We start from the raw sequence: 144,179 nt of genomic DNA, 5'->3' as shown, positions 1-144,179 counted from the left end.
GGACATCGTAGGGCACCGAGGAGCAATATAGAGCAAAGTTGCTTAAATGCAGCCACACCCCCTAGCTTGTCTGGATAGTATGAAAATAAAATGAATGACAAGGTTCGAACCCAGGACTCTGTGCATCACAAGCAAAGTAGAGAACCACTAAGCCATGACAACATAGGGGAAATAGCCACTATTAACATTTATGTACTTACATATGGTAGTTTAACCATTACTAAGCAGGTCTGCAGTCAGCCAAGAATTTTACAAAATGGCCAATCACAAAAAAGTGCAGGAAATGTGGCATATTTAAGCCCCACAGGCGGGAATACACACCATAACTGATTGCAGCTCACATCTGCAGTTAGAATGTCTGGTGTCGGAGAGGGAACATGCTTCTGAGCACAACATTGCGGCATCGAGGAGTCCAAATACATGGTTTGGCTCCTTGTCCACGGTCACAAGTCAAGACTCCTGCAGGGCCAGTTCCAAGGGACGGAGTACAAGGCAGAGGCTTGGAACCGGTTAGCTCGTGACCTCACCAGTGCCACAGGCATTCATCGGACTGGTGAGCAGGTCCGTCACCACCATGCAGACCTGAAGAGAAGAAAGCAGGACCATCTGAACCAGTGGATACAGGAGCCCTGTGGGATGTGGGATGCCCCACAACTGAGTATGTAGCCATGGAATGCAGTATGTAAGAATTGATAATGGAGTATGTATAATGGATAGGTATGTCTCAATATCCCTTCATTTACTTTACAGCTGCAGGTGACCATGCTATGAATCAGCAAGCCTATGCTGATAGGCTGCTAATGCTGCACCACCAGGCAGGTTAGTGATTATTCTGCATGTATTGTTATATAAAATATGGGAGAGAGCATGAAAGAAAGTGTTGTAGTCCAGTAATACAGCCATAACATTGCCTGAATAAGTCCTCTGCATGTATTGTCAGATAAAAACATCAGAGAGGCAGAAAAAGAGTGTAGAAACCCATTAAGAAAGGTAACATATGTCTGGAATAATATCTCTGCAGGCACTGTCATATAAAATAAGCGAGTGAGCCTGAAAAAAGATTGTTCTAACCTATTAATAAAGGTATAATATGTCTTGAACATGTCTGCCATATACACCGTTAAAACAAATAAAGGAGTGAGCCTGTGGAAAAGTGTGTAATGTCATTAATAAAGGTCTAAAACCCAGAGTGTGCCTGTGTCACAGAGTCTGAAATGTTGTTGTACCCTTGCAGTATACAAACAGTACTGTTTGAAAAGATGCTGGCAACCCAGAGTTGTGCAGTCCCATATAAAGTGGGTGATGGAAGTACTAGTAGCTGTGAAACATATATACAGTCCACAACAGGCAGTTACTGGCTGGCATGAATAAGTAAACCTGGCAAATGTGTAGCATGTTAATTTTTTCCCCAGAAATGTGAGTGTGTGTCAAGAAATGCAGGGTTCTGTACAAATCGAAGTGAAAATGTCATGTGAAAACATCCCAGATATGTAGATAAAGAAATATAAATGCAATCAAGAAATATGTAGCAGTAACATCTGCATCCTGGACAGTTAGTATGTCAGATATAGGTCAGGCATATATTGAACTAGCCAAACCCAGTACACAACCTAATGTATGGTGGCAAATGTAATAATACAGGTAGGGGATATACACTTGCAGTCACTAGGAATGTAGTGTAGACTAAAAGGTCATTATAAGATGTTAACCAAGGTTTTTTATACACCCTACTGTATGTGCATAAACCATGCAATTCCACACCTCAATGGGTATGTGTAATCTTAAATATTTGTTGGGACATATGTCCTATTGGTCTATAAATATTTGCATTCACGTTGATGCATGTGCCCTGTTTAAACACCACAATCATGGTGGCTTGTTGCTAACAAACATCCTTGCATGCTGTTGGAATAACCACTGTGGTGCAATATATGCATGTGTTATGCTTGCTGTTCAACTGTTGTACCCTTGGTGTGTTGGGTTAATGGGAATATTATTGCATGCTGTTACAACTAATCTGGAATGCTGTTTTGCTTATGTTGTAATTAAACACACCTAATCACAGAACGTATGGGAAGGCCGGTCCAAGCGGACCCACCTGTCCCTCCTCAGCCGGCGAGTGCACCTGGCACCAGCAGGTCCGGTGCCCAGCCTGGGCTCCCCTCCTCTGTTGGTCCTGTGCCACCTTCTGGTGGAAGCACTGCAGGGGATGGGGCTCATCCCCCCATGCAAGCATGGGTGGAGAAGGGCCACCTGTCACCCTTCAAAGGGTCTGGGCTGTGGTGCGTAGGGAGATCCAGCATTCAGTCGCTGATACCCTACGCCAGCTTGAGGTGAGAGTGGCACGTCTCACGGGTGCACCTGCCCATCCTACGTAGCCCCCAGCACAGCCACCCTCGGGGCTGTGAAGGTTCAGTGGTGACTGCCCATGGGTGGGGATCTCAGTTCCACTGTTACCATCTGTGGGCTCATGGGCTTGCAATTTCCAAACATCCAACCCTGTCAATTGTGTCACCCACCCCATGTGTCATACACCGCCCCTTTTTGTCTGTCTTGTCTGTTTTCCTTCCCAACTTACCTCCCCGAACATACCTACTTCCTCTACCTCACTTCCCACTTTCACCTGAAAAAAAAAAGAAAAGGGCAATCTGTACCCACAAAAAAATTATGCCCCATACATAGCTGCCCATTTCGCACACATGTCCATCGAACAAACATGTAAGCTGATAATTAGAATTGGCAGTACAACATACTTTGTTGTCCTCACCCCCCTCTCAGGGGTGGAAGGTTTCAAATTACACTCCAAATTCATTGCATATGCACAGCTGTTGCTGTTAAAGAAATGGGCAGCTATGGACCTTCCCTACACCCGTCCTGCACAGCCCGAGCTTGTTTACCTACTGTGTGTTCCTCTATGTGCCCCTTGTTTTCACCACTTTCCTATTTCCCCATTTTCTTTTCTTTAAAAGAAATTAGCATGGGGGTTAGAAGGAGTAAGCACTTTTAAGCAGTAGTTAGCGGGTTTGCACCAGTGTGCACATGTGTGCGCTTAGCTAAGCATTGCTAAGCATCATGCAAACTCACGCAAACCCACTTACAACTGCTTAAAAGTGCCTTAGTCACTCTATGGCAGGGCCCTTGTAATGCTCAGCAGCAAAATAAAATACACCTGTCAGTCTCGAACTCAAGACCTTGGACTCACAAGACTGCATGAAGTACCACTAAGCCACAGCAGATATACAATTATCTGGTGCTGAAAGAAATATATCATGCATTACAATGAGTGAATGTAAAGGAGAATAGGAATATCATAACACAAATCTTGTTCTGTGGCCCTTAACCAGCAAGTGTTGTGGAATTGCATGACATGACGGTGAAAAGAGAACCAGCCATGCTAGTAGGGAATAATGTGACAGTAGTACCTTACAAACCCCACACAGTATCAGAGCAGGATAAACACTGGCATATTTGAATAGGTCAGAGGCCAGACCACCCAACTGTGACTGATTTACAGGGATGTCCCTGATTTGCAAACAAATGTTAGCTGTGCCGCTCTGACTCCCTGTGAAATGTACTAACAGTAGGCAGAAAGGTGGGGAATCTCACTTAATGAAAAATGTCAATAAGTGAGAGTAGACACTGCTTGCATGTCAGAAAAGATGTAGTAATACATATGCTCTGAATCCCCCAAAGTCTCAACAGCAAAATATCTGAAATATATCACAGGTGTATCCCACTTATATGTACCTTTCCCTGAGGCTGTTCAAATATTTACCTGAGAGTATCTGAGGCCTGGAAGTGTCAGAAATACACAGGCATATCAGCTTGTCTGCTGTTACACACTCAGCAAATAGCTGTAGAATGAATTCCACAAGCATGCCCGTATGTAGGAGTACACCACAGAAATATCAAAGGATGTAGCCATGTACTGCTAGCAACCACCTGTGACAATGCCATTGTTCAGGTGCTGAAAAGACTGGTGTGGTGCACAGTCAATGAATACTAGGCTAACCTCTGTCTACCATCTGGATATGTCCACAGGTGGAAGCTACTGAGACAGACTACTAGCCTTTAAAGTCTAACAGGTACACAGCAACTCTGCATGTTCAGCAAGATAAACAGCACACGATAATAAATAATGCTCTCCGCAGTTCTGCACCCCTACCCAAAAGTACCATACACCTGTGTAGCCAGGCACACCCACGGGTGTAGGTAGGCATACACAGTACTGAAATATGTCCAGTTGTCCTGAGCAGATTGTGCTAATGTCAACACAAACAAACCACAAACTGTTCAGAAGTGAGTAATGTACTAACGACAGTATAGCAGTTCACAAACAGTGCATGTGTCTGATATTCATAATTGGTAGTACAACATACTTAGTTGTCCTCACCCCTCTCTCAGGGGTGGAAGTTTTCAAATTTCACTCCTAATGTATTGCATATGCACATCTGTTGCTGGTAAAGAAACGGGCAGCTATGGACCTTCCCCACACCCATCCTGTACATCCCGAGCTGGTTTCCCTACTGTCTTCCCCTCTTTGTGCAACCTTTATCACCACATTCCTATCTCCCCATTTACTTTTCTGCCAAAGAAATGAGCGCAGGGGTTAGCGAGAGTAAGCACTTGTAAACAGTAGTAAGCGGGTTTGCACCAGTGTGCGCATGTGTGCGCTTAGCTAAGCATCACACAAACCCATGCAAACCCGCTTACAACTGCTTAAAAGTGCCTTAGTCACTATGTATAACAGGGCCCTTGTACTGCTCAGCAGCAAAATAAAATATCCTTGTCAGTCTCGAACCCCACACATTGGACTCACCAGTCTGTATGAAGTACCACTAAGCCATAGCAGACATACAATAACTTTGTGCTGTAAGAAATATATCATGCATTACAATGAGTGAATGCAAAGGGAAAATAGGAAACCCATAGGAACACATTGCAATAACTACTGTTGTATGCCAGTTAATTCTCTAATTCGAAAAGAAAGTACATACTCCCATGTATCCAGTGTTAGCATTAGGAGGTGTGAGTAAACTTACACACTGAGAAGAGTTCACTGGAAGAAGCAACAGTCAGCTTTCAGTCCAACATGCATATCACTGGCTACAACCCTAGCTTCAGATATGAGACATATACTAACCTTCTGACTGAGACAACAGTGTCCACAGCAAACAAGCATGGGCCTCACCTTGCACAACTGAAAGGGCTATGCCTACCTAACCTAGCATTTTATAGCAGTGTCCTGCAATCACAGTGAGTACTGCAATTACCACACAGCAGGCTGAATGCAATTACTAAATGGTGGGCACCAGTTGGTGCAGAGGCCATCACATGCACATGTGCAGATACCTAGAAAAGCAGCCTGTACTTGCTGTCCACACATGCAATAATATCATTGCACCAACTGAGAGAGAGAGAGAGACAGACAGACAGAGAAAGACAGACAGACAGAGACAAACAGGCTGTAAGAGAGAGACACTGAAAAGAAAGACCAATAGACACAGAGGAAACCAAAACCAAAAAAAAAATAAATAAATAACAAATCAACAGCTACAACAGACGGAGGTGAGGAATACAAAGGTAAGGTATGTAACAGATATGTATTTGCTGGCATCTGCTTGATGTGTCTGAAGGGTACTCTACATACTATGAATCATCCATATGTGGCAGCAGTCTGTATCTATATGTATGTGCACATGTGCATAGGGCAAGGGACATACTGCAACTGTTAGTGAAGGCTGGACATATATATGATGTTGAAGGTTGCTATGTGCACATATGTATGTAGGTTGTAGTGTGTGGCATTGCAGACAGCAAGCAGTGCTAGTATATGTCATGTGGTGGTTAAACGCTGTGGGACTGAGCTACAGGCAGTGAGGGCTGCTACAGCTATATGGCCTGAGGACAGCAAAATGCATTCTGCACAACACTGTGCAATATTATTACATAACCGTATGTCTCACAACTGCTGCATAATTGACATCCCCACCATGAAAGCTGGGCAGTATATGTGCCTATATGTGCATCTATATGTACAGCAATGGATGTATACATGTATGTGTGTGTGTGTGTGTGTGTGTGTGTGTGTGTGTGTATGTGTGTGTGTATATATATATATATATATATATATATATATATATATATATATATATATATATATATATATATATATAGATAGATATATTGATATATAGATATATATAGATATATATAGATATATATATATATATATATATATATATATATATATATATATATATATATAGAGAGAGAGAGAGAGAGAGAGGGAGACACGGGGTCATACGTACTGCAACAGGTGCCTGTTGACCAAGGCATGGACTGAACACCAGTGTTGGTACTGCAGTGCCATACCCCATTCCAAAACACTTTACCCAGTAACTACCACATAGGTGGTAGCCTGCCTAACACTGAAGGTGTCAGAAGGGAACATGGGACACAAGTGGAAGTAGCCTCCCCTTTGATGATCACAGTGCCACACTAGTCTTGTAATCTGTCTATGTGGTACGTGTCATCACAAAAGGTGTGTCATCTAGGGAAATATAGGTCAGTGTTCCCCTTTACTCATCACAATGCCCCATGTGGTATGTACCTCACATGACAACTACAGCAAGTGGAAAGGCCACAGACATACCTCACAAAGAGGAATACTGCCCTCAAACACATGCCCTATGCAGACTGACTCACAAAACCACAGCTAGAGTGCGTTGCATACCGCCCATCCAGAGGTTACCTCTGCTGGACATACAGAGGTATGTCACACCCATAGCAGTCGGCCAACCACCATGTCAACACCTCACAATCCCTCCGGGCTACATGACCTAGGGCCCTAATCCTCGCCACCTCACTAAACAGCACATGCTGGAGGTACAGGTTCCTATCCACAAATATGCCATACTCTGGACTAAACCACCCAGCATTAACAAACAAGGCTCCTCATTAGCAGATGTCATACATACCCCTGATGATTGTTTGGGAGATAGGTAATATGCCCTGGGAGTCAACTCTGTGTATCCAGTTGACAGGAGCAAGTGAAATCACATTACATGTGTGTCAAAGGCCAGGGTAGCATATGGCTAGGCTGCTCTAGGCCCTAGGGCCAATAGCATATTACCTACCTATGACACAATGCACACACACATGTACTCAGTGCAATACCTGCTATGTGAGGTGGAATGAGTGTGACAGTGAATGTGTGCAAGGTCTGTAAAGGTGTGATAGCTTAGTGTGAGGTTGTTTCTGTCATGGTAGTTTGTGCCCTAGGTGTGAGGCCAGAGAAAGATGTGTCAGTTATTGGGATGCAGACATAGTTGGATGGCATATGTTGTGACGTAGTTCCTTGTGTACGATTGTGGTGTCCCATTGTAGGCTGAAGCAATACATGTATGCTCAGTAAGTGGTACTGCTGGTGAATCCATCTCACATATGAACTGTTGTACTACCTGAAGCTGTAGGCCTAAACAGCACAGTATGGTGTATGTTCACATTCCCTGGTAACACTGTCTTGTGTGTTTCCTGTAGTCTGCACAGATTACATACCTCAGGCATAGGTATCTGTAAGTAGGGGCACACAGTACTGTAAGGTACACAGGTAATGCTCATCTGTGTCGGCATACATTTGTGTGTTGTATGTATGTCTGATGTGTGTGTGATGATGCCTGTACCATGCCCGCAATCACATGTGTGTTACAGGGTATGTGTGTGTACCTAGCAACATGTATACTCTGTTACAGCAGTATGCCAGCTATATTAACAACCGTGCACATATGTTAGGTAGGGGTATGGCATCAACGACTAGGGTGGTTTACTGGTAATACTGTAAATGTACTTTACATTCATTGCATTGGATGACATATTTCTTCATGCATTAGCTTGATATATACCCACGTGGTGAGGTTGTGCATTCTATCCCAAACAGTGTGCCGAATACTGGTGTATACTGGTTTGTTATATGGAGTTTGGCAGGCACTGTCAGCCTGTTGTGGGGCTGAGCACTGATATGTGGTATTGAACGTGTGTATCCTCTGACAGACAAACAGATACTATATATATAGTTATATTATAGTTAAGTGATATCTGTACTTAATAATGTTAAGTGTGCCACATGACTTGCTCACACATATCGTTTAATTGTCTTAGAGGGTTATGGCTCATCAATGCAATCCATCATATACAGCTGCGGAGGAACAGGAAATACACAACAGCCTGGTGCAGCACTATACACTGCTGTTTTCCAGGGCCAGCCAGCACCAGCATGAGCGTACTGCACTGTGGCAAGATCATGTTCATCGGGTAAATGACATAGGCATGCATAACCAGACATATGAGCAGGTACGCCATCACTGCAGTGATTTAATTAGACATGTCCGGCGGAATGCGTCTGATATCCATAGACAACAGCTTGCCACAGGTGGTGGGACAGCCATATATCCCCCCTCACCAGAGTGGAGGAGCTGCTCCTAAGCGTGGTGGCTCCTGGCCTACAGCAGCAACAGCATCACACATGTGTCATCATGGAGGCCGGAGCCACCCAGCATGATGACATGGAGCATGCAGGTAATATGCCCTAGCTGTAGACTACTGTTACCTGTATTGTTAGAATATGCATATGTGGGATGTGTACTGTGTGTTCAGCAGTTGTGCTGCCTATTGTGTGCAATACTGATATTTGGAATAGTATCTGTATACCTGTGACTGTTGACTGTTGTTCTACTGTAGGTTAGTACACTCACAGTAGCAATGCCACAGTTGTGGCCACTGACAAACTGTGTCATATTCTTGTAGGTCCCTCTGGTGTGACAGCAGGGCAGATGATACATGCTGGTGAGTGTGTTAACACTTTAATATTGGTAATGACATGTGCATGTCATAGGTGAGGTGTAGGCCATGTACACGTAACACACCTATGCATAATGCATGCTGTGCATGTTTGCTGTGAGACATTAAACATCTCAGTAAAGTCAGTAGCTGCCTCAATCACATGCAATGCACAGAGCAACAGACACATTTGTGGCAACACTGTATGGCATATTGGATATGCATAGTTTCTACAGCTGCACACAACAGAACACGTTTATCATATGCAGTACACAAAAACATGCTACATTTGGCATTACCACACACCCACTGTAAGGTCACACTTCAGTATCCCACGTCATGCACGCACACACATGATGTACCTCAGGGGTAGAGGCCTATCATGGGGCTGTGCAACACTCTTCAACACATAACACAGTCATGTTAGGCAATGCTCCCTATTGGGCACCTCACACACCCATGTACAAAGTGGCTGTGTAATTGTGAACGTAGCCACGGCACTGCAGTTCAGGTACAGCACGCTAGGCATTGGTCATGCACACATTAGTAGCTGTGAGTGACCACAAGATGCATGATGATGATGATGGCACAGGGTAATACACCCCATCCAGTTACAGTGACCACAGTACTACTCATAGCAGTCATTGCAGTGCACCTCAATGTTGTGTGTGTGCAAACATATGCACCTATACACAATATGCATAGCATGTTGTGTGTGTGCTTACATATACCAGTATACACAATATGCACAGCAGTCGCCATCTGAACAAAGTGTCACATATATGTCCTGGAATGCTAGTGGGTGTATAGGTCACATGACACACATTGGGTATGTGTGGTGTTTAATGTTGCAGTCATGTAGCATGCCATGCCATGGCTGGCACCAACATATCTACAATATGTCCCACACTCACCATAACCACTGTACACTGGCCATGTTGAGCATTGGGATTCCTTCATGTCAACATGCACCACTCATCCCGTGTGTGTACATAGCATGCATGTGCTACACCTGTGCCCACTATTATATGCTAGGGACACAGACACTGTACTCAGACATGGAAATATATGTGTCACACAGATAATACATGCAGACATGGCATGTATTCCTGTGAGTGATGGTGCACAGGGCATTGCAGAGCTGATAATACTTGCACAGCAATGTTGTGTCCAGGTACACATTGTGTTCCAGGGTGTAGCCAATCACTGAACAACTACACAGTTGCATCAAAGCCATGTACACTGCCATGAAATAGGGGAGTCTACACTTGCACTGCATGGTCTTGTGCAACACATATTCTGCATGCTGACCCATGTGTGGTGACTGTTTGCCTTGTGATACTGATACCCACCTTCACCCACTATAGAGTATGTGTTGGATCGCTGGTGTGTGTGTGTATGTGCTGTAGTGAGGAGTGTATATGGGTGCATGTGTGCATGTGTGCCTGTGTTCATGTGTTCATGTGTGCATGTGTGCATGTGTGCATGTGTGCATGTGTTCATGTGTTCATGTGTTCATGTGTGCATGTGTGCATGTGTGCATGCATCATGTGCAGACTGTAAAGTGTGTTTCCTGTCTTCCGCTCACAGGTGCTGAGTTAGGGGTGGCCGAAAGCAGCAGGGAACCTGAAGCCACTGCCATGAATAGTGGTGATGATGAGGCATGTATTCTGGCAAAGGAAGGTTTGACAGGGTCTGTTGTTGGTCTGCCAGTCGACAGTACACAGCATTCAACCCCATCCATGCACACACTCATACTGTCAATGCATCCCTCATCACCAATGGCCATAGGCGAGGGACAGCATACAGTTGGCATTGACCAGGAGAGTGTGGTACCCATGGCACTTGCATCCCCTCACAGCAGCCATAGCCTGATTCCTGGAATGGTACCACATAGGCACAGGTCCAGGGGTTCTCGTGGGAGCACCGCTGGTCATATTGCCCCTGGCAGACGTGCCTTCATAGGTCTTACAACATCCAGGCTGTAATGCAGGCTCATGCACGTATGGAACGGTATACCAGACAGGGACGTAGGACACAGAGGGCCCATTACACCGCTATCAATGACAGCATCCGTGACCTTGCCGGTGCCATCCGGAATTACACTGAGGTCATTGATAGACATTGGGGGGAGACAGTAGATGCCCTCCACAATATGTCTTCCATGAGCCAGGACCGTGCTGGATGGTTGTGACGTTGACTCGGACGCATGCCAGCAACAGCTGGTAGTGATCGCGGACGGCCCACAGTTGACAGCCGCTTCCGTAGTCCATTGACCGCCCCAGTAGACCATGTGCACGTGGCTCTGGCCAGTCCCAGCAGGGACATGGGTCCAGTCATCATACCTCTGCCTCTGATGACACTACCCAATCGGGGTTGGTACCCAATACTGTCAGTAGCACCACTGCCAGGCACATGTACTGTGTCCATGGCTGGAGACAGTGATCTGTAGAGCCTAGCAGGTGCAGTCTGTGGCTGTCCCACAAACTACCGTATATGGCAGCCACATGGTGGAGCTGTGTGCATGCAGACACACACACATTAACCAAACAACAAGGGCTCACACATACACACACACATTACATCAACTTTGGTCCATGCTGTACTGTTGTTCCTCACATACACACACACACACACACACACACACACACACACACACACACACACACACACACACATGTCGATTGGATGGGTCAATGTCAGGCTCTGGCAAACAACAACACACCCTGTGCATATGATGATACCTGTGTCACCTCCTGTCATCTGTAACATTGATGCAGGGACAGGCTAACATGGTGCTGATGCACAGGGTGACATTATAGCAGTGTAGCAATATTAGCAATTTGTCAACAGAAAAGTGTAATGACATCCTTGTAGGTATGTCTGAGCAGGCATTATGCATCAAAACTCTAATTGTCAATGTAGCATTGTTTACACCACTGTTAGGTCTGAGTATGTATTGTCCACCCATGTGCCACTTGCCTGAAGTGTAATGTGTTGCCAGCATGTGTTAGTGAGTGGACAGTACGTGTGTGATATGTGCAGTACAGATTAGCAAGTATACATCTGTGAACATGGTGGGTGCGCACTGTCTGCATGGACGTGCATGGTGGACACATGGGACATGTGGCATACCCTGTTGTACACATTGTTAACATCTCATAGTATCTTTCAATGGCCAGTATGCATTCTACTACAGTTATGTACTAACATGGGTCCACATGTGTGTATGACATGGGTTGACACTATGCTGTGGGTGATACTGTTAATATCTGTCAATGATTTGCGGTCTGGTAGTATACACAACCTCAACAGCATGACTATAAGCAATCATTGGATGATGTCCTGACAAATGACACACAGTTGTAGGGAACTCAGTAACAGTTGGATCCTTCCGGTACTATACTCTAACACTAACCAGTGGTATTGACCACCACCCATTCCTGGGACCACACATGTTTGGCATATAGCCCCCTTAGGTACATGCAAACACACTAGGGATGTGTCCATCCACATCTGAAAATGCATGCATTGGCCTACAATGCATTCCCTGGATGGGACGCATATCCTACACAAGGGTATCATACAGACAGATACCTGTTGTCTGATACATGCTGTATAGCACTAAGCTGGCTATGGCATAGTCATCCACATTTACTATACATACTATCCCATCAGTACCACATCGATGGTAGACCTCAACATGTATGTTGGGTACCAATGTGTACATACAGCCTCGTGTTATGTCATGTGTCCCTTGGAATCCACATATCCATAGGTATTGTGGAGTCCCTCGGTGTATCACATAAGACATTAGAGGCCTGAATGCATATCCACAAGGCAGTTGTACACCTATACAGACTGTCCATTATTGCCAGTCGTTGTTGTGTATGAACATGTCTGACATATACCCCAGGCATATACCCTCACTCACACTACTCTTTAGTAACTGTCATGGGTGTGTGTGGCACAGATGACCTTGGCCACAGATCACAACAGTGGACGGCCTTGTCACATACATACATATGTGACCTACGATCTGAGAAGCAGCGGCTCAATCTGTCAATGGAAACAGATTTATTCATGTAGTATGCAGGCTTCACACCTATGTACTGATTGAGGGGACATGTGCACATATATATTTGCCACGTAGATACCTGATGTGTGCAATGCACTTACTGTTTTAATCATATGTCCTACCATAGTAGGACCAAAACCCACACTGCATTGACCAACAGTGACACACACACTGTCAGTGTTTGCAGGATTCAAACCCCTACCTAACTATGTTATGATACTAGTGAGAGATGCATTAACATGGCATGTTCTTTGTTTTACTGGCTGGTTTCACTTCTCCGTCTGTATTTGTAGGATGGTGACATCATCAGACTTTCCAAAGAGGAATGTACCTCTTTTAGTGAGTTTTCCCAGTCTCCAAAAAGGGCACTCCTCTCAAATGACACTGCACACATACACAGTCAGTGTTTACAGGATGCAAACCCCTACCTAATTATGTTATGATACTAGAGAGAGATGCATTAACATGGCGTGCTATTTGCTTTACTGGCTGGTTTCCCTTCTCCTGCTGTATTTGTAGGATGGTGACATCATCAGACTTTCCAAAGAGGAATGTACCTCTTTTAGTGAGTTTTCCCAGTCTCCAAAAAGGGCACTCCTCTCAAAACAACCTGCACACATACACACCCCCCACCCACACAGTCAGCATTTGCAGGATTCAAACCCCTACCTAACTATGTTATGATACTAGAGAGAGATGCATTAACACGGTGTGCTATTAGCTTTATTGGCTGATTTCCCTTCTTCTGCTGTATTTATAGGATAGTGACATCATCAGACTGGACATGGTGATGTGTGTACACTTTGTTTTATGCCATTCCAGGAATGGTCCATGTGGGTCAGCAGGTCTCAACAGCTTGAACAGGAACTCATAATCCTTACCTTGTGTGATCTATCTGTGGACACATTGACATTCCTTCATATGTCAACACATATTTATGCACAGCTTGTTGGTTTTGTGGATACTACATGTGTCTGGGATGTTGATAAAGGGCTATTCAAAGTCTATGTGAGACATGTGTAGCTGTGTTCAGTGATGTATGCCCTGAGTGGCTGCCTTGCAAACAGTCTAGCATGTTTGGGAACCATGATCTGCACATGAACATACCACAGTTGGTTGGGTTGTATGTATGTCAGCTTCCAATAGCTCTGTTTATGACTTCAATCATGATGGACTCCATGACCTTGCAGATCAGACTTCATAGGCATACTGGACTGTACTTCCCATGGTGTGTTGTGCACCAACACTTGTAGGGAGTGCCATATGTTGCTGTAACACATTCAAAGCTTCCACATCCTGTGTAGGGGGTGAGGCTCAGCTGACTGTTCAGGTGCAGGATTTGTTTGTTCTGTAGTTTATGCATGACACATATTGGGAATCAATGTATTCCACTTGCTGCCATGCTTTTGGCATTGTGGGTAGCTGCTCATCCATTCTACATGTGATATCTCCTGGTATGATGATATGGACTATTGTCAGTGGGAGGTGGGTATGTATATATGGGCCTGTCTGTGAGGATGTCGGCATTGTCAGTCAGGTACAGTTGGCCCTGACTCAGGTCATATATGGGTGTACATTGCTATTTATGACATAGCTGAAGGAGGTGGCATGATTCAGTCTGGACTCCTTCTCAGCTACTCTTTACAAAACAGCAACGAACCTGAGCACTAATCCCTGTTATACTCTTTTACACACTTAACATCCTACTGATCCTTTGTGGTCAGGCTACAGAGTATGTCATCATAATATCCTGGCATGTCTAGGGATCAGTTTCGTGTGTACTCTCCAGTCCAGCTGGTGAATATTGTGATGTTGACACAATGTCACATCTGCCTCATGTACACAGACAACCCTCTCCTCCTCCCAAGAAACTCAGATATATGTGTGAGATGCACCTATATAGACATACAGGGTGCTGAACTCTCTCGATCCATGATTGGCACAGTCTATCAGGTGGTGAAAGTAACCACACACACCACATATCAGTCTCACATATCCTCTAGTGACAGCACTCAAACCACATTATCACACATAGACATACCCGGATGCTGTAAATGAACTCTGCCTAAGCAGCAGAGACCTCCAAAGCAGACACACACACAACTGCTACCCCATTACAATACCCACATATCACATAGTTCACAATGTCAGTGTGCCACACAGTCACTGCCCTTCAGGCTAAACAACACACCTAATACACTTGTAATAGGTGACACTTATTGTCAGACACACTGATGTACCACTCACCAGTCCAAACAAGTGAATAGTCACTTTGGGCTGTCTGTCGGATGCCAGGATCTGCCACATAACACATGCAGTCAGGTCACTCCAAAGTAAGTACAGGACTGGCACCATCATTGTCCATGCTGGTGCGTAAAACCTCAGATATTACTCCCTGGACCACATGACATGATACATGGAGGAACACTCTGATCATGTAGCCCAGGCCAGTATGACCCTGACCTTGTCTAGCATCTTACACCCACCAATTATGATGTCACAGTATACAGACAAACATATCACATTTAACAGTTGGCTAACAAATTGGTGTCATTCATAGGGGATACAGTGTCTGTCAGCCTGTTGTGACATGCTCGACATGCCATGTAGCTTCACTATGGACAGCTTGCACCTGTCACCCTTGGACTTTTGAATGCTGGCTAAGGCTCTTGCTACCACCATAGTGCCTTTTTTAAGCAGGGCGCAAAAGACAAGCCCACCTCTATAGACATTACAGGTTAAATGAAACTAAGGATAATGCTGCTCAACACCAGATGTTTTACCCTCATATTGCGGCCACTCAGGACTCTCCTCAGTATGGAGGATAGCGATATCTGTGCATTAACAGACGCCTGGTTCAGGCTCACTTATGCACACCAGCACTACCAGGTTAGGTTTCATAACATGCTTTCTGACCACAAGACTTGGAACAGACAACACAACTAGGGGGAGTATCCATATACATCACAGATACACACACCTCTGGGTTAGTAGCACTGCACAAAGCATCACAGACGATACATATACAACTACCATTGTGCAAAACTGCCTTTCAGTTTGTTGCCTGCTACAGACCACCCTCCCAAACTCAGGAACCACACTCGGCTTTCATGGGAACTATGGAGAATATGAAGGTCTCCACAAACACCATTATATTGGGTGACTTCAAATACACAAATATTGACTGGGGATACTACTCAAGCCCCAACACCCTCGCCCAACAGTCGCTACAATTTGTAGACTCATATGCTATGGCACAACCAGTCAGCACAGCCACAAGGGTGAATACATATTGGACCTGATCATCACCAATATGGGGACTCTATGTTCCACACCAGCGATATACCACTCATTGGTAAGGTCAGAACATACATGTATCTCACTGGACATACATATACTCTCCACACACCCATCCTGGGTAATCTTGGTGAACTTCTCATGAGCCAACGTCTCACTTCACCAAAGCAAGGTGGTATCATTCAGAGACCCTGAGACAGTGGCAAATACGGTATAGACTGCTGACTCCTTTACATACACATTCTATGGACACCTAGTGGACTGCATGGATTGTGCTATCCCAAATAACAACGGGACTCACTCCTCCAATGGCAGGGGACCTGTCTGGTAGACCCAAGCCATTAATAAGCTGTACAACGTCAGGAGGAAGCTACTACATGATAGAGCACAATCCCAGTCAGGGAAGGCATCTGTGATCTGTACTAGCAGACAGCTATGATCACTCATGAACTTTTCTTAGGGCCGCTTCTACCGGACAATTGCACCAGACACATAGGACTATCACACGGCCTTCTTCATTATGTCAGGAACTTGGGTGGACACTCACTGATATGCTGTGAGTTACTGCATACTGACTAAACTTACCCTGAACCCACTGGCATTGCCTACATCCAGGCAAACAGGTTCAGTGCAGATGTCCCCCCCCCATACCCCCTAAGGAGCAACTATCCATCCCAACAGAGTGTAAGCTCCCTGACATCACACAGTAACAGGTGAGTGCTGCCCTCCCCAAAGCATACATCACAGCATCAATGGGACCAGACGGTGTCCCGGCCTGCATCTTACACGAGCTTCATGACAGACGTCACCCTCACATTACATCACTGTTCAATATTGGAGTTACTACAGGATATGTACCCAAGGAATGGCGTACAGTGACAGTGGTCCCACTCCACAGAGTTGGTGCCACAATGGACCACAGACAATATTGCCCTATAAGCCTAACTAGCCTGTTCTGCAAAGCTATGGAGCGTATTGTCATGGGACTCATACACATAGACATCGGGAACCTACAGACACTGTGTCCTACACATTTCACCGTTGTTGTGAACAGATCTTGCCTCTTGAACCTGTTTGTATTCTTTAAACGGTTAACAGGTCCATTGACATAGGGACGGTTGTCCACATAGCCTACCTGAACCTTGCAAAACCCTTCAACACAATAACTCACTGGGCCATTATGCATAGGCTCACCAGTGTCGATATGGACACATATCTCACACGATGGATTGCTACATGGATCAGGGATAGCACCCACATGGTCAGAATTGCAGGTGCCATGTCTGACTATACACCAGTTACACGTGGCATCCCACACGGCTCGGTCCTGGGACCTCTCTTGTTCAGTATATATTTGTCTGACGTACAGGCTACCACAGGGGGAATATGGCTGACCATGTTCGCACTTGACTGCAAACTGGGTGTCATAATCAACTCTCCAGCTGCCACATGCATACTCAAATAGGGTCTCACAGAGATGGATGACTGGTGCCTGAGCCATGGCCTACAGCTAAATGCCATTATTTGCATAGTCATCCCCTTTGGGAATAACAACATGCCCACACATTACCACATAGGTAGTACTCCATTACATACGGTATGAGTTGTTAGGGGTTTGGGGACATAACTTGTCCGTACTGTCTCCTTTGACAATCACGTTGCCAAAGTGGTTGGACAGACCTTCTATATAGGCCACCTTATCCCATATGGTTTCACATCTAGGTCGAGTGAGGTCATTGTGCCCCTATACTCATCAGAACCATGCTTGGTTACAATACCACATTTGGGGTGTACCTTACCCGACACCTGCAGTAACTGTACTGGCCAGAGAAGTTCCTCACCAAGCAGATCTCGGGACTCACACGGATACCCTGCACAGTTCAGATGCAGTAACTCCAGCCCTACTCAGTCGCTTACCACCTACTTGGATATGATGTGTGCCTGTTGTTTACAGATATACCCAATCCAGAATTACTGGACATGCTCCACCTCAGGATATCCGACTCCCTTGGAGCTACACACTCCAAGGACATATACCTCAGCACATATGTTAATAGGACATGCTGGAGGGACAGATTCTTATCCCAGAGACTCCACTCACTCTGGATTGTAATCCCAGTTTCACATAGGCAGAGCCACCCACTGACCACCAACAGGAGACATCTTGATGACTGTATGGGTGATCGTATGTTTACCCCTGGGATATCTTCTGTGTCCCTGCTAGACAGAGGTACACTAGCCTAAAATTACATGGGCTATCTTGTGTGACCTACTATTCACACGCACAGTGTAGTAATCTGACGGGGTTGCGAATGCCAAACACACTCTGGCTAGGCTTGTACATGCCCTAGGGCAGATAGCCTAGTATCGACCTCTGAACCTATGCTAATGTTCAGGATGTACAATGTTTATTGCTGATACTTTTGCAGGTCTTTATCATCTTTGCTTTACCAGTTTCTATGAACAACTTAGGTATCTGCAGAACATATTTGATTATGACAGGGTTCCACTATATTATATATGTGTCTGTTGTCATATAACTGTGTGCACAGGGTGGATTGCTGGATAGTGAGAGGTTCCTGGGTTAACACATGCAACTCAGGAACAAACAAGAGCCAGCAACAGGTTCCCAAAGGCTTTAATGAAGTAAAATAGTGTCAAAGACACAAACACTCTCCATAACCTCAAACTAGTTTCGGTGTAGTACCTTCTTCAGTGAGGATAACAGCCATAATAATTACATAAGACATGCTCCTTATATATACATAAATAATTAATCAACTAATAACCAAATGGTTACCAATTAGTTACAAAATCAGATTTAAAGACATGCTTCACACTGAAACCTAACTAATAAGTAGGAATTCTTAAGTGCACAAACAGTGCATGAATAATACAATTTAGACAAAAATATAAATGTCAATAATATAAAGCCCAGATGTGGTGTTAAATAACTAACAAATATATATATATTATGAATATATATGTGAAAATACATTACAAATGGTCATTCAAACCTGGAAAAAAGAGCCAGGTGAATAATCCAGTATTTCTCTTTCATACTTAGGACACTCTGCCAACCAGTCTGGTTGGACCTGTTGCCCTGTACTTTATCAATGGCACAAAATATAAATTTAGCAGATGGATGCTTAACAGTATGTTGATATAGTGCATTACTAATTTTGTGAGTCCGAATGTCACTACGATGTTCACCAATTCTAGTTCGGAGGGACCTTGAGGTTTTACCACATAAAAGCTTGACACTGACATATGGCTAAATAAATCACCCAGCATGTTGAACAATTGGCAAATATACGTATATCAAATATCTTACTAGTATTGGCACTAGAAAATTCCTTAGTTTTATTAATACTTAAACAGGAAGTGCAATGACCACAGGAAAGTCCCCAACAACTCATCACCAAAAGAGTAAGTTGTCTGTATGTTGCACCTCCACTGTCCTGATGTTTATAATGAGAGAATAACGTGCCCAAAGTTTTGCCCCTCCTGTAAGAAATAGAACATCAGTCAAAATATGTAAGATGTTCATTAGCCAAAAGTATATTCCAATTGTTATTCAACACATTTCTGATCAATTGATGATTTTTCCCAAATGTAGTAATAAATCTAATGGTATCACCTTTATCAGTATCCCTGCTCTGATATTTTAAAAGATCTGATCTAGACTGCTGATCTGTCCACAACCTGGCACTGGATATGTCCCTCATAGAATAACCTCTATCAAGAAATCTATAATTTAAATCCTGGATGGCATCTTCATGATCCTGAGGAGATGAATTAATACGTTTAAGACGCAGATATTGTGATTTGGGGATGTTGGATGGTGTGGCGTGGGTGCATACTGGAAGAATGAAGTAGAGTATTAAATTGTGGATACTTCCTATGTATTTTAGTGCTTAGGTATTGTCCTCATTCCGATATACCGTGACATCCAAAAAGTCAATGGTACATTTATGGTATGTTATAGAATTCAATACCCCAAACATTGCTGTTCAAATGTTCCACAAATTCCATCAAATATTCAACATCCACGCCACACCATCCAACAATCATCAAGATAACGTCTCCAAATATCCATCTCCTCTAAGTAAATGTTGTGCAAAGGATCATATATGAGACATTCCTCCAGGTATGCCATAAAGAGGTCAGCATATATGGGGGCAAAGGAAGCCCCATAGCTGTACTCTAAGTTGCCAATAGCAGTCACCCTGGAAGAAAAACATTTTTATTCAAAACATGCTCTGATAAACATACCAGTAGCGTGTTAAATCCAGGTGGGTATAGATCAGATCTTTGAAGCCAATAATCTAACGCCTGTAGCCCAATGAGGGATACTGTTATAAAGGATTTCACATCTAAAGTACACATTGTCCAATCTGGATCTAATTGTGTATCAACCACGATGTTGAGAAACTCCGTGGTGTCCTGTATCTGACTCTGACCATAGGCAATAGTGGCTTAAGATATGATGTTAGAAAAACCGATATGGGTTCTGTAAGGGATCCATGACCAGACACAATAGGTCTCCCAGGAGGAGCACTGAGACTTGTGAATTTTGGGTAACAGATAAAGAATCTGCTTTTGTGGATCATCTACTTGAAGGTGACTGGCAGTTTTGGATGAAATAATACCTTCTTGTACTGCTTGTTGGATAAATACGTCAATGTCATGTTTAAACTGGGGTGTGGGATCTATCCTCATATGCTTATAGCATTGGGCATCAGACAACTGTCTTAATCCTTCCTGTACATAATAGTCATTATTTAGGACAACCACCGTACCCCCCTTATCCGCCTGAATGATGACAATATTATGATTTTGTCTCAATTCAAACAAAGCTTCCCTCTCTGAAGGTGTGATATTGTCCTGAGCTATATTAATATTAAAGTTGGGAAAATGTAGGTCCCTTAAAACAGCTTGTTGGAAAATCCCAACGTTTTTATTCATTGAGGCTGGAATGTTGATTTTTAAATATAAAATCAGTAGATCTTTGAGTGACCTGATTACTCTGATCCTGAAAGAAAATTTTAAATTCAACTTCCTACAAAATTCAATAACATCAACCGATACAGAATAATGATCTGAGAAAAACTTGGGACAAAACCCAATCCTTTATTAAGAACACAATGTTGTTCCTTAGTCAGTGTATGATCAGACAAATTTAGGACATTGTCAAAAGGTTGAACTATTTGTTCAGCAATGCCTGAACTAACCCGTCATAGAGTCTGTATTTGTATCTGCTCTATGCTTCCTCCCCTCGATTTCCCAACATGTTTAAAGGAACTTTGATTGATTTTCTTTTTACAGGGATCTGACACTGGTGCCTCCTCGCTGTCAGTGTAGGATGACTCCTCCTGAGGTACTGGTGTAACTAGAATCATGATGTTTTAAAATTGACCTAGGTCTTTTCTTTGATTTACCCACATTTACCATTGGTCCCGCGTCCCTGAATCTAACAGTCCTTTGAACCTGAAATGGCTGACCTCTCTCATAATCCTGAATATCCCTAGAAAATTTTTAAGTTTTCGATCCTTCACCATATTATCATAACCGTAAGTTCCTTGGACAACCGCTCAACACAACTAGAATATTTATTACTATCCTTGTATTTTTGGCATTCCATACTTAGATCTTGAACTTCCTTGAGCAAAATATCTACAGTTCTTTCATAATAATCCAATAAAATCTTTACAAATACCATTGAACCCTTCCTTAGGGCATCGTCCCATTCCTCTGTGAGTCTCTGTTCAGATCTTCCCACAAGAGGACATAACTTGATACGAAGGCCTCTAGGTGCTAAGCCTTATGAAAATAGGCCTTGAACAACCTTAAATGCCAAATATTGGCTCTAGCCCTCTGAGTCCTTTGTCCAATCTAGAATGCCAAATCACAACCCCCATCAGTATTTGGGTTGTTTATATTTAGGTTGTTGCTTGGGGCTTACAAGGCCAAAAATGGCTATATCCTCCCTATCAGCACACAACCCTGATAATATGTGGTCCAAGTCCATGTTAGAAAGTATGTGTTGATCAGTCATCCAAGGAAGTAACCCAATTAAGACCCAAAAAAAGACAAAATTCAAGGGACGCGGATACAATGAATAAATATAATCTACCTGGACCTAGTATATATCATGAACATGCTGTTCCAAATGGAATGGAGTCATCCCCCGTACACTGAGATAGAAAATTAAACTATGGAACATGCCTTATATCATGCTCAAAAGATGTCCAAATATGATTGTCAAATCCAAAAAAATTTTTTGGTAGACAATATAAGAAAAAAAATATATAAATTTGTCACTACCTAGAGTAGACAATGCATGTAATGCAATCATTAACATATGCCAAAACACATAAATTCAAAGGGTAGAAAAAAGTTCTTTAAAAGAGCCCAAATCAAATGACTCCATAAAGATATTCCCATACCATAACTAAAATGGCCATAGAATAATAATAGTGCAAAAGGATGTACTGAACCAAATATTGTCAACTCAATAGGAGTCCATCACTAATAATAGCTGACATTAATAAAGTCCTATCCAGAAACAGTCATAATATTACAAAAATGAAAATGTCTATAAAATAATGGGCATGACCACAATAAATATGATCAAATACATCACACATGCAACTGCCAGATATGTGTGGCCCACTGCTGTACTCAGACATGGCCTAAGTGTGTGAGCATGCCCAGTTCAGGCTTTCCATGTTTTGTTGCCTGACATTTGTCTCATTTATTCAAGTGTGTGAGCATGCCCAGTGTGACCTTTCAGTATGTTGCTATCTGAGGTCCACTACATTTGTTGATGTGTGTGAACATGACCAATATTAACATTTATATTGTGTGTGTTGGAAGTCAGGTTCTGTTCTTACTGCAGGTCTCACCTTTGTGTCATAACTCGACAGAGGTTATGCTGTGCCTGCAGGGTTTCCATGAGATACTTTGCATAGACTTATCAACATTCCTTCATACAGGCTGACCACTGCAATACTGTCATGGTTTAGTGGTTCAGTACTTTAACTATATTGCACAGTATCCTGTGTTCGAGGCCCATCACTGCTTTATATTTTCATACTGAGCAGACCAGACTGCTTAAGGGCCAGTTAAGCAAATATGAGCATGTTGGCTTTTGTTCAGCTATGCCCTACTTAGACCAGGCTTGTCCGACATTGCTCAAAATTCACCAACATTGCTGGACGTTGCCCAATATTACTCAACATTGACCACAGTTGTGCTAGTTGGTGTGTGTGATTTTGTTTGCATATACTACACGGTGGTAAATGCTGTTTAGCACTGCTTTATATTGCTTAACACATGGCAATCATGCCTCAGGTGGTGCTGCAGGACTGCCTATGTCGGATGCACATACTACACTCCCTGTACGTGTTTAAAGCAGGTAGTGTCAACTTAGGCATCCCTTTTACTATATGTGCAAGTCAGAGAGAGGTATCATTTCCAGAGTTCCTACTGAGCCAGTGTATGTGCTATGCGTTGCCTCTTTGCCAAGGCCAACGCATACTGGGAATGCCTCCTTCTGCCTACTGGGGCAGGCTCAGGTTGTTCCCCCTCCGAGTCATGCTCTGCCTGTGATGGCCTTGGCAATGGTGGGGGGCTGTTTGGCCCAGGCCTATGCTGGTCCTGCTGCATCTGTTTTCTCAGGATCATATTATGTAGCATAGCACATACCATGACAGTTTGGGTACATGTAGTTGGTGAGTACTGCAAGGCTCCACCAGATGTATCCAGGCACCAGAACCATGACTTGAGCAGCCCAAATGCACGCTCAATTACATTACGTGTTTGTGCGTGTGCCTCATTATGGCATTCCTGTTCAGGTGTGTGTGCATTTCTGATGGGTGTCATCAGCCACGGCTCCAGTGCATAGCCAGCATCCCCCACTAGGTGACCATGTGGGATGTCCCCATTGGCAAATGTCTGGTACAGTTGCGTCAGATGCCAGATATGGGAATCATGGTAGCTTCCAGGGCAGCCAGCACACACATTCAGTATTATGCCCTGGGCATCACACACAACGTGGCATTTGATGGAGGGGAAGCCCTTGCGGTTGAAGTAGACCCTACCCTGCTCACCGGCTGGTGCTTTAATGCATATGTGCTTGCAGTCTATTGCACCCACTACCTCAGGTTATTCCGCTATTTGCTGGAAGAGATGCATATTGCTGGCCAATACCTCACGGGAATTGGGGAAATATACATGATCACCGATATGTGCTGACATGGCATCCAGGAACTAGTGCAGTACCCTGGTTGCTGATGCCTGTGATATCCCCATCATATCACCGGTTGGTCTCTGGAAGGTACTTGTTGCTAATATTCTTAGGCCAACACATATCTTGGTTTCCACTGGGATGGGTTCCCCTCTGTTGGTTGTGTGTGAGGCGTGGCCTGCACAGCTCAACAATTTGCTGCAGGAGGTCTCTGTCCACTCTATAGTGCTCCACTATCTCCAGCTCATGTAGCCCCTGGTAGATTACCCTGGGCCTGTACACTCTTCTCCGTCTCCTCACTGTGGGTTGTCCAGCAGCATTTCCATTGTCACCACCCTCAGCATGTTGCATATGTCGCCTTATAACAGCAATGGCAGCCCCTAACATTTCTTTGTCTCAGTAAAGCTTTTTCAGTTTTCACTTCTATTAGCTTACTGCAGTGTCTGTTGTGAGAAATATAATGGACTGTTGTTTGCAGAGTTTTAAGTGCTAGGCTGGGCTGGGCTAGTGTACTGCCTGTGTAATTGCCTGATTCTGATTGTTTTCACCTGCTAGCTCTGCTAGTACTCCCTGGTAGCTTCCTACTATTTGTTTTGCTTCCTTTTTCCTTTCTGTTTCCTCGGGGGAGGCAGCGCCGTGCACACAAGCGCAAACACGCTCACAGCAGCTCACAAGCGCGCACACATGCTTATACGGGCTAAAACTTGCTTATTCGGGTTAAAACTTGCGCACATCAGCACAAACACGCTTACAACTCTTTAAACAGCCTTATACATGCTTACTCCGGCTTAAACGTGCGCACTCACGCTTACACATGCGCACTCTGTCTTACTCGGGTTTGCAGGCGCGCACACGTGTGCATACCCACTCAGCAAGAAACTTTGGTGTTATCCACAGCATACACCTTCCATTTCTTGCCTTTACCTGGCCTACCTGTTGAGACACCTCTTTCCATGATGTGCAAATGTCAGCTGACACATGCCACTCTGCTCCAATGAGCTTCACTTCTTTCATACATACCCCACTCGTGATGTCACCTATCTTCTACTCTGTTACTCCCCTTATCCTACTCCTACACTCCACTGACTGTGCTCATTTGCTATGTAAACTTGCGATTCAATATCCTAACCCTCCTTTGCATAGGATTGCCTACTAATGCTTGGTTACATCTCTTAGACTGAGCTTTCCCCCTTAGCAACCTCTACTCGGTGGCCATGTTGTCTTCAGCCTGCCATTCCCTTGCATTGTACATTAACAATTTAAATAAGATCCACATTTGTGGGTTTTCATTTTTAGTTTTCTGGTTTTTAGAGCGCAGCCCGTTTGCATGGCACTGCACTAAGCTTAAACATCGGAAATCAGAGAAAAAAAATTTTTTTTCATATTGCATCGGGAAACATTGCCAATGGCTGGATATTTGGCCATTGGCATACTTCCTGCACTGGATACAACCTTTATTTTTAGCTGTCATGGCTCCGTTTTGCTATTTGCAGAATGGTACTCAGTTGTCAACTGAGTATATTTCTACAAATAACACTGCTCTTACTCTGACAGGTTCAGGTTTCCTGAATCACAAATCTACCTCATTTGCATGCCTTTCACCTGCAATTGAGGTAATTTTCATATCCCAGCCCTGTCCGTGCAAGAGCCATTTTAGGAGCTCTCTTGCACATCCCTGCAGGCTGTTCCTGGATCGCTCGTCGGACATGATGGCTGCATGGAGTTTTACTCTACTCTTAGACTCCGTGCAAGCCATCGTGAATCCGGCCCATAATTATACTATTATCAACTGAGGTTAATAAATAGTTACTTATAAATATAAATAGATCCCATATTTGTCATTTACACATGATTTGTATTTTTTTCAATAATTTATAAATGATAAATAGACACAATTTTCTATTAACAATATTAACTTCAAGGCTGCTAAAAATTGATTATGGGAGGATATTCTTGCTTAGAAGAATCTTATATTAATATAAATTTTCTTTCATCTTTTCTAGTTCTATTTCAATGACTTTCATTATGTCCAGGTACATAGTTAATTATTTCTCTGTGGCCATATGTCACCCTCTGTGTGCTCTTCCTGTTTGACCAGTGTACTTTGCTGATAAGCCTCTGTTTATTAAAGAAATGCCAGAGCCAGCTACAGTCCTGATAACATAACCAGCATTCTGTTATAATATGTTTATATTTTCTTTTGTTTTCTCTTTTTGTTTCCTTGCTGAAGGTCTTCAGAGTTTCTGAATTAGGCAGCTATTTTATTGGAACTCCTCCTCCACCAATGGCATATACATCAGAGTGATATTGCAGAATTACTTTATCAGGCCACCTTGGTAATATTAGATGATGTAGTGTATCAGTGCTGCATTTTAACCAGGATCCATGATGTGACACATATATTATTTGTATACTGCCCTATTAATGATCAAGTATCTAATGGATGAGGTTTCTAGTTGTCAATTTTAACCTGCTAAGACAAAGACTGTTGAGAAGATTTTTCTATAAGAAATCACTGAGGTTGCTGCTTGTATTCATGTTCCAGCAGTTATGCACTATCTGTGGTGTTTTTGCATTTCTTTAATGTTGTAAAACCAGCAAAAATAAGTAAGTGGAGTATGGTATGGGAACTCCTCACAATAAGGGTACAGATGGTGCTTGGTAAAAAAATGCTTTTTTTATTTTGTGTTTTATTATTTTTTTTCAGTGGGCTGTAGCACTGATCATTTTTTCCATCCATTCAAGGTTTCAAGCTGTTGAAACTTGAGGCCTCATAGCAGAACACCATAGACACACACACACACACACACACACACACACACACACACAGATATATATATGGGTCTACTACCGTAGATCGAAATTATACTATTTCAAAATACGATAGTAGTATCCCACTAACGCAAAAGTGCACTTAAACAAAAGTGCACTTTTGCGAAAGTCACTAGAAAGAAGGGTTAAGGCTTGGGTTATAGATAGTGGATAGCTAGTAGGGCTATCCACTATCCTCAACCCAAGCCCTAACCCTAAGGTCTGTGACTACCGCACCACAGTGCAGGAAATTGTATTTCTTCAACTGAGCAGTAGTTATGGATCTATTTCCTGTACTGTGGTGCACAAAGCAATGGTTATTCCACTCCACAAAGATGAGGCACAATGGACCCCGGGAACTATCGCCCTATAAGCCTGACTACCTTGGTCTGCAAAGCTATGGAGCACATCATCATGGATCTCATTAACAGAGACACTGGAAACCTCCAAATACTGGACTCTACCCAGTCCGGCTTTGTTAAGGGCAGATCATGCCTCCTAAACCTGGTGGACTTCTTTGAGACAGTTACCAAGGCTATAGACAAGGGAAAGGTGGTTCACACAGCTTATCTAGACCTCACAAAAGCCTTCAACACCATTCCCCACTCAGGTATTATAGACAAGCTCACCAGCCTGAACATAAACCCCTACTTCATGAGATGGGTTGCCAACTGACTCATGGACAGAACCCATATGGTAAGAGTTGCGGGAGCTAGGTCTGACTCTAAACCGGTTACAAGTGTTGTTCCCCAGGGCTCAGTCCTAAGACCCCTCCTATTCGGCATATACTTCTCAGAGGTACAGGCAAGCACAGGAGGACTATGGCTGACCAGGTTCGCAGACGACTGCAAACTAGGGGCTATAATTGACTCTCCAGCTGACACAGACATCCTCCAAAAGGGTCTCACTGAGACAGATAACTCATGTCAAAACCATGGCCTCAAGCTAAATGCCAAAAGGTGCATAGTTATCCCCTTTGGAAAAAAACAACATGCCCACAAACTACCACATAGATGGTAGCCTCCTAAATACTGAAGACGTAATAAGGGATCTGGGGACCCAAGTAGATAGTAACCTCTCCTTTGATAATCACATTGCCAAAGTGGTTAGAAAATCCTTCTATGTGGCCCACCTAATCACAAAAGGGTTTGCATCCAGATTGAAAGAGGTCATTGGGCCCCTCTATGCATCACTCATCAGACCCATCATAAAGTACAATACCCCATTTGGGATGTACCTTATAAGACTACAGAAGTACCTCACCAAGAGGATCACTGACCTCAAGCAGATGCCCTATGCAGCTCGACTGAAGAAACTCCAGCTGTACTCGGTTGCATACCACGTACTCAGAGGTGATCTCTGCCTGACATACAAGGCCATGTCCAACCCAGAATTAATGGACATGCTCCACCTAAAGAAAACCATATCCCCTCGAGCCACACGGTCCAGGGATCTAAACCTCACCACAACAATAAATAGGACATGCTGGAGGGATAGATTCCTGTCCCAGAGACTTCCTATGCTCTGGAACAAGATTCCAATCTACATTAGGCAGAGCTCCTCGCTAACCCTCTTCAAGAGAAACCTTGACGAGTGGATGGGAAACAGAAAGTTTACCCCAGGGATCACTTCAATGGCTCTGCTGGACAGAGGCACAGGGAACTAATCTAAGGGGGTGGTGAAAGCAAACACATTCCAGCTAGGCTTATAAATGCCTTCGGGCAGATAGCCTAATACCTACCTATGAACCTATTGATTGCTTTCGTTTTTTTTTTTTTTTTTTTTTATTGTACAAAGAACTTCTTCAGAATGAATCAAGTAACTTCATGTCCACATTAAAAACTCAACTGCCTAAATCACATGACTACCTGAGCCAATAGAACAATGAAACAATTAATTATTAAGAATTCTAAAGGCAACAGTGTATAAAAAATACAAAACATGCTTCCACAAAAAGTAACAATGATAAAACAACACTTGGTGCTATTAAAGCCTCTTTGCTAATAAAAAGCATTTGATTTTAATAAATTCATTCAAGCCTGTTTTTTATTGGCTTGCAATCTGATCTGCCATTGTGGTTCCTGACACTCATGCAGTGTGTTAAAACCACCCAAAAAATTGCCTAAACGTACTGCATCCAAAACAAAAAAAAACAAGAATTTCCTAAAATCTGAGAAATCTAAAGAGTATTTAGCCAAAACCTTGTTTAAATCCTTGCTTTTAATGGCTGCAATGTGTTCATATATCCTTTTAGATAACTTTCTGATAGTTTTGTCGACATAATAGCTCAAACATGTCACAGATGGCTAAGTAAACAACACCTTTAGAATTGCAGTCAAATCTGCCTGTTGCCCAAATAGTCTTGTTTAAAACTCATAAATAAATGCTGGAACCATTGCTAACAAGCCTACAATATTTGCAATCGCCAGTTAATGACAGCTGCTATCCTGGGTAGCCACAACATAAAGAGCAACAACTCTTCCACCAAACTGAGCATAACATGATCTGTATCAGAACTATGACACTGGGATGCCAGATACCCAGACAGTTCCAATAGTAGTAGGAGCACTGAGCCTCATAAAAAAGAATTTACAGTCGTATTTAAATATGCTGCTGATACATGCAACTCCATATGAATTGAAGAAGGAGTAAGTTCTGAGCATATTGTGGGTGCTGCAAACTGCACTATTGGCTAACATCAAAGATTGAAATAATACTAATTTCACAAACTTTAATCATACTTTGACTTAGGAATGGGGTCCATTCCTGTCATGGTATTAGAAACCCCAAAGACTTGGAGAAATTAAACCGAGGTAAGCCAGAACCCCATTTCTAATGGCTTATTAACTATTTACGTCCCCTGGACTGAAAATTCCATTACAGTAAGAGACAGACCTCTCAACTGTATCTATCTGGGAGGTGCATACCTGTTTTTAGACGTCATTTACTCCTTCACATTTTTGGAGATACATCCCTATTTCCAAGCTTAATTTACTCCTTTAATAGAATTTCTGAATTCCTTTGTTGCACACAATTTTGAAGCTGTTAAATCATCATCATCTTCTTTTGGCTGCTCCTGTTAGGGGTCACCACAGCGGATCATCTGTTTCCATTTCTTCCTGTCTTCTGTATCTTGCTCTGTCACACCAACCACCTGCATGTCCTCTCTCACCACATCCATAAACCTTATCTTAGGCCTTCCTCTTTTCCTATTACCTGGTAGCTTCATCCTTAGCATCTTTTTCCCAATATACTCAGCATCCTTCCTCAGCACATGTCCAAACCAAAGTAATCTTGCCTCTCTGGCTTTGTCTCCAAACCTTCCAACCTGGGCTGACCCTCTAATATAATTATCCTAATCCTGTCAACCCTCGTCACACCCAGTGCAAATCTTAACATCTTTAACTCTGCCACATCCAGCTCTAACTCCTGCCTTTTTGTCAATGCCACTGTCTCCAACCCATATAACATAGCTGAAGTTATGGGAAAGAGTAGTGGAAGCTAGGTTAAGAAGGGACGTGATGATTAGGGATCAGCAGTATGGTTTCATGCCGGGAAAGAGCACTACAGATGCGATATTTGCTCTGAGAATGTTGATGGAGAAATACAGAGAAGGACAGAAGGAGTTGCATTGTGTTTTTGTAGACTTAGAGAAAGCATATGACAGAGTGCCTAGAGAGGAGTTGTGGTATTGTATGAGGAAGTCATGAGTGTCAGAGAAGTATGTATGAGTGGTACAGGATATGTACGATGATAGTGTGACAGTGGTGAGGTCTGCAGTGAGAGTGACAGATGCATTTAAGGTGGAGGTGGGATTACATCAAGGATCAGCTCTGAGCCCTTTCTTATATGCAATGGTGATGGACAGGTTGACAGACGAGATCAGACAGGAGTCCCCGTGGACTATGATGTTTGCAGATATCATTGTGATCTGTAGTGAGAGTAGGGAACAGGTGGAGGAGACCCTGGAGAGATGGAGAGATGCTCTAGAGAGAAGAGGAATGAAGGTCAGTAGGACTAAGACAGAATATATGTGTGTGAATGAGAGGGAGGATAGAGGAATGGTGAGGATGCAAGGAGTAGAGGTAGTGAAGGTAGATGAGTTTAAATACTTGGGATCAATAGTTCAGAGTAATGGTGAGTGTGGAAGAAAGGTGAAGAAGAGAGTACAGGCAGGATGGAGTGGGTGGAGAAGAGTGTCAGGAGTGATTTGTGACAGATGAGTACCAGTAAGAGTGAAAGGGAAGGTCTACAAGAGGGTAGTGAGACCAGCTATGTTATATGGGTGGAGACAGTGGCACTGACAAAAAGGCAGGAGTTAGAGCTGGATGTGGCAGAGTTAAAAATGTTAAGATTTGCACTGGGTGTGATGAGGGTTGACAGGATTAGGAATAAGTATATTAGAGGGTCAGCCCAGGTTGGAAGGTTTGGAGACAAAGCCAGAGAGGCAAGATTACAATGGTTTGGACAGGTGCTGAGGAGGGATGCTGAGTGTATTGAGCAAAAGATGTTAAGGATGAAGCTACCAGGTAACAGGAAAAGAGGAAGGCCTAAGATAAGGTTTGTGGATGTGGTGAGAGAGGACATGCAGGTAGTTGGTGCGACAGAGCAAGATGCAGAGGACAGGAAGAAATGGAAACAGATGATCCACTGTAGCGACCCCTAACAGGAACAGCTGAAAGATGATGATGATGATGATGATGAGATGGCAGATAAGGAATATGCATATTTTATCCAAACAGATACTGAAGACATGCAAACAGGTAACAAAGCGAGAGGATTTTATGAAATGTTCTTGATTGGCTGCATAAGGATCGGAATTAGTAATGGTGCTGGTACAAAGGCAGGATTGTTTTGTTATACATATGATTTCTTTGAGATTGATTAGACTAACAGACGGATTAATAATGGGGATGTTACAAGCACAGAACCATTTTGTTGGTATGTTTTCAAGGAGGTTTTAAATTGTAGATAAGATTTGCTATTTCTGAGGTGCGTTGGAAGAGAGTTCTAAAGTTTAGCAATGTACACAAAGTATACGAGGTCACCACTATGATTTTTAGAGTTTTGAGAAAGCATTAAATGTTGATGCAATGACTGTAGTTCTCAGTGAAGTGTGGGCCAGATTAATAACTGCCTGGTTACAGAGTATCTATCAAGGCTGTAGAGGTTATTATGGGCACTCTGAATTTGAGTGCAAACTAACAGATAGGCAGCAACAGCCAGCTAAGGGATTGAAGTACAAAATGGTGATGCATTTGGTAAATGTGATTGCTTGCAAACTTTGCACTTTTATTATATTATTGCTCCAATTTGACTAGCTCAGATAACTGTTGGCTAGTCAAAACTGATGATGACATTGAGCTCTGCAATTTACTATGACATAACATAGTTATCATTACTGAGTCCTCTCATGTGCTTTGCTTTTGACACCATGGTAACCTGTACTGAGACGTTTTATGTATTAGACTATTTCCTGCTTACCTGTAATGATGGTAAACTTTCCTGAGGTCTGTGATGTACTATGACACCACAGTAACAAGTGCTGAAGGTTATGATGCAGTCTGTATTCTGCTGTAACTCTTCTTAGTCCTGTAATGAATGTGATGTCATAGTGACCCATGCTGAGACTGCAATTGTTCTATGGTATGACATGCTTACCTGTGGTGAACTCAGTGATGCAGTAGGGTATACTATGGTAACCCATGCTGAGCACTGTGACATATATACCATGCAAAAGCTATGGTGAACCATGTGATGCACTGTAGCACACTATTGCAACCTATTACATGTCTGTGATGTGGATTGATATACTACTGTAAACTGCACTGAGCCTTGCAATGACCAACAATATGCCACTGTAAGCTGTATTGAGACTTGTGATGTACTATGACACTGTAGTTACCTGTGGTTAGCACTGTAATGAACTAATGTTCATTATGTTAATCATTGCATGGCAGAGATCTACTGTGCTGAGACTTATGATGCAGTGTTATATCATTTTAGCTTGTGCTGAGACTCATGGTTTAGTTTTATACCATATTATCCAGTGCTGAGACTTGTGATGTAGTTTTATATCATTTTAACCTGTGCTATGACTTATGATGTAGTGTTCTATCATCTTAACATGTGCTGAGACATATGATGTAGTGTTATATATTGTTAACCTGTGCTGAGACTTATGATGTAGTGTTATATCATGTTAACCTATGCTGTGGCTTATGATAGAGTGTTATATCATGTTAACTTGTGCTGAGACTAATGGTGTAGTGTTATGCCATGTTAACCTGGGCGGAGACTTATGATGTAATTTTATAACATGTTAACCTGTGCTGAGACTTATGGTGTTGTGTTGTATCATGTTAACCTAGGCTGTGACTTATCATTTTGTGTTATGTTATGTTAATCTGGGCTGAGACCTATGATGTAGTGTTATATGATGTTACCCTGTGCTGAGACATATGATACTGTGTTATATCATGTTAACCTGTGCTGAGACTTATGATGTAGTGTTATACAATGTTAATGTGGCTATGCCTTACGATGGAGTGTTATATCATGTTACACTGTGCTGATTCATATGTAGTGCTATATCATGTTAACCTGTGCTGTGACTTATGGTGTAGTGTTTTATCATGTTAACCTAAGCTGAGATATATGATGTCTTATATCCTGTTAATGTGAGCTGTGACTTATCATGTAGTTTTATGCCATGTTAACCTGTGATGAGACTTATGGTGTAGTGTTATATCATGTTAACCTGTGCTGAGACTTATCATGTAGTGTCATATCATGTTAACCTGTGCTGAGTCATATGGTGTAGTATTATATCATGTTAATCAGTGCAGAGACCTATGGTGTAATGTTACATCATCTTAACCTGGGCTGAGAATTTTGGTGTTGTGTTATATCATGTTAACCTGTGCTGAGTCTTATGGTGTAGTGTTATGTTATGTTAGCCTGTGCGGAGACTTATGGTGTAGTGTTATAGCATGTTAGCCTGCGCGGATACTTATGGTGAAGAGTTATATCATGTTAAGCTGGGCTGTGACTTATGATGTAGTGCTATATCATGTTAACCTGTGCTGAGACTTCTGATGTATTTTAATATCATGTTAACCTGTGCTGTGACTTATGATGTACTGTTATATCATATTAACCTGTGCTGTGACTTATGGTGGAGTGTTATGTTATTTTAGCCTGTGCAGAGACTTATGGTGTAGTGTTATAGCATGCTAGCCTGTGCAGAAAGTTATGGTGTAGAGTTATATCATGTTAACCTGGGCTGTGACTTATGATGTAGTGCTATTTCATGTTAAACTGTGTTGAGACATATGATAATGTGATATATGATGTTAACCTGTGCTTAGACTTTTGGTGTAGTGTTACATCATCTTAACCTGTGCCGAGACTTATGCTGTAGTGTTATATCATGTTAACCTATGCTGTGACGTGATGCAGTATTATATCATGTTAACCTGTTCTGAGAGTTATGGTGCAGTGTAATATCATGTTAACCTGTGCTAAGACTTATGGTGTAGTGTTATATCATGTTAACCTGTGCTTTGACTTATGATGTAGTGTTATATCATGTTAAACTCTGCTGTGACTTATGATGTAGTGTTATATCATGTTAACTTGTGCTGAGACTTATGATGTAGTGTTATATCATGTTAACCTGTGCTGTAACTTATGATGTAGTGTTATAGCTTATTAACCTGGGCTGAGACATATGATGTTGTGTTATATCATGTTAACCTGTGCTTGGCCTTATGGTGTAGTGTTATATCATGTTAACTGCTGCTGAGACTTATGATGTAGTGTTATATCTTGTTAACCTGTGCTGAGACTTATGATGTAGTGTTATATTATGTTAACCTGTGCTGTGACTTATGCTGTAGTATTATATCATATTAACCTGGGCTGAGATATATGATGTTGTGTTATATCATGTTAACTAATGCTGAGACATTTGGTGTAGTGTTATACCATGTGAGCCTACACTGAGACTTATGGTGTAATTTTATATCGTGTTACCCTGTGCTGAGACTTATGATGTTGTTTTCTACCATGTTAACCTGTGCTGAGACTTATGGTTTAGTGTTATACCATGTTAACCTGTGCTGAGACATATGATATAGTGTTCTACCATGTTATGCTGGGCTGAGACTCATGCTGTAGTGTTATACCATGTTAAACTGTGCTGTGAGTTATGATGTTGTGGTATATCATGTTAACCTGTTCTGTGACTTATGATATAGTGTTATATCATGTTAACCTGTGCTGAGACTTATGGTGTTGTGTTATACAATGTTAACATGTGCTGAGACTTATGGTGTGGTGTTATATCATGTTAACCTGGGCTGAGACTTATGATGTTGTGTTATATCATGTTAACCTGGGCTGTGACTTATTATGTAGTGTTATATCATGTTAAAAAGGGCTGAGACTTATGATGTAGTCTTATACCATGTTAATCTGTGCTGAGATTTTTGGTGTAGTGTTATATCATGTTAACCTGTGCTGTGATGTATGATGTAGTGCTATATCATGTTATCCTGTGCTGAGTCTTAGTTAGTGTTATACCATGTTAATCTGTGCTGAGACTTATGGTGTAGTGTTATATCATGCAACCTGCGCTAAGACATATGATGTAGTGTTATATCATGTTAACCTGTGCTTAGACTTATGGTGTAGTGTTATATCATGTTAACCTGTGCTGAGACGTATGATACAGTGTTATGGCATGTTAACCTGCGCTGAGACGTATGATGTAGTTTTATATCATTTTAACCTTTGCTATGACTTATGATGTAATGTTATATCATGTTAACTAATGCTGAGACATATGATGGAGTGTTATATCATGTTAACCTGTGCTGAGACTTATGGTTTAGTGTTATACCATGTTAACCTGTGCTGAGACATATGATGTAGTGTTGTACCATGTTAAACTGTGCTGTGAGTTATGATGTTGTGTTATATCATGTTAACGTGTGCTGTGGCTTATGATGTAGTGTTATACCATGTTAACCTGTAATGAGACTTATGGTGTAGTGTTATATCATGTTAACCTGTGCTGAGACTTATCATGTTGTGTTACATCATGCTAAACTGTGCTGAGACTTGTGGTGTAATATTATGTCATGTTAACCTGGGCTGAGAATTAAGGTGTTGTGTTATATCATGTTAACCAGTGCTGAGACTTATGGTGTAATGTTTTATACTGTTATTCTGTGCTGAGACTTATGGTACAATGTTATATCATATTAACCTGTGCTGAGACGTATGATGTAGTGTTATATCATGTTAACCTGTACTAAGACTTATGATGTATTGATATATCATACTATCCTGGGCTGTGACTTATGTGATAGTGATATATCATTTTAACCTGTGCGGAGACTTATGGTGTAGTTTTATATTATGTTGACCTGTGCTGAGACTTATGATGTAGTGTTATACCATGTTAAGCTGTGCTGAGACTCATGGTATAGTGTTATACCATGTTAACCTGTGCTGTGACTTATGATGTTGTGGTATATCATGTTAACCTGTGCTGTGACTTTTGATGTAGTGTTATATCATGTTAACCTGTGCTGAGACTTATGATGTAATGTTATATAATGTTAACCTGTGCTGAGACTTATGGTGTAGTGTTATATCATGTTAACCTGGGATGAGACTTATGATGTTGTGTTATATCATGTTAACCTGGGCTGTGACTTATGGTGTAGTGTTATATCATGTTAAACTGGGCTGAAACTTATGATGTAGTCTTATACCATGTTAACCTGTGCTGAGATTTATGGTGTAGTGTTATATCACGTTAACCTGTGCTGTGACGTATGATGTAGTGTTATATCATGTTATCCTGTGCTGAGACTTATGATGTAGTGTTATACCATGTTAATCTGTACTGAGACTTATGGTGTAGTCTTATATCATGCAACCTGCGCTAAGACATATGATGTAGTGTTATATCATGTTAACCTTTGCTGAGAGATATGATGTTGGGTTATATCATGTTAACGTGTGCTGTGGCTTATGATGTTGTGTTATATCATGTTAAATTGTGCTGAGACTTATGGTGTAATGTTATATCATGTTAACCTGGGCTGAGAATTAAGATGTTGTGTTATATTATGTTAACCTGTGGTGAGACTTATGGTGTAGTGTTATATCATGCTTACCAGTGCTGAGACTTATGGTGTAATGTTTTATAATGTTAACCTGTGCTGAGACTTATGGTGCAGTGTTATGTCATGTTAACCTGTGCTGAGACTTATGATGTATTGTTATATCATGTTATCCTCTGCTTTGACTTATGTGATAGTGTTATATCATTTTAACCTGTGCTGAGACTTATGGTGTAATGTAATATCATGTTAACCTGGGATGAGAATTAAGATGTTGTGTTATATCATGTTAACCTGTACTAAGACTTATGACATATTGTTATATCATATTATCCTCTGCTGTGACTTATGTGATAGTGTTATATTATTTTAACCTGTGATGAGACTTATGTTGTAGTTTTATATTATGTTAGCCTGTGCTGAGACTTATGATGTAGTGTTATACTATGGTAACCTATGCTGAGACTTATGATGTAGTGTTATACCATCTTAACCTGTGCTGAGACTTATGGTTTAGTGTTGTTAACCTGTGTTAAGCTCATGGTGTAGTCTTATACCATGTTAACATGTGCTGTGAGTTATGATGTTGTGGTATATCATGTTAACCTGTGCTGTGACTTATGGTGTTGTGTTTTATCATGTTAACCTAAGCTGAGATATATGATGTTGTGTTATATCATGTTAACGTGAGCTGTGACTTATCATGTAGTTTTATACCAGGTTAATCTGTAATGAGACTTATGGTGTAGTGTTATATCATGTTAACCTGTGCTGAGACTTATCATGTAGTGTCATATCATGTTAAGCTGTGCTGAGACATATGGTGTAGTATTATATCATGTTAATCATTGCTGAGACTTATGGTGTAATGTTATATCATCTTAACCTGGGCTGAGAATTTTGGTGTTGTGTTATATCATGTTATCCTGTGCTGAGACTTATGGTGTAGTGTTATGTCATGTTAGCCTGTGCAGTGACTTATGGTGTAGAGTTATATCATGTTAAAATGGGCTGTGACTTATGATGTAGTGCTATATCATGTTAACTTGTGCTTAGACTTCTGATATCTTTTAATATCATGTTAACCTGTGCTGTGACTTATGGTGTAGTGTTATGTCATGTTAGCCTATGCGGAGACTTATGGTGTAGTGTTATAGCATGTTAGCCTGTGCGGAGACTTATGGCATAGAGTTATATCATGTTAACCTGGGCTGTGACTTATGATGTAGTGCTATATCATGTTAACCTGTCTTGAGACATATGATGATGTGTTATATCATGTTAACCTGTGCTTAGACTTTTGGTGAAGTTTTGCATCATCTTAACCTGTGCTGAGACTTATGCTGTAGTGTTATATCATGTTAACCTGTGCTGTGACTTGTGATGTAGTGTTATATCATGTTAACCTGTGCTGTGACTTATGATGTAGTGTTATATCATGTGAACCTGTTCTGTGACTTATGATGTAGTGTTACATCATATTAACCTGGGCTGAGACATATGATGTTGTGTTATATCATGTTAACCAGTGCTGAGACATTTGGTGTAGTGTTATACCTTGTTAACCTACACTGAGACTTATGGTGTAATTTTATATCATGTTACCCTGTGCTGAGCCTTATGATGTAGTTTTCTACCATGTTACCCTGTGCTGAGACATATGGTTTAGTGTTATACCATGTTAACCTGTGCTGAGACATATAATGCAGTGTTCTACCATGTTAAGCTGTGCTGAGACTCATAGTGTAGTGTTATACCATGTTAAAATGTGCTGTGAGTTATTGTGTTGTGGTATATCATGTTAACCTGTGCTGTGACTTATGATGTAGTGTTATTTCATGTTAACCTGTGCTGAGACGTATGGTGTTGTTATGCAATGTTAACCTGTACTGAGACTTATGGTGTAGTGTTATATCATGTTAACCTGGGCTGAGACTTATGATGTAGAGTTATATCATGTTAACCTGTGCTGGGACATATGATGTAGTATTATATCATGTTAAAAAGGGCTGCGATGTATGTTGTAGTCTTATGCCATGTTAGCCTGTGCTGAGATTTTTGGTGTAGTGTTATATCATGTTAACCTGTGCTGTAATGTATGATGTAGTGTTATATCATGTTATCCAGTGCTGAGACTTATGTAGTGTTATAACATGTTAATCTGTGCTAAGACATATGGTGTAGTGTTATATCATGCAACCTGTGCTAAGACATATGATGTAGTGTTATATCATGTTAACCTGTGCTTAGACTTATGGTGTAGGGTTACATCATGTTAACCTGTGCTGAGACATATGTTGCAGTGTTATGGCATGTTAACCTGCGCTAAGATGTATGATGCAGTGTCATATCATGTTACCCTGGGCTGATTCTTATGAAGTAGTGTTATATCATGTGCTGAGACTTATGATGTAGTGTTATATCATGTTAACTTGTGCTATGACTTTTGATGTAGTGTTATATCATTATGATGTAGTGTTATATCATGTTAACCTGTGCTGAGACATATGATGTAGTGTTATATCATATTAACCTGTGCTGAGACCTATGATGTAGTGTTATATCATGTTAACCTGTGCTGTCCCTGGGCTGAGACTTATGATGTATGTGTTATGTCATGTTACATGGGGCATGGCGTAACTTATGATGCAGAGTGTTATATGTGTTAAACTGGGCTGAGACTTATGATGTAGTCTTATACCATGTTAACCTCTGCTGAGATTTATGGTGTAGTGTTATATCATGTTAACCTGTGCATTAGATATCATTTCATATATATCCTGTGTGACTCATATATATGATAGTATGTTATACCATGTTATTCTGTACTGAGACTTATGCGTAGTCTTATATCATACCCTCATGCACCTCACATATATGATGTAAGTTATATCATGCTAACCTGTGCTTAGACTTATGGTGTAGTGTTACATCACGTTCACCTGGGCTGAGACATATGTTGTAGTGTTATGCCATGTTAACCTATGCTGAGACGTATGATGCAGTGTTATATCATGTTACCCTGGGCTGATTCTTATGAAGTAGTGTTATATCATGTTAACTTGTGGTGAGACTTATGATGTAGTTTTATATCACTTTAACCTTTGCTATGACTTCTGATGTGGTGTTATATCATGTTAACCTGTGCTGAGACATATGATGTAGTGTTATATCATGTTAACTTGTGATGAGACCTATGATGTAGTGTTATATCATGTTAACAAGTGCTGTGACTTATGATATAGTGTTATATCATGTTAACCTTTGCTGAGAGATATGATGTTCTGTTATATTCTGTTAATGTGTGCTGTGGCTTATGATGTTGTGTTATATTATGTTAAACTATGCTGAGATTTATGGTGTAATGTTATATCATGTTAACCTAGGCTGAGAACTAAGATTTTGTGTTATATCATGTTAACCTGTGTTGAGACTTATGGTGCAGTGTGATATCATGCTAACCAGTGCTGAGACTTATGGTGTAATGTTTTATAATGTTAACCTGTGCTGAGGCTAATGGTGCAGCGTTATATCATGTTAACCTGTGCTGAGACTTATGATGTATTGTTATATCATGTTATCCGCTGCTGTGACTTATGTGATAGTGTTATATCATTTTAATCTGTGCTGAGACTTATGGTGTAGAGTTATATCATGTTAACCTGGGCTGCGGCTTATGATGTAAGGTTATATCATGTTAACCTGTGTTGAGGCATATGATATTGGCTTGTATCATGTTAACCTGTGCTGAGACTTATGGTGTAGTTTTCTACCATATTAACCTGTGCTGAGACTTATGATGTAGTTTTATATCATTTTAACCTTTGCTATGACTTATGATGTAGTGTTATATCATGTTAACCTGTGCTGAGCCATATGATGTAGTGTTATATCATGTTAACCTGTGCTGAGACCTATGATGTAGTGTTATATCATGTTAACCTGTGCTGTGACTTATGATATAGTGCTATATCATTTTAACCTGTGCTGAGACTTATGGTGTAGTGTTATACCATGTTAATGTCGGCTGAGACTTATGATGCACTGTTTTATCATGTGAACCTGAGCGGATTCTTATGTAGTGTTTTATCATGTTAACCTGTGTTGTGACTTATGCTGTAGTGTTATATCATGTTAACCTTTGCTGAGAGATATCATGTTGTGTTATATCATGTTAACATGTGCTGTGGCTTATGATGTAGTATTATACCATGTTAATCTCTGATGAGACTTATGGTGTAGTGTTATATCATGTTAACCTGTGCTGAGACTCATCATGTTGTGTTATATCCTGTTAAACTGTGCTGAGACTTGTGGTGTAATGTTTTATCATGTTAACTTGGGCTGAGAATTAAGGTGTTGTGTTATATCATGTTAACCGTTGCTGAGACTTATGGTGTAATGTTTTATAATGTTAATCTGTGCTGAGACTTATGGTACAATGTTATATCATATTAACCTTTGCTGAGACTTATGATGTAGTGTTATATCATGTTAACCTGTACTAAGACTTATGATGTATTGTTATATCATGTTATCCTGGGCTGTGACTTATGTGATAGTGTTATATCATTTTAACCTGTGCGGAGACTTATGGTGAAGTTTTATATTATGTTAACCTGTGCTGAGACTTATGATGTAGTGTTATACCATGTTAAGCTGTGCTGAGACTTATGGTGTAGTGTTATATCATTTTAACCTTTGCTGAGACTTATGATGTAGTGTTATACCATGTTAGCCTGTGCTGAGACTGATGATGTTGTGTTATACCATGTTAAGCTGTGCTGAGACTTATGGTGAAGTTTTATATTATGTTAACCTGTGCTGAGACTTATGATGTAGTGTTCTACCATGTTAAGCTCTGCTGAGACTCATGGTGTAGTGTTATATCATGTTAACCTGTGCTGAGACTGATGATGTTGTGTTATACAATATTAACCTGTGCTGAGACTTATGGTGTAGTGTTATATCATGTTAACCTGGGCTGAGACTTATGATGTTGTGTTATATCATGTTAATATGGGCTGTAACTTATGATGTAGTGTTATATCATGTTAAACTGGGCTGAGACTTATGATGTAGTCTTATACCATGTTAACCTGTGCTGAGATTTATGGTGTAGTGTTATATCGTGTTAACCTGTGCTGTGACATATGATGTAGTGTTATATCATGTTATCCTGTGCTGACACTTATGATGTAGTGTTATACCATGTTAATCTGTACTGAGACTTATGGTGTAGTCTTATATCATGCAACCTGCGCTAAGACATATGATGTAGTGTTATATCATGTTAACCTGTGCTTAGACTTATGGTGTAGTGTTATATCATGTTCACCTGGGCTGAGACATATGTTGTAGTGTTACGCCATGTTAACCTGTGCTGAGACATATAATGCAGTATTATATCATGTTACCCTGCGCTGATTCTTATAAAGTAGTGTTATATCATGTTAACTTGTGGTGAGACTTATGATGTAGTTTTATATCACTTTAACCTTTGCTATGATTTCTGATGTGGTGTTATATCATGTTAACCTGTGCTGAGACATATGATGTAGTGTTATATCATGTTAACTTGTGATGAGACCTATGATGTAGAGATATATCATGTTAACAAGTGCTGTGACTTATGATATAGTGTTATATCATGTTAACCTGTGCTGAGACTTATGGTGTAGTGTTATATCATGTTAACCTTTGCTGAGAGATATGATGTTCTGTTATATTATGTTCATGTGTGCTGTAGCTTATGATGTTGTGTTATATTATTTTAAACTATGCTGAGACTTATGGTGTAATGTTATATCATGTTAACCTGGGCTGAGAACTAAGATGTTGTGTTATATCATGTTAACCTGTGGTGAGACTTATGGTGTAGTGTTATATCATGCTAACCGGTGCTGAGACTTATGGTGTAATGTTTTATAATGTTAACCTGTGCTGAGGCTAATGGTGCAGTGTTATATCATGTTAACCTGTGCTGAGAATTATGATGTATTGTTATATCATGTTATCCTCTGCTGTGACTTATGTGATAGTGTTATATCATTTTAACCTGTGCTGAGACTTATGGTGCAATGTTATATCATGTTAACCTGGGCTGAGAATTAAGATGTTGTGTTATATCATGTTAACCTGTACTAAGCCTTATGATGTATTGTTATATCACGTTATCCTCTTGTGTGACTTATGTGGTAGTGTTATATCATTTTTACCTGTGCTGAGACTTATCGTGTAGTTTTATATTATGTCAACCTGGGCTGAGACTTATGATGTAGTGTTTACCATGGTAACCTGTGCTGAGACTTATGATGTAGTGTTATACCATGTTAACCTGTGCTGAGACTTATGATGTAGTGTTATACCATGTTAAGCTGTGCTGAGACTCATGGTGTAGTGTTATACTGTGTTAACCCGTGCTGTGAGTTATGATGTTGTGGTATATCATGTTAACCTGTGCTGTGACTTATGATGTAGTGTCATATCATGTTAACCTGTGCTGAGACTTATGATGTTGTGTTATACAATGTTACCCTGTGCTGAGACGTATGGTGTAGTGTTATATCATGTTAACCTGGGCTGAGACTTATGATGTAGAGTTATATCATGTTAACCTGTGCTCGGACTTATGATGTTGTGTTATATCATGTTAACTTGGGCTGTGACTTATGATGTAGTGTTATATCATGTTAAACTGGGCTGAGACTTATGTTGTAGTCTTACACCATGTTAACCTGTGCTGAGATTTATGGTGTAGTGTTATATCATGTTAACCTGTGCTGTGAGGTATGATGTAGTGTTATATCATGTTATCCTGTGCTGAGACTTATGATGTAGTTTTATACCATTTTAATCTGTGCTGAGAATTATGGCGTAGTGTTATAGCATGCAACCTGCGCTAAGACATACGAGGTAGTGTTATATCATGTTAACCTGCACTTAGACTTATGGTGTAGTATTATATCATGTTAACCTGTGCTGAGACGTATGTTGTAGTGTTATGCCATGTTAACCTGTGCTGAGACATATGATGCAGTGTTATATCATGTTACCTTGGGCTGATTCTTATGAAGTAGTGTTATATCATGTTAACTTGTGCTGAAACTTATGATGTAGTGTTATATCATGTTAACCTGTGCTGAGACGTATGATGCAGTGTTATATCATGTTACCTTGGGCTGATTCTTATGAAGTAGTGTTATATCATGTTAACTTGTGCTGAAACTTATGATGTAGTGTTATATCATTTTAACCTGTGCTGTGACTCATGATGTAGTGTTATATCATGTTACCCTGGTCTATGACTTATGATGTTGTGTTATATCATGTTAAATTGTGCCGGAACTTGTGGTGTAATGTTATATCATGTTAACCTGGCTGAGAATTAAGGTGTTGTGTTTTATCATGTTAACCTGTGGAGAGACTTATGGTGTAATGTTTTATAATGTTAACCTGTGCTGAGACTTATGGTACACTGTTATATCATGTTAACCTGTGCTGAGACTTATGATGTAGTGTTATATCATGTTAACCTGTACTAAGACTTATGATGTATTGTTATATCATGTTATCCTCTTGTGTGACTTATGTGGTAGTGTTATATCATTTTTATCTTTGCTGAGACTTATCGTGTAGTTTTATATTATGTTAAACTGTGCTGAGACTTATGATGTAGTGTTATACCACGGTAACCTGTGCTGATATTTATGATGTGGTGTTATACCATGTTAACCTGTGCTGAGACTTATGGTTTAGTTTTATACCATGTTAACCTGTGCTGAGCCATATGATGTAGTGTTCTACCATGTTAACCTTTGCTGTGAGTTATGATGTTATGGTATATCATGTTAACCTGTGCTGTGACTTATGATGTAGTGTTATATCATGTTAACCTGTGCTGAGACTTATGATGTTGTGTTATACAATGTTAACCTGTGCTGAGACTTATGGTGTAGTGTTATATCATGTTAACCTGGGCTGAGACTTATGATGTTGTGTTATATCATGTTAACCTGGGCTGTGACTTATGATGTAGTGTTATGTTAAACTTAGGATGTAGTCTTATACCATGACTTCAAAACAGGCAAAACAGCAAACTTTAAAATAAACCAAAAAGACGAAAACTGAGGAACAGCACCCAAAGATAGACCAAAGATAGACCAAGTAATTATTCCAATAGACCATTCCAGTTAAGCGCTTTTAGTTTGACAAAATTGCAAACTTCTTCAGACATTCAAAAATTCGATCTACCAAGCATTTAAATATAAAAAACAATTAACCACACATTTAATTAACAAGACATTTAAAGGAGAATGTATATTTAAAATATTTTCAAGCACCACTCACTAACTAACAAAAACCTTCCTTAATAATGGTCGACACTAGACAAGTATTGCTAAAAAAGTAATATTGTGAGTTAGAATAAAATAGGGTCATTTAAAAATATAAAGCAAACTAAGGTCCTAAGCCTTAAAGTATCATCTAATAAGGCTTTTAAGTTTTAAAATACTACTAATTGAACAACCTTCATTTAACCCTGGCATGTTATAGGCATTTAGTCTGATCTGCCAGTTTAATTCAAGCTCTTCCAACTTTAACATATCAGGGCCGCCCCGAGGATTCTGGAGTACTTGATCAATTACCATAAATTTAAAAGTATGGTGGGGGTATTGTGAGATATGTTTAGCCAAGGCATTATCCAGTTTATGTTTTCTAATGGCATAGATGTGCTCGTAGATACGATCACGAAGCCTTCTCTCTGTTTTACCAATGTAGAAGGCCAAGCATGCCTGGCACTGGGCTAAATAGACCACCATTTTAGAGTTGCAGTTCACTCTCAGCATCAAATTGAACTGTTGGTCGTGAACTGCAAATCTGTTGGATTCAAAAACATACTGGCAGTAGTTACATGCCTGGCACTTATACATACCCATTGTTCTTGCACGTTTAATTGGACGATGTTCAAAGTACGCCTTAAGGTTCCTAGCTTTCTTGTAAACAACAACTGGGTGTTCACCTAATTTTTGAAAGAGATTCTTATCACTTTTAAACAAAGCCCAGTTTTTACTCAAAATCTTAAATCAATCTCTACTGTTAAGATTATAAGTAGTCACAAAATTAACTCTCATTGGTTCAAATAAACGTGCCACTCCTTGCACTTCACACCCTTGGGGATGAATGTTGTCAGTAACACAGTGTATTGTGTGTTCATTACTCAAAATTGGTCTATAAAAATGTCTCAGTCGTTTACTTATCACTTCTTCTACAATTTCCTCCACCATAAATACAGGGTAACCTCTATATACAAACATATCCCTTAAGTGTGAACATTCAGCAAGAAAATCCTTATCCAGTGTAATGATACGAGCTGCCCTGACAAGTTGACCCTTTACAATGGCACATTTCTGGTGGAATGGGTGGCAGCTGGAAAAGTGAAGAAATTAGTTCGAGTATGTGTCATTTCTAAATATAGTAGCTGTAAATATTTGGGCAGAATAATCTTTAGACAATAAAATGTTGAGGTAAGCTATGGACACTGTGTCGAATGTGGAGGTGAACTTTAAAAAGTGGGTGGTCTGGTTGAAATACTCTATCACTAGTTCACTAAAAGAACTGTCACCATCTACCAGGATAAAAATGTCATCCAAGTAACAAGTGTAGAATATTAACTTGTCCTTGAACTGACAGTTGTTGAATACAAAAAAGTGTTCCCAGTAGGCCATAACCATATTGGTGACACTAGCACCACAAGGGGAGCCCATAGCTACCCCGACTTTTTGGAGGTAAAAATTACCTTCAAACATAAAGTAGTTGTTGTCTAAAATAAGATCTAACAATTCGTGAACCAATTCCAACTCGTTACTACTACAGCCTTGTAATCTTAACATTTGCTCAACCCACTCAAGTGCTATGTCATGTGGAATACAAGTATAAAGATCATTAACATCAATGGTAAGGAAATTGTAACTTGTATTAAACTCTAACTTATTGATTTTGTCCAAAAACACCCAAGAATCTTTGCAAATTTGGTTTAAATTAACCAGATGTCTTTGTAAAATAGAGTCTATGACTTTTGCACAGGGGTAGGTAGGAGAACCCCTTCTGTCAACTAAGGGTCTCATAGGGGGGTTACTTAAATTCTTGTGTATTTTGGGAATACCAAAAAGGCAAGGAAATCTAGGGTACATTATAGACATATAGTTGTAAATATTCTGAGTAATCCTCCTTTCAATAAACATGTCCTCTATAGAGCTCTTAATAGTATGATAAGCATTGTTAACTTCAGAATGTGAACTACACAAATATGATGGACAATCTAACAGTTGAAGCATCCTTGCATTGTAATCAACTCTATCAAAAATAACCATTCCACCACCCTTATCCGGTTTGCAAAACCGTATATCATGCAGTTTAATAAATTCAAGGCCCTCTTTCTCTACTTTAAGGTTTGTACCATAGTTGACTTTTTTATGTGAAAACTGGAAATTTTGACGGATGTCCATTTCACAAATAAGTTCAAATACTTGTAAAAGGGGGTGAAGTGGAGGGTTGAAAACACTAGGAACCCTGAAAGTATCGCTACCAGACATGTCACTATTACCCATCATTAAATTCAGGTTAAGTTTCCTGATAAAGAGCCTTAAGTCATTGATTGTTTTGACAATATCAAGATTCTGTGCTGGAACATAAGTGTGACCTTTGGAAAGTAACTCGACTAAATCTGGTGGAATATCAACAGAAGAAAAATTGTAAACATTAAAGTCTCTATTCAAATTTTTAAGAATAATCGGAATACTGGCTGGCAAGTTACTAGGTTCGTCAATTAATACATTGTTCATTTCGACCGCCGAAGGGTCAACTAAATTAGAAAAGACAACAGTCTCAAATGGTGAGTCAAAAGCAATAGAGTCAAATAAATGAGGGGAACAAGTGGAGTCCATTAAACAGTCTACACCTTGCATCAAGTCCTCAGTTATCTGGACTTCTGCTTCTTTTTCTGATTGTAATGACTTGTTTGAAGTTTCAGTCTTGCCCCTAAAAAATTAGGGTCGTGTGATCGCAAATTGTAATGACCCGACCTGTAGTTTTCATGTGGGGCTTCAATCGTTCTTACATCAGTATGTGGTGTTTCATCCAAGTAAGAATCAGGCAATGTAGAACTGTCTAAAACTTGATTATCACTCGTGTTTGGTAAATTACCTCTATTCACAGATGAAAAATGGACTGCTCTAGGTGGCCCATGCCAGCCTTGTGCTGGAGATGGCTTAGGATATGCTGTCCCTTCATTATACGCTTTAGTGTCTCTATCTAATTTTTTAGTTTTATTGTTCCTAAGTTTGTTAAGGTACTGGTCAATACTGGAAAAAATCCTACTGTACTCGTATTTGTAGCAAAAAAATTCAGTATCTAATCTGATTTGTTCATCCAAATCACAAACTTGCTTGTTTAACATATCCACTGTCAAGGAATAGTGTTTAATCATTAAGTTTAACAGTTCAAATCCTTGGCGGTCAAACAAAGCAAGTAACTCATTATGAAAAAGTGAATTCGCAACCAGTCCAGTAGGATATTGATAATGTCTTAAGCTCTTAGGAACAATTTTGAGCTTCAGACATTCTTGGAAATAAGAAATTTCCAATTGTGTTTTTTTTTAGTTTCACAAGTAAACTGTCCAAGGTCTTAAGATTGCACAAAATGTCAGTCTGCTCATTATCAGTAGTAGTACTATGTTGTACGGAATTAGACCCTGGTGTGGAAAAAGTAAACTTGTCAGCCAACCAGTTGTTAATATTAAAATTAAAGTTCAAACCATTATTTACCATGTTGGAAGCATGTACTGCCATCACCGGTGCATGCAATATAGAAGGTACAGTTGAGGCAGCGGTTGTGGAGACAATGGTAGTATTCGGTATAACAGGAACTCCGTTGTCTAGCTGTAAACCTTCCGCATGGTCAGTAGCTGCTACTTGAACTTGTCGGTTAAAAGGCTCTAATGTTCCACTGGCTGGAATACTCCTCTGCCCTGGTTCAACACTTTGCTGGTTGGAAAGTAAAGGTACGGTTAAACCCTTTACTCTGTCTGTGTCTGTCCCCACAGATTCCATAGGGGAACGGAAACCTTGTGTGAGCAGTACTTTGCTTATGCTGTGCTGGCGTTCCAAATTGTCAAGTCGCGCCATGAGAAAATCAAGGCGCAACAACAGCATGTTCAAAGCATTGTTATTCTGTGAGTCAAGAGACTTGGTTTCAAAAAAGCACTAGTCCCTTCAACGTTTTGTAAAATTTCAGGGGTATTGTTAAAAAGGTTGCTGGTCTCCTCAGTATCCGATCCAGACGCCATAAATACAAACTGACTTCAAAACAGGCAAAACAGCAAACTTTAAAATAAACCAAAAAGACAAAAACTGAGGAACAGCACCCAAAGATAGACCAAAGATAGACCAAGTAATTATTCCAATAGACCAAATGTTTATTCCGGTTAAGCACTTTTCGTTTGACAAAATTGCAAACTTCCTCAGACATTCAAAAATTCGATCTACCAAGCATTTAAAGGTGTAGACTGTTTAGTGGACTCCACTTGTTCCCCTCATTTATTTGACTCTATTGCTTTTGACTCACCATTTGAGACTGTTGTCTTTTCTAATTTAGTTGACCCTTCGGTGGTCGAAATGAACAATGTATTAATCGACGAACCTAGTAACTTGCCACCCAGTATTCCGATTATTCTTAAAAATTTGAATAGAGACTTTAATGTTTACAATTTTTCTTCTGTTGATATTCCACCAGATTTAGTCGAGTTACTTTCCAAAGGTCACACTTATGTTCCGGCACAGAATCTTGATATTGTCAAAACAATCATTGACTTAAAGCTCTTTATCAGGAAACTTAACCTGAATTTAATGATGGGTAATAGTGACATGTCTGGTAGCAAAACTTTCAGGATTCCTAGTGTTTTCAACCCTCCACTTCACCCCCTTTTACAAGTATTTGAACTTATTTGTGAACTGGGCATCCATCAGAATTTCCAGTTTTCACATAAAAAAGTCAACTATGGTACAAACCTTAAAGTAGAGAAAGAGGGCCTTGAATTTATTAAACTGCATGATATACGGTTTTGCAAACCAGATAAGGGAGGTGGAATGGTTATTTTTGATAGAGTTGATTACAATGCAAGGATGCTTCAACTGTTAGATTGTCCATCATATTCACGTAGTTCATGTTCTGAAGTTAACAATGCTTATCATACTATTAAGAGCTCTATAGAGGGCATGTTTATTGAAGGGAGGATTACTCAGAATATTTACAACTATATGTCTATAATGTACCCTAGATTTCCTTGCCTTTTTCGTATACCCAAAATACACAAGAATTTAAGTAACCCCCCCATGAGACCCTTAGTTGACGGAAGGGATTCTCCTACCTACCCCTGTGCAAAAGTCATAGACTCTATTTTACAAAGACATCTGGTTAATTTTAACCAAATTTGCAAAGATTCTTGGATGTTTTTGGACAAAATCAATAAGTTAGAGTTTAATACAAGTTACAATTTCCTTACCATTGATGTTAAGGATCTTTATACTTGTATTCCACATGACATAGCACTTGAGTGGGTTGAGCAAATGTTAAGATTACAAGGCTGTAGTAGTAACGAGTTGGAATTGGTTCACGAATTGTTAGATCCTATTTTAGACAACAACTACTTTATGTTTGAAGGTAATTTTTACCTCCAAAAAGTCGGGGTAGCTATGGGCTCCCCTTGTGGTGCTAGTGTAGCCAATATGGTTATGGCCTACTGGGAACACTTTTTTGTATTCAACAACTGTCAGTTCAAGGACAAGTTAATATTCTACACTCGTTACTTGGACGACATTTTTATCCTGGTAGATGGTGACAGTTCTTTTAGTGAACTAGTGATAGAGTATTTCAACCAGACCACCCACTTTTTAAAGTTCACCTCCACATTCGACGCAGTGTCCATAGCTTACCTCGACATTTTATTGTCTAAAGATTATTCTGCCCAAATATTTACAGCTACTATATTTAGAAAGAACACATACTCAAACTCATTTCTCCACTTTTCCAGCTGCCACCCCCTCCACCAGAAACGTGCCATTGTAAAGGGTCAACTTGTCAGGGCAGTTCGTATCATTACACTGGATAAGGATTTTCTTGCTGAATGTTCACACTTAAGGGATATGTTTGTACATAGAGGTTACTCTGTATTTATGGTGGAGGAAATTGTAGAAGAAGTGATAAGTAAATGACTGAGACATTTTTATAGACCAATTTTGAGTAATGAACACACAATACACTGTGTTACTGACAACATTCATCCCCAAGGGTGTGAAGTGCCTGGAGTGGCACATTTATTTGAACCAATGAGAGTTAATTTTGTGACTACTTATAATCTTAACAGTAGAGATTGATTTAAGATTTTGAGTAAAAACTGGGCTTTGTTTAAAAGTGATAAGAATCTCTTTCAAAAATTAGGTGAACACCCAGTTGTTGTTTACAAGAAAGCTAGGAACCTTAAGGCGTACTTTGAACATCGTCCAATTAAACGTGCAAGAACAACGGGTATGTATAAGTGCCAGGCATGTAACTACTGCCAGTATGTTTTTGAATCCAACAGATTTGCAGTTCACGACCAACAGTTCAATTTGATGCTGAGAGTGAACTGCAACTCTAAAATGGTGGTCTATTTAGCCCAGTGCCAGGCATGCTTGGCCTTCTACATTGGTAAAACAGAGAGAAGGCTTCGTGATCGTATCTACGAGCACATCTACGCCATTAGAAAACATAAACTGGAGAATGCCTTGGCTAAACATATCTCACAATACCCCCACCATACTTTTAAATTTATGGTAATTGATCAAGTACTCCAGAATCCTCGGGGCGGCCCTGATATGTTAAAGTTGGAAGAGCTTGAATTAAACTGGCAGATCAGACTGAATGCCTATAACATGCCAGGGTTAAATGAAGGTTGTTCAATTAGTAGTATTTTAAAACTTAAAAGCCTTATTAGATGATACTTTAAGGCTTAGGACCTTAGTTTGCTTTATATTTTTAAATGACCCTATTTTATTCTAACTCACAATATTACTTTTTTAGCAATACTTGTCTAGTGTCGACCATTATTAAGGAAGGTTTTTGTTAGTTAGTGAGTGTTGCTTGAAAATATTTTAAATGTACATTCTCCTTTAATTGTTCTTGTTAAATAAATGTGTGGTTAATTGTTTTTTATATTTAAATGCTTGGTAGATCGAATTTTTGAATGTCTGAAGAAGTTTGCAATTTTGTCAAACGAAAAGCGCTTAACCGGAATAAACATTTGGTCTATTGGAATAATTACGTAGTCTTATACCATGTTAACCTGTGCTGATATTTATGGTGTAGTGTTATATCATGTTAACCTGTGCTGTGACATATGATGTAGTGTTATATCATGTTGTCCTGTGCTGAGACTTATAATGTAGTGTTATACCATGTTACTCTGTACTGAGACTTATGGTGTAGTCTTATATCATGCAACCTGCGCTAAGACATATGATGTAGTGTTATATCATGTTAACTTGTGCTTAGACTTATGGTGTAGTGTTACATCATGTTCACCTGTGCCGAGACGTATGTTGTAATGTTATGCCATGTTAACCTGTGCTGAGACTTATGGTGTAGTGTTATATCATGTTAACCTTTGCTGAGAGATATGATGTTGGGTTATATCATGTGAATGTGTGCTGTGGCTTATGATCTTGTGTTATATCATGTTAAACTGTGCTGAGACTTATGGTGTAATGTTATATCATGTTAATCTGGGCTGAGAATTAAGATGTTGTGTTATATTATGTTAACCTGTGGTGAGACTTATGGTGTAGTGTTATATCATGCTAACCAGTGCTGAGACTTATGGTGTAATATTTTATAATGTTAACCTGTGTTGAGACTTATGGTGCAGTGTTATGTCATGTTAACCTGTGCTGAGACTTACGATGTATTGTTATATCATGTTATCCTGTGCTGTGACTTATGTGATAGTGTTATATCATTTTAACCTGTGCTGAGACTTATGGTGTAATGTAATATCATGTTAACCTGGGATGAGAATTAAGATGTTGTGTTATATCATGTTAACCTGTACTAAGACTTATGATGTATTGTTATATCATGTTATCATCTGCTGTGACTTATGTGATAGTGTTATATCATTTTAACCTGTGTTGAGACTTATGTTGTAGTTTTATATTATGTTAACCTGTGCTGAGACTTATGATGTAGTGTTATACCATGGTAACCTATGCTGAGACTTATGATGTAGTGTTATACCATGTTAACCTGTGCGGAGACATATGATGTAGTGTTCTACCATGTTAAGCTGTGCTGAGACTCATGGTGTAGTCTTATACCATGTTAACCTGGGCTGTGAGTTATGATGTTGTGGTATATCATGTTAACCTGTGCTGTGACTTATGGTGTTGTGTTTTATCATGTTAACCTAAGCTGAGATATATGATGTGGTATATCATGTTAACGTGAGCTGTGACTTATCATGTAGTTTTATACCAGGTTAAACTGTGATGATACTTATGGTGTAGTGTTATATCATGTTAACCTGTGCTGAGACTTATCATGTAGTGTCATATCATGTTAACCTGTGCTGAGACATATGGTGTAGTATTATATCATGTTAATCATTGCTGAGACTTATGGTGTAATGTTATATCATCTTAACCTGGGCTGAGAATTTTGGTGTTGTGTTATATCATGTTAACCTGTGCTGAGACTTATCGTGTAGTTTTATGTCATGTTAGCCTGTGCGGAGACTTATGGTGTAGTGGTATAGCATGTTAGCCTGTGCGGAGACTTATGGTGTAGAGTTATATCATGTTAAAATGGGCTGTGACTTTTTATGTAGTGCTATATCATGTTAACCTGAGCTGAGACTTCTGATATATTTTAATATCATGTTAACCTGTGCTGTGACTTATGATGTACTGTTATATCATGTTAACCTGTGCTGTGACTTATGGTGTAGTGTTATGTCACGTTAGCCTGTGTGGAGACTTATGGTGTAGAGTTATATCATGTTAACCTGGGCTGCGACTTATGATATAGTGCTATATCATGTTGACCTGTCTTGAGACATATGATGATGTGTTATATCATGTTAACCTGTGCTTAGACTTTTGGTGTAGTTTTACATCATCTTAACCTGGGCTGAGACTTATGCTGTAGTGTTATATCATGTTAACCTGTGCTGTTACTTGTGATGTAGCGTTATATGATGTTAACCTGTTCTGAGAGTTATGGTGCAGTGTAATATCATGTTAACCTGTGCTAAGACTTATGGTGTAGTGTTATATCATGTTAACCTGTGCTGAGGCTTATGATGTAGTGTTATATCATGTTAACCTGTGCTGTGACTTATGATGTAGTGTTATATCATGTTAACCTGTGTTGAGACTTATGATATAGTGTTATATCATGTTAACCTGTGCTGTGACTTATGATGTAGTGTTATATCATATTAACCTGGGCTGAGACATATGATGTTGTGTTATATCATGTTAACCAGTGCTGAGACATTTGGTGTAGTGTTATACCTTGTTAACCTACACTGAGACTTATGGTGTAATTTTATATCATGTTAACCTGTGCTGAGACTTATTATGTAGTGTTATATCATGTTAACCTGTGCTGTGACTCATGATGTAGTGTTATATCCTGTTAACCTGGGCTATGACTTATGATGTAATGTTATATCATGTTAACTTGTGCTATGACTTTTGATGTAGTGTTATATCATGCAAATTTGTGCTGTGACTTATGATGTAGTGTCACATCGTGTTAACCTGTGCTGAGACTTATTATGTAGTGTTATATCATGTTAACCTGTGCTGTGACTTATGGTGTAGTGTTATATCATGTTAGCCTGTGCGGAGACTTATGGTGTAGAGTTATATCATGTTAACCTGGGCTGTGGCTTATGATGTAGGGTTATATCATGTTAACCTGTGTTGAGGCATATGATATTGGCTTGTATCATGTTAACCTGTACTGAGACTTATGGTGTAGTTTTCTACCATATTAACCTGTGCTGAGACTTATGATGTAGTTTTATATCATTTTAACCTTTGCTATGACTTATGATGTAGTGTTATATCATGTTAACCTGTGCTGAGATATATGATGTTGTGTTATATCATGTTAACATGTGCTGTGACTTATGATGTAGTGTTATACCATGTTAACCTGTGATGAGACTTATGGTGTAGTGTTATATCATGTTAACCTGTGCTGAGACTGGTCATGTTGTGTTATATCCTGTTAAACTGTGCTGAGACTTGTGGCATAATGTTTTATCATGTTAACCTTGGCTGAAAATTAAGGTGTTGTGTTATATCATGTTAACCGGGGCTGAGACTTATGGTGTAATATTTTATAATGTTATTCTGTGCTGAGACTTATGGTACAATATTATATCATATTAACCTGTGCTGAGACTTATGATGTAGTGTTATATCATGTTAACCTGTACTAAGACTTATGATGTATTGTTATATCATGTTATCCTGTGCTGTGACTTATGTGATAGTGTTATATCATTTTAACCTGTGCAGAGACTTATGGTGTAGTTTTATATTATGTTAACCTGTGCTGAGACTTATGATGTAGTGTTATACCATGTTAACCTTTGCTGAGACTTATGGTGTAGTGTTATACCATTTTAACCTGTGCTGAGACTTATGATGTAGTGTTATACCATGTTAACCTGTGCTGAGACATATTATGTAGTGCTCTACCATGTTAAGCTGTGCTGAGACTTATGATGTTGTGTTATATCATGTTAACTTGGGCTGTGACTTATGATGTAGTGTTATATCATGTTAAGCTGGGCTGAGACTTATGTTGTAGTCTTATACCATGTTAACCTGTGCTGAGATTTCTGGTGTAGTGTTATATTATGTTAACCTGTGCTGTGAGGTATGATGTAGTGTTATATCATGTTATCCTGTGCTGAGACTTATGATGTAGTGTTATACCATTTTAATCTGTGCTGAGAATTGTGGTGTAGTGTTATAGCATGCAACCTGTGCTAAGACATACGAGGCAGTGTTATATCATGTTAACCTGTGCTTAGACTTATGGTGTAGTATTACATCATGTTAACCTGTGCTGAGACGTATGTTGTAGTGTTATGCCATGTTAACCTGTGCTGAGACGTATGGTGCAGTGTTATATCATGTTACCTTGGGCTGATTTTTATGAAGTAGTGTTATATCATTTTAACTTGTGCTAAAACTTATGATGTAGTGTTATATCATTCTAACCTGTGCTGTGACTCATGATGTAGTGTTATATCATGTTAACCTGAGCTGTGACATGATGTAGTGTTATATCATGTTAAATTGTGCCGAGACTTGTGGTGTAATGTTATATCATGTTAACCTGGGCTGAGAATTAAGGTGTTGTGTTTTATCATTTTAACCTGTGCAGAGACTTATGGTGTAGTGTTATACCATTTTAACCTGCGCTGAGACTTATGGTGTAATGTTTTATAATGTTAACCTGTACTGAGACTTATGGTACACTGTTATATCATGTTAACCTGTGCTGAGACTTATGATGTAGTGTTATTTCATGTTAACCTGTGCTGTGACTTATGTGATAGTGTTATATCATTTTAACCTGTGCTGAGACTTATGGTGATGTTTTATATTATGTTAACCTGTGCTGGGACTTATGATGTAGTGTTCTACCATGTTAACCAGTGCTGAGACTTATGGTGTAGTGTTATGCCATGTTAACTTGTGCTGAGACTTATGATGTAGTGTTATACCATGTTAACCTGTGCAGAGACATATGGTTTTGTGTTATACTGCGTTAACCTGTGCTGAGCCATATGATGTAGTGTTCTACCATGTTAAGCTGTGCTGGGACTCATGGTGTAGTGTTATACCATGTTAAGCTGTTCTGTGAGTTATGATGTTGTGGTATATCATGTTAACCTGTGCTGTGACTTATGATGTAGGGTTATATCATGTTATCCTAGGCTGAGACTTATGATGTTGTGTTATATCATGTTATCCTAGGCTGAGACTTATGATGTAGAGTTATATCATGTTAAACTGGGCTGAGACTTATGATGTAGTCTTATACCATGTTAACCTGTGCTGAGATTTATGGTGTAGTGTTATATCATGTTAACCTGTGCTTAGACTTATGGTGTAGTGGTACATCAGGTTAACCTGTGCTGAGATGTATGTTGTAGTGTTATGCCATATTAACCTGTGCTGAGACGTATGATGCAGTGTTTTATCATGTTACCCTGGGCTGATTCTTATTAAGTTGTGTTATATCATGTTAACTTGTGGTGAGACTTATTATGTAGTTTTATATCATTTTAACATTTGCTATGACTTATGATGTAGTGTTATATCATGTTAACCTGTGCTGAGACATATGATGTAGTATTATATCATGTTAGCCTGTGTTGAGCCCTATGATGTAGTGTTATATTATGTTAACCTGTGCTGTGACTTATGATACAGTGTTACCTGTACTGAGACTTATGGTGTGGTGTTATATCATGTTAACCTTTGCTGAGAGATATGATGTTGTGTTATATCATGTTAGCCTCTGCTGTGACTTATGATATAGTGTTATATCATGTTAACCTGTGCTGTGACTTATGCTTTAGTGTTATATCATGTTAACCTTTGCTGAGAGATATGATGTTGTGTTATATCATGTTAACGTGTGCTATGGCTTATGATGTTATGTTATATCATGTTATCCTGTGGTGAGACTTATGGTGTAGTGTTATACCACGCTAACCGGTGCTGAGACTTATGTTGTAATGTTTTATAATGTTAACCTGTGCTGATACTTATGGTGCAGTGTTATATCATGTTAACCTGTGCTGAGACTTATGACGTATTGTTATATCATGTTATCCTCTGCTGTGACTTATGTGATAGTGTTATATCATTTTAACCTGTGCTGAGACTTATGGTGTAGTTTTATGTTATGTTAACCTGTGCTGAGGCTTATGATGTAGTGTTATACCATGTTAACCTGTGTTGAGACTTATGGTGTAGTGTTATACCATGTTAACCTGTGCTGAGACTTATGATATAGTGTTCTACCATGTTAAGCTGTGCTGAGACTCATGGTGTAGTGTTACACCATGTTAACCTGTGCTGAGACTTATGGTTTTGTGGTATACCATGTTAACCTGTGCTGAGACCTATGATTTAGTGTTCTACCATGTTAAGCTGTGCTGAGACTCATGGTGTAGTGTTATACCATCTTAACCTGTGCTGTGAGTTATGATGTTGTGTTATATCATGTTAACCTGTGCTGTGAAGTATGATGTAGTGTTATATCATGTTATCCTGTGCTGATACTTATGATGTAGTGTTATACAATGTTAATCTGTACTGAGACTTATGGTGTAGTCTTATATCATCATAAAAATTAATTTTCACCTTTGGACATTGATATTGTGACTTTTATATGGTACGGCATGCTATGGGGTGTCGGTGTTATGTCTAAGCTATATTTTCTTTATTGAAGATCTTTCTCGGCTTTGGTGGAAGCTTTGTCTCAAGTATACAGTTTTGGGCCACCATCAGTTTCTTTTGAGAGCAATAGAACATCAAGGAAGACTTGCGGCAAATCAAGGACAAACTTTAAATATTTAAATTGTGTTTTCATTGGAATGTTTACAAATCTGGCACACCATAGTCTCTATAGTGTGTCGAGGTTATGTTTATAATGTAATCATTTATTTAAGATCTTTTGAGTGTTTTCGGGATCTTATTGTTTGACTGGTATCAACTTCTTTTGTGGCTGTTACAATACCTGGGAGGGTTTGAGTATACTTTTGAATAATATAACCACACAGCTTTTTAACAATATTGGTCTACCATCCAATGATGAGCATTCTTATGTGTAGTTATTATTTGTCATCATGTAATTATAAATTTCCTTTGGGTTCTGGCTGTGAAGAATTTTTGTTTTGGTTGCCCAAAATTCATTTTAGTTTCTGACTTTGGATATAAAAGTTATAACATCATATTGTCAGTGTTTACATATATGTATTTATTATAGTGTTGGTTAATATCAATATACATGTGTTTTTCTGTTTTTGGGTATATCATTGTTTAACTACATAGTATATTAGCATTACTATTTAATTATGTACATCTAGTTAGTTAGATGTGCAATGTAGACATGGTTTTGTGTTAATTTTTCATGTATTTTTTAACCATTTAGACATTAGTTATTTCCATTTTAGATATAACCCCAAGGACTTTTGCTCATTATCTATGTTTTATTTTGTATGTTGGATACAACCTCTTTATTAAAATTTACTAATTGTGAATTTGTATACATAGTCATTGCTTTGTGCTTTTGGTTAGTCTTCCTACTTGTTATTGACATTTAAAATATTGTTCTAAGGACCAACATGGATCTTATTACCATCCTTAAAGGGTTGTCTTATGACAAAAATGACATTGATGTGTTTACATCCACTATAACTAACAAGGGGGGTGGTGACATCATTGGAGATACACAGGATGATTGTCAGTTTTTTTTTGACAATATTTTTAAGAAAATGAAGGGCTTACAGGCCTGTGTGTGGCATAGTAAATTGTTTTCAGCTTATATGGACAAAGGCATTACGCCCAGAAGTTTATGAATCAGGTTGAAACCTCTTGTGGGTCAACCAGATGCTAAATTATTGGAGAGTTGGGCAAAAATACAACAAAACTCAACCATGGAATTTGTTAGGGCACTCCATGCCTTTTATGGAAAAAGGATTGAGATGTTGAATTTGGAAGTTTCCAAAATGTGCCAGGATGCTACAAATGGAGGATAAGTCAGAATATAAAGACTGTTTGAAGAAATTGAGTACTGATCTGTTGGTTGTTGAGAATGAGCTTAAATTTGGCAAGATCAATAAATTCAATAGGGATTTATCGGATTATAAAGCAGGTAATCCCTTTCACTATTCTAAGAATGTTAAATTTCAGAAGAATAATGCTCAGGCAGTTAGATCTAAAAGGAAAAGGAAATCCATCCTTAAAAAATCTAAGGGAGATGGGTCGAGTGAAGATTTTTTCCTCTTGTACTGATAATGAAAATGAGGTTCTTCAAATGTCACCTGCCTCTAAACGGAGTATGACTGATCAGTCTGAACAGTATTTTCAGAAAAACCCTTTAGGGTTGGTAGAAAACAGGGGCGTAGGAAACATAAACATAGGGGACAATTTAGAAACAATGCTGCAATTGTTAGAACCCAAAGTGAAACCAACAATGTCATAAATAGGGTGATTATCCCAGATTTAGTTACAAGACATGTAACAATTTAAAGCAGTTACTTTGTCTAGAAAATATTTCTTCTAACAATTATGTAACGGAAGAACCACAGGGCACATTTCCATGTGGACACTGCCATATGTGTCCCTTTATTTCCAAGGTTATCAGCTTTCAACATCCTGAAGGGTTTTTTACTTTTAGACCCAAGTTCCATAGTGACTTTAACAGTGTCAATTTAATCTATTTAGCTACTTGTGATAAATGTGAAGTGTTTTATGTTGGCCTTACCAAGAGGAGACTTCGTGATAGAATTTATAATCACTGTTATGACATTAAGAAAGGTCATGAGTGCAATGCCTTAGCTAAGCACATTAATGAACATAAAACTCATACATTTAGTTTCAAGGTCTTGGAACTAGTGGCTTTTAACCATAGAGAAGGTGACAACATCAATCAGCTAGCTATTAAAGAACTTAAATGGATTTTCACCCTGAAAGCTCACATTTATCCAGGCATCAATCAGTCTGCATCTATTAAACCCATTTTGAATAGTAGAAAGTTATAAATATAAAATAGATTGTCTTAGGATATAGGTCAACATAACATTAGTTGTGATTTTTAGCTCATGGGTACTGTCCCCTTCTTTTGACCTGTTTGGTTGACATTCCTTCTCCCTGTAGCTCCTGGCTTATTGAGTACACGTTTTTCTGTGACCTTGGACATGGCTTATATATGCCCTCTTTTGAATATTTTATATACCTATAAGGTGCCTTTGATGTTTAATATATATCACATATATTACTTTAATATCTGATAGAATATTCCTTACACAAGCCTAAATATAGAAGATTTGGTCTATATATACCTCTTTTGTTTGATTTTTTAATAATATATATTTTTTAATAATATTCTCATCAAGATTCTGGGAAATAATTCATATAACACATTATATGGTTTTTTTCATGTCCTTTTACTTTTAAGTATCTTGTCAGATGATCACTATATGCTATCGGTTGCAATTTACATTTATTGGCCACAGTATTTGTGCTCTTGGCAGCAGTATAAGACATTTTTTTATACATTGTGTTTCACAATTATTAGTTTTCTTAATCTCGGTCTCGTGTTTTATTATGAGTTATATGTTTATTAATTTTATATATGAGGTATTAATAGTAACTAATATTTTATATAACATCTATGGCAGTCATACAGTGTTTGTTTTTCTGCATTTGCTGCCTTTTATAGTGGACTCCCTTGGGAAGTTCGGCTTGTGGCATGTTTGATTCTGCGGTGTATTGTTGGAATGATTTTTGATTTGTTTTTGCTTTGATTGCATTTTGCGACGTTGTTCTTGGTGGTTTTCTTTGTAAATATTTTTAGGTAGGTACTGCAATAGTTGCTGTGAAGCACTGACTGGTTCATTTTGATTGATGAACTTCCTTTCACTTACGTCATCAGACTTTCATTCTCTTGACAAATGTTACTTCGTCTCCCTGGTAAGCGTGTCTGACTACTGTTACCAGTTTCTTTAAATTACCATTCATCACCTGTTTGAATTTGAAGATTACATTCTTTCAGGCTGATGAAGAACTAAATAATCAGTTTCATGTAAGCGACTCCCCCTTTTTTGATTGGATTTATATTATTTTAACATATTTTAATATATCTTAGTATATTTTGATACATAATTACTACATTCTCCTAATAGGATTTTAGGTAGTATGAATACTGAAGTAGTTCAGTCGATGTTCCTTGAATGCAGGACTTTTAATAATTTAAATTAAAATAGGCACGATGTTTTTGCAATATATTCTTGATGCTTCCTATAAGCATTTTCTGTCTTTCATGACTTGAGCTTTGTCTCACATTTTAAGCGTATTATATGTGTTTTAATTTTTGGATCGGTATACGATCTATGTTAGCATAACTACGGAGATTCCTCATGATAGTTCTATGACAACATGGAATTTTTTATGCTAATGGTTGTGTCATAATGACAGTATTTATTAAAATATTCAATGTTTTTGACATCAGTAGCATTTTTTTAATGGCCGTGTATACACTGTTTTTTTAACAAATGAAATTTTAACATGATTAATGAATTAAGTAAAGGCCATTATTGCTTAATTGTTATTTTGCCCGCCAAAATTTCTGATATATAAGAACTTTTGTTTTTACTGTTTAAATACACCTGAAGAAGCGTCGTTAAACTACGTGAAAGTGCTTGTGTTGTTTTATCTCAATAAAGAAGATTTACGCATATTGGTTCGTCTCCAGTGGTGACTCCTGTTTGGATCTCATACTACTATTTATTCCACATTTTTTCCACGAGGAGTCTTTACTTTCCCGCAACAGTTTTGTTGGGGCTTTTTCTGTTGCTTGTTGCTGTTTGCAGGTTTGACTAATGGAGCAGATTAACATTGAATTGGACTTTAATCCAGAGACGAGAACAACTTTTTCATCTGCTTGGGATTCTCTCAAGCACTGTACTGAAAATCCTTTATTGACTCTGGAGTTGACTAACCAAGCCACTATTTCACCACAGACTCCTAACGGTGAGAGCATTAATGAATTTAATAGACTTTGTAAATTGTTCCGGGATGATTTGTACCAATTACAAAGATATGCATGGCAAAGATTGCACCTAGAGGCATGTATACATTTTAAAATAGTGCCTAGAGGCATGCGTATCTTTTGCATGCCTTCTTATGGGGACAGCCATCCTACTTTATTGAGAAAATGGCAAGATTTGAATATACAACTTGGTTTCAGCTACATCAACCTCCTTTTAGAATATTTTGCACCTCTTGAAACTGACTTAAGGAATAAAATAGATTCACAGTACAAAGTCATTTCAGAACGCTTCAACACGGAATATTTTGTTAAAAGGTTGGACAATGTATTGACTCAAGTTCATTCTTTTACTGAAAGACTGAAACAGGTGAAGCACAAGAAACTTGTAAGGGATGCTAAAGATTTTGCTCTTGGTCAAGTTTTCTTATGGCCTAGGACAGAAACTGTACCCACACGAATAGACTCTAATGCTGAAAAACAGCCTTATGCCTCCAGTTCTCTTCCCTTTTCACAAGGAACTTCTAATACTGGCATTGATATAGTTCCTTCTTCTTCATCTACAATCAGCACAATGGGTAACATGGAACTGATACCTAACAGTTTTGTTTTTAAATCCACTGAAGATGCAAGTTCTGCTAGTGATACCCCCCCTCCAAACTAACAGGCAGCCAAAGCTTTCCTTTTAGCAGGTGCCAAACCTAAGGATACAGCGCCTGCTACTAATTGTTTTTTACCATTTCCAGTCAAGCAACAACTTGGATGGAGAGGCCGATCAAACAGCAGGGGGCCCAGAAAAAGAAAGGGATCCAAAGAAAAATATGCAAACACAAGGAAACAAAGAAATTGAACTCTTTAGTGTATAATGTTTCTGATTATGTTTTATCTGATGCCGATATTTCTTTATTAGATAAAGGTCTTAATTTCATCCCTTCTCAAACCAGTATTTTGAATGAGGTTTTAATTGATTTGAGATTGTTTTGTCGAAATGTTTCTTTGAAAATTTTATTTAAAAACAAGAATGCCTTAGATACTCAAACCTTAAAAATTTTTTTTAGAATTAAAAGTAGTTTTATACCCTTTATGCCACATAATGTGGAAAGCTTTTTGAAGATATGTGAAAATGACTTTTATAAATGGTTTGCTTTGAATAAGAAAAGATGCAGCTTTTTTAATGTTACCAAAGCTGAACAAGAGTCCATTCATGCTTTAAAAAGCAATGTCCACATTATCATTAAGCCAGCTGATAAGGGCGGGGCCATGGTCATTATGAACTCTTCAGACTATGACCATAACATGCATAGTCTTCTAACAGATGACACAGTTTATGAATTGGTCTCATCGGAGAGAGTTAAGAGAATTATTAAAATGGTACAAACTGACTTATATGACCTTTTGATGTGTGGTCAGATAAGCTGTGAACTCTATGAATATTTTTTCATAGAGTTCCCTACAATCCCCATAATTAAAGGTCTACCTAAGATACACAAAGGTATTAATCCTGTACCAATGAGACCCATAGTTTCCAGTGAACGTTGGATAACCTCCACCATCTCTTCATTTGTTGAAAGCTTACTTAGACCTTTAGTAGATAATGTCCCTCATATTCTTAGGGACTCATACCAATTGGTTGAGTTTTTCAGTGAATTTGTATTAGATAAGAAGGATAAAGATTTACTTTTAGTCACTATGGATGTCAAAAATCTTTTTACTTGCATTCCTAATGACATAGGGCTTCAGGCTATCAGAGAGATCCTAGTTGCTCAGTCTGACTATAGTAATAATAGACAAATTCTTATTAATTGTTTACTAGAATTAATACTCAACAATAATGTTTTTTTGTATAATGATCACCTTTATCTGCAAAAATGGGGGGTTGCCATGGGCACCCCCTGTGCTAACAGTTACGCTAACCTTGTAGTTTTTCACTGGGAGCGCAACTGTTTGTTCCAATAAGCAGAATTTAGCAGAATCAGGATGTATAAGAGATTTGTGGATGACGTTCTTTTCATATGGGAAGGCACACAATTGGAGTGTACTAATTTTGTTAAAGAACTAAACACTACAACGTCTTTTCTAAGGTTTACAGCAGAGACATCTTGTCATCAGATAAATTATTTAGATTTAACATTGGACCTTGTGGGGAATAAAATAGTCACTTCATTGTATAGGAAACCTACCTGGAGGAACATGCTACTCCGTTATGAGAGTATGCACCCCAGATTTACTTTCAAGGGCATTATATTAAGCCAAATGTATAGGATATATAAAATATGCAGTAACAAAACTAATTTACAGTTAGAACTCAATAATTTGGAAGCTCTGTTTAGAGAAAGAGGTTACCCCTCTAAATTAATTACAGAATGTAGGCAGGAAATTATAGGGAAAATGAATGTTCCTCACAACCTGGATGACTACACTAGGAGCATCTCAAAACCCTATATAAGAAACAAAGATAAGTTCACTGATAAGTTGAGTTATGTCACTAAATATACCAGTGATATCATTAGTCTCAACAAAATCATTAGCAGGAATTGGAATGTTTTAATTGCTGATGCCTTCACTAAAAAAATAGTGGGTGATTATCCCAGATTTAGTTACAAGACATGTAACAATTTAAAGCAGTTACTTTGTCTAGAAAAGATTTCTTCTAACAATTATGTAACGGAAGAACTACAGGGCACATTTCCATGTGGACACTGCCATATGTGTCCCTTTATTTCCAAGGTTATCAGCTTTCAACATCCTGAAGGGTTTTTTACTTTTACACCCAAGTTCCATAGTGACTGTAACAGTGTCAATTTAATCTATTTAGCTACTTGTGATAAATGTGAAGTGTTTTATGATGGCCTTACCAAGAGGAGACTTCGTGATAGAATTTATAATCACTGTTATGACATTAAGAAAGGTCATGAGTGCAATGCCTTAGCTAAGCACATTAATGAACATAAAACTCATACATTTAGTTTCAAGGTCTTGGAACTAGTGGCTTTTAACCATAGAGAAGGTGACAACATCAATCAGCTAGCTATTAAAGAACTTAAATGGATTTTCACCCTGAAAGCTCACATTTATCCAGGCATCAATCAGTCTGCATCTATTAAACCCATTTTGAATAGTAGAAAGTTATAAATATAAAATAGATTGTCTTAGGATATAGGTCAACATAACATTAGTTGTGATTTTTAGCTCATGGGTACTGTCCCTTCTTTTGACCTGTTTGGTTGACATTCCTTCTCCTGTAGCTCCTGGCTTATTGAGTACACGTTTTTCTGTGACCTTGGACATGGCTTATATATGCCCTCTTTTGAATATTTTATATACCTATAAGGTGCCTTTGATGTTTAATATATATCACATATATTACTTTAATATCTGATAGAATATTCCTTACACAAGCCTAAATATAGAAGATTTGGTCTATATATACCTCTTTTGTTTGATTTTTCAATAATATATATTTTTTAATAATATTCTCATCAAGATTCTGGGAAATAATTCATATAACACATTATATGGTTTTTTTCATGTCCTTTTACTTTTAAGTATCTTTTCAGATGATCACTATATGCTATCGGTTGCAATTTACATTTATTGGCCACAGTATTTGTGCTCTTGGCAGCAGTATAAGACATTTTTTTATACATTGTGTTTCACAATTATTAGTTTTCTTAATCTCGGTCTCGTGTTTTATTATGAGTTATATGTTTATTAATTTTATATATGAGGTATTAATAGTAACTAATATTTTATATAACATCTATGGCAGTCATACGGTGTTTGTTTTTCTGCATTTGCTGCCTTTTATAGCGGACTCCCTTGGGAAGTTCGGCTTGTGGCATGTTTGATTCTGTGGTGTATTGTTGGAATGATTTTTGATTTGTTTTTGCTTTGATTGCATTTTGCGACGTTGTTCTTGGTGGTTTTCTTTGTAAATATTTTTAGGTAGGTACTGCAATAGTTGCTGTGAAGCACTGACTGGTTCATTTTGATTGATGAACTTCCTTTCACTTACGTCATCAGACTTTCATTCTCTTGACAAATGTTACTTCGTCTCCCTGGTAAGCGTGTCTGACTACTGTTACCAGTTTCTTTAAATTACCATTCATCACCTGTTTGAATTTGAAGATTACATTCTTTCAGGCTGATGAAGAACTAAATAATCAGTTTCATGTAAGCGACTCCCCCTTTTTTGATTGGATTTATATTATTTTAACATATTTTAATATATCTTAGTATATTTTGATACATAATTACTACATTCTCCTAATAGGATTTTAGGTAGTATGAATGCTGAAGTAGTTCAGTCGATGTTCCTTGACTGCAGGACTTTTAATAATTTAAATTAAAATAGGCACGATGTTTTTGCAATATATTCTTGATGCTTCCTATAAGTATTTTCTGTCTTTCATGGCTTGAGCTTTGTCTCACATTTTAAGCGTATTATATGTGTTTTAATTTTTGGATCGGTATACGATCTATGTTAGCGTAACTACGGAGATTCCTCATGATAGTTCTATGACAACATGGAATTTTTTATGCTAAAGGTTGTGTCATAATGACAGTATTTATTAAAATATTCAATGTTTTTGACATCAGTAGCGGTTTTTTAATGGCCGTGTATACACTGTTTTTTTAACAAATGAAATTTTAACATGATTAATGAATTAAGTAAAGGCCATTATTGCTTAATTGTTATTTTGCCCGCCAAAATTTCTGATATATAAGAACTTTTGTTTTTACTGTTTAAATACACCTGAAGAAGTGTAGTTAAACTACGTGAAAGCGCTTGTGTTCTTTTATCTCAATAAAGAAGATTTACGCATATTGGTTCGTCTCCAGTGGTGACTCCTGTTTGGATCTCATACTACTAATGTCATAAATATATCCACCACTGTTTTAGCTGAGTATGAATATAAGCTTCTCAATAAAGGTTTGAATTATATTCCAACTTTTAATGTGTCTGAATATGATTTTGTGCAGGATTTACAGACTTTTTGTAGATTATTAAATCTTAGAGTCTTTTTTGGTGGTCAAGGACAACAAAACAGTTCATTAGAATGCCCATTTAGATTCCATGCATCTAAATTTACTCCACCCATGAATAAATATGTGGATATTTTTCAAAAATGTGTGCTTTGGGAACTTCATTTTGCTAATAAATGTGGATTTTATTTTTTGAAAGATAATTTAGATCATCAAGAAAGAGAGGCGCTGCTCCAATTAAAGGATAGGAGGGATCTGGTGATAACACAAGCAGACAAGGGGGGCTCCATAGTAGTTATGGATTGGGCCAATTATGTCAAGGAAGGTATGAGACAACTCCATGATGCTAGGTTCTATTCCCCTTTGTTTATGGACCTGAGTTCTATATTTAAGGCTGAGATTGATGAATTTCTTCAACAATTTCATGCTCTGGGTGTCATAGATGATCAAACTCTACATCATTCTTATGGTGGATGAACCTATAGTACCTTTTCTCTATCTTCTTCCCAAGGTGCACAAGAGTCTTTATAATCCCCCAGGAGACCTATTGTGTCAGGTCATGGTTCACTCACGGAACCTATTTCCATGTTTCTTACTAAATATTTGAAACCCCTACTTAAGGGTGTAAGAGCTAGGATTAAAGACACAGTGGAATTTCTCAATATTATCGAGAATTCAGAGTTGGAGGAGGGGTGGCTCTTGTGCACCTTGGACGTGACAGAATTATACGCCAGTATCCCTCACTGGGCTGGGCTTATGGCGCTTGAGTTTTGGCTTACCACATTAAATTTATATGACACTGATTTCTATAACTTTCTATTGGGTTTGGTAGAATTAGTTTTGACAAAGAATGTTTTTCTTTTTAATGGACAATACTATCTAGAAATTAGAGGTACCGCCATGGGAGCTGATTTTGCTCCCATATATGCGGATCTCTTTATGGGATTTGTGGAGCATCAAGTTATATATGACAGGAGTCACAATCTTTATTTGGATGAGATAGATATCTGGCATAGGTACCTGGATGACTGCTGGATGGTTTGGAAGTCAGACATGACTTATTTTAATGAATTTGTTGATTATCTCAATGAGAACAAATGGGGTATTATATTTACGTTGGCTGCTAAGAAGAAATCCATTCCTTTTTTAGATGTGTTAGTTAAAAAGGAGTCTGATAGAACATTAACTAGCACGGTATATAGAAAGCCCCATAGTTCTAATTATTTATTGCATGCCTCCAGCTGTCATCCGGGTCATATTATACAGAATATCCCTAAGTCCCAGTATATGAGGAATAAATGAATTTGCTCAAATAAAAGTAGAGCTTGAAACTTGTGATCCTGATCTTACTAACAGATTTGTGAAACATGGTTATTTGGAAGAGCATTTGGCTGGGATTAAACATTTTGTGAACAATATGTCCAGGGAACAACTTATGACCTATGGCAAATCCAAATCTAATGTGATTCCAAGATAAGATTTACCACAACATATGGCAAAAATACTAAATTGTTGACTCAGGCTAATAATAAATATTGGGACATACTTTTTGCTGAGGAACATCTTGCCACTATTTTAGATGATAGATGCAAATTCTCCTATAGAAAGGGAGTTACCTTAGGGGGCCATCTTAATCATTATAAAAAATCTCTACCTACTCAATCTCATGAAAAAATACAAAAGACCTTGGGGGGATTTAAGGCATATGGTTGTTATCCATGTGAACATTGTATCTTTTATAGATATGTACTGAAAACTAAAGAATTCTCTAGTAAAAACACTTCTAAAGTCTTTGAAATCCACACATTGTCTAACTGTAGTAGTTGTTGGGTAATATATCTTGCTGAGTGCCAATGTTCAGCTTTCTATATTAGCCAAACTTCCTGGCCATTTAAACTTAGAATTTCTGAACATTTAAGCAATATACGCAGCAAAGTAACAACTAATGCATTATACAAACATGTTCAGACTCACAATATAGCCAAATTTTCATTCACTGTTATTGATAGGATTGTTGATTCCAATTTCTCCAAAAATAAGTGGCATGATGTTCTTAATAAAAAAGAGAGATTGTGGATCATTAACCTAGGGGGTTTATTTCCCCCTGGTTTGAATGATCATTTATAAATAATGATTCTTGTATATTTTATGAGAGATAATATCTTATATCACTAAGCTTTTGTAATTTATTATTGATCAGTTTTTTCTATCTGTGTTTATACTATTAATTTTATACATTGTTTTCATGATATTAGTGATACATGTACACCTATATTTAGGTGGCTCCATAATGTACAACCAATCATTTCTTCACAATACATTTGTACCTATTGTTTTGACTTTTAGGGTCAGTCATAATCGGTTGATAATTTTTGTATATGAACAATGTGATTAGATTTTCTATATTTAATCTTGTGATGAATTTTTATACTTTATAAGGTCACATATATATACACGCCTTTATATATTTTTTGGGTGTATATAATGTATGTTCACATTGTCATATAATGATTCTATTTTATATGCAGCTTTTGTATAATGGGTTTATACCTTTAATGTTTGAATTGTTATATCAAAAATGTTTTTGATTGGTGGGTTTGAATTTGGTTACATGTATTAAATTAAGGCTTATGGATTAGTCTTTGTTACATTGAGAAAGGTCATTAGACCGAAACCGGTCTGTACATCATTATAAATAAATATTTGTTTCTTCGAATCTGCTGGCCTTTTTTGTGGTGTTACTTTTACTTTGGCCTTGCAGTTGCCGTCCAGGTGAGGAGTTTTGTTTTCAGTAGTCTTATATCATGCAATCTGCGCTAAGACATATGATGTAGTATTATATCATGTTAACCTGTACTTAGACTTAGGGTGTAGTGTTACATCATGTTAACCTGTGCTGAGACATATGTTGTAGTGTTATGCCACGTTAACCTGTGCTGAGATGTATGATGCAGAGTTATATCATGTTACCCTGGGCTGATTCTTATGAAATAGTGTTATATCATGTTAACCTGTGCTGAGACTTATGATATAGTGTAATATCATGTTACCCTGTGCTGAGACTTATGGTGTAGTGTTATATCATGTTAACCTTTGCTGAGAGATATGATGTTGTGTTATATCATGTTAACCTGTGCTGTGACTTATGATATAGTGTTATATCATGTTAACCTGTGCTGTGACTTATGCTGTAGTGTTATATCATGTTAACCTTTGCTGAGAGATATGATGTTGTGTTATATCATGTTAACCTGTGCTGTGACTAATGATATAGTGTTATATCATGTTGACCTGTGCTGTGAATTATGCTGTACTGTTATATCACATTAACCTATGCTGAGAGATATGATGTTGTGTTATAGCATGTTAACATGTGCTGTGACTTATGATGTAGTGTTATACCATGTTACCCTATGCTGAGAGATATGATGTTGTGTTATATCATGTTAACATGTGTTGTGGCTTATGATGTTGTGTTATATCACATTAAACTGTGCTGAGACTTATGGTGTAATGTTATATCATGTTAACCTGTGCTGAGACTTATGGTTTAGTGTTATACCATGTTAATCTGTGCTGAGACATATGATGTAGTGTTCTACCATGTTAAGCTGTGCTGAGACTCATGGTGTAGTGTTATACCATATTAACATGTGCTGTGAGTTATGATGTTGTGGTATATCATGTTAACCTGTGCTGTGACTTATGATTTAGTGTTATATCATGTTAACCTGTGCTGAGACTTATGATGTTGTGTTATACAATGTTATCCTGTGTTGAGACTTATGATGTAGTGTTATATCATGTTATCCTGTGCTGAGACTTATGATGTAATGTTATACCATGTTAACCTGTGCTGAGACTTATGGTGTAGTGTTATATCATGTTAACCTGTGCTGAGACATATGATGTAGTGTTATATCATGTTAACCTGTGCTGAGACTTATGGTGTAGTGTTATATCATGTTAACCTGTGCTGAGACTTATGATGCAGTGTTATATCATGTTAACCTGGGCTGATTCTTATGATGTAGTGTTATATCATGTTAACTTGTGCTAAGACTTATGATGTAGTGTTATATCATTTTAACCTGTGCTGTGACTCATGATGTAGTGTTATATCATGTTAACCTGTGCTGAGACTTATGATGTAGTGTTATATCATGTTAACCTGTGCTGTGAAGTATGGTGTAGTGTTATATCATGTTAGCCTGTGCAGAGACTTATGGTGTAGAGTTATATCATGTTAACCTGGGCTGTGACTTATGATGTAGGGTTATATCATGTTAAGCTGTGTTGAGACATATGATATTGGGTTGTATCATGTTAACCTGTGCTGAGACTTATGGTGTAGTTTTATACCATGTTAACCTGTGCTGAGACTTATGATGTAGTTTTATATCATTTTAACCTGTGCTATGACTTACGATGTAGTGTTATATCATGTTAACCTGTGCTGAGACATATGATGTAGTGTTATATCATGTTAACCTGTGCTGAGACTTATGATGTAGTGTTATATCATGTTAACCTGTGCTGTGACTTATGATATAGTGTTATATCATGTTAACCTGTGCTGAGACATATGGTGTAGTGTTTTACCATACTAACCTGGGCTGAGACTTATGATGCAGTGTTATATCATGTTAAACTCTGCTGATTCTTATGTAGAGTTTTATCATGTTAACCTGTGCTGTGACTTATGCTATAGTGTTATATCATGTTAACCTTTGCTGAGAGATATGATGTTGTGTTATATCATGTTAATGTGTGCTGTGGCTTATGATGTAGTGTTATACCATGTTAACCTGTGATGAGACATATGGTGTAGTCTTATATCATGTTAACCTGTGCTGAGACTTATCATGTTGTTATATCATGTTAACCTGTGCTGAGACATATGATGTAGGGTTATATCATGTTAACCTGTGCTGAGACCTATGATGTAGTGTTATATAATGTTAACCTGTGCTGTGACTTAAGATATAGTGTTACATCATGTTAATCTGTGCTGAGACATATGGTCTAGTGTTATACCATGTTAACGTGAGCTGAGACTTATGATGCAGTGTTATATCATGTTAACCTCTGCTGATTCTTATGTAGTGTTTTATCATGTTAACCTGTGCTGTGACTTATGGTATAGTGTTATATCATGTTAAACTGTGCTGAGACTTATGGTGTAATGTTATATCATGTTAACCTGGGCTGAGAATTAAGGTGTTGTGTTATATCATGTTAGCCTGTGATGAGACTTATGGTGTAGTGTTATATCATGCTAACCGGTGCTGAGACTTATGGTGTAATGTTTTATAATGTTAACCTGAGCTGAGACTTATGATGTAGTGTTATATCATGTTAACCTGTACTAATACTTATGATGTATTGTTAATTATGTTATCCTGTGCTGTGACTTATGTGATAGTGTTATATCATTTTAACCTGTGCTGAGACTTATGGTGTAGTTTTATATTATGTTAACCTGTGCTGAGACTTATGATGTAGTGTTATACCATGTTAACCTGTGCTGAGACTTATGGTGTAGTGTTATACCATGTTAACCTGTGCTGAGACTTATGATGTAGTGTTGTACCATGATAACCTGTGCTGAGACTTATGGTGTAGTGTTATACCATGTTAACCTGTGCTGTAACTTATGATGCTGTGTTACATCATGTTAACCTGTGCTGTGACTTATGATGTATTGTTATAACATGTTAACCTGTGCTGATTCCTATGATGTAGTGTTATATCATGTTAACCTGTGCTGTGACTTAGGATGTAGTGTTATATCATGTTAACTTGTACTGAGACAAATGATATTGTGTTATATCATGTTAACTTGCTGAGACTTATAATGTTGTGTTATACCATGTTTACCTGTGCTGAGACTTATGGTGTAGTGTTATATCATGTTAATCGGTGCTGAGGCTTATGGTGTAATGTTATATCATGTTAACCTGGGCTGAGAATTAAGGTGTTGTGTTATATCATGTTAACCTGTGCTGAGACTTATGATGTAGTGTTATATCACGTTAATCTGTGCTGAGACTTATGATGTATTTTTATATCATGTTAACCTGTGCTGTGACCTATGATGTAGTGTTATACCATGTTATCCTGTGCGGAGACTTATGGTGTAGTGTTATATCATTTTAGCCTGTGTGGAGACTTATGGTGTAGAGTTATATCATGTTACCTGGGCTGTGACTTATGATGTAGTGCTATATCATGTTAACCTGTGTTGAGACATATGAGATTGGGTTTTATCATGTTAACCTGTGCCAAGACTTATGGTGTAGTTTTATACCATGTTGACCTGTGCTGAGACATATGATGTAGTTTTATATCATTTTAACCTGTGCTATAACTTATGATGTAGTGTTATATCATCTTAACCTGTGCTGAGACATATGATGTAGTGATATGTCATGTTAACCTGTGCTGAGACTTATGATGTAGTGTTATATAATGTTAACCTGTGCTGTGACTTATGATAGAGTGTTATATCATGTTAACCTGTTCTGAGAATTATGGTGTAATGTTATACCATGTTAACCTGGGCTGAGACTTATGATGTAATGGTATACCATGTTAACCAGTGCTGAGACTTATGGTATGTTATATCATGTTAACCTGGGCTGTGACTTATGATGTAATGTTATATCATGTTAACCTGGGCTGAGACCTATGATGTAGGGTTATATCATGTTAACATGTGCTGAGACTTATGATGTTGTGTTATATCATGTTAACCTGGGCTGTGACTTATGATGTAGGGCTATATCATGTTATCTTGGGCTGTGACTTATGATGTAGTGTTATATCATGTTAACCTGTGCTGAGACATATGATGTTGTGATATATCATGTTTTATATCATGTTAACCTGGGCTGAGACTTATCATGTATTGTTATATCATTTTAACCTGGCTGTGCCTTATGATGGAGTGTTATATCATGTTACACTGTGCTGATTCTTATGTAGTGTTATATCATGTTAACCTGTGCTGTTACTTATGATGTAGTGTTATATCATGTTAACCTGTGCTGAGACTTATGATGTAGTGTTATATCATGTTAACCTGTGCTGAGACTTATGATGTAGTGTTATATCATGTTAACCTGTGCTGAGACTTATGATGTAGTGTTATATCATGTTAACCTGTGCTGAGACTTATGATGTAGTGTTATATCATGTTAACCTGTGCTGAGACTTATGATGTAGTGTTATATCATGTTAACCTGTGCTGTGACTTATGATGTAGTGTTATATCATGTTAACCTGTGCTGAGACTTATGATGTAGTGTTATATCATGTTAACCTGTGCTGTGACTTATGATGTAGTGTTATATCATGTTAACCTGTGCTGAGACATATGATGTTGTGTTATATCATGTTAACCTGTGCTGAGACTTATGGTGTAGTGTTATATCATGTTAACCTGTGCTGAGACTTATGATGTAGTGTTATATCATTTTAACCTGTGCTATGACTTATGATGTAGTGTTATATCATGTTAACCTGTGCTGAGACTTATGATGTAGTGTTATACCATGTTAACCTGTGCTGAGACTTATGATGTAGTGTTATATCATGTTAACCTGTGCTGAGACTTATGATGTAGTGTTATATCATGTTAACCTGGCTGTGACTTATGATGTAGTGTTATATCATGTTACCCTATGCTGATTCTTATGTAGTGTTATATCATGTTGACCTGTGCTGTGACTTATGCTGTAGTGTTATATCACGTTAACCTGTGCTGAGAGATATGATGTTGTGTTATATCATGTTAACGTGTGCTGTGACTTATGATGTAGTGTTATACCATGTTACCCTGTGATGAGACTTATGGTGTAGTGTTATATCATGTTAACCTGTGCTGAGACTTATGATGTAGTGTTATATCATGTTAACCTGTGCTGAGGCTTATGGTGTAATGTTATATCATGTTAACCTGGGCTGAGACTTATGGTGTAGTGTTATATCATGTTAACCTGTGCTGAGACTTATGGTGTAGTGTTATATCATGTTAACCTGTGCTGAGACTTATGATGTAGTGTTATATCATGTTAACCTGTGCTGAGACTTATGATGTAGTGTTATATCATGTTAACCTGTGCTGTGACTTATGATATAGTGTTATATCATGTTAACCTGTGCTGAGACTTATGGTGTAGTGTTATATCATGTTAACCTGTGCTGAGACTTATGATGTAGTGTTATACCATGTTAACCTGTGCTGAGACTTATGGTGTAGTGTTATATCATGTTAACCTGTGCTGAGACTTATGATGTAGTGTTATATCATGTTAACCTGTGCTGAGACTTATGGTGTAGTGTTATACCATGTTAACCTGTGCTGAGACTTATGATGTAGTGTTATATCATGTTAACCTGTGCTGTGACTTATGATGTAGTGTTATATCATGTTAACCTGTGCTGAGACTTATGATGTAGTGTTATATCATGTTAACCTGTGCTGTGACTTATGATGTAGTGTTATATCATGTTAACCTGTGCTGAGACTTATCATGTTGTGTTATATCATGTTAACCTGTGCTGAGACTTATGGTGTAGTGTTATATCATGTTAACCTGTGCTGAGACTTATGGTGTAGTGTTATATCATGTTAACCTGGGCTGAGACTTATGGTGTTGTGTTATATCATGTTAACCTGTGCTGAGACTTATGATGTAGTCTTATATCATGTTAACCTGTGCTGAGACTTATGATGTATTTTTATATCATGTTAACCTGTGCTGTGACTTATGATGTAGTGTTATATCATGTTAGCCTGTGCGGAGACTTATGGTGTAGAGTTATATCATGTTAACCTGGGCTGTGACTTATGATGTAGTGCTATATCATGTTAACCTATGTTGAGACATATGAGATTGGGTTTTATCATGTTAACCTGAGCCGAGACTTATGGTGTAGTTTTATACCATGTTAACCTGTGCTGAGACATATGATGTAGTTTTATATAATTTTAACCTGTGCTATATCTCATGATGTAGTGTTATATCATCTTAACCTGTGCTGAGACATATGATGTAGTGTTATGTCATGTTAACCTGTGCTGAGACTTATGATGTAGTGTTATATCATGTTAACCTGTGCTGAGACTTATGATGTAGTATTATATCATGTTAACCTGTGCTGAGACTTATGGTGTAATGTTATACCATGTTAAGCTGGGCTGAGACTTATGACGTAATGGTATACCATGTTAACCTGTGCTGAGACTTATCGTTTTTTTTATCATGTTATCCTCAGCTGTGACTTATGTTATGTTATATCATGTTAACCTGGGCTGAGACCTATGATGTAGGGTTATATCATGTTAACATGTGCTGAAACTTATGATGTTGTGTTAGATCATGTTAACCTGGGCTGTGACTTATGTTGTAATGATATATCATGTTAACTTGGGCTGTGACTTGTGATGTAGTGTTATATCATGTTAACCTGTGCTGAGATATATGATGTTGTGTTATATCATGTTAACCTGAGCTGAGACTTATGATGTAGTGTTCTGTCATGTTAACCTGGCTGTGCCTTATGATGGAGTGTTATATCATGTGAACCTGTGCTGTGGCTTATTATGTAGTGCTATATCATGTTAACCTGTGCTGAGACTTATGATGGAGTGTTATATCATGTTAACTTGTGCTGTAACATGATATAGTGTTATATCATGTTAACCTGTGCTGAGACTTGTGGTGTAGTGTTATATCATGCTAGCCTGTGCTGAGACTTATGATGTTGTGTTATTTCATGTTAACCTGGGCTGTAACTTATGATGTAGTGTTATTTCAAGTTAACCTGTGCTGAGACATATGATGTTGTGTTATATCATGTTAAACTGTGCTGAGACTTATGATGTAGTGTTATATCATGTTAACCTGCAGTGACTTATGATGTAGTGTTATATCATGTTAACCTGTGCTGAGACATATGATGTTGTGTTATATCATGTTAACCTGTGCTGAGACTTATGATGTAGTGTTATATCATGTTAACCTGTGCTGAGACTTATGATGTAGTGTTATATCATGTTAACCTGTGCTGAGACTTATGATGTAGTGTCATATCATGTTAACCTGTTCTGTGACTTATGATTTTGTGTTATATCAAGTTAACCTGTGCTGTGACTTATGATGTAGTGTTAATTCATGTTAACCTGTGCTGAGACTTATGGTGTAGTGTTATATCATGTTAACCATTGCTGCGACTTATGGTGTAGTGTTATATCATGTTAGCCTGTGCTGAGAGATATGATGTAGTGTTATATCATGTTAACTTGTGCTGAGACGTATGATGTAGTGTTATATCTTGTGAACCTGTGCATAGACTTATGGTGTAGAGTTATATCATGTTAACTTGGGCTGTGACTTATGATGTAGTGCTTGCTATATCATGTTAACCTCTGCTTGGACTTATGGTGTAGTGTTATAACATGTTAAGCTATGCTAATACATATGATGTAGTGTTATATAATTTTAAACTGGCTGTGACTTATGCTTTAGTGTTATATTATGTTAACCTGTGCTGAGACTTATCATGTAGTGTTATATCATGTTAACCTGGGCTGTGACTTATGATGTAGTGTTATATCATGTTAACCTGTGCTGAGACTTATGATGTAGTGTTGTATCATGCTAACCTGTGCTGAGACTTATGATGTAGTGTTATATCATGTTAACCTGTGCTGAGACTTATGATGTAGTGTTATATCATGTTAACCTGTGCTGTGACTTATGATGCAGTGTTATATCATGTTAACTTTTGCTGAGACTTATGATGTAGTATTATATCATTTTAACCTGTGCTGTGACTTATGGTGTAGTGTCATATCATGTTAACCTGTGCTGAGACTTATGATGTAGTGTTATATCATGTTAACCTGTGCTGTGACTTATGGTATAGTGTAATATCATGTTAACCTGTGCTGAGACTTATCATGCAGTGTTATATCATGTTAACCTGGGCTGATTCTAATGATGTAGTGTTATATCATGTTAACCTGTGTTGAGACATATGATTTTTGGTTGTATCATGTTATCCTGTGCTGAAACTTATGATGTAGTGTTATATCATGTTAACCTGTGCTGAGACTTATGATGTAGTGTTATATCATGTTAACCTGTGCTGAGACTTATGATGTAGTGTTATATCATGTTATCCTGTACTGAGACTTATCATGTAGTGTTATATCATGTTAACCTGTGCTGAGACTTATGATGTAGTGTTATATCATGTTAACCTGTGCTGAGACATATGATGTAGTCTTATACCATGTTAACCTGTGATGAGACTTATGGTGTATTGTTTTATCATGTTAACCTATGTTGTGACGAATGATGTTATGTTATATCATGTGAATCTGTGCTGAGACTTATGATGTAGTGTTATATCCTGTTAACCTGTGCTGAGACATATGATGTAGTTTTATATCATGTTAACCTGTGCTGAGACTTATGATGTAGTGTTATATCATGTTAACCTGTGCTGTAACTTATGATATAGTGTTATATCATTTTAACCTGTGCTGAGACTTATGGTGTAGTGTTATACCATGTTAACCTGTGCTGAGGCTTATGATGTAGTGTTATATCATGTTAACCTGTGCTGAGACTTATGATGTAGTGTTATATCATGTTAACTTGTGCTGAGACATATGATGTTGTGTTATATCATGTTAACCTGTGCTGAGACTTATGATCTAGTGTTACATCATGTTAACCTCTGGTGGGACTTATGGTGTAGTGTTATATTATATTAACCTGTGCTAAGACTTATGATGTAGTGTTATATCATATTAACCTGGCTGTGACTTATGATGTAGTGTTATATCACGTTAAACTGTGTTGAGACTTATGATGTTGTGTTATATCATGTTAACCTGTGCTGTGACTTATGATGTAGTGTTATACGTTACCTGTGATGAGACTTATGAAGTAGTGTTATATCATGTTAACTTATGCTGAGACTTATCATTTTGTGTTATGTCATGTTAAACTGTGCTGAGACTTATGATGTATTGCTATACCATGTTAACCTGTGCTTAGACTTATGATGTAGTGTTATATCATGTTAACCTGTGCTGAGACTTGTGATGTAGTGTTATATCATGTTAACCTGTGCTGTAACTTATGATGTAGTGTTATAACATGTTAACCTGTGTTGAGACTTATTGTGTAGTGATATATCATTTTAACCTGTGCTGAGACTTATGATGCAGTGTTATATCATGTTAACTTGTGCTAAGACTTATGATGTAGTGTTATATCATGTTAACCTGTGCTGTGGCTTATGATGTAGTGTTATATCATGTTAACCTGTGCTGAGACTTATGATGTTGTGTTATATCATGTTAACCTGAGCTGTGACGTATGATGTAGTTTTATATCTAGTTAACCTGTGCTGAGACGCATGTTGTAGTGTTATGCCATGTTAACCTGTGCTGAAACTTATGATGTAGTGTTATATCATGTTAACCTGTGCTGAGACTTATGTTTTAGTGTTATATCATGTTAACCTGTGCTGAAACTTATGATGTAGTGTTATATCATGTTAATCTGTGCTGAGACTTATGATGTAATGTTATATGATGTTAACCTGTGCTGTTACTTATGATGTAGTGTTATATCATGTTAACCTGTGCTGAGACATATTAGGTTGTGTTATATCATGTTAACATGGGCTGAAACTTATGATGTAGTGTTATATCATGTTAACCTGGGCTGAAACTTATGATGTAGTGTTATACCTTGTTAACCTGTGCTGTGACTTATGATGTAGTGTTAATTCATGTTAACCTGTGCTGAGACTTATGATTTAGTGTTATATCATGTTAACCTGTGCTGAGAATTATGATGTAGTGTTATACCATATTAACCTGTGCTATGACTTATGATGTAGTGTTATATCATGTTCACCTGTGCTGAGACTTATGATGTAGTGTTATATCATGTTAACCTGTGCTGAGACTTATGATGTAATGTTATATCATGTTAACCTGTGCTGAGACTTATGATGTAGTGTTATATCATGTTAACCTGTGCTGAGACTTATGATGTAGTGTTATATCATGGTAACCTGTGCTAAGACTCATTGTGTAGTTTTATACCATGGTAACCAGTCCTGAGACTTATGATGTAGTTTTATATCAATTTAACCTGTGTTATGACTTTTGATGTAGTGCTATATCATGTTAACCTATGCTGAGACATATGATGTAGTGTTATGTCATGTTAACCTGTGCTGAGACTTATGATGTAGTATTATATCATGTTAACCTGTGCTGAGACTTATGATGTATTGTTATATCATGTTAACCTGTGCTGAGACTTACTTATGATGTAGTGTTATGTCATGTTAACCTGTGCTGAGACTTATGATGTAGTATTATATCATGTTAACCTGTGCTGAGACTTATGATGTATTGTTATATCACGTTAACCTGTGCTGTTACTTATGATGTAGTGTTATATAATGTTAACCTGTGCTGAGACGTATGATGTAGTGTTATATCCTGTTAACCTGTACTGTGATTTATGATGTAGTGTGTTATATCATGTTAACCTGTGCTGAGACATATGATGTAGTGTTATATCATGTTAACCTGTGCTGTAACTTATGATGTAGTGTTATATTATGTTAACCTGTGCTGAGACATATGATTTAGTGTTATGTCATGTTAACCTGTGCTGAGACTTATGATGTAGTGTTATATCCTGTTAACCTGTGCTGAGACTTTTGATGTTGTGTTATTTCATGTTAACCTGGTCTGAGACTTATGATGTAGTGTTATATCATATTAACCTGTGCTGAGACTTATGATGTTGGGTTATATCATGTTGACCTGTGCTGTGAATTATGCTGTACTGTTATATCATGTTAACCTGTGCTGTGACTTATGATGTAGTGTTATATCTTGTTAACCTGTGCTGAGACTTATGATGTAGTGTTATACCATGTTAACCTGTGCTGAGACTTATAGTGTAGTTTTATACCATGTTAACCTGTACTGAGACTTATGATGTAGTTTATATCATTTTAACCTGTGCTGAGACATATGAAGTTGTGTTATATCATGTTAACCTGTGCTTAGACTTATGGTGTACTTTTATTTCATGTTATCCTGTGCTGAGACTTATGATGCAGTGTTATATCATGTTAACCTGGTTGATTCTTATGATTTATTTATTTATTTTTATTTTACATTTGTTAACCGGGATAGTCCGACTACACACAGGTCCATTTTCAGCGGAGGCCCTGGGAGAAAAGCTCCACATGTGGATAGTTACATAAGAGTTAAACAGTAGCAGTTTTATACAGTCACATATAGATACCAGTACAGAATTTTAGGATTATTTGCATACTTGGAATACGTACATACTTATACTTAACATTGTAGTTTTCTTGCTCGAACTTAGACATTTTTAGTGGTACAAGGCTGAAAAAGGTAGCATGTCATTCAGTAGTACAATACATATGAGAATGAGACTAAGTCTGAAACATTGACTATTTTACAGGTAGCCAGGTAGTGAAGAGAGTGGTAAGCTGGTTAGTCAGGGTTGGTACAGGGGCACAGCCAATGACATTTTAGGAATTTTTGAGAGATGTTTTAAATTGGTTAATAGTCTGTGCTGTAAGTTCGGCAGGAGCAGATTCCAGGTTGTTCCAACAGAGTTGCAGAACATTGAGTCACCTGCTGAGTTTTAGATTTAACAGTTTGTGCCAGTATTTTGTCAGAAGACTGGAGAGTTTTTAGGTTACTGTAAGGTGGGTATATTTTTGAGTATGGGTGTGATGTAGTGTTATATCATGATAACCTGTGCTGAGAGTTATGATGTAGTGTTATATCATGTTAACCTTTGCTGTGACTCATGATGTAGTGTGATATCAAGTTAACATGTGCTATGACTTTTGAGGTAGTGTTATATCATGTTAACCTGTGCTGTGACTTATGCTGTAGTGTTATATCATGTTAACCTGTGCTGAGACTTATGGTGTAGTGTTATTTCCTGTTAACCTGTGCTTAGACTTAGGGTGTAGTGTTATATCATGTTAACCTGTGTGGAGACATATGGTGTAGAGTTATATCATATTAACCTGTGCTGTAACTTATGATATAGTGTAATATCATGTTAACCTGTGCTGAGACTCATGATGTAGTGTTATATCATGTTAACCTGTGCTGAGACTTATGATGTAGTGTTATATCATGTTAACCTGTGCTGAGACTTATGATGTAGTGTTATATCATGTTAACCTGTGCTGAGACTTATGATGTAGTGTTATATCATGTTAACCTGTGCTGAGACTTATGATGTAGTGTTATATCATGTTAACCTGTGCTGAGATATATGATGTTGTGTTATATCATGTTAACCTGGTCTGAGACTTATGATGTAGTGTTATATCACGTTAATCTGTGTTGAGAGATATGATGCTGTGTTGTATCAGGTTAACGTGAGCTGTGACTTGTGATGTAGTGTTATATCATGTTAACCTATGCTGAGACTTATCATTTTGTGTTATGTCATGTTAAACTGTGCTAAGACTTATGGTTCAGTGTTATATCATGTTAACCTGTGCTGAGACTAATGATGTAGTGTTATCCCATGTTAACCTGTGCTGAGACTTATGATGCAGTGTTATACCATGTTAACCTGTGCTGAGACTTATGATGTAGTGTTATGTCATGTTAACCTGTGCTGAGACTTATGATGGAGTGTTATATCATGTTACCCTATGCTGAGACTTATCATTTTGTGTTATGTCATGTTAAACTGTGCTAAGATTTATGGTGCAGTGTTATATCATGTTAACCTGTGCTGAGACTAATGACGTAGTGTTACATCATGTTAGCCTGTGCTGAGACTTATGATGTATTGCTATACCATGTTAACCTGTGCTGTGACTTTTGATGTAGTGTTATATCATGTTAACCTGTGCTGAGACTTATGGTGCAGTTTTATATCATGTGAATCTGTGCCGAGACTTATGATGTAGTGTTATATCCTGTTAACCTGTGCTGAGTCATATGATGTAGTGTTATATCCTGTTAACCTGTACTGTGATATATGATGTAGTGTTATATCATGTTAACCTGTGCTGAGACTTATGATGTAGTGTTATATCATGTTAACCTGTGCTGAGACTTATGATGTTGTGTTATATCATGTTAACCTGTGGTGAGACTTATGATGTTGTGTTATAGCATGTTAACCGGGGCTGTGACTTTCGATGTAGTGTTATATCATGTTAACCCAGGCTGTGACTTATGATGTAGTGTTATATCATGTTAACCCAGGCTGTGACTTATAATGCAGTTTTATATCAAGTTAACCTGTGCTGAGACATATGATGTTGTGTAATATCATGTTAACCTGTGCTGAGAATTATGATGTAGTGTTACATCATGTTAACCTCTGCTGGGACATATGGTGTAGTGTTATATCATTTTAACCTGGCTGTGACTTATGATGTAGTGTTATATCACATTAACCTATGCTGAGAGATATGATGTAGTGTTATATCATGTTGACCTGTGCTGTGACTTATGCTGTAGTGTTATATCACGTTAACCTGTGTTGAGAGATATGATGTTGTCTTTTATCATGTTATCACGTGCTGTGACTTATTATCTAGTGTTATACCATGTTACCTTGTGATGAGACTTATGATGTAGTGTTATATCATGTTAACCTGGGCTGAGACTTATCATGTTGGGTTATATCATGTTAACCTGTGCTGCGACTTATGGTGTAGTGTTATATCATGTTAACCAGTGCTGAGACTTATTGTGCAGTGTTATATCATGCTAACCTGTGCTGAAACTTATGATGCAGTGTTATATCATGTTAACTTGCGCTAAGACTTATGAAGTAGTGTTACATCATTTAACCTGGGTTGAGACTTATCATGTAGTGTTATATCATGTTAACCTGGGCTGAAACTTATGATGTAGTGTTATATCATGTTAACCTGTGTTGAGATTTATGATGTTGTGTTATATCATGTTAACCTGTACTGAGACCAATGATATTGTGTTATATCATGTTAACGTGCTGAGACTTATGATGTTGTGTTATATCATGTTAACCTGTGCTGAGACTTATGATGTAGTGTTATATCATGTTAACCTGGGCTGTGACTTATGATGTAGTGTTATACCATTTTAACCTGTGCTGAGACTTATGATGTAGTGTTATACCATGTTAACCTGTGCTGAGACTTATGGTGTAGTGTTATATCATGTTATCCTGTGCTGAGACTTATGATGTAGTGTTATTTCATATTACCCTGTGCTGAGACATATGAAGTTGTGTTATATCATGTTAACCTGTGCATAGTCTTTTGGTGTACTTTTATATCATGTTAGCCTCTGCTGAGACTTATGATGCAGTGTTATATCATGTTAACTGGCTGATTCTTATGATTTATTTTTTTATTTTTATTTTACATTTGTTAACCGGGATAGTCCAACTACACACAGGTCCATTTTCAGCGGAGGCCCTGGGAGAAAAGCTCCACATGTGGATAGTTACATAAGAGTTAAACAGTAGCAGTTTTATACAGTCACATATAGATACCAGTACAGAATTTTAGGATTATTTGCATACTTGGAATACATACATACTTAAACATAACATTGTAGATTTCTTGCTCGAACTTAGACATTTTTAGTGGTACAAGGCTGAAAAAGGTAGCATGTCATTCAGTAGTACAATACATATGAGAATGAGACTAAGTCTGAAACATTGACTATTTTACAGGTAGCCAGGTAGTGAAGAGAGTGGTAAGCTGGTTAGTCAGGGTTGGTACAGGGGCACAGCCAATGACTTTTTAGGAATTTTTTGAGAGATGTTTTAAATTGGTTAATAGTCTGTGTTGCTGTAAGTTCGGCAGGGAGCAGATTCCAGGTTGTTCCAACAGAGTTGCAGAACATTGAGTCACCTGCTGAGTTTTTAGATTTAACAGTTTGTGCCAGTATTTTGTCAGAAGACTGGAGAGTTTTTAGGTTACTGTAAGGGGTAATTATATTTTTGAGTATGGGTGTGATGTGGTGTTATATCATGTTAACTTGTGCTGAGAGTTATGATGTAGTGTTATATCATGTTAACCTGTGCTGTGACTCATGATGTAGTGTTATATCAAGTTAAATTGTGCTATGACTTTTGAGGTAGTGTTATATCATGTTAACCTGTGCTGTGACTTATGCTGCAGTTTTATATCATGTTAACCTCTGCTGAGACTTATGATGTTGTGTTACATCATGTTAACCTGTGCTGTGACGTATGATGTAGTGTTATATCATATTAACCTGTGTTGAGACTTATGATGTAGTTTTGTATCATGTTAACCTGTGCTGAGACTTATGGTGTAGTGTTATATCATGTTAACCTGTGCTGAGACTTATGATGTAGTCTTATATCATGCTAACCTGTGCTGAGACTTATAATGTATTTTTACATCATGTTAACCTGTGCTGAGACGTATGTTTTAGTGTTATATCATGTTAACCTGTGCTGAGACTTATGGTGTAGTTGTATGGCATGTTCACCTGTGATGAGACTTATGAAGTAGTGTTATATCATGTTAACTTATGCTGAGACTTATCATTTTGTGTTATGTCATGTTAAACTGTGCAGAGACTTATGATGCAGTGTTATATCATGCTAACCTGTACTGAGACTAATGATGTAGTGTTATATCATTTTAACTTGTGCTGTGACTTATGATGTAGTGTTATATCATGTTAACCTGTGCTCTGACTTATGATGTAGTGTTATATCATGTTAACCTGTGCTGAGACTTATGATGTAGTGTTATATCATGTTAACCTGTGCTGTGACTTATGATGTAGGGTTATATCATGTTAACCTGTGCTGAGATTTATGATGTTGTGTTATATCACGCTAACTGGGGCTGTGACTTGTGATGTAGTGTTATGTCACGTTAACTTGTGCTGACACTTATAATGTATTGTTATATCATGTTAACCTGTGTTGTGACTTATAATGTCATTTCATGTTAACCTGTGCTGAGACTTATGATGTAGTGTTATATAATGTTAACCTGTGCTGTGACATACAATATAGTGTTATATCATGTTAACCTGTGCTGAGACTAATGACGTAGTGTTACATCATGTTAGCCTGTGCTGAGACTTATGCTGTATTGCTATACCATGTTAACCTGTGCTGTGACTTTTGATGTAGTGTTATATCATGTTAACCTGTGCTGAGACTTATGGTGCAGTGTTATACCATGTTAACCTGTCCTGAGAATTATGATGTACTGGTATATCATGTTACCCTCTGCTCAGCCTTCTGCCGTAGTGTTACATCATGTTAACCTGTGCTGACTTATGATGTAGTGATATATCATGTTAATCTGTGCTGAGACTTATGATGTCGTGTCATATCATGTTAACCTGTGCTGAGACATATGATGTAGTGTTATATCATGTTAACCTGTGCTGAGACTTGTGATGTAGTGTTATATCATGTTAACCTGTGCTGTAACTTATGATGTAGTGTTATAACATGTTAACCTGTGCTGAGACATATGGTGTAGTGTTATATCATGTTAACCTGTGCTGAGACCTATGATGTAGTGTTATATCATGTTAACCTGTGCTGAGACTTATGATGTAGTGTTATATCATGTTCACCTGTGCTGAGACCTATGATATAGTGTTATATCATGTTAACCTGTGCTGAGACTTATGATGTTGTGTTATATCATGTTAACCTGTGCTGTGACTTATGATGTAGTGTTATATCATGTTAACCTGTGCTGAGACTTATGATGTAGTGTTATACCATGTTAACCTGTGCTGAGACTTATGGTGTAGTGTTATATCATGTTAACCTGGGATGAGACTTATGATGTAGTGTTGTATCATGTTAACCTGTGCTGAGACTTATGATGTAGTGTTATATCATGTTAACCTGTGCTGAGACTTATGATGTAGTGTTATATCATGTTAACCTGTGCTGTGACTTATGATGTAGTGTTATATCATGTTAACCTGTGCTGAGACTTATGATGTAGTGTTATATCATGTTAACCTGTGCTGAGACTTATGATGTAGTGTTATACCATGTTAACCTGTGCTGAGACTTATGATGTAGTGTTATATCATTTTAACCTGTGCTGTGACTTATGATGTAGTGTTATATCATGTTAACCTGTGCTGTGACTTATGATGTAGTGTTATATCATGTTAACCTGTGCTGAGACTTATGATGTTGTGTTATATCATGTTAACCTGTGCTGAGACTTATGATGTTGTGTTATATCATGTTAACCTGGGCTGTGACTTATGATGTATTCTTATACCATTTTAACCTGTGCTGAGACTTATGATGTAGTGTTTTATCATGTTAACCTGTGTTGTGATGAATGATGTTGTGTTATATCATGTGAACCTGTGCTGAGACTTATGATGTAGTGTTATACCATGTTAACCTGTGCTGAGACTTATGGTGTAGTGTTATATCATGTTATCCTGTGCTGAGACTTATGATGTAGTGTTATATCATATTACCCTGTGCTGAGACATATGAAGTTGTGTTATATCATGTTAACCTGTGCATAGTCTTTTGGTGTACTTTTATTTCATGTTAGCCTGTGCTGAGACTTATGATGCAGTGTTATATCATGTTAACTGGCTGATTCTTATGATTTATTTATTTATTTTTATTTTACATTTGTTAACCGGGATAGTCCGACTACACACAGGTCCATTTTCAGCGGAGGCCCTGGGAGAAAAGCTCCACATGTGGATAGTTACATAAGAGTTAAACAGTAGCAGTTTTATACAGTCACATATAGATACCAGTACAGAATTTTAGGATTATTTGCATACTTGGAATACATACATACTTAAACTTAACATTGTAGTTTTCTTGCTCGAACTTAGACATTTTTAGTGGTACAAGGCTGAAAAAGGTAGCATGTCATTCAGTAGTACAATACATATGAGAATGAGACTAAGTCTGAAACATTGACTATTTTACAGGTAGCCAGGTAGTGAAGAGAGTGGTAAGCTGGTTAGTCAGGGTTGGTACAGGGGCACAGCCAATGACTTTTAGGAATTTTTTGAGAGATGTTTTAAATTGGTTAATACTCTGGGTTGCTGTAAGTTCGGCAGGGAGCAGATTCCAGGTTGTTCCAACAGAGTTGCAGAACATTGAGTCACCTGCTGAGTTTTTAGATTTAACAGTTTGTGCCAGTATTTTGTCAGAAGACTGGAGAGTTTTTAGGTTACTGTAAGGGGTAATTATATTTTTGAGTATGGGTGTGATGTGGTGTTATATCATGTTAACTTGTGCTGAGAGTTATGATGTAGTGTTATATCATGTTAACCTGTGCTGTGACTCATGATGTAGTGTTATATCAAGTTAAATTGTGCTATGACTTTTGAGGTAGTGTTATATCATGTTAACCTGTGCTGTGACTTATGCTGAAGTGTTTTATCATGTTAACCTGTGCTGATTCTTATGATGTAGTGTTACATCATGTTAAATTGTGCTGAGAGTTATGATGTAGTGTTATATCATGTTAACCTGTGCTGTGACTCATGATGTAGTGTTATATCAAGTTAACCTGTGCTATGACTTTTGAGGTAGTGTTATATCATGTTAACATGTGCTGTGAATTATGCTGCAGTGTTATATCATGTTAAATTGTGTTGAGACTTATCATGTAGTGTTATATCATGTTAACCTGTGCTGAGACTTATGGTGTAATGTTATATCATGTTAACCTGGGCTGAGAATTCAGGTGCTGTGTTATATCATGTTTACCTGTGCTGAGACTTGTGGTGTAGTGTTATATCATGTTAACCGGTGCTGAGACTTATGATGTTGTGTTATTTCATGTTAACCTAGGCTGTGACTTATGATGTAGTGTTATATCATATTAACCAGGGATGAAACTTATGATGTAGTCTTATACCTTGTTAACCTGTGTTGAGACGTATGGTGTAGTTTTATATTATGTTAACCTGTGCTGAGACTTATGGTATAGTGTTATACCAAGTTATCCTGTGCTGGACTTAAGATGTAGTGTTATACCATGTTAACCTGTGCTGAGACTTATGATGTAGTGTTATATCATGTTAACCTGTGCTGAGACTTATGATGTAGTGTTATATCATGTTAACCTGGGCTGTGACTTATGATGTAGTGTTATATCATGTTAACCTGGGCTGTGACTTATGATGTAGTGTTATATCATGTTAACCTGTGCTGAGACATATGATGTTGTGTTATATCATGTTAACCTGTGCTGAGACTTATGATGTAGTGTTATATCATGTTAACCTGTGCTGAGACTTATCATGTAGTGTTATATCATGTTAACCTGTTGTGTTATACCATGTTAACCTTTGCTGAGACCTATTGTGTAGTCTTATATCATGTTAACCTGAGCTGATTCTTATGATGTAGTGTTATATCATGTTAACTTGTGCTGAGACCTATGATGTATTGTTATATCATTTTAACCTGTGCTGTGACTTATGATGTAGTGTTATATCATGTTAACCTGTGCTGTGACTTATGATGTAGTGTTATATCATTTTAACCTGTGTTGAGGCATGTGATGTTATATCATGTTAACCAGTGCTGAGACTTATTGTGCAGTGTTATATCATGCTAACCTGTGCTGAGACTAATGATGTAGTGTTACATCATGTTAACCAGTGCTGAGACTTATGGGGTATTGTTTTACCATGTTAACCTGTGCTGAGACTTATGATGTAGTGTTATATTATGTTAACCTGTGCCGAGACTTATGATGTTGTGTTATACCATGTTAACCTGTGCTGTGACTTTTGATGTAGTGTTATATCATGTTAACCTGTGCTGAGACTTATGGTGCAGTTTTATATTATGTTAACCTGTGCTGAGACTTATGTTGTAGTGTTATACCATATTAACCTGTGCTGAGACTTATGATGCAGTGTTATACCATGTTAACCTGTGCTGAGACTTATGATGTAGTGTTATATCATGTTAACCTGTGCTGAGACTTATGATGTAGTGTTATATCATGTTAACCTGTGCTGAGACTTATGATGTAGTGTTATATCATGTTAACCTGTGCTATAATGTAGTGTTATATCATGTTAGCCTGAGCTGAGACTTATGATGTAGTCTTATACCATGTTAACCTGTGATGAGACTTATGGTGTAGTGTTTTATCATGTTAACCTGTGTTGTGACAAATGATGTTATGTTATATCATGTGAATCTGTGCCGAGACTTATGATGTAGTGTTATATCCTGTTAACCTGTGCTGAGTCGTATGATGTAGTGTTATATCCTGTTAACCTGTGCTGAGACGTATGATGTTATGTTATATCATGTGAATCTGTGCCGAGACTTATGATGTAGTGTTATATCCTGTTAACCTGTGCTGAGTCGTATGATGTAGTGTTATATCCTGTTAACCTGTACTGTGATTTATGATGTAGTGTGTTATATCATGTTAACCTGTGCTGAGACATATGATGTAGTTTATATCATGTTAACCTGTGCTGAGACTTATGATGTAGTGTTATATCATGTTAACCTGTGCTGTGAAGTATGATATAGTGTTACATCATTTTAACCTGTGCTTAGACTTATGGTGTAGTGTTATACCATGCTATCCTGTGCTGAGGCTTATGATGTAGTGTTATATCATGTTAACCTGGGCTTAAACTTATGATGTAGTGTTATATCATGTTAACCTGTGCTGTTACTTATGGTGTAGTGTTATATCATGTTAACCTGTACTGAGACTTATCATGTAGTGTTATATCATGTTAATCTATACTGAGCCTTATGATGTAGTGTTATATCATGTTAATCTTTGCTGAGAGATATGATGTTGTGCTATATCATGTTAATGTGTGCTGTGGCTTATGATGTAGTGTTATATCATTTTAACCTGTGCTATGACTTACGATGTAGTGTTATATCATGTTAACCTGTGCTGAGACATACGATGTAGTGTTATATCATGTTAATCTGTGCTGAAACTTATGATGTAGTGTTACATCATGTTAACTTGTGCTGTGAAGTATGATATAGTGTTATATCATGTTAACCTGTGCTGACACTTATTTTGTAGTTTTATACCATGATAACCTGGGCTGAGACTTATAATGTAGTGTTATATCATGTTAACTTGGGCTGAAACTTATGATGTAGTGTTATATCATGTTAACCTAGGCTATGACTTATGATGTTGTGTTATATCATGTTAACCTGTGCTGAGACTTATGATGTAGTGTTATATCATGTTAACCTGTGCTGAGACTTATGATGTTGTGTTATATCATGTTAACCTGTGCTGAGACTTATGATGTAGTGTTATATCATGTTAACCTGGGCTGTGACTTATGATGTAGTGTTATATCATGTTAACCTGTGCTATGACTTATGATGTAGTGTTATATCATTTTAACCTGTGCTGTGAATCATGATGGAGTGTTATATCATGTTAACCTGTGCTGTGACTTATGATGTTGGGTTATATCATGTTAACCTGTGTTGAGGCATGTGATTTTGGGTTGTATCATGTTAACCTGTGCTGAGACTTATGGTGTAGTTTTATACCATGTTAACCTGTGCTGAGACTTATGATGTAGTTTATATCATTTTAACCTGTGCTATGACTTCCGATGTAGTGTTATATCATGTTAACCTGTGCTGAGACATACGATGTAGTGTTATATCTTGTTAACCTGTGCTGAAACTTATGATGTAGTGTCACATCCTGTTAATCTGTGCTGTGACTTATGATATAGTATTATATCATGTTAACCTGTGCTGAGACTTATGGTGTAGTGTCTACCATGTTAACCTGGGCTGAGATTTATCATGTAGTGTTATATCATGTTAACCTGGGCTGAGGCTTATGATGAAGTGTTATATCATGTTAACCTGGGCTGTGACTTATGATGCTGTGTTATATCATGTTAACCTGTGCTGAGATTTATGATGTTGTGTTATATCATGTTAACCGGGGCTGTGACTTATGATGTAGTGTAATATCATGTTACCCTGGGCTGTGCCTTATGATGTAGTGTTATTTCAAGTTAACCTGTGCTGAGACATATTATGTTGTGTTATATCATGTTAACCTGTACTGAGAATTATGATGTAGTGTGACATCATCTTAACCTATGCTGGGACTTTTGGTGTAGTGTTATATCATGTTAACCTGTGCTGATACTTATGATGCAGTGTTATATCATTTTAACCTGGCTGTGACTTATGATGTAGTGTTATATCATGTTACCCTGTTATGTGCTGTATCTTATGCTTTAGTGTTATATTATGCTAACCTGTGCTGAGAGGTATGATGTTGTGTTATATGATGTTAACTTGTGGTGTGACTTATGATTTAGTGTTATACCATGTTAACCTGTGATGAGACTTATGGTGTAGTGTTATATCATGTTAACCTGTGTTGAGACTTATGGTGTAATGTTATATCATGTTAACCTGTGTTGAGACTTATGGTGTAATGTTATATCATGTTAACCGGTTCTGAGACTTATGATGTTATGTTATTTCATGTTGACCTGGGCTGTGACGTATGATGTAGTGTTATATCATATTAACCTGGGAAGAAACTTATGATGTAGTCTTATACCTTGTTAACCTGTGCTGAGACTTATGGTGTAGTGTTATACCAAGTTAACCTGTGCTGAGACTTATGATGTTGTGTTACATCATGTTAACCTGTGCTGTGACGTATGATGTAGTGTTATATCATGTTCACCTGTACTGAGACAAATGATATTTTCTAATAGCATGTTAAGATGTGCTGAGACTTATGATGTTGTGTTATATCATGTTAACCTGTGCTGAGACTTATGATGTTGTGTTATATCATGTTAACCTGTGCTGAGACTTATGATGTTGTGTTATATCATGTGAACCTGTGCTGAGACTTATGATGTAGTGTTATACCATGTTAACCTGTGCTGAGACTTATGATGTTGTGTTATATCATGTTAACCTGTGCTGAGACTTATGGTGTAGTGTTACATCAAGCTAACTGGTACTGTGTATGCTGTAGTGTTATGACATGTTAACTTGTGCTGAGACTTGTGATGCAGTGTTATATCATGTTAACCTGGGCTGACTTATGATGTAGTGTTATATCATTTTAACCTGTGCTGTGAATCATGATGGAGTGTTATATCATGTTAACCTGTGCTGTGACTTATGATGTTGGGTTATATCATGTTAACCTGTGCTGAGATTTATGATGTTATGTTATATCATGTTAACCTGTGCTGAGACTTATGGTGTAGTTTTTTACCATGTTAACCTGTGCTGAGACTTATGATGTAGTGTTATATCATGTTAACCTATGCTGAGACTTATGATGTAGTGTTATATCATGTTAACCTGTGCTGAGACTTATGTTCTATTGTTATACCATGTTAACCTGAGCTGATTCTTATGACACAGGTTATTTCATGTTAAGCCCTGGGAGAAAAGCTCCACATGTGGATAGTTACATAAGAGTTAAACAGTAGCAGTTTTATACAGTCACATATAGATACCAGTACAGAATTTTAGGATTATTTGCATACTTGGAATACATACTTATACTTAACATTGTAGTTTTCTTGCTCGAACTTAGACATTTTTAGTGGTACAAGGCTGAAAAAGGTAGCATGTCATTCAGTAGTACAATACATATGAGAATGAGACTAAGTCTGAAACATTGACTATTTTACAGGTAGCCAGGTAGTGAAGAGAGTGGTAAGCTGGTTAGTCAGGGTTGGTACAGGGGCACAGCCAATGACATTTTAGGAATTTTTTGAGAGATGTTTTAAATTGGTTAATACTCTGGGTTGCTGTAAGTTCGGCAGGGAGCAGATTCCAGGTTGTTCCAACAGAGTTGCAGAACATTGAGTCACCTGCTGAGTTTTTAGATTTAACAGTTTGTGCCAGTATTTTGTCAGAAGACTGGAGAGTTTTTAGGTTACTATAACGGGTAATTATATTTTTGAGTATGGGTGTGATGTGGTGTTATATCATGTTAACTTGTGCTGAGAGTTATGATGTAGTGTTATATCATGTTAACCTGTGCTGTGACTCATGATGTAGTGTTATATCAAGTTAAATTGTGCTATGACTTTTGAGGTAGTGTTATATCATGTTAACCTGTGCTGTGACTTATGCTGAAGTGTTTTATCATGTTAACCTGTGCTGATTCTTATGATGTAGTGTTACATCATATTAAATTGTGCTGAGAGTTATGATGTAGTGTTATATCATGTTAACCTGTGCTGTGACTTTTGAGGTAGTGTTATATCATGTTAACATGTGCTGTGAATTATGCTGCAGTGTTATGTCATGTTAAACTGTGCTAAGATTTATGGTGTAGTCTTATATCATGTTAACCTGTGCTGAGACTTATCATGTTGTTATATCATGTTAAACTGTGCTGAGACTTATGGTGTAATGTTATATCATGTTAACCTGGGCTGAGACTTATGGTGTAGTGTTATACCATGTTAACCTGTGCTGAGACTTATGGTGTAGTTTTATACCATGTTAACCTGTGCTGAGACTTATGATGTAGTGTTATATCATGTTAACCTGTACTGTGACTTATGAAGTAGTGTTATACCATGTTATCCTATGCTGAGACTTATGGTGTAGTGTTATACCATGTTATCCTATGCTGAGACCTATTGTGTAGTGTTATATCATGTTAACCTATGCTGAGACTTATGATGTAGTGTTATATCATGTTAACCTGTGCTGAGACATAAGATGTAGTGTTACATCATGTTAACATGTGCTGAGACTTATGTTCTATTGTTATACCATGTTAACCTGAGCTGATTCTTATAATGTAGTGTTATATCATGTTAACCTGTGCTGAGAGTTATGATGTAGTGTTATATCATGTTAACCTGTGCTGAGAGTTATGATATAGTGTTATATCATGTTAACCTGTGCTGTAACTCATGATGTAGTTTTATATCATATTAACCTGGGCTGTGACTTATGATGTAGTGTTATATCATTTTTTCCTGGGCTGTGACTTATGATGCAATGTTATATGATGTTAACCTGGGCTGAGAATTATGATGTAGTGTTATACCATATTAACCTGTGCTATGACTTATGATGTAGTGTTATACCATATTAACCTGTGCTATGACTTATGATGTAGTGTTATATCATGTTCACCTGTGCTGAGACTTATGATGTAGTGTTATACCATGTTAACCTGTGCTGAGACTTATGGTGTAGTGTTATATCATGATAACCTGGGATGAAACTTATGATGTAGTGTTGTATCATGTTAACCTGTGCTGAGTCTTATGATGTAGTGTTATATCATGTTAACCTCTGCTGAGACATATGATGTAGTGTTATATCATGTTAACCTGTGATGAGACTTATGATGTAGTGTTATATCATGTTAACCTCTGCTGAGACATATGATGTAGTGTTATATAAAGTTAACCTGTGTTATATCAAATTAACCTGGGTTGAGACTTATGATGTAGTGTTATACCATGTTAACCTGTGCTGAGACTTATGATGTAGCGTTATGTCATGTTAACCTGTGCTGAGACATATGATGTTTTGTTATATCATGTTAACCTGTGCTGAGACTTATGTTTTAGTGTTATATCATGTTAACCTGTGCTGAGACATATGATGTAGTGTTACATCATCTTAACCTCTGGTGGGACTTATGGTGTAGTGCTATATTATATTAACCTGTGCTAAGACTTATGATGTAGTGTTATATCATATTAACCTGGCTGTGACTTATGATGTAGTGTTATATCATGTTACCCTATCCTGATTCTTATGTAGTGTTATATCATGTTAACCTGAGCTGACTTATGATGTTGTGTTGTATCATGTTAACGTTTGCTGTGACTTATGATTTAGTGTTATACGTTACCTGTGATGAGACTTATGAAGTAGTGTTATATCATGTTAACTTATGCTGAGACTTATGGTGTAGTGTTATACCATGTTAACCTGAGCCGAGACTTATGGTGTAGTTTTATACCATGTTAACCTGTGCTGAGACTTATGATGTAGTGTTATATCATGTTAACCTGTGCTGAGACTTATGATGTAGTGTTATATCATGTTAACCTGTGCTGAGACTTATGATGTAGTGTTATATCATGTTAACCTGTGCTGAGACTTATGATGTAGTGTTATATCATGTTAACCTGTGCTGAGACTTATGATGTAGTGTTATATCATGTTAACCTGTGCTGAGACTTATGATGTAGTGTTATATCATGTTAACCTGTGCTGAGACTTATGATGTAGTGTTATATCAGTTTAATCTGTGCTGAGACTTATGAAGTAGTGTTATATCACGTTAAACTATGTTGAGAGATATGATGTTGTGTTGTATCATGTTAACGTTTGCTGTGACTTATGATTTAGTGTTATATCATGTTAACCTGTGCTGAGACTTATGAAGTAGTGTTATGTCATGTTAAACTGTGCAGAGACTTATGATGCAGTGTTATATCATGCTAACCTGTACTGAGACTAATGATGTAGTGTTACATCATGTTAGCCTGTGCTTAGACTTATGATGTATTGCTATACCATGTTAACCTGTGCTGTGACTTTTGATGTAGTGTTATATCATGTTAACCTGTGCTGAGATATATGATGTTGTGTTATATCATGTTAACCTGTGCTGAGACTTATGATGCAGTGTTATATCATGTTAACTTGTGCTAAGACTTATGAAGTAGTGTTACATCATTTTAACCTGTGCTGTGACTTTTGATGTAGTGTTATATCATGTTAACCTGTGCTGAGACTTATGATGTAGTGTTATATCATGTTAACCTGAGCTGTGACTTATGATGTAGTGTTATATCATGTTTACTTTTGGTATGACTTTTGATGTAGTTTTATATCATGTTAACCTGTGATGATACTTTTGGTGTATTGTTATATCATGTTAACCTGCACTGAGACTTATCATATAGTGTTATACCATGTTAACCTGTGCTGAGCCTTATGATGTAGTGTTATATCATGTTAACCTGTGCTGAGACATATGATGTTGTGTTATATCATGTTAACCTGTGCTTAGACTTATGGTGTAGTGTTATATCATGTTAACCAGTGCTGAGACGTATGATGTAGTGTTATATCCTGTTAACCTGTGCTTAGACTTATGGTGTAGTGTTATATCATGTTAACCTGTGCTGTGACTTATAATGTAGTGTTATATCATGTTAGCCTCAGCTGAGACTTATGATGTAGTCTTATACCATGTTAACCTGTGATGAGACTTATGATGTAGTGTTATATCCTGTTAACCTGTGCTGAGACGTATGATGTAGTGTTATATCCTGTTAACCTGTACTGTGATTTATGATGTAGTGTGTTATATCATGTTAACCTGTGCTGAGACATATGATGTAGTTTTATATCATGTTAACCTGTGCTGAGACTTATGATGTAGTGTTATTTCATGTTAACCTATGCTGTGACATATGATATAGTGTTATATCATTTTAACCTGTGCTGAGACTTATGGTGTAGTGTTATACCATGTTAACCTGGGCTGAGACTTATGATGCAGTGTTATACAATGTTAACCTGTGATGAGACTTATGGTGTAGTATTATATCATGTTAACCTGTGCTGAGACTTATGATGTAGTGTTATATCATGTTAATCTCTGGCGGGACTTATGGTGTAGTGTTATATCATGTTAACGTTTGCTTAGACCTATCATGTAGTGTTATATCATGTTAACCTGTGCTGTGAATTATGCTGTACGGTTATATCATGTTAACCGGGGCTGTGACTTATGATGTAGTGTTATATCATGTTAACCCAGGCTGTGACTTATAATGAAGTTTTATATCAAGTTAACCTGTGCTGAGACATATGATGTTGTGTAATATCATGTTAACCTGTGCTGAGACTTATCATGTTGTTATATCATGTTAAACTGTGCTGAGACTTATGATGTAGTGTTATATCATGTTAACCTGTGCTGAGACTTATGATGTAGTGTTATATCATGTTAACCTGTGCTGAGACTTATGATGTAGTGTTATATCATGTTAACCTGTGCTGAGACTTATGATGTAGTGTTATATCATGTTAACCTGTGCTGAGACTTATGATGTAGTGTTATATCATGTTAACCTGTGCTGAGACTTATGATGTAGTGTTATATCATGTTAACCTGTGCTGAGACTTATGATGTAGTGTTATATCATGTTAACCTGTGCTGAGACTTATGATGTAGTGTTATATTATGTTAACCTGTGCTGAGACATATGATTTAGTGTTATGTCATGTTAACCTGTGCTGAGACTTATGATTTAGTGTTATATCATGTTAACCTGTGCTGAGACTTATGATGTAGTGTTATATCATGTTAACCTGTGCTGTGACTTATGATGTAGTGTTATATCATGTTAACCTGTGCTGAGATGTATGATGCAGTGTTATATCATTTTAACCTGGGCTGATTCTTATGATGTAGTGTTATGTCACGTTAACTTGTGCTGAGACTTATGGTGTAGTGTTATATCATGTTAATCTGTGCTGAGACTAATGATGTAGTGTTATATCATGTTAACCTGGGCTCTGACTTATGATGTAGTGTTATATCATGTTAACTTTTGCTATGACTTTTGATGTATTGTTATATCATGTTAACCTGTGCTGTGACTTATGATGTCATATCATGTTAACCTGTGCTGAGACTTATGATGTAGTGTTATAGCATGTTAGCCTGTGTTGTGATGTATGGTGTAGTGTTATATCTTATTAGCCTGTGTGGAGACTTTTGGTGTAGAGTTATATCATGTTAACCTGTGCTTAGACTTATGGTGTAGTGTTACATCATGTTAACCTGTGCTGAGACGTATGATGTAGTTTTATATCATGTTAACCTATGCTGTGACATATGATATAGTGTTATATCATTTTAACCTGTGCTGAGACGTATGATGTAGTGTTATATCCTGTTAACCTGTGCTGTGACTTATGGTGTAGTGTTATATCATGTTAACCTGTGCTGAGACTTATGATGTAGTGTTATATCATGTTAACCTGTGCTGAGACATATGATCTAGTTTTATATCATGTTAACCTGTGCTGAGACTTCTGCTTTAGTGTTTTATCATGTTAACCTGTGCTGAGAGGTATGATGTGTTATATCATGTTAACCTGTGCTGAGACTTATGTTTTAGTGTTATATCATGTTAACCTGTGCTGAGACATATGATGTTGTGTTATATCATGATAACCTCTGCTGAGCCTAAATGGTGTAGTGTTATATCATGTTAACCTGTGCTGAGACATATGCTTTAGTGTTATATCATGTTAACCTGTGCTGAGACTTATGATGTAGTGTTATATCATGTTAACCTGTGCTGAAACTTATGATGTTGTGTTATATCATGTAAACCTGTGCTGAGATTTATGATGTTGTGTTATATCATGTTAACCGGGGCTGAGACATATGATGTTGTGTTATATCATGTTAACCTGTGCTGGGACTTATGGTGTAGTGTTATATCATGTTAACCTGTGCTGATACTTATGATGCAGTGTTATATCATTTTAACCTGGCTGTGACTTATGATGTAGTGTTATATCATGTTACCCTGTCCTGATGCTTATGTAGTACTATATTCTGTTATGTGCTGTATCTTATGCTTTAGTGTTATATTATGCTAACCTGTGCTGAGAGGTATGATGTTGTGTTATATGATGTTAACTTGTGGTGTGACTTATGATTTAGTGTTATACCATGTTAACCTGTGATGAGACTTATGGTGTAGTGTTATATCATGTTAACCTGTGTTGAGACTTATGGTGTAATGTTATATCATGTTAGCCTGGGCTGAGAATTAAGATGCTATGTTATATCAAGTTAACCTGTGCTGAGACTTGCAGTGTAGTGTTATATCATGTTAACCGGTTCTGAGACTTATGATGTTATGTTATTTCATGTTGACCTGGGCTGTGACGTATGATGTAGTGTTATATCATATTAACCTGGGAAGAAACTTATGATGTAGTCTTATACCTTGTTAACCTGTGCTGAGACTTATGGTGTAGTGTTATACCAAGTTAACCTGTGCTGAGACTTATGATGTTGTGTTACATCATGTTAACCTGTGCTGTGACGTATGATGTAGTGTTATATCATGTTCACCTGTACTGAGACAAATGATATTTTCTAATAGCATGTTAAGATGTGCTGAGACTTATGATGTTGTGTTATATCATGTTAACCTGTGCTGAGACTTATGATGTTGTGTTATATCATGTTAACCTGGGCTGTGACTTATGATGTATTCTTATACCATTTTAACCTGTGCTGAGACTTATTTTGTAGTGTTTTATCATGTTAACCTGTGTTGTGATGAATGATGTTGTGTTATATCATGTGAACCTGTGCTGAGACTTATGATGTAGTGTTATACCATGTTAACCTGTGCTGAGACTTATGGTGTAGTGTTATATCATGTTATCCTGTGCTGAGACTTATGATGTAGTGTTATATCATATTACCCTGTGCTGAGACATATGAAGTTGTGTTATATCATGTTAACCTGTGCATAGTCTTTTGGTGTAGTTTATATCATTTTAACCTGTGCTGAGACATATGAAGTTGTGTTATATCATGTTAACCTGGTTGATTCTTATGATTTATTTATTTATTTTTATTTTACATTTGTTAACCGGGATAGTCCGACTACACACAGGTCCATTTTCAGCGGAGGCCCTGGGAGAAAAGCTCCACATGTGGATAGTTACATAAGAGTTAAACAGTAGCAGTTTTATACAGTCACATATAGATACCAGTACAGAATTTTAGGATTATTTGCATACTTGGAATACGTACATACTTATACTTAACATTGTAGTTTTCTTGCTCGAACTTAGACATTTTTAGTGGTACAAGGCTGAAAAAGGTAGCATGTCATTCAGTAGTACAATACATATGAGAATGAGACTAAGTCTGAAACATTGACTATTTTACAGGTAGCCAGGTAGTGAAGAGAGTGGTAAGCTGGTTAGTCAGGGTTGGTACAGGGGCACAGCCAATGACTTTTAGGAATTTTTTGAGAGATGTTTTAAATTGGTTAATACTCTGGGTTGCTGTAAGTTCGGCAGGGAGCAGATTCCAGGTTGTTCCAACAGAGTTGCAGAACATTGAGTCACCTGCTGAGTGTTTAGATTTAACAGTTTGTGCCAGTATTTTGTCAGAAGACTGGAGAGTTTTTAGGTTACTGTAAGGGGTAATTATATTTTTGTATGGGTGTGGGTGTGATGTGGTGTTATATCATGTTAACTTGTGCTGAGAGTTATGATGTAGTGTTATATCATGTTAACCTGTGCTGTGACTCATGATGTAGTGTTATATCAAGTTAAATTGTGCTATGACTTTTCAGGTAGTGTTATATCATGTTAACCTGTGCTGTGACTTATGCTGAAGTGTTTTATCATGTTAACCTGTGCTGATTCTTATGATGTAGTGTTACATCATGTTAAATTGTGCTGAGAGTTATGATGTAGTGTTATATCATGTTAACCTGTGCTGTGACTCATGATGTAGTGTTATATCAAGTTAACCTGTGCTATGATTTTTGAGGTAGTGTTATATCATGTTAACCTGTGCTGAGACTTATGGTGTAGTGTTACTTCATGTTAACCTGTGCTGAGACTTATGGTGTAGTGTTATATCATGTTAACCTGTGCTGAGACTTATGGTGTAGTGTTATATCATGTTAACCTGTGCTGAGACTTATGATGTAGTGTTATATCACATTAACCTGTGCTGAAACTTATGATGTAGTGTTATATCATGTTAACCTGTGCTGAGACTTATGATGTAGTGTTTTATCATGTTAACCTGTGCTGAGACATATGGTGTAGTGTTATATCATGTTAACCTGGTCTGTGACTTATGATGTAGTGTTATATCATGTTAACCTGTGTTGAGACATATGATATTGGGTTATATCATGTTAACCTGTTCTGAGACTTTTGATGTAGTGTTATATCATGTTAACCTGTGCTGAGACTTATGATGTAGTGTTATATCATGTTAAGCTGTGCTGAGACATATGGTTTAGTGTTAAATCATGTTAACCTGTGCTGAACTTATGATGTAGTGTTATACCATGTTAACCTGTTCTGTGACTTATGATTTTGTGTTATATCATGTTAACCTGTGCTGTTACTTAGGATGTAGTGTTATATTATGTTAACCTGTGCTGTGACTTATGATGTAGTGTTAATTCATGTTAACCTGTGCTGAGACTTATGATTTAGTGTTATATCATGTTAACCTTTGCTGAGACTTATGGTGCAATGTTATATGATGTTAACCTGGGCTGAGAATTATGATGTAGTGTTATACCATATTAACCTGTGCTATGCCTTATGATGTAGTGTTATATCATGTTAACCTCTGCTGAGACTTATGTTTTAGTGTTATATCATGTTAACCTGTGCTGAGACTTATTGTATAGTGTTTTACCATGTTAACCTGGGATGAGACTTATGATGCAGTGTTATACAATGTTAACCTGTGCTGAGACTTATGTTGTAGTATTATATCATGTTAACCTGTGCTGAGACTTATGATGAAATGTTATTTCATGTTAACCTGTGCTGTGACTTGGGATGTAGTGTTATATCATGTTAACCTATGCTGAGACTTATGATGTAGTGTTATATCATGTTAATCTCTGGCGGGACTTATGGTGTAGTGTTATATCATGTTAAACTGTGCTGAAACTTATGATGTAGTGTTACATCATGTTAACCTGTACTGAGACTTATGATGTAGTGTTATATTATGTTACCCTGTACTGAGACTTATGATGTTTTGTTATATCATGTTAACCTGTGCTGAGACTTATGATGTAGTGTTATACCATGTTAATCTGTGCTTAGACTTATGATGTAGTGTTATATCATGTTAACCTGTGCTGAGACTTATGATGTAGTGTTATATCATGTTAACCTGTGCTGAGACTTATGATGTAGTGTTATATCATGTTAACCTGTGAGACTTATGATGTAGTGTTATAGCATGTTAGCCTGTGCTGTGACTTATTATGTAGTGTTATACCATGTTACCTTGTGATGAGACTTATGATGTAGTGTTATATCATGTTAACCTGTGCTGACTTATGATGTAGTGTTATACCATATTAACCTGTGCTGAGACTTTTTGTGTACTTTTATACCATGTTAACCTGTGCTGTGACTTATGATGTTGTGTTACATCATGTTAACCAGTGCTGAGACGTATGTTTTAGTGCTATGCTATGTTAACCTGTGCTGAGACTTATGATGTTGTGTTATATCATGTTAACCTGTGCTGTGACGTATGATGCAGTGTTATATCATGTTAACCTGTACTGTGACTTATGAATTTGTGTTATATTATCTTAACCTGTACTGAGACAAATGATATTATGTTATACCATGTTATCCTATGCTGAGACTTATGGTGTAGTGTTAAATCATGTTAACCTGTGCTGAGACCTATGATGTCGTGTCATATCATGTTAACCTGTGCTGAGACATAAGTTTTAGTGTTATGCCATGTTAACCTGTGCTGAGACTTATGGTGTAGTGTTAAATCATGTTAACCTGTGCTGAGACCTATTGTGTAGTGTTATATCATGTTAACCTATGCTGAGACTTATGATGTAGTGTTATATCATGTTAACCTGTGCTGAGACTTATAATGTAGTGTTATATCATGTTAACCTGTGCTGAGAGTTATGATGTAGTGTTATATCATGTTAACCTGTGCTGTAACTCATGATGTAGTTTTATATCATGTTAACCTGAGCTGATTCTTATAATGTAGTGTTATATCATGTTAACCTGTGCTGAGACTTATGATGTAGTGTTATATCATGTTAACCTGTGCTGTGACTTATGATGTAGTGTTATATCATGTTAACCTGGGCTGTGACTTATGATGTAGTGTTATATCATGTTAACCTGTGCTGAGACTTATGATGTAGTGTTATATCTAGTTAACCTGTGCTGAGACATATGATGTTGTGTAATATCATGTTAACCTGTGCTGAGAATTATGATGTAGTGTTACATCATGTTAACCTCTGCTGAGACTTATGGTGTAGTGTTATATCAGTTTAACCTGTGCTGAGACTTATGATGCAGTGTTATATCAGTTTAACCTGTGCTGAGACTTATGAAGTAGTGTTATATCATGTTACCCTGTGCTGATTCTTATGTAGTGTTATATCATGTTAACCTGTGCTGTGACTTATGCTTTAGTGTTATATCATGTTAACCTGTGCTGAGAGGTATGATGTTGTGTTATATCATGTTAACGTCTGCTGTGACTTATAATGTAGTGTTATACCATGTTATCCTGTGATGAGACTTATGGTGTAGTGTTATATCATGTTAACCTGTGTTGAGACTTATCATGTAGTGTTGTATCATGTTAACCTGGGCTGAGAATTAAGGTGCTGTGTTATATCATGTTAACCTGTGATGTGACTTATGATGTTGTGTTATTTCATGTTAACCTGGGCTGTGACTTATGATGTAGTGTTATATCATATTAACCTGGGATGAGACTTATGATGTAGTCTTATACCATGTTAACCTGTGATGAGACTTATGGTGTAGTGTTATATCATGTTAACCTGTGTTGAGACTTATCATGTAGTGTTGTATCATGTTAACCTGGGCTGAGAATTAAGGTGCTGTGTTATATCATGTTAACCTGTGATGTGACTTATGATGTTGTGTTATTTCATGTTAACCTGGGCTGTGACTTATGATGTAGTGTTATATCATATTAACCTGGGATGAGACTTATGATGTAGTCTTATACCATGTTAACCTGTGCTGAGACTTATGATGTAGTGTTGTACCATGTTAACCTGTGCTCAGAATTATGGTGTAGTGTTATATCATGTTAACCTGTGCTGAGAATTATGATGTAGTGTTATATCATGTTAACCTGTGCTGAGACATATGATGTTGTGTTATATCATGTTAACCTGTGCTTAGACTTATGGTGTAGTGTTACATCAAGTTAACCAGTGCTGAGTATGTTGTAATGTTATGCCATGTTAACCTGTGCTGCGACTTATGATGCAGTGTTATATCATGTTAACCTGGGCTGGTTCTAATGATGTAGTGTTATATCATGTTAGCTTGGACAAAGACTTATGATATAGTCCAACAAAATCACTGATTCTAGGCAGACCGGTACATAAAAATCCAAAATACCCAATGTTGATGTAGTTGTAGTTTAATTAAGCAAAAAACAGTACACTCACTTTTCGTTCTCCTTACAATACAAAGAACTTCTTCAGATAAAAGTATCAAACCGTCAATGAAGTTTAAATCCATTTTTTTGAAAGACATGTGATTTACTAATCCAAGCCCACTGGATACTTAATTATTGAATTAAACTTCCTTAATTGATTTACCACATAACTTAATATCAGCAATTTGTAATGGAATTTTAACTTTTGTTTTAATGTTTTTTCTCCCTCCTTAGTACACGTCTTAGATATAATATATAATTTATGAGTATATGGAACATCTCTGATTTATATACAGGTTACTAAAATACGCTTTATAAAAATTTGATAGTTGAAATAACTTTTTAAATATTTTAGTATGTTTATACCATGTTTTTGGGTATTGTGTCACATTTTAGCACTCCATTTGGGGATAAATATACAAACTTGGACAAGTTGTTGGCAATAAGACCCTTGAGGGTTAATTTTTTTGCTTAATTAAACTACAACTACATCAACATCGGGTATTTTGGATTTTTATGTACCAGCCTGCCTAGAATCAGTGATTTTGTTGGACTGTTTTAATTTGTTACTGTTTTTGGATACTTATGATGTAGTGTTATATCATTTTAACCTGTGCTGTGAATCATGATGTAGTTTATATCATGTTAACCTGGGCTGTGACTTATGATGTAGTGTTATATCATGTTTACTTCTACTATGACTTTTGATGTAGTGTTATATCATGTTAACCTGTGCTGTGACTTCAGATGTAGGGTTATATCATGTTAACTTGTGTTGAGACATATGATATTGGGTCGTATCATGTTAACCTGTGCTGAGACTTATGGTGTAGTTTTATACCATGTTAACCTGTGCTGAGACTTATGATGTAGTTTTATATCATTTTAACCTGTGCTATGACTTACAATGTAATGTTATATCATGTTAACCTGTGCTGATACATACGATGTAGTGTTATATCATGTTAAACTATGCTGAAACTTAAGTAGTGTTTCATCCTTCTAACCTGTGCTGTGACTTATGATATAGTATTATATCATGTTAACCTGTGCTAAGACTTATGGTGTAGTGTCTACCATGTTAACCTTGGCTGAGACTTATCATGTAGTGTTATATCATGTTAACCTGAGATGAGACTTATGATGTTGTGTTATATCATGTTAACTGGGGCTGTGACTTATGATGTAGTGTTATATCATGTTAACTTGGGCTGTGACTTATGATGTATTGTTATATCAAGTTAACCTGTGCTGAGGCATATTATGTTGTGTTATATCACGTTAACCTGCGCTATGACTTTTGAGATAGTGTTATATCATGTTAACCTGTGCTGTGATTTATGCTGTAGTGTTATATCATGTTAAATTGCATTGAAACTTATCATGTAGTGTTATATCATGTTAACCTATGCTGAGGCTTATGGTGTAATGTTATATCATGTTAACCTGAGCTAAGAATTAAGGTGCTGTGTTATATCATTTTAACATGTGCTAAGACTTGAGATGTAGTGTTATATCATGTTAACCGGTGCTGAGACTTATGATGTTGTGTTATTTCATGTTAACCTGCGCTGTGACTTATGATGTAGTGTTATATCATATTAACCAGGGATGAAACTTATGATGTAGTCTTATACCTTGTTAAACTGTGCTGAGACTTATAGTGTAGTTTTATATTATGTTTACCTGTGCTGAGACTTATGATGTTGTGTTATAACATGTTAACCTGTGCTGAGACTTATGGTAAAGTGTTACACCATGTTCACCTGTACTGTGATTTATGATGTTGTGTTACATCATGTTAACCTGTATTGTGACTTATGATGTAGTGTTATATCATGTTAACTTGTGCTGTTCTTATGATGTAGTGTTATATCATGTTAACTTGTGCTGAAAGTTATGATGTAGTCTTATATCATGTTAACTGTTGCTGTGACTCATGATGTAGTGTTAGAGCACGTTAACCTGTGCTATGACTTTTGAGGTAGTGTTATCTCATGTTAACCTGTGCTGTGATTTATGCTGTAGTGTTATATCATGTTAAATTGTGTAGAGACTTATCATGTAGTGTTATATCATGTTAACTTATGCTGAGACCTATGGTGTAATGTTATATCATGTTAACCTGGGCTGAGAATTAAGGTGCTGTGTTATATCATTTTAACATGTGCTAAGACTTGTGATGTAGTGTTATATCATGTTAACCGGTGCTGAGACTTATGATGTTGTGTTATTTCATGTTAACCTGCGCTGTGACTTATGATGTAGTTTTATATTATGTTAACCTGTGCTGAGACTTATGATGTAGTCTTATACCTTGTTAACCTGTGCTGAGACTTATAGTGTAGTTTTATATTATGTTATCCTGTGCTGAGACTTATGATGTAGTGTTATACCATGTTAACCTGTGCTGAGACTTATGGTAAAGTGTTACACCATGTTAACCTGTACTGTGATTTATGTTAACCTGTGTTGGGACTTATGATGTAGTGTTATATCATGTTAACCTGTGCTGATCATATGATGTAGTGTTATATCACGTTAACCTGTGTTGTGACTTATGATGTAGTGTTATATCATGTTCACCTGTATTGAGACAAATGATGTCATATATCATGGTAAGATGTGTTGAGACTTATGATATTGTGTTATATCATGTTAACCTGTGCTGAGACTTATGATGTTGTGTTATATCATGTTAACCTGGGCTGTGACTTATAATATAGTGTTATATCATGTTAACCTCGGCAGAGAATCATGATGTAGTATTATACCCTGTTAACCGGTGCTGAGACTTATGATGTTGTGTTATTTCATATTAACTTGGGCTGTTAAGTAGTGTTTCATCCTTCTAACCTGTGCTGTGACTTATGATATAGTATTATATCATGTTAACCTGTGCTAAGACTTATGGTGTAGTGTCTACCATGTTAACCTTGGCTGAGACGTATCATGTAGTGTTATATCATGTTAACCTGGGATGAGACTTATGATGTTGTGTTATATCATGTTAACCAGGGCTGTGACTTATGATGTATAACTTGGGCTGTGACTTATGATGTATTGCTATATCAAGTTAACCTGTGCTGAGGCATATTATGTTGTGTTATATCACGTTAACCTGCGCTGTGACTTATGATGTAGTGTTATATCATATTAACCAGGGATGAAACTTATGATGTAGTCTTATACCTTGTTAACCTGTGCTGAAACTTATGGTGTAGTTTTATATTATGTTAACCTGTGCTGAGACTTATAATGTAGTCTTTTACCATGTTAACCTGTGCTAAGACTTATGGTGTAGTGTTATACCAGGTTAACCTGTGCTGAGACTTATGGTGTAGTGTTATACTATGTTAACCTGTACTGTGATTTATGATGTTGTGTTACATCATGTTAACCTGTGCTGTGACTTATGATGTAGTGTTATATCATGTTAACCTGTGCTGTTCTTATGATGTAGTGTTATATCATGTTAACCTGTGCTGTGACTTATGATGTAGTTATATCATTTTCACCTGTACTGAGACAAATGATATTGTCTAATATCATGTTAATATGTGCTGAGACTTATTATGTTGTGTTATATCATGTTAACCTGTGCTGAGACTTATGATATTGTGTTATTTCATGTTAACCTGGCTGTGACTTATAATGCAGTATTATATCATGTTAACCTGGGCTGAGACTTATGATGTAGTCTTATACCATGTTAACCTGTACTGAGACTTATGGTGTAGTGTTTTGTCATATTAACCTATGTTGTGATGAATTATGTTGTGCTATATCATGTGAACCTGTGCTGAGACTTATGATGTAGTGTTATAACATGTTAATCTGTGCTGAGACTTATGGTGTAGTGTTATATCATGTTACCCTGTGCTGAGACATAAGATGTTGTATTATATCATGTTAACCTGTGCATAGTCTTTTGGTGTACTTTTACATCATGTTAACCTGTGCTGAGACTTATGTTGTAGTGTTATGCTATGTTAACCTGTGCTGAGAGTTATAATGTAGTGTTATATAATGTTAACCTGTGCTGTGAGTCATGATGTAGTGTTATATAACGTTAACCTGTGCTATGACTTTTGAGGTAGTATTATACCATGTTAACCTGTGCTGTGACTTATGCTGTAGTGTTATATCAGGTTAACCTGTTCTGAAACTTATAGTGTTTTGTTATTTCACGTTTATCTGTGCTGAGACTTATGGTGTAGTGTTGTCTCATGTTAACCTATGTGGAGACTTATGGTGTAGAGTTATATCATGTTGTTCTGGACTGTGACTTATGATGTAGTGTTATATCATGTTAACCTATTTTGGGACATATGATATTGTGTTATATAATGTTAACCTGTGCTGAGACTAATGGTGCAGTTTTATACCATGTTCACCTGTCCTGAGACTTATGGTGTAGTTTTATACCATGTTCACCTATGCTGAGACTTATGATATAGTGTTATATAATTTTAACCTGTGCTGTGACTTATGATGTAGTGTTATTTCATGTTAACCTGTGCTGAGACATATGATGTAGTGTTATATCATGTTAACCTGTGCTGTGACTTATGATATAGTGTAATGTCATGTTAACCTGTGCTGAGACTTTTGGTGTAGTGTTATATCATGTTATCCTGTGCTGAGACTTATGGTGTAGTTTATACCATGTTCACCTGTGCTGAGACTTATAATATAGTGTTATATCATTTTAACTTGTGCTGAGACTTATGATGTTGTGTTATACCATGTGAACCTGTGTTGGGGCTTATGATGTAGTTTTATATCATGTTAACCTGGGCTGAGACTTATGTTGTAGTGTTATATGATGTTAACCTGTGTTGAGACTTATGATGTTGTGTTGTATCATGTTAACCTGTGCTGGGACTTAGGATGCAGTGTTATATCATGTTAACCTGGGTTGTGACTTATGATTTAGTGTTATATCATGTTAACCTGTGCTGAGACTTATGGTGTAGAGTCATATCATATTAACCTGCGCTGTGGCTTATGATGTGGTGTTATATCATGTTAACCTGTGTTGAGACATATGATATTGGGTTATATAATGTTAACCTGTGCTAAGACTTATAATGTATTTGTATACCATGTTCACTTGTGCTGAGAGTTATGATACAGTGTTGCATCATTTTAACCTGTGCTGTGATTTATGATGTAGTGTTATATCATGTTAACCTGTGCTGAGACATATGATGTAAGTGTTATATCATGTTAACCTGTGCTGAGACTTATGATGTAGTATTATATCCTGTTAACCTGTGCTGTGACTTATGATATAGTGTTATATAATTTTAACCTGTGCTGAGACTTATGTTGTAGTGTTATACCATTTTAACCTGTGCTGAGGCTTATGATGTAGTGTTATATAATGTTAACCTGGGCAGAGACTTATGATGTTGTGTTGTATCATGTTAACCTGGGCTGTGACTTAAGATGCAGTGTTATATCATGTTAACCTGTGCTGTGACTTATGATATAGTGTTATATCATGTTAACCTGTCCTGAGACATATGATGTTGTGTTATATCATGTTAACCTCTGCTAAGACTTATGATGTAGTGTTACATCATGTTAACCTATACTGAGACTTATGGTGTAGTGTTATATCAGTTTAACCTGTGCTGAGACTTATGATGTAGTGTTATATCATGTTACCCTGTGCTGATTCTTATGTAGAGAGATTACACCCTTTTTGGGTGACAGGTGCTCTTTTTCATATAGGAGAGGACGTACATTGGGTTCCCTTTTAGCCATTATAAGAGGGTGGGACATAGCTCTATTGTTCCCACTCAATGTACACTCGCAGGTGGCCCAGTGTTGAGCTGCATACCATGTGGTCACTGCACATATTGCAACAAGGTTCAACATACGAGGGAATTCAGTAGTCGTAATACTTCAGAAGTTTTCAACATTAACTTCTGGGCTAACTGTAGTACAGAGTGGGTCGTCTATTTAGTCACATGTACATGCCCTCATTCTATGTGGGACAAACCTCTAGGCCTTTTTGTCTCAGGATTGGGGTGCATCTTAGTGATAATAGGAATAAGCGCCCTAATAATGCTCTGTACCAACATGTATGTAAACATAACTCTGCATCTTTTTATTTTACTGTCATTGATTGCATTGTAGAGAAATGTAGGGATAAATCATGATGGCATGATTTACTCACCTTTAAGGAACGCAAATGGATTATTAAATTAGGGGCTTTGCTCCCACATTGGCTTAATGACTAATTTTAAATGCAAAAATTAACTGTTTTTGTGATACTATATATATATATATATATATATATATATATATACACACACACACACACACACACACACACACACACACACACACACACACACACACACACACACACACACACACACATATATATATATATATATATATATATATATATATATATATATATATATATATATATAAATGGTTTCCATTGGCTCATGTTTACTCACTGAAGAAGGCTATTACAGCCAAAACCGATTTGGGACAGGTAGTTGGGCTTACTAACCTCTACCCAGTTATGTGATTTTGTATTACATTTTTTTGATTTCCACCTTTACTGCTGGCTACATTTTTGGTTTAATACCACGTTAACCTGTGCTGAGACTTATTATGTAGTGTTATATCAAGTTAATCTGTCCGAGACTTATGGTGTAGTGATATATCATGTTAACCTGTGCTGAGACTTATGATGTGGTGTTATATCATGTTATCCTGTCATATGACTTATGGTGTAGTGTTATATCATGTTAACATGTGCTGAGTCTTATGATGTTGTGTTATATCATGTTAACCTGTGCTGAGACATATGATGTTGTGTTATATCATGTTAACCTGTGCTGAGACTTATGGTGGTTTTATATCATGTTAACTTGTGCTGAGTCTTATGATGTAGTGTTATACCATGTTAATCTTTGCTGTGACGTATGATGTTGTGTTATATCATGTTAACCTGTGCTGTGACTTATGATGTAGTGTTATATCATTTTATCCTGTGCTGATTCTTATGATGTGGTGTTATATCATGTTATCATGTGCTGTGCCTTATAATGTAGTGCTATATCATGTTAACCTGTGCTGAGACATATGATGTAGTGTTATATCATGATAACCTGTGCTGAGACTTATGGTGTAGTGTTATATCATGTTAACCTGTGCTGATTCTTATGATGTAGTGTTATATCAAGTTAACCTCTGCTGAGACTTATGATGTAGTGTTATATCATGTCAACCTGTGCTGATTCTTATGATGTAGTGTTACATCATGTTAACCTGTGCTGAGACTTATGATGTTGTATCATGTTAACCTATGCTGAGACTTATGATGTTGTGTTATACCATGTTAACCTGTGCTGAGACTTATCATGTAGTGTTATATCATGTTACTCTGTGCTGAAACTTATGGTGTTGTGTTATATCATGTTAACCTGTGCTGAGACTTATTATGTAGTGTTATATCATTTTAATCTGTGCTGAAACTTATGGGATCATGTTATATCATGTTAACCCGTGCTGTGACTTATATTATACTGTTATATCAAGTTAACATGTGCTGAGACTTATGATATACTGTTATAGCATGTTGACATATGGTGAGACTTATGATGTAGTATTATATCATGTTAACCTGTGCTGAGACTTATGATGCAATGTTATATCATGTTAATCTGTGCCGAATCTTATGATGTAGTATTATATCATGTTAACCTGTGTTCAGACTTGTGATGTACTGTTATATCATGTTAACATGTGCTGAGTCTTATAATATAGTGTTATATTGTGTTAATCTCTGCTCAGACATATGATGATGTGTTATATCATGTTAACCTGTGCTGAGACCTATGATGTTGTTTATATCATATTATCCTGCGCTGAGACTTATAGTGTAGTGGTATATCATGTTAACCTGTGCTGAGACTTATGATGTAATGTTATAATCATGTTCACCTGTGCTGTGACCCATGATGTAGTGTTCTACTATGTTAAACTGTGCTGAGAATTATGATATAGTGTTATACCATGTTAACCTGTGCTGTGACTTATAATGTTGTGTTAAATCATGTTAACCTGTGCTGTGACTTATGATGTAGTGTTATATCATGTTAACCTGTGCTGATTATTAATATGTAGTGTTATATCACATTAACCTGTGCTGATTATTAAGATGTAGTGTCATATCATGTTAACAGGTGCTGAGACTTATAATGCTGTGTTATACCATGTTAACCTGTGCTAAGACTTATGGTGTAGTGTTATATCATGTTATCCTGTGCTGAGACTTATGGTGTACTCTTATATCATGTTAACCTGTGCTAAGACATATGATATAGTGTTATATCATGTTTACCTGTGCTGATTCTTATGATGTAGTGTTATATCATGTTAACATGTGCTGTGCCTTATGATGTAGTGTTATATCATGTTAACCTGTGCTGAGACATATGATGTTGTTTTATCTCATGTTAACAAGTGCTGAGACTTATAATGTAGTGTTATACCATGTTATCCTGTGCTGAGACTTATGTTGTAGTGTTATATCATGTTATCCTCTGCTGAGACATATGATGTTGTATTATATTATGTTATCCTGTGCTGAGACTTATGGTGTACTCTTATATCATGTTATCCTGTGCTGAGACATATGATGTAGTGTAATACCATGTTAACCTGTGGTGTGACTTATGATGTTATGTTATATCATGTTAACCTGTGCTGAGACTTATGATGTAGTGCTATATCATGTTAACCTGTACTGATTTTTATGATGTAGTGTTATATCAACCTGTGCTGAGACTTATGATGTAGTGTTATATCATGTTAACCTGTGCTGAGACATATGATGTGTTATATCATGTTAACCAGTGCTGAGACATATGATGTTGTGTTATATCATGTTAACCTGTGCTGAGGCTTATGATATAGTGTTATATCATGTTAACCTGTGCTGAGACTTATGGTGTAGTGCTATATCATGTTAACCTGTGCTGAGATTTATGATGTAGTTTTATACCATGTTAACCTGGGCTGAGACTTATGATGCAGTGTTATACAATATTATCCTGTCCTGTGATCTTTGATGTAGTGTTTCTCATTTTAACCTGGCCTGAGACTTATGATGTAATGTAATATATCTTGTTAAGCTCTGCTGTGCCCCAGGATCTGCAATAGTATGCCATAATAACCTGTTCTTAGCCTTGTGTAGTAATATGGTGTATCACTGCAACTATCATCAAGTCTTTTAAAGTACTGTGATATAACATGATGACCTCTACTGATATACTTTGAAACTATGGGAACCTATGCTGAGCACTGTAATGTAGAACAGTTTCCCATGACTACCTCCACTCAGGTCTGAGATTGCTATGCTACTGTGGTAACTTTTTATGAGTCCTGTGACGTACAGGGGTATTATAAATACTGCTTTTGAATGCTGCATTGTACTCTGTATTCCATGGCAACACTTCGATCCTTGAATTGCACTATGGTGCCATGGTATCCTTTGCTGAGTTCTGTGATGCACTCTGTTATATCATGGTCACCTGTGCAGATCCATTTTATATAATGTATTGTACCACAGTAACCTTTGTTCAACACACTGATATAGTGTGATTATACCATGATTAAGCTGTAGTGACCTCTGAGGTGTGCTATGCTATATCATACCACTTTCCACATGTTGTACAGTGATATACTACAGTAACCTGTGCTGGGCCTTATGATATCCTTTGATACAACAGTTACCTTTGATGTACTTTAACACTATGGTTACTTACAGTGAGCGTTATGATGTACTGCTCTGTATTATGGTAATCTCTGCTGAGCTCTGTGATCTACTGTAATGCATTCTGATAATCTATCCTAAGGTCTGTGATATGTTCTGCTAGCATGGTAACCTAGGATGAGCTGCCTGATTAAATTTGATATGTCTTTAGTAATCTGAGCTGATCTGTATTTTATGTATTTATTTGGATATTTGTTCATTTAGTTAGCAGTTTTACTTATTTATTTTTTTATTTTACCGATAAGCGAACTGAACCAGTTTATCCTTTTTATATTAGCTAAGCTTAAATGAACTTCACAGATTGGCTGGAAGAAAAATCTTCAGTATGTTCTGAAAAAGGAAGGAAATTTGTACTTCCATCCCACATTTTTACTTAGGACATTCAGTGGTTACTTGTGCTTTGCTCAGTGATGTAATGTTGTATATGAGGGAGACGTGTATAGAGCCCTGCAGTGCACATTGGTATATCATGGAAAGCTGCAATGTTATACTGCAATATATTCATCTAAGATCTGCTGAGCCCTGTGATTTATTTTGATATACCACAGTAACCTGTCATAAACATTGAAATATGCAGTTGTGTGTCATGGCTACTATCACTGAGCACAGTGATGTATTATGACACCATCCTAACATGTACTGAACACTGTGATGTATTATACTATTCCACGGTATTCTGTCTTGAGCCCATTGATCTCTAGACTGTTGGGGTAATCTTTTCTGAGGGTTGTGATGTACTATGGTACTATGGTAACCATTATTAGTTGCTGTACTGTAACTGTATATTCTATGGTACCTGTGCTGAGTTCTACAATGAAATTTAGTGTATAATCAGAACATGATCTGATCCCTACAATCTACTATAACCTTATTTTGATGGTTGTCTGTTTGTTTGTTTTATTTATTCTTTTTTTTTCCTAACAAGTATGTGAAATTAACTACTTTGTTCATGTTTCTATTGTTTAAGCCAGGTAAAGTGGATGTAAAAGATTAGCTGGTAAGAAACACATACTAGTAAGACTAGAAGAGAGAAGGAAATTAACCTCTAATCCCTTTGAATATTGTACATAATGGAAACCTGTGCTTTACTCTTTGATGTACTTATGATATATAAAGGAGACCTGTATGTACCCTTACAGTGTACTTTTGTTTTTTTGGGGTAACCTGTGATGAGCTATGATGATAAGTATCATTGTATGTTCTGATGATGCTTATGATGTAACATAGTATACCATAGTAACCTGTGCTAAGCCTTGTCATATACTTTGATATGTCACAATGCTTCTCACTGAGCTCTGTGATGCATAATGATATAACATGGTAACCTATATTCAGTGCTGTGATGAACTTTGATACCATGGTAACATCCCTGAATACAGTGATATGATATTGTACAGTAGCCCATTGTAATGTGTCCTGAGTCCTGTGATATACTATGATGCCATAGTAATACATTCAGGGCTGTGATATGCTCTGGATTGCATGGTAACGGTGCCTCTGGTAACAAAGTAAGATGTGCTGAGCCCAGTCATGTAGTATGTATACCATGGTAATACATGCTGAGTACTGTGCTGTGTTGGGGTATACCTGGGATAACTATGAAGAGCCATGTGATGTGCCATGGTATGTCACGGTAACCTAGGTGAACCTTGTGATATACAATGATACTGTGGTTACCAGCAGTGAGCACTGTGATATAATATGATATAACATGCTAACCTAAAAACAAAAATGTTCCATTAAAATGTAGAATTTTCCTTCAAAACCGATCCAGAATGTCATCTGAACTTAGTGACCACAACATTCAAAACATAAATAACCCACTTTCCTGTCACATGATCAATTACCTTTGTAAAACATTAAAACAACAATGCATCTAATGAAACACTTAAAAAACAATAAAAACTTGACACAGCTGGCTATGAAGTACTGTATAGCTAAATACTTCAAATAACACTAAACAGTAACAGTTTAATTTAAACTAGGTTGCTTGTCAGCTGCTAACTGCAATTGCCATCTAAGTTCCTTGATTTACAGTTGGTTACATTGGCCTCCTCCTCTCAGATTAAAATCAGTGATGTCAATAGCAAAGAATAGTGCAACTCAAACACTGTTTGTATAATGCATTATTTAAGTCCCTTTATATCATATAGATATGCATATATTTTCTGCAAAAGTTACCATGTTGTTTTACCCATGTAGAAAATCCTGTATTTTGAACATCTTGCTGTATACACAATTCCCACAATTCTACACATACATTAGGTCCAAAAGTTTTATTGATGTGTTCCAAGTTCAATGAATATGCTGGGAAACCACTCTGTTGGTAACCAAAAACCCATTTTATTAAGCGCTTTTTGTCTCTCCTAATAAGGAGACTTCCTCAGATAAAAAAAAAATACATTCAAGTCCATTCAAGTCCACAATTTAAATAAATAAATCATCGGTCATGTGATACAAAAACCCACCTCCATTTAAAACGTCCCTTCCGCATAAAATTGTTCACAATACAAGTTATTATATCTTTTTAAAATGAATTGCATCAAATAATAACTAAGTTATTTAATATAATCCATAAATAATTATACTAAAATATATTTAACTACTGAACTAAGACTCATATTCAACCTTGTTGGTTACCAAAAATAAAACTAAATCCTAGCAATTCAACAAGTTCATTTACAAATACATAGGATTAATTAATTTGTTGATTGCTTTCTTGGGCTGCCACAGTAGTGCAGCAGTTAGCGTTGTCGCTTCACAGCAAGAGGTTCTCCGCTTCGATCCTCGGCTGGGGTGCCTTCTGTGTGGAGTCTGCATGTCCTCCCTGTGGTCATGTGGGTTTCCTCTGGGTGCTCCGGTTTCCTCCCACATCCCAAAGACATGCTATAGGTGGATTGGACATTCTAAATTGGTCCTAGGCATGAGTGTGTGTGTGCCTTCTGTAGAAGGTTGGGCGCTGGGCTGGCAACTCAACACTGTAAAACTCTACTGCAAATCATGAGCAGACAGGTGATCTGCTGTGGTGACCCCTAACCAGGGAAAGAAGAAGATTGCTTTCTGACTTTTATTTGAGTTATTTTATTTTGTTCTGTTTAATAAACATATTGGTACCCGATATGCAAGGGTATAAATTAGTCTAACCCTCCCTTATACCTATCTAAATTTTTCAATTTTAAAATGCACAAAATAGTAAAAACTTCATTCAATCCTGGGAAGTGGCAAGCATCTGTACACAACTGCCACCTCAATTCAAGTCTCTCTAATAATAATGAATCAGGGCCACCGCTGCCATTCAAATTGACACAGTCAATAGCCCTGAATTTAAACGTATGATCAGGGTATGTCTCTACATGTCTAGCTAAGGCACTTTCTTTTTTTAGTTTAGAAATATAATACAAGTGTTCATATACTCTTTCTCTTAGCTTTCAGTCCATTTTCCCAATATAGAAAGCTGGACATTGCTGACACTGTGCCATATATATTACCCCTTTACTCTGACAGTTAAACTTACATTTAGTGACATATTTCTGATTCCTCAAAGTGAAGCTTTGACCAACATCCATGTGTTTACAAAAATTACACATGTTGCATTTGGCCATGCCTGTTCATGTGCAGGGGCCTTTTACTTTGTGTTGTAATATGTTTTTTAAGTTCTGCCCACGTTGAAAAACTATTCTTGGTGTTTCCTGAAATTTATGCCTAAGTGCACTGTCATTCATTATCAATGACCAATTTTTATTGATGAGAGAATACAAAGCTGGAGCATTTACACTGTATATATTAATGAGTGCTGTAGTACTATACTCTCTTATCATAGGTTCCATATTTACATCCCTTTCGGTATCACCCACCATTGTGCCCTTAATGCACAATATTGGTTTATAAAAACCTAGGTTTTGTATCACATGACTGATGATTTATTTATTTAAATTATTTTATTTTATTTATTTTATTTTATTTTACATTTGTTAACCGGGGGTGTCTGACTGAGCCGAAAAGGCCCTTTTTCAGCAGAGGCCCGGGGAGAAAAGCCGCACAAAGAAAAATTACAGGCACATTTAGTTATTTAGACATGATCAGTATACACACAAATTACAAGAGACATGTTTTTACAGTGGTATGCAGCACATAAACAGTTACAGTGGAGAGAACAAACAAAAAATATTAATTTAAAAAATAAAGGTAATTGATAGATTTGTGGTGTACAGCTGAAATTTGGAACATAGGTAGAATACATACATAGTACAGAGGTACAGTACATACATTGTAGATTAGCCAGTGTTTGTGAGTAAGATTGAAAACTATTATCAAGTGCTCTAGATTTAGTATGTATATGTTATCCGCTTTCACTAGCCTGGGGAGCAATCATGGCACTGCCAACTTTGCTTGAGATGTTGCCTAATGATGTTTTTAAAGGAGGCTTTGGATGATGTGTTTTGAATGCTAGTAGGGATAGAGTTCAATTTTTTAGCCACTGAACTACTATATAGTGCATCTCCAAAGCTATTGTAACTGTTGTAGACTTGAATGTATTTTTTTATCTGAGGAAGTCTCCCTATTAGGAGAGACGAAAAGCTCTTAATAAAATGGGTTTTTGGTTACCAACCAAGTGGTTTCCCAGCATATTCATTCAGTTTGTGTAGTTTCGGCTTTTTGGTTTATATGTGTTCCAAGTTTAAAAAAGACCTAACATCAATGTATCTGCACAGTTTACAATTTCCACACTGGAATGTCCCTTTTAGTTTGTTATTAAACATCTGGATTTTTAGGTTCTCAGTTCCTTCCAGCAGATTTTTTAAGATTCATGGTTTTCTTGAAAATTAAAATGTGGATAAAATCCACTTTATTGACAAGATCTGAATTCCCTAGAACAATCTTCCAATTATCATTAATTATATTCACAATTCTACCACTACCAGCATGCATGGGACATACAAACCTTCTTCTGTACTCTTTTTGTTGGGAATCGGTTAGTAAAACATTTTTTATATAGACAGAAACTTGTTTACTGATAATTTTGTCAGCCATCTTGGTGCATACAGGTTCACTATATCTTCTGTCAGTAAACAAATCTGTCAAAACACACACACTTCTTTAATAAGATAACTATTGATACATATTCAGGACATTATGATAAACTAACCTTCATTTTCGAGTGGTGCTCACTACTGTAATACAAAGTTATTCATAAATGCTAGCTTACAGTAAATTCCACTAAAATACCATAAATCACATGTATTTTAATGCACACATCTGAAAAATCAGCAGTCATTCCTTTTTCACTACAAGTAGATTGCAAAACAATACTGTTGTCATTCAACCATTTCACACACACCCACAAAAAAATCCATAAATGATTCATCACCCCTAATGAAGAAAAAGAGATCTTCCATATACTTATTATAAAAAAATCATAATCAAATAAGGGGAGTTTACAAAGAAATTCTTTCTCCCATCTTGCAAGTATAGTATTGACAGATGCCCATTGCTACTCCCTTAATTTGCAGATAGAATGTATTGTTAAAAATTAAAAATATATTATTCAGCAGTAAATATAACAATGTACACACAGCATTAATTTTAACATTACTAAAGTTTGGTTCACTGGGATGGCTTTGCAAAACTAATGTGATTTGTGTGACGCAAGGTGGAAGCTATGGCCATTTTTTACCATAACTGGACATTTGATGTACACAGTCAAATAGTAATAATTGCTGTGTTTGGCCATTGATACATTATAATGATAGCCATTTGAATGGTATTTTATGGTTGAAATGTTCTGAAATTAATTTTTTTATTGCTGGTTAGTAAAATTGGTTTCCCTGTTTGTTGGGAAATGTTCAAGACTAATGGAGATAAAAAACATGCACAATTTTTACTTTATTAAACACTATATACAATTTAAGATAATCTGATAGATAAGGGTACATTTAAGACAATCAACAATGTGAATTCAAAAGACCATGTTCATTTATGCTTGGTCAAAACAAAACAAAAACAAACACATTTTGTAGGGATACTATACTTGGAAAACTGCCCATAACTCAATGTTCACTTAATCTGTCACTGACCATTTATTGTCTGTGTGTACCAAATGTAGGCTTTGAGCTGCACTGCAAGCATTTTCAGAGGCTTATTAATTTATTTATTTGTTAGCTAAACGGTGATGGTAATTGGAGCATTTTAAGGTCTGATCCAGGTCAAAAGGTATAATAAAATAAAACTGCAACTTACTAAAGTATGGAATTTTTATTCATACATTCATGGGTTCATAGATTTGATGAATAAGTTCTTGGTCTCACTGCTGTGGGTCCCATGTTAGAACTTAAGAATGCTGATGCAGTCATTTGGTTCCTTCCTGAAGACAGATTAGTTCACTGAATTTAGTTGAAAGGTGGAGTTTATTCCATAGGTATATTAGTTTTTGAGATATGATGTTGTCTGGTTTCAAGGTTCAGTTAATATTTTTTTTCTGGGGCTAGTTGTCCTCTTGTGTTCCTGTCATGAATGGTTATTCTAAGCAAAAGGATTCAAACAGTAAGAGTTCCTTTAATACTCCATTAAGCATATGCCTTCCTCTGGAACACAATGAGAAAAAGAAGAGAAATAGAGAGGGTGAAGAAGAGCGAGAGAGAATATACGTTTTTGAAAGCCATTGAATCATACCTCTCAACTTCTTAGTGCAAGAAATCTGGACAAAGCATAAAATAATGGGGGAACAAAGGCCCAAAACAGGGACAGATTTTAAATATTGCTCCTATTAACTTAGAAAGTTGATAAAATAACATAAATTGTGTTAACATACATTTTCTGGAGGATATAAAGTCTAAAAATTAAATGTATGTCATTATTTAGTGACTTCAATCCTCAGTGATTTACCAAAAAAATCTGTCCGAGGAATCTTTATATTTTCTCCAATTTTCTCCAATTGTGTCGGTTGGTATGTGAGTATGCATTAAACAACTCCAAGATCAGCTTTCACAGTTTGCAGGTGAAAGTTAATCTTCACAGAAGTAATAAACGGTGTGGATAAAACAAGCACGTCTTTATTTCTTACAAAGAAACTAACACTTTGGCTGTATAGGTTGAAATACATTTCAGAACTACTGTTGTTATATGTATTGCTGAAGATGTAGCTTCAGTATAAGAAATAAAGTCTTGCTTGTTTTATCTATGAACAGTTTATTTTTGTGAGATATGTTACTAGGTTACAGAATAGGGAGCAACATTTTATAACTGGTCTAATGAGAGGTATATAAAAGGTGGCAATTACCTCCCTAAGTATAGATGTCAACCCCACAGAGGATCAGATAGGCTACTGTATATACTTTTCAGACAGAACCATCTCTTTGGGTCTCAGATCAAAGGCCTTCATGTATAAGGTCTGTTATTATTTTGTCACCTTTTAGTTATTGCAGACATGTCATCTGAAGGGTGGTGGAGTCAGCAGAGTTAAAGACAATACCTTAAAGTTTGCAGAAATCTGCATATTGGGTGAGCCAGACACTGAAATCATTGTGGATATGTGAGGAAAATGTGCCAAAAAACTACTGGTCTCAAGAAAGTTTCCTGAGAGACTCCATTGAATTAAGGGGAATGGTAAGGATGGGGATAGAAGTCATCCTATTTTTATCACTTATATATGACTATGTAGCCAATTGTGGGCACAAGCTATTATGACTATGTTTGTCTTTAGTTCAATTAATTTATAGAAGATTCCTTCATAATATATAATGTTAAATGATTTAGCAGGATCAATGTAAGCTGTACAGAAAGAGAAAACTTCATACAACATGATGGTCACTCTCTTAATGAAATTTCTAAGGTTAAGCATAAAATATCCACCTTTGAGAAAACTGTGCCAGGTTTCGTCATAGTAGATAATGTTACCCTGTTTGACTAAGTTAGATGATGATTTTTTTTTATTGCTTGCATCACTGATTGGTCTGTAATTACTGGGGTTTGTGGAAAGGCCTTCCTTGTGAATTAGGAATGCAATAGACTGTTTCCAGACATCAGGGATGTATCCATTTTAATGCTTTCTTAAGAATTTGAATATGAAGGTATGCAATGTTTTTTCTGACTGGACAAATTAGGCTTCCTGACATCTCATGTTGTCCCATGGAACTACTGTTTCTGACCTTACTAAGGGAATAGATGGTCATTTTGGGTATAGTTTCAAATGGGATAATGTTTATTGAGGGAAGAGTGAATGGAGTTCCCCTTTGTCACTTGAAATTTCTTCCAAATATGCATGCTAGTATATTAGCTATATCAGTTGGCTTTTAAGTAGTGATACCATTTTGTTCTAGCACTTCACATTCTTGTTCTTTCTCTTTCATATTTCATATAGTTTGTAAGAATTCCTTATTAATTTTGCACATCCCAATTGAGCAAGTTTTATCTTAAATAAAGCTTTGCTTTTTTGATTATTTTAGTGAGTTTTTTTACTAAGTTTCAAGAAGGTTAAAATGACCTATCAGCCTGTTGAAGGCCTTGTGAGCAACTCTCCATAATTAACCAATGAGGGACAGATCCTAGAGCTAGGTGAACACTTTGTCTGGTTTACTCAGTAGCTGCCCTTCTCTAAAAATAAGCACAGACAGTGATATTCAGTGGAGGATCCTATGTGCTACTTGGTCCTTTGAGAAAATGCATTAATACATATTAACTAACTGCAGATTATGAAGAGGCATCAATATATAGGTGTGCATTTCAGTTATTATACCCACATTGATGTGTAGATATGTAAGCTGGGTGGCTTATGACATCATCAAAAAAATCCTGAAAGGTGTTTGGGGTCTGAATGGAGAGATGATAAGTCAGCAAGCAAAGGAGAGTAGTATTGCTGAAATTGAATTCATCTTCAAATCTTGGTGAGTACCTTAACTAGGTGGACCCTGTTTTTCACAAAATCTGACCAAGGTGACACTGATATATAGACTGTATTTTATATAGCATATATCATGGACAGAAGTAGGTCAAAATTTAAAAAAGATAGCTGGGCGCACAAGACCCAGGATAAAAAAGTGCCCAATCCTGGTAGGCACACTGGTGCCAGGACTGGAAAAAATGACAGTGTAGAATCCTCAAAATACAGAAATATTCCTAAAATGGGGCCAGGCCCAGGGGGAGGATCCCCCCCCCACATTGTAGAAGGTAGTAGCAGTCCACAAAATCACAAAAACTGATAGGCCAAAGAACAGCCATAAAGACGACAGAGTGGACTATTGAGGATAGAAATTATGCATTGTTGCTATTATGCAAAAAGCCCAGAATTTCCAGACACAAGCTATACAAAAAGATTAAGAGAGAAATTAGGGGAAAAAAATACTTCCACAAGAAAAAACTGTCAGAAGCTTCAAATAAAAATGTGTGCTCACTAATACAACAGATTTGTGAAAAACATTATAGAGACCAACAAACTTTGAGCTGTTTGAAAATAGAAGCATCTGAGGAACTGTAAAAATATAAACAACAAAACTTAGAGATTTTTGAAAAGTGTAAAAAAGAAATATGGACATGGGCAAGAAAAAGAGATTTGATATGGTGCAATATTTATGGAAAGTCGAAAACCAAATTAATCAATACAAAAAAGGCAACCGCAAAGATATTCAAAGAGAAATGCAGGCAAAGGCATACAGATATGGAAAATTTCACAATAAAAATAATATCACAAAGAGGGAATGTAGAAAAGAAAATTAGTAAAGTAGAAGTTAAAAAAATAGAAGTTGAAGTTATGGAATGCCTGTGAAGTGAAGGATTTGGTGTAGAAGGTCTAACACAGGTTACATCACACATGATGGAACGAGTCCCCAAAGTAAGGAGAAACAGGAAGATTAAATGACATCTGAAGAAGAAATATGGATATGGGAAAGACAAAAAGATTTAATCTGGTGTAATATGTATGGAGAAAATAAAACTAATCAATACAAAAAGAGTAGCACCAAAGATATTTGAAGAGAAATACAGGCAAAGGAATCTGGACATGGAAAACTTTATAATACAAAAAATGAAAATACAAAGAGGAAAAGTAGAAAAGAAAATTAGTAATGGAGTAATTAAAGAAATAGAAATTGTGTTTATGGGAGGGTGGCCTAATGGTTAAAGTGTTTGCCTTACAAACACAAGGTGCAGGGTTTGAGTCTCACAAGGGATAATTGGCTAGGCTTACAATGACTCGCAAGAGCAGTTAGCCTAGTAATAACCTATGAACCTATGGAGTACCTGCGAAGTGATGGATTCAGTGTAGAAAATCTTACTCAGAAAGCATCACAGCAGGATAGAGCAATCAACATCCAAATTAAGGAGAAACCATTTGAATGGGAAGTAACTGGTCAGTTGCCATATGAACATATTTTGGAGTCTTCCACAGGAAACCAGTATAAATGTTCACTTGAAGCTTGACAACAAGGGAAAGAACAGAAAACTGTGACAACTGTGACACAATCAATGTTGAGGAGTGATAGGCCAGTGAGTTCCCATATGACAGTGCAACAGATGACACAGAATGAAATTGAAGAGAACATGCCACAGGAAGATGATATACAACTTTCTAGAGAATGCCTGCAGAAAATGGAGAACAAAAAATGTGCCCTCAGTTTAGAAGAAAATGAGCTAAGAGAAGAGTTGCTTGATTTAATAGCGATAGATAGACATATTAAAATTAATGAAAAAAATTGACTGCAGAAGATCAATAAAGCCCCAAAAGTCAGAAGTTTGATAAAACAAATGAACACAGTAATTAGGACTGTGTATAGAGATCCATGAGATATAATAGAAATAAACAGGATATATTACTGTGCAACTAAATTAATAACAGATAAAATTCTACCACAAGAACACAGGGTAGTAAGGGAAAGGAAGGGGAGAAACTGAATACCATCATGGCAGTATCAAATAGAAAAAACTATAAAGCAATTAAGACAAGAAGTGTCACTGTTAGAAGAGTACAGAAGAGGGAACAGATCAACAAAAATACACAGAAAGATAGACTTGATAAAATCATTGCACAGCATTATAATGGATCAGGATTTATCATGTACTATTGCAAATAATAAACTACAAATATCGTCACAGGCAGAAAAACTTAGAAGATACACAGATAAATATAAATGAAAAGTACAAAATAAGCAATTTATTGATGACCCAAAAAAGGTGTATACAGAATTGGGAAACAAGGTAAAAGGGATTAAAAGACCACCAAAAAAGAAGAAACATACATTTTGGAGAAGTATTTATGAAGATCCTGTGGAACATAACAAAGATGCTAAATGGATAGAAGAAGTGAAAAAAAGAATAAGAAGTTCAAAAGTACAGGATATGAAATGGGATGAAGTAACAGCCAGAGAGATTGAAACAAAGTTAAGAAAAACCTCTAACTGGAAAACCCCAGGCCCAGATGCAGTACCTAACTTCTGGTCAAAAGTATTAACATCTTTGCAAGAAGATTTAGCCATGAGTAAGAACTATTTATATGCACACCCTGAACCAGAAAAACAATGCTCCTACTTTAAAGTGAACCTGCAAGCTACCCTGAAAATTATACACCAATAAATTGCCTTCCGACAACGTATAAACTATACACTGGACTTGATGCTGACAGAGTTTATCATCATTTAGAAGAAAACTCAACTATGGCAATAGAAGAAAAGGGCAATAAAAGAAAGTCATATTGAGGAAAGGATCATTTGTTATTAAATAACGTCATAGTGGAGAACTGTAAAAAGAGGTAGAATCTAAGTATGGCATGGATTGACTACAAAAAAGCTTTTGATAGTATCCCACATTCATGGATAAATGAGTACTTAAAAATGTATAAGATACACCCTACATTGGTAAACTACATCACAGTGACCATGAACCAGTGGCAAAACACTTTGTAGTTAAGCCACAATAAAGGACAAATTATTGCTCCAGGGACAAAAATCCAAAGGGGGATAGTCCAGGGTGACTCTCTGTCACCGTTGTTCTTTTGCCTTGCCCTTAATCCATTAAGCTGTCTTCTTAACAGATTAGGTCATGGCTATAATTTGGCTCCCAGAAAGCAACAAAGTGTAAAGACTTCTCATCTTCTCTTTGTCAATGATTTAAAACTGTATACATCATCAGATAAGGAACTGAAAGCACAACTGCAAGTAGTCAAAACTCTTTTAGATGATATAAGAATGTCATTTGGTCTTGATAAATGTGCAAAAGCAACCTTTAAAGCAGGAAAGCTGCAGCATCAAAAAAACATCAGTTTGGGACAAGAATGTGATATAAATGAACTTGAGCAAGAGGGAGTGTATAAATATTTGGGAATTAATGAACGATCAACAATAAAAGATGAACAAATGAGAATAAAACTTAGTAAGGAATATTTTGGAAGACTTAAATTAATCCTGAAAACAGCACTGAGATCTAGGAACAAAATTCAAGCTAAAAAACAGTTTGCTCTTCCTGTCCTAGCAGTTTTGGAGTGATTGACTAGCCTCAAAAGGTCTTGGATAGATAAGAGAGGAAAACAAGAAAGATGTTTCATACTCATCAAATAATTTATAAAAGTTAGTGCATACTAAGATTATATATTCCCCATTCCGAAGGAAGCAAGGGCCTGCTTGAAACTGTTTACATGTATAGTTCTGCAATTGTGGGACTGCATACATATCTGCTGACCTAACAAGACCCAAATATAGTGAAAGTTTTGAAACATGAGGAGAATAAATCTAAGTTGACTTCCCTTCTTAGTCTAGCAGAAGCATATCAGTGTCAAGCGGGAATGGAAATCAAACAAGAAGTAGAAAAAAATCAGAAAGCAACTGAATGCACCAAAAAAAAAAAAAGAAAAGAAAATATATAAGGTGAAGGATCAGATGAGAAGGCAAGAAAGGTGGAAAATGCATAAATATAGTTGCAAGTATAGAAAACTCCTGGAAGGACTTCATGTTGGTCAGGATCGAATGCAGGAATGGTTAAGGAAAGGCAAATTCAAACCCAAAAGGTGAAGAAATAATATTGGGGCCCAAGACAGTGGGCTACATACATGTTGGTTTACAAAGTCCATTGAACATGTGGGAGAAACAGACAAATATCAGTTTTGTAAAACAGAATTGGAAACAGTCACACACTTCATTGCTGGTTGTGATATACTAATGGCAGAAGGACCATTGTGCAAACATTATAATATTGAAGTAGCTGAAAACCACTGGAAATATGAGCCACAAAACATCATAGAAAATGATAAGGTTTACATTATATGGAATCACCCATTACCAACAGCTCAAAAGATAGATGCAAGAATACCAAATATAGTGATCCATGAAAAGAAGACAAAAGTAGCATTGATCATTGAAATCGCTACACCCGATAAAACTACACCGCTACAGCGGGTAAAACTGCCTTCCAGTTTATAGCCTGCTACAGACCACCCTCCCAAACCCAGGAACCCCACTCGGCCTTCCTGAGAACACTGGAAAATATGAAGGTCTGTCCAAACACCATTATATTGGGAGACTTCAACTACCCAAACATAGACTGGGAGCATTACTCTAGCTCAAAACACCCTAGCCCAAAGGTTCCTAGAATTTATAAACTCAAATGCTATGGAACAACTTGTTACCACTCCCACAAGAGGGGAAAACATACTGGACCTGATCATCACCAACATGGGGACTCCAGACCAGAAGTGTATCCCTCACTGGTAAGATCAAACCATAAACTAATCTAACTGGATATTCACATCCCGACCCCACCCCCTGCCCAGAAAACCACAGTGAAAAACTTCTCTAAAGCAAATTTCACACTCCTCAAAACCGAGGTGGAATCCTTCAAAGCCCCCGGGCCTGTGGAAAATACAGCCCAGACCGCAGAATCCTTTATAAACGCATTCTATGAACACCTTCAGGAATGCATGGATCATGCGATCCCAAATAAAACCAAGACCCAATCCTCCAAAGGCAGACGTCCTGTCTGGTGGACCCCAGCCATAAACAAACTATACAATAGAAGGAGGAAGCTACTAAATGATAGAGCAAAATCCCAAAAAGGGAAGACATCACTGATCAGTATTAGCAAAAAACTACGGGCACTCATAAAATTGTCAAAGGCCAGCTTCGAGAGAAAAATTGCACAGGACACTAAGGATAATCACAAGGCTTTCTTTAGTTATGTTAGGAACCTGGGTGGTAATTCCCAGATATGCTCAGAATTAGTCCAAAATGACAAAAAATACACAGAACCCACAGACATTGCCAACATCCTAGCTGACAGGTTCAGCGCAAACTCTCCCACCAAAGGGCAAATATCTATCCCAGCAGAGTGCTGCCCCTAACATCTCAGATGCTCAGGTAAGAGCCGCCCTCTCCAAAGCAAAAACACAGCATCAATGGGACCAGGCGGTGTCCTGGGCTGCATCCTACATGAATTCCAAGAAGAGCTAAACCCAAACATAAAACTACTGTTCAATCTCAGCCTTACTACAGGATATGTGCCCAAAGAGTGGCGTACAGCAACAGTGGTCCCTCTCCATAAAGGTGGTGCCTCAACGGATCCTGGAAACTATTACCCCATAAGCCTGACTAGCTTGGTCTGCAAAGCTATGGAAAGGATCATCATGGACCTCATAAATAAAGATATTGGGGACCTACAGACACTGGATCCTACCCAGTTCAGCTTTGTTAAGGGCAGATCCTGCCTCTTAAACCTGGTTGATTTCTTTGAAACAGTCACCAAGGCCATTGACGTGGGAAGATGGTCCACACAGCCTACCTGGACCTCGCAAAAGCCTTCAATACAATACCCCACTCGGGCATTATAGATAAGCTCACCAGCTTAAATATAAACCCCTATGTCACTAGATGGATTGCAAACTGGCTCAAGGACAGAACCCACATGGTTAGAATTGCTGGAGCCATGTCAGACTCCAAACCAGTTACAAGTGGTGTCCCACAAGGCTCAGTCCTGGGACCTCTCTTGTTCGGTATATATTTCTCGGAGGTACAGGCCAACATGGAAGGACTGTGGCTGACCAAGTTCACATATGACTGCAAACTGGGCACCATAATCGACTCTCCAGCTGACACAAGCATCCTCCAAAAGGGCCTCATAGAAACAGACAACTGGTGCCAGAGCCATGGCCTCAAGCTAAATGCCAAAAAGTGTATAGTCATCCCTTTGGCAAAACAAAGTGCCCACAAATTACCACATAGGTGGTAATCCATTAAGTACAGAAGGAGTAATTAGGGACCTGGGGACCCAAGTTGATAGCAATCTCTCATTTGACAACCACGTGGCCAAAATGGTTAGAAAAATATTTTATATAGCCCACCTAATCATGAAGGGATTCACATCTAGATCAGGGGAGGTCATCGTGCCTCTTTACTCATCCCTCATCAGGCCCATAATTGAGTACAATGCCCCTTTTGGGATATACCTTACCAGACACCTGCAGCAACTGGAAAGACCCCAAAAGTACCTCACCAAGAGGATCAAAGGGCTCAAAAAGATGCCATATGCTGCCCGGTTAAAGAAACTCCAGCTCTACTCAGTGGCATAACGCCTGTTCAGAGGCGATCTGTGCCTGACATATAAAGCCATGTCCAACCCGGAATTAATGGACATGCTGCACCTCAGAAAATCCAAATCCCATCGAGCTATGCGCTCGAGAGACTTGAACCTCAGCACTGAAATAAATAGGACATGCTGGAGGGACAGATTCATAACCCAGAGGCTCCCTTCACTCTGGAATAAAATCCCAGTCCAGGTTAGGCAGAGTCCCTCATTGACTCTCTTCAAGAGGAATCTTGATGAGTGGATGGGAGATCGTAGGTTTACCCCGGGTATCACTTCTGTGTCACTGTTAGACAGAGGCACAGTATACTAACCTCGAAAAAGGGCATAGCAAAATAAATTTAAAATGGGTGGCGAAAGCCAAACACATTCTGGCTAGGCTTATAAATGCCCTAGGGCAGATAGCCTAGTATGAACCTATGAACCTATGAACCTACACCCAGTGGCTACAGTATCTTGTGTAGACAGAGACACAAAGTCATAAAATATTAGAATTTGCAGGCAGAAATGAGAGCAATGTGGAAGAAAGATACCCAAACAGTTCCAATAGTAGTGGGAGCAATGGGTCTTATAAAAAAGAATCTACAATTATATTTAGACATGTTACCAATACATGTAACTCCATACAAATTGCAGAAGGAGTCATTACTGGGCACCTTGCGGGTGCTCTGAAGAGCACTTCTGGCTGACATCAAAGACTGAAACAATACTAATTTCATGAGCTTTAATCATACTTTGACTTAGGAATGGGGTCCTTTCCAATCATGGTATAAGAAACCCAAAAGATTTGGAAAAATTAAAAAGTGTTAGTAATGATGTTCTGTAAACCATCCACATTATATAGGATTACTACTTCACTAACAGCAGTGTTCAGTCTGTGGCCAGTGCCAATACTAATAAGGCAATCATCTTAGCTATTTATTTATTTATTTATTGACATTTGTTAACCGGGTTAGTCCAACTGGGCCAGAAGCCCATTTTCAGTGGAGACCTGAGGAGAAAAGCTCCAGATTATAAAAGAAGTTTTTTATAATATTCACACACAAAAAGCGTAACAAATAGTAATTCATGCTACAGGATAATACACAAGTAAGAGTTCAAAAAAATAAAAGCGTAGATGGAAAAAATAAGCAAATGTAAAGTGCATAAGCAAAGAGAATTAGTTTAAAGAGAAAAACAATAATATATATTTCAAAATGTAAGACTTCATAATGGAGAGAAGGGCTTAGCTAAGTATACACATATTAGGTACAAGTACTGAAATAGGAGGAGAGTGTTGCAAACATTTTAAGTAGTGTAAATATGATATAGGAGAGAAAAGAAGTTTAGATTGGGTCATGGCAGGGGCAAGTCTTGATGCTGAGAAATGTGTACAGGGAGTTTGTTTATACAACAGTTTCTCCACATTTTTTGGGGTGGTAGATGTCTAAAAGTTGCTGGTTAGAGGTACATAGAGGCCTAGGTGGGGAGTAGAGGGATACAAGGGAGTATAGGGCAGGGCATGAGGATGGTTTGTGTACAATAGTGTGTAATATTTGAAATTGTGATAGCAAGAGTTGTTGGGGGAGTTCAAGCCATTGGAGGGCATTTAGTGCTAGGCAGTGGTGTGAGTTATAAGGGTTCATAATGAATCAAGCTATTTTGTGTTAAGTTTGTTGAAGTCTGAGCAAGGTAGTGGACTGAATATTAGTTAGAATTGGGACAGCATATAGATGGGAGTGGAGGAGAAGTTCCTGAGCAAGGGAGAGTCTGGGGAATTTAGGAATTTTTTTGTTGCAGTATAGTAAGTCTAGTTTCTGATTAGTTTTTTTTTTGATATATTGAAGTAGGTGGAGGTTAAACTTAAGTTCCTCATCAATGATGACACCAAGGAGCTTTGTGCGAAGTTCAGGTTTTATGATCGTGTTATTGGAGGATGTAATAGTGAAAGTAGATTTGTGATGAGAGAGGGAACGGGGGAGAAAGAGCAGGAGTTTTTTTTTTTTTTAGAGTTAAGAATGAGTAGATTATTGGATAGCCATTTTTCAGTAGATAGAAAGGTATTTTGGGTTAGGGTAAGATGTTCAGAGATATTGGTGGAGGTGAAAATGAGAGGTGAGTCATCCGCATATTGAATGAGGAAGGATTTTTGGCAGGATGTGTATAGTTCATTAGTAAATATATTAAACAGGAGGGGGACCCAAGATGGAACCCTGTGGAATACCAGATGGTACTTGAATAAAGGGAGAGAAAGATACAGCCATCTGACAGATTGCTGCCTACAGGAGAGGTAGTTAGAAAACCAGGCTAAGGAGGTAGCAGATAGGCTGAGAGTAGCCAGTTTGGAATGCAGTATAGGGTGAGAGACCATATCAAATGCTGTGGGTAGGTTAAGAAAGAGACAGGATATGAGTTAGTTGTTGTCACGGGTGTCAGCGATAGCATGGGTAAATGATAGGAGTGCTGTAGTTGTACTATGGTTAGGGCAGAAGCCATGCTGAGTGGGAGTTAGAGGGTTATGCTAGAGGAGATAGGTAGGAAGCTGTGAATTAATGCATTTTTTGAGTATCTTGGAAAGAGGGGATAAGACAGCAATGGGTCTGTAGTTAGATGGGTTGGTTGAGTTTCCTCCTTTATGGAGGGAGATTGTGAAAAAGGATTTCCAAATGAGAGGGACAGTGGCTTCTTGTATTGACCTCTTGATGAAAATGGATACAGGATAGGCTATGGAATCAGCAGCGAGTTTGAGGAATGCTCTATCCTACTGCACACATTGTTTTGAAGTTCAGAGTCTCAACTCCCAGATTCTGTGGTAGCCAAGGAAGTAATATAAAATACATTCCTCAGAAAAAAATAGATCTGGACATTGCAAACTGAGAGACACTGACCATCTATTGATATCAGTGTTATTACACTCTATCAAATGATGGCTTTCACCAAAGATAAATGTGATCTGACTACTGAAAAAGATAGCATGGGATGGAATACGGGCTTAAGAATTCTTACTTAAAAGGCAGCAGCTCTGACTGCCCTGTGATTCCTTGCTGAGTGGTTCTGCAAAAATTTGTTGCTTACTCTTGTTTATCTGAAAGCAATAATTACTTGAGACTATTGTGCATTGTTTAGGGAATTTTTCACTTTTTAATTTAAACATTTTTTTTTTTTTGCTTCTCTGCCAGACCTGTTTACTACAGGAAATATGACGTCACAAGCTGACATCATTCACTAGTGCACTTGTATGAAGGCAGAGTGTGAATGACAGGCATGTAATCTCTGAGTATAATATGCGATGCTCCTCTAGGTGTCACCCAAGTGGTGAGCCAAAGCTACATCCCTCTCCTCAAGACTGGCAAACATCATCCCTCTATGCCACAGAGTTACAAGCCAGGAAACCCTTCCCCAGCATTGTACAATTGTGGATTTGACAAATATACATTCAGTTGATGTGAAGAAGTACAAAGGTGCTTGCTGCCCTATAAAATAAACTTGTTTCATTGCCTGCCATTAGTTTGCATGTGTGTTTCTGTTTTGATCAGTCATGATTAAACAGTTCGTTTCCAAGCAAGTGCCTTTTGATTGCTCATTGAGGAAGTAACTTCCACACATGTAAACATATGACACTTCCTGGATGGATTTTTGGATACAAGCTGAATTACTGAGGTGCATCAGGACTATTCAGTGATTGATGGAAAAATGATCTTTAGATTAAGCAATCGTCAATGATGCTGAAGAACCTTTCACTGTAACCAGAATGTCATTACTTGCTAAGATCCGCCATATATTTTTCTCTATAAAGAGGCTTGATTCTTTGTTCTGTGTTGTGCTCACTCATGATGTCTGTTCCCTGATTGTACTTAACTGCACAAAAGGTTTAATTATATACAATTTTGTAGAGACTTGCTTGTTACCCATTTTATGCAATAAGAGGGAAAATCTTTTTGTAAGTGAGACATAAACAAGCAAAACTCCCTTTTTCTTTCATAAGACACTTCATTCAACAATGAATTTTCAGCACCTTATCAATAATAATGAGTATACATGGGGTCCATATTATAACATCATAGTCTTAAAACTTTGAATGTTATAATATCGACCCCAATTCAGCAAATGCTTGAAATAGCGAAGCTGCAGAACACCAAATATTTTCCTAGGGAAAGTCTTCAGTGGGCCGTTTCTGCGGCTTTGCTATTTCCTCAACTGTGGTGTGAAGGTGATGGACCAGATTAATGTAAGTGTGCGAATGGATCAAGATAAGGTGAGTGTGTGATAGTTAGGGACCTTAGGGATAGGGAGTGAGTAAGATGAATGTGCGATAGTTAGGGACCTTAGGGTTAGGGAGCGGGTAAGGTGAGTGTGTGATAGTTAGGGACCTTTGGATTAGGGAGCGGGTAAGGTGAGTATGCTATAGTTAGGGACCTTAGGGTTAGGGAGTGGGTAAGGTGAGTGTGCGTTAGTTAGGGACCTTAGGGTTAGGGAGCGGATAAGGTGAGTGTGCATTAGTTAGGGACCTTAGGGTTAAGGTTGGGTTAAGGTAAGTGGATAGCTAGTAGTGTATGTACAGTTTAGTGTAGGGTTCTGTGAAGTGTGTATGTGTGGATTATGTATTTTGGTGTGCTTCTGCTGTGTGTGTGTATTCTCATAACAGCAAATTTTTTCCCTTGGAAAAAATTTGCTGTTCTGAGCAGTCGAGTATATCACATTTCGAGATTCCAAGGTCGAACTTATGGTGTTTGACATTTTGGAATTTCGATAATGTGAAATAGACCCGTATACATGTACCCCAGTCAATATACAGGACTTTATGAAGTATAGAAAGCAGAGTCCAAAGCAAATAAGTGTTAACCAAATTACCAACAACCACTAATACTTTGTTAAACCACTACATATTTAAAACTATTTAACAAATGCCTACATGCCCACAAAGATTTGTTGTTGCCGCTGTTGTTTTCGTAATATTGTTTTCATAAAAACTTTCTATTGGACTCTCTGATTTTGAAATACCCCACGTTTACGATGGTTTACATTCATATAACTGAATCACAAAACTTTTTTTTAGAAAAACATAGCTGAATTACAGACACCTGAGTGGTAGAGATTCATTTATTTATTTATTTATTGATTTTATTTGCAATTTTATTACCGGGGAAGTCCACTGGGCCGAACTGACCCATTTTCAGTGGAGGCCCGGGGAGAAAAGCTCCAAGATGCATTATACAATTTAGATACAAATGATAGTTAATATTAAAGATCTTATGTAGAATAGTTACTCATAAATGCATTAAATATCATGCATAGTTAACAAATTCATTAAGCTTGAAGGTAGGGATCACACAGTTTCATTTGAGGAAAACAGATATGGGTTAGGTGTGGAAACAGTTTATATACAAACCTTTTAAGAAAATGTAAATACGCTTTACATACACACATCAACAGTAGAATGCTATTTACAATTTTTACAAGGTTGGGCTGTGTGATGTAGGAGGTGAGAACTTAGAGAGAAGCTATAGAAATTGTTGAGAGCTTAGATAGGCTCATAAGAAAATAACTATGAGAGTTGTAGAGCTTGGGAACCAAAGCGAGAACCCCCTTGGATTAGGCTGGGTGAAGGCAGGTACATTTCCATTTAGTGGACAGGTGTTTGAATAGTTGGGTTTTGAAGTTTTCTGAGTTTGGTATGGTTCTTAATGTGGAGGGAAGGGAATTCCATTTTTTGCCTAGTGAGAAAGATAGGAGAAGTTGGCCAGTAGGACATTTAGGTTTATGGATAGTAATTAAGTTCTGATTTTCAGATCTGAGAGCTCTGTTGGGTGTATAAGGGGGAAGGATGTTAGTTAGAGTGGGACATTTTGTTGGGTGAAATATGAGTCTCTGTGCAGTAGTGAGTTGGAGATAGTCTAGGTAGTTTGGGAGTTCAAGCCAATTCAGAGATGGTAGGGTTAGGCAGTGATGGGTGGTATTTTTAAATTTAGAGGCAAATTTAGAGATTTTGCTGTAGCAGTTTTCTAGTTTAGAGGTGATAGAGGAGGACAGGTTGGTTAGGAGAGGGGCTCCATATAATAAGGAAGGAAGAAGATAAGTTGAGGCCAGAGTTTGCCTGGTAAAGTTGGAGAGAAAGCAATTATTCCTATACAGCATACCTAGCTTTTGGTGGGTTTTCTTAATATTTTATTGAATATGAATATCAGACTTGAGGTGTTCATCTACAGTAATGCCAAGTAGTTTGGCAGAGGGGACTACTTCTATAGGTGAGTTGGTTTGACTATAGACTTTGAAGTTGTTTTTATCATAGGAGAGGGTCTTTGTGGGAGGGAATAGTTGAATCTTTGATTTATTTGCATTGAGAGGTGGTTTTAACGCATCCAGTTTTCAGTTGGCTTGAAGGTAGGGATCATACAGTTTCATTTGAGGAAAACAGATATGGGTTAGGTGTGGAAACAGTTTATATACAAACCTTTTAAGAAAATGTAAATACGCTTTACATACACACATCAACAGTAGAATGCTATTTACAATTTTTAATAAACCAAAATACCAAACAGTAACGAATAAAAAACAAAAATTGGCAAATGCAGCTACTCTTGAAAGCAATGATAGGAAAACCAGGAAATAGCGTAATACTCAAATCATTGCTTTTGTTTACCTTAAGTTTTTGGTTTTTTAAAAAACATTTCATGTTTATTGACTCATTGAGACCAGGTGAATGATCTGCCTTTAATTTTATTTGCCACTCTGCTTCCTTTTGTAGCAACAAATTTTTAAAATCACCTTCCCTCAAATCCTTATAACACACTTCTAAAATTGAAAATAAAAATTTATGAAAAGCTTCATATACCAATGAATGTTTAAAGAGGGCATTTTTGTCATCCTTACTTTTAATTGAATACAAATGCTCTCTAATACGTGTTCTTAATTCCCTGGTTGTCATGCCCACATAAAATGCAGGGCATGATGAACACTGGGCAATATAAACCACACCAGCACTACGACAATTAACATAACCTGGAACTGCAAACACCATCTCTGAAGTACACACTGATATATATGGACCAACAGCAATATATCTGCACATGTTGCAATCATTGCAACAATGCATTCCCTTTTTTAATGTGTTGATTTTTAATCTCTCAACTTTATGTTGTCCCAAAATATGCCTTAGACTATTATCATTTCTTTGCACAAATACTGGTTTTTCACCTAAAATATCAAACATTTCCGCATTACCTCTAATTACTCGCCAATTTTTTGTAATAATGTTTTTGATTTGATTACTGTCTGAATTCATACCAAGTGTACACATTATATTATTATTCTGCACAATATTATTTGTCTTATTGCCACCTGCAATCATTGTATCTCTACATAAATTTAATAATGGTGGAAAATCATTTTTACGTCTACTATAAATATCATTAGCTATTTGCTGTAATTGTGTTGGAGGGTAGCCTCTACTTGCAAATAAGGAATTGATGAAGTCAAATTCATCAATGACATCAGATTCCTTTGATGTCATCCGACTAGCTCTAATGAACTGGCGTTTAGGAATATTAGAAATAATATGTGTCGGATGTCCACTTTTGTAATGTAGATAGCCATTATTAAAAGTATTTTTTCTATGGATGGTACTATGTATCCTCATCTCTTCTTGGTCCCACCTTAGATTGACATCCAAAAAATCAACTTTCTTGCCTTTACCACCAATAACAAATTTTATATATGTAGATAAAGAATTGATATACCTAAGAAATGCATCGTTATCAATATCATTATGATCTAAAATAAAAAATAAATCATCAATAAAACGACACACAAATACTATTTTGAATCTACTCATCAACAATGGCATAAATTGTTGTTCCCACATTGCCATGACAACATTTGCGTACGCAGGAGCAGCCGGAGAACCCATCGCTGCTCCTTTACATTGTCTATAAAAAGTTTTATCAAACAGAAAAAAATTATTTTCTAAAATTAATTCCAAAAATCTACAAATTAATAAAACAGTGTTTGTGGAAAAACCTTTATAATGTTTAGACAAAAACTCCTGTACTGCCTCAATACCTTGAACTTGCGGAATGCAGGTGTATAGTGACACCACATCCACTGTAAGCATTATGTGTTTGTTCGGATTAAAACTAAATGTGGAAAGAAATGCATTTAATTTAGTCAAAAAATGCCAAGAATCACGCAAATAGGAACTTTCATCAAAAATAGTGGGTCCCAATAAAGCATCTATGACCAACGCCAAACCTTCTGTAATTGAGTGAGATGAAGACACTATAGGTCTGAAAGGTGGATTAAGTAAAGATTTATGAGATTTAGGAATCCCAAAAAACACTCCAATGCGCGGTTGGTCTATGACGCAAAATTCATAAAGTTCATGACTAATGTCACCCTCCATTAAAGCCTCGTACAAATATGAATGTATACTGCGTTGACGTTTATGAATTTCTGAAAGTGAAATAGTGACATATTCATGCTTATTATTTAAAAGTTTCAAAACACCTTCAATATACGCTTCATTAGTCATTATTACTATGTTATTCCCTTTATCACTCTTCATAAATCTGTATATACCACTCAATGATTTGAGTTTCTGTAAAGCTTTGTTCTCTGCAACTGTTAGATTATAATAACATTTACGTTTGTTGCTCAGCATAACATCAATATCTTGTATACACAATTCTTCAAAGGTAAATAAAGTGTGATGCAACCTAGGACAAAACTTAGAAGGCTTGCAAAATACTTTGTTATTCATAGTAATGTCATGTAACAAAAAGTGTAAATTCAACTTTCGTATATATTTTTTAACATCCACCACAGTCTTTACATAATTGGCCTTAGAGTGAGGAACAAAATTGAGACCCAATTTCAGAACATTCATCTCATCCGAAGAAAAAACATAGTCGGTCAAATTAATAACACTGAGGTGACTGGAAATTAAATCTACGTTTCGTCCCCCGATGAAAGAGAGTTCAGAAAAGTCCGACTCCTTGTTAGCACAGTTTTTGCCGAGTTTAAATGTTTTTTATTCTGCACACTGTTAGGTACCGCAGCTTGATTTAATGCAACATCTTGATTACACCCCACAATCAGTTTATTACTGATGTTAGTATCAGAAACATTGCCACTGATCTTATTTACAAGTTCAGAACTAGGACCACTTTCCTTGTCAACAGATATGTTATTATCTGTATCTACAGCTTCGCTGTTGGTATGAACTGACCTCCTGCTGTTAGAGAGGCCTATACCTGTAGTAGAAGCTAACGGTGGGAAATGTTTATCATACGAGCGAAACCATTCACTATTGGTAACATTATCTACTCCATTAGTAACTTGTACATTTTTAACACCAGAAGGTTGATTAACCCCCTTATATGTTCTATTGAATTTGTTACCAGAAACAAAGTTCGTGAAAACAGTATTTGTTTCATATGCCTGTATATCACGTAACAACTTGTTATGCTTCCTATTTATATTCTCGTTAGCAGATTGGTCCAAGTCCTGTAATAATTTGTTGAACAAGTCACTGAAACTATCATCATCAAATTGCTTTTTAAAAAACAACTCTAAATTGATGATTTCTTGCTTTAATACTTCCAATTTCCTGCTATTGTTGTCAACTAATAACTTAAGAAAATTCAGTCCAGCATTATTAAAAAACTCAGTCAAAGTCTTGAAAAACGGGTCGCCTATTTGTACACCATTCGGGCATTTGAAAAAGCGTAAGCCCTTAGGAATTATTTGTAACTCAATGCAACGTGCAAAATAACAATTCTCAAAATGTATAGAATTGTACCTTTGCAGTAATTTAAAAAGTTGCTCACGTTTATCCGCAAAATCAATATGCCATGGCGTGTTTCTGGATGGAACATCTCCTTGTCTACCCAGCAAACTGAACGGATTGTCTGCACGGTCGAAAAAGTGACTCACCGTCGCTCGACCAATGATGCGTTGTTGATTCGTCTCACTGTTCCTCATGCCGGTAGTGGTGCGTTGTTGATTCATCTCGCCGTTCCTCATGCTGGCAGTGGTACCCTTCCTTTCAGTACCCGATATGTTATCGAGACAAATAACTGTATCTAGTTCTTGAAAAGAGCCATCCGGACTGGATGACTTTACAGCAGGGCATCTCATATTTGCATTCGCAACCAAAATCTGCAATGACCCTTTAATTTCTGTCAATGCGCTGATTAATAAAGTGCCTAGATTTACTTGCTCCGTAGATGGTGTCGGATATATACTCATATTCAGTAAAGGATCCTCAGCTGCTTCTGCCATGGTATAAGCCAAACCAATAAACCAAAATACCAAACAGTAACGAATAAAAAACAAAAATTGGCAAATGCAGCTACTCTTGAAAGCAATGATAGGAAAACCAGGAAATAGCGTAATACTCTCTTTATTGCCGCTTTTGTCCGTAGACTTCTTCAGAATGAAATAACACATCGTACTCACAACTTAAATACACACATATTTAGCACTCTATAATTGTTAAAAATTACCAATTAAAGTAATCCACTCAATTTTAAAGACATACAAATCTATAAAAGTATAAAAAAGTAACACTTTATAAAATGTGTAAACAAATCAAATCATTGCTTTTGTTTACCTTAAGTTTTTGGTTTTTTAAAAAACATTTCATGTTTATTGACTCATTGAGACCAGGTGAATGATCTGCCTTTAATTTTATTTGCCACTCTGCTTCCTTTTGTAGCAACAAATTTTTAAAATCACCTTCCCTTTTGTAGCAACAAATTTTTACTTTAATTGGTAATTTTTAACAATTATAGAGTGCTAAATATGTGTGTATTTAAGTTGTGAGTACGATGTGTTATTTCATTCTGAAGAAGTCTACGGACGAAAGCGGCAATAAAGAGAGTATTACGCTATTTCCTGGTTTTCCTATCATTGCTTTCAAGAGTAGCTGCATTTGCCAATTTTTGTTTTTTATTATTTACAATTTTTACAAGGTTGGGCTGTGTGATGTAGGAGGTGAGAACTTAGAGAGAAGCTATAGAAATTGTTGAGAGCTTAGATAGGCTCATAAGAAAATAACTATGAGAGTTGTAGAGCTTGGGAACCAAAGCGAGAACCCCCTTGGATTAGGCTGGGTGAAGGCAGATACATTTCCATTTAGTGGACAGGTGTTTGAATAGTTGGGTTTTGAAGTTTTCTGAGTTTGGTATGGTTCTTAGTGTGGAGGGAAGGGAATTCCATTTTTTGCCTAGTGAGAAAGATAGGAGAAGTTGGCCAGTAGGACATTTAGGTTTATGGATAGTAATTAAGTTCTGATTTTCAGATCTGAGAGCTCTGTTGGGTGTATAAGGGGAAAGGATGTTAGTTAGAGTGGGACATTTTGTTGGGTGAAATATGAGTCTCTGTGCAGTAGTGAGTTGGAGATAGTCTAGGTAGTTTGGGAGTTCAAGCCAATTCAGGGATGGTAGGGTTAGGCAGTGATGGGTGGTATTTTTAAATTTAGAGGCAAATTTAGAGATTTTGCTGTAGCAGTTTTCTAGTTTAGAGGTGATAGAGGAGGACAGGTTGGTTAGGAGAGGGGCTCCATATAATAAGGAAGGAAGAAGATAAGTTGAGGCCAGAGTTTGCCTGGTAAAGTTGGAGAGAAAGCGATTATTCCTATACAGCATACCTAGCTTTTGGTGGGTTTTCTTAATATTTTATTGAATATGAATATCAGACTTGAGGTGTTCATCTACAGTAATGCCAAGTAGTTTGGCAGAGGGGACTACTTCTATAGGTGAGTTGGTTTGACTATAGACTTTGAAGTTGTTTTTATCATAGGAGAGGGTCTTTGTGTGAGGGAATAGTTGAATCTTTGATTTATTTGCATTGAGAGAGAGGTGGTTTTAACGCATCCAGTTTTCAGTTGTTGAGGAAGCAGTTTGGGTTTTAGTCAGCAATTCAGAGAGGTTTGAGGCAGAGCAGACTAAGGTTGAATAATCTGCGTATTGAATGATTTTAGCATCAGGAATAGCAGTGTGAAAGTTATTGATGAAGATGTTAAAAAGCATTGGCTCAAGGATGGATCCCTGTGGTACACCAGTTGGGGTAGGTAGGAAGGAAATGATGGAGTTCTTCCATTTGACTGCCTGTGATCTGTCTGATAGATAGCTGGAGAACTAGGATAAAGCATTATGTGAGAGATTAAGG

This window comes from Protopterus annectens, chromosome 11.part0 (genome assembly GCF_019279795.1).
Source record: "Protopterus annectens isolate FY-2018-M chromosome 11.part0, PAN1.0, whole genome shotgun sequence".
NCBI classification, from domain to species: Eukaryota; Metazoa; Chordata; order Ceratodontiformes; family Protopteridae; genus Protopterus; species Protopterus annectens.
The sequence above is the reverse complement of the archived record's forward strand: the minus strand, read 5'-3'. Positions refer to the sequence as shown.